Raw genomic sequence first — 144179 nt, 5'->3', positions numbered from 1 at the left:
TAAAAAAAACAGAATTAAAAAGGTAATAATAGGAATAATAATAATAAATATTGTAAATAGAAGGTTATAATTTAAATGGCCGTGATAAGGGTAAAAAAAGAAAAAAAAAACTCAAGTATCTCAAGCTTAGGGTGGCCAAATTATTCCACTAATTCATTCCACTTTTCGAATTTATTGTCTAAATATTGATTTCTAATGATTAAAAGTTAAGCTGAACTTATTTAGTTACATATATCTCTTCAATATTTTGATTATTTTCGGAAATAATTTCTCGTTAAATAAAAATACACGATGTTTATTTCGTAAAATTATGACAGCGAGATCTATACATCTTCTTGGCGACGCTAATAGTTGACACTAGACAATAATACCGAATTCACAACGTGACAATCAAGACAGCTTGTTTCATTTATTTTTCTTCATAAAAACGCAGAAAAATAATTGAAAACAACGGAATTTTAATAGATTTCATTAATACATACTTTTCTTTTTTTAGCAATTAAAATTCTTTGATTGTAAATACTATTAAGACTTTTCACATTGTACTACGATAGGACGATTCGGAACATCAAAAAAGAAAGAGATGGCATTATATAGTTCATGTAGCGTTGCTGGTGAAATTATTTATAACACCAAGTGATGGAACGACCAAGTCGTAAGCGACACGTCTGTTCATAACTGTTGCATTGTTACTCAGTGCTTCAAATCACAAAGATCTGAGGAGCATTGCCACTGCGCCCTGAGACATATCCGCTCACGCGATTCATGCGTCTCTGGAAGCATACCACACCTAGAGGTGCCGGTGATGATTTTATACCGATTTATCGGATATCGAAGTTATAACAGGTAAAAGAACTAATACTAATTGCTATTTCGGTAACTACTCTAGCAAACCATAAAGTTTTTATTGCCTGGGTCTGTCTTTTAAAAAAAATAAACAACTTCAAAAATACGTCACGACAATCGTGTGTGTTATTGTTTGGGCTTGGTGATTTCGGTGTTTATTTATTGAAAACATACCGTAAGTTGCGTTTTTTAAGTTTACCCTGAATATAAATGTTTATAAACTATACTTTAAGGAGTAATTTCATGGTAAACGTTAGAACCACTCAAACGGAATATTATCATATTTACCCAAGTACACCAAAAATTTCATTAGTGCTTTTTAAGTGCAGGATTTGCGGTATATTACTGCATTTTATTTGAGATGTTTTTGTTGTAGTACGGAGGGTATTTATTTAGCAATGCAGAATAATAATTTTTATTTTTAAAAACTTGTATTTAAACTGAATCCTTTTCTAATTTGCAAAACCAAATAGCCGCCATTTTGCGGTAGGATGAGCGCATCGCGTGAACGGATAAGTTGATATTATGATACAAATATATTTTAAAGTGGAAAGAAAGCCTTTAACTTGAATCCACAAGGATTTCAAGAGATAATACGTTACAAATACAGGAATGCATTTTCTTCACATACCAACGTATGTTCTGACAAAAAGTATACCAATTATGAAGATATATTGTACCATTAGTGAGACTGAAGGGAAGCAGGTAGTTTAATCCATACATCACGTACGTAACGTGTTGAAATGAGGTTGATACGAGTATGTTTTAAAGGACAAATAAGACTTGAAATATCGGATTGCACGTTTTGCGCGTTTCAAAGAAATTTAAACTTGAAAGCGTATATATACATGTTCATTGTTTTTGGGATTATTGTTGATTATTTTTTTCTTTTGAGAAATATGTTTTGTTTTTGTTTATGAGCAGTAGAGGTCCTTGTGAAAGAGTTCGTCCAGAGACGTATTGCCACGTTACCTATTTCTGCCGCTTTATTTTTTTATAATGGTAAGGTACACCCTGTCCCATTGACTTACAATTATATGGACGTCGGGTCCGCGCTAAAAAGTGTCCGAACTTATAGGGTGTTAAAATCGTATACAGAGCGTCATTCACGCTTTAGTCTTCGTTTGTTCGACTGACAGCGAAACAAGCAAAATTAGACAGTACTGCGATGACATTACAATTTAAATTCAACGTTTTAGCTTTTTCACATTCCTTTACATGTCACTACGTTTAAATAGGTTGACTTGGGACATTTTTTTCGTGGTTTTTGTATTAGACCCGTCGTCCATTTATTTGTAAGTCAATGCCCTGTCCATAACAGTTGCAGTACCACTCAGAGTTTTAAATCGCAAAGATCACTGCGCCCATCACCCTGAGACGTAAGTTAACAAGTCCCATGTGCCTGTAATTTCACCAGCACGCTTACCAATTATTATTGTATATTTTGTTAACAATCCACGACAGTAAAAGCAATACTTTTTTGATAATTTTTAACTCAATCAAAGACATTGAATTAAAATGGAACTGGCCAAGTATCGCATATATTTTGACTACAGTACCGGCTATGATGGCCTTTTTGACAGAATACAATAGTGAAGTCAAATCTCAATTCATTATCGAAAAAAATAATAATCAAATGCGAGTCGCATCTACAAGTTTTTAGATTTATAACCAGTGTTGCAAGGAGTAACTGATTGAAAAGCGAAGATAAAAATGTTTGCCTAATATATCGTCAATTCGAAATTGCTTTGTTTTGCATTGAACTGTGACGCGAGTTTGCCGGAGGTAGAGTTGTGCTGGACAGCTATCTCATAAGTGACGATCGTATTAAATTTCATCTTTAAAAATTTCGAATTTTCAAAAACAAATGCCAAGTTGTGTGTTGTGTCATTCCATAAATTTTATTGCACGTCACTATTGACAATGTACAGCATGTAGCTCCTTCAATGTAGTTATGAATTAATACGAAACTTGATGAGCGGACAAACGTCAACACGGCCATTATAGCGTGCCGGTACTATAATCATTTTTTGCTGCGCCCGTGACCATGAGACATAAGTTGACAAGTCTCATGTACCTGTAATTTCACCAGCGCCCTTACCTTTCAAAACTGGAACGCAGTAATGCTTATATTACGTCTTGACGGCAGAAATAGGAAAAGTGTCAGCACTTTCCTGGACGAACTCTATCACAAGGAGCTCTACTGCTACGGCTAGTTAACTCATGGTAGTTAATATTATATTTGTCTACCCTAAGGTTAAAACCACACTTAATAAGATTACCTCGAGGCATGCAATATGATCATATATTACAACTAAAATAACCGATAACCATCGGTTTTTTTACGGTTATTTAATTGGTGTCATTAATGTCTATGATATTGATTACAATTTATTGCTATAAAAATTTAGTTATGCAAGATTTTGAGCTTTAAAAAAACACCGCTGTTGAAAATTTTGATCTGGTTTATATGTTATGGTTTTAATAAGATGCACGTAATAAATTATATAAGTAATACAAATGCGATATGACTTTAGCATTTTATATAAAGAGCAGTCGAACTCTTTTGTAAAAAGTTTTACAGCCACTGCGCTATGCGAATTGGAAACTTCGCAGACATCATCTAAATTTTCCTTCTCCAAAAAACTCATGATTTTAGATTAAATTTCCCACGTAAATTCCGAAAACTCAGAGTTAGCTGGATTCGAACCCCCGACCCTCTACTTTAAACGCGGCAGGTCAAATCATCAGGCTAATACTCTACTGTCTGTGTTCCCCCAAAGTATAATTTGGGGTTATTCAAGGCTAGAGTGAATAGGCATTTTTAGGGGAACGCGTACCATCGTCGGTCACATCGTCGCTTAACATCAGGTGAGATTGTGGCCAAGCATGTGTCTATTATAACTTTTTTATGAAAGAAAAACTGACCAAAAATGTTCCTGGAATTACACTCTTACAGCCAAGTTTTATTTAAGTCGGTTACCGGAAGGAGCGCGAAACCGGATTCTTTACCTAGAATGCCACCCTTAGAGTAAAATTTTCTTCAAATTTAAATGGGACCATTAATGAGGTATCCTCTTTCCAACAAAAAAATAATACTATATATAAAATAAAACCCCTTCCATGTTTATAGTCGATTAAAAACCAAATATAAATATATATAATATTTAAAACTCTACTGCTACCATATTTTCTGTAGTACCAAGAAATAGTTCAACTGGCGATGTCAAGGTATCGAACATGAAAATCGCTACCGTCGTCTTCGGCAAAGCATTTGATGTCAACCATGAATAAAATGTACAGACGGGGACAGCTAAATTGCTTGTAGCTTACTGGGTTTCTACTGAGAGACGTGGAAGTCTCATAGTGTATTTATGAACTGATGTGACTTTTCACTATAAGGAATTTATAGAGCACGCAGTTTAAAAAGTTTCTAAAAAGTCTTTAGGGTATAGTCCATTTCAATAGGAATGAGTTCTGTGACACTTCTAATTTTTACGTTGCACGCTTATTTATAACTAATTTGTCAACCAGGTTACAAAAATAAATATTAAATTTGTTATAATGTACGAAAATCAAACAATATTTGTTGTAGATGTAGTTTTAAGTCAAATTTGTGGTACTATTATGTAGATATAAAATGAAGTAATAAATATAAAAATAAGTCACCTCAACTGCTTCTTGCGTAAAACCATTGACTTACAAATAAATGGACGACGGGTCTAATACAAAAACCACGAAAAAAATGTCCCAAGTCAACCTATTTAAACGTAGTGACATGTAAAGGAATATGAAAGAGCTAAAACGTTGAATTTAAATTGTAATGTCATCGCAGTACTGTCTATTTTTGCTTGCTTCGCTGTCAGTCGAACAAACGAAGACTAAAGCGTGAATGACGCTCTGTATACGATTTTAACGCCCTATAAGTTCGGACACTTTTTAACGCGGACCCGACGTCCATATAATTGTAAGTCAATGCGTAAAACGTATTATTTATCATAGAGATTTACACCATAGAATCGATATATCGAATCGGCTTTTGTATAACTCGCGTCAATACGAGGCATTAACATACATTGTTAGAGGGTTTTACTTTGTTTTTAACTTTGCGTGATCTTTTTGGAGTAATTGTTCAAATTCCGTTTCGTTTGTGTCGATTTTATGCTTTATTGTTGATTTTTTGTTTGGTTGTGTAGTTTTTAGGGATAGACACAAAATAAATTACCCTAATTACTTAATGTGTAAAACGAAAAATTTATCTACAGACATATTTACACCATTACTTTGTCATTAGTTGTTCTTAAATTATTTTCTGTAAATCGATTCCCTCTTCGTTACAAATTATCTCGATAACATATTTAAATCGATTTTTTTTCATGTCACTACATCTCTAGAAACTTCAAATTTCAAGCGTCACCGGAATCATCCCAATTGAAATGGACTATAGTTGTCTACGAAACCAAAGACCACTAGATTGAGCTTTATAAGTCTAAGGTCCTTTCTACAGATCGTTATATTTATAGTAGAATCGTACGTGAAGCTGTTGAAATTAAAAAATACCGTAATTCAAATTCAGGTCCATTGACTTCTCAAATGTAATATTACAGTATAAATTGCACTCCATGTACTTTGACCATCGAGTATTTAACCAGACTTTGTCAAAGTCAAAGAATAATTTCTTCCATAGGTAAAAACACTTGAAAACGTCACATTTAAGCTACTGCTCGTTCACTACACGTTTATTTGACAAACTCAAGGGATTGCTTTTGTCAAATAAACTTAAATGCTATGTAATCATTGACTTACAATTATATGGACGTCGTGTCCGCGCTAAAAAGTGTCCGAACTTATAGGGCGTTAAAATCGTATATAGAGCGTCATTCACGCTCTAGTCTTCGTTTGTTCGACTGACAGCGAAGCAAGCAAAATTAGACAGTACTGCGATGACATTACAATTCAAATTCAACGTTTTAGCTTTTTCATATTTCTTGACATGTCACTACGTTTAAATAGGTTGACTTGGGACATTTTTTTCGTGGTTTTTGTATTAGACCCGTCGTCCATTTATTTGTAAGTCAATGTATGGAATACACTTTGAATCAAATTTGTGTGGAATTTGTCTTCAATTTTGTAATATGACTTTTCAATCAAAATATTTCTAATGTAGTTTTTAAACTTAGGAAATGATAATCTTAATATGTTCTCTGGAATCTTATTGTAAAAACGTATACGATTCCTCATGAAAGAGTCGTTTATCTTGGTTAAACGAAATCGTGGTACCATGAGCTTGGACTTAGCTCTAAGATTAATATTATGGATATCTTCTATCTTAATGAAATTATGTATATTTTTACGGGCATACAAAATATTTAAGTAAATGTGCTGTGATGTCACAGTCTTGATACCAGTCTCCGTAAACTTTTCTCTAAGAGAAACCCGAGAACCTAAACGGTACACAGAACGAATCGTTCGTTTTAGCAATACAAATATGGTTTGAATATCTGCCGCTTTACCTCACACGAGAATCCCGTAGGATATTATACTGTGGAATGGACAACGAACAGTACATGGAGTGCAAGGACAATGGAGATTGTTTCATTACATTTTTTAATAAGTAACGAAACAATCTATATACACAACCTACAACATAAATTGAATAACTATTCCGTTCATACGAATATTTCAACAATAAGTTAGCTTTTTTCCAAATAGACAATTCCTCGCTCTGGAATACAAACTTCAGCATTTATGCTACAATTATTTAGACCTATATAACTAACGAGGTATCAGAACGCTCCCGCCGTCCTTTGCAGCTGTCCGCTTCTTTGCCTTCGGTGACTAAAGAGTGTACCGACAAATTGTTTCTATTCAATGGTTTTGCACATAGAATTATAATATTAGGTAAGTTGGAGCGAGCTTAGAACATAACTGTAATTGAAAATATAAATATTGTTATACATTTATTTTTACAGAATATCATAATGTTTCTACTATTATGATAACTGCTTCTGTGACCGAACGGTTGCCATGCTGGACTGCCACGTAAAGGTCCCGGGTCGGGAGAACGCACAAACACATACTGAACATTGCCCCGCACTAGGGAAACCGTGTCGCGGGTGCTATAAACACACACATAGACAACCACAAATTACATCCAAACTCACGAGAGATATAAATGTAGGCATGCAAATATTTCTCCCGACCCGGGAATCAAACCTGGGATCCCTGCGTGGCATTCCAGTATGGTAACCCTTCGACCACGGAGGCAGTTATTTAAATATTTGTATGGCCTATATTTGTTTCTCTCATGAGTTTGGGTGTAATTTGTGGTTGTCTATGGGTGTGTCAGTGGCCTCCGCGATACAGGGTTTCCCTAGTGCGGGGCTGTGTGTGTGTGTGCGTTATTATTATTTTTATTCACATACCCTTTTTTTGTGAAAATACTCGAAGTAAACTTTGTTCACATAATAATAATATTATTCATACAAACTGGCTGCTGAAAACTGACTGCGTAAAGAAAACTTTCATAGATTTCTCTCTACGACAAAAAACTGAAACCAAAAAACAAACCCATCAATTAATCAAATAATTCATTTGCTACAAACATGGTGGTCAGATAACAAACATGTTTCGCCAGAACACACAAAGATAGGCTTGCAAAAAATTGGTAGTCACATCAGTGTTAATAATAATATTTGTAATAATAGTTATATGTGGTTACTATATTATAGTGTTTTATATCCTTTATGTGGACCGCATAATCCGTCCGAAGCTTGCGTAGTCAATGTTATATGCAACATTTAAATGGTTCTGCAATTATTGGAGTCCACTTTGGTATTCGTTTAATGAACATTGTCTTGGGTTCCCTCTTCGTACCCACTGAATGGGAGATAATGCGACAATGATTTGTTTCGGATTTTAAGGATTTATTTAATGAGCTAGACGTACGGTAGCTTTTGTAATTGAATTACCCTTTGTCGGCTAGTGAGGTGGTTTATTTGTAGTATGTTTTGGACTTATTAATTATTGCGTCGCGAAGTTGATAACCGTTGGGGTAAATTGGAAGCTTTTGTCATGTGTTTAGTGACAATTGTTTTCTTCAACTAAAGCATAAGAAAAAGCTCAAATCCAGTATCGTTTGAAGAACTTACAAATTACAGGTACATGAGACTTGTATACTTATGTCTGAGGATGACAGGCGCAGTGGCGGTGCCCCTCAGACCTTTGCGATTTACAATTTGAGGACACTGCAACTGTTATGGACAGGCGTGTAGCTTACAATCAGGCGCACTTCTTGTTCATCCTGTCACTTGATATCATGAAAGAAAAAGTTCCATTGCACACTTTTTTGCACATCAAAATACAATTGGTTTCTTTTCCTGAAGAGTATTTTAAAGTTGACAGCTGATGGCCCTAAGACTTTCAATCAAATAATTTAAATATGGCCCTCAAATACTCTTCCGCTAGACGGACGTAATGAAATTACAGGCACGTGGGACTTCTCAATTTCTCCCCAAGGGTCTTTGTGATTTAAAGCTCTGAGTGGCACTGCAACTGTTATGGACAGGTGTGTAGCTTACAATCAGGCGCACGATTTGTTCGTCCCGTCATTTTGTGTCATAAAAACAAAGTACGTGTACGTGAAACCGTATACGCTGACGGGTGCAGTGGCAGTGCCCATCAGATCTTTACGATTTAAAACTTTGACTGACATTGCAACTGTTTTAGATAGGCGTGTCGCTTACCACCAGAGCCACGACTCGATAATTTAGAAAATTAAATTTTCTGCCTCTAACTGCTTCCGTATCCGATCGGTTACCATGCTGAACTGCCACGCAGAGGACCCAGGTTCGATTCCCGGGCCGGGAGAAATATTTGTATGGCCTACATTTATTTCTCTCGTGAGTTTGGGCGTAATTTATGTGTGTGTCCATAGCACCCGAGACACAGGGTTTCCCTAGTGCGGTATGTTGAGTGAGTGCGTTATTATTAAAATTAAAAAAAAAATGTATCTTCATCCATTTACTTGACATTGTTCATAGTGTGGGACTGCCAATGGACATTTTGTTCATTTCTTGTTCACACGGTCACTTTTTTAAAGTTGTAACGTCTCACATCATATTATTAATATCAAAGAAAAGATAAGGTATTATATTTAGCGCCTGTTAAAAAGGAAAAGACCTAAGATAACTTTTTAAAAGTCGTATAACCCTTAAATATCGGAAATAAATCCAATTAAAATTGTGAGGTAATGTAAATCGAATGCATAAACACGAATCATAATTACTTCAATTGACATTTGCAAAATTAGTTTCACGCCAAAGTGAGATATTAAAATTGACTTTCGGGCAAAAACGTGAAGAAGAGAGAAACTAAGTATTTATAATAAGGGTTTCGTATAAGATTAAAATAAAAATTATTTACATAAGTTTTATTATTAAATTTAGGTTAACTATGTGAACATAAAATTTTAATATATTAACATATTAGACGACCACACCAACTATCTGGTCTCAAACTAGTGAATTCCCCATACTATGAGAGCCAGAGGAATGGGATTCACGTCCAGGCAATACCCCAAGCACTCAGACCAAAACCAATTTAGAAAAGTTCATTCCCCGAAGTGGTCCTTCTGAGAATTGAATTCGGGACCTCCTCATCTAGCACTCATCTCAAATCATCGATTGTTTTTTGTGTGGGCGTTGTTATTATTGAGATATTTTTTGTGAAATAACTACTGTAACAAACCTACTTGATGTATTAGACGGCCTTAAGCCACAATGTTCACTTTTAGTTCACTAAGAATCCGCTAGATGGCATTGACCCATTTGGCGTTATTTCTGAATCGTGGTGTTAAGATTTTTCCTCAAATGGTGACTGCTCGAACACAATTTTGTTTATATTGAGAATACCGGAGTATATAGAAGAACAGGAGTTGAGTCCCTTCTTGGGAACTGCTACCCGGACCTTCTGATACCACGTACGCTCATATAGGGCGAATAAACTTCATCGCGGAACGATTTCCAGGAGTGAGTTCCTTCTTCGCATATAAGGTGAAAGTGTATTGGCGACATACAAGGTGAAAAATAAATCTTCTGAACAACAATTTGGAGTTTCACTTGGCTGTATTGGTAACCTAATCCCACGGTAAAGAGAGAACCTTTCTCCTTTACACTACACTAGTTTTGTTACGATTATTAATATTTTTAGTATTTAATACGTGTATTCATTTGAAACACTTCTATTAGAAGACATTCTTGTTGTTGATACTGTGAATAAGGTTGCATGTTGTTTATTAGCTTATTCTTTTATTACTTACATGTTTTCTAAGGCCACTGCAATTTTTAATGGTAATATAAGATTAAGATTGAATTGATTGTAGAATAAATTCTGTACCTCCAGTGTAGGGTTAAACTCAAAAAATGCTATTTTGCATGAGAGCGAAAAGTCACTCATTACAAAAAAAAGTATTAGTAATATAAAATGGTTAAAGTAAAAGTTTATCTAAAGAAATCAAAAAGTGATCAAAGTAAAATAGTACCGCTTAACACAATTTCACACCCTTAAAATTGTTTGCGGGTATCGATAAAACATAATTTTTACCGCTTTACACAATATTAGGCCGGTATTATAAAACAAAACATGTATAGTGTATAGTTTCATCTCTTTACACCAACACTCGTACGACATTTAATTTGTTCATACAGGTAAAAGTAGACGTTAACAATAATTAAAACATACGATTAGCGAATGTCCCTATTGCTTGTGAGATAAATCAAAAATAAACTATTTTGAACAAATTACTTGCAAATTTTTGCTAACATTAATCCCTTTGCACAATCGTTATCTTCGCAGCCAATGATCGCATAACCACAAGTGTCAAAACAAACGATGTAGCATTACAAAATACACGCAATGGTATCAAAATCCACATTTTGGATAAACTCGAGTTTAACCGTTTTACACTGGAGGTACAGAATTATTAGTAGACGAACGGAAGAAATTTCGAAAGATTCTGGGATCAGTTAAAAGAGAATTTGGGAACTGGAGGACCTGATTTAATACAGTCTGAGCCAAACATAGTAGGGGAGACATAATTGGCCTGACTTCGCTGGCTGCTATAAGAGCGTATTTGGAGCAACCTACGGGTCATCGTCCAGTGGTCCGTTTGAGATATCGGTGGAAGGATGGAGTCGCCAAAGACCTAAAGGAGTTAAATATACTCGAATGGTCGATAATGATATAAGACCGAAACAAATGGCGTATTTTGCGTTTGGTGTCGGAGAGCAAGATCTACTTCTAGTCGATGAGCCAGCGAAGTAGAAGTAATATCAATAGTTAGTAGCAGCAGAGTTCTTCGTGAAAGAGTTCATCCAGGGAAGTACGGCCACTGCCTGCCAGTGACGTAAGCATTAATGCGTTCCGATTTTGAAAGGTAAGGTTGCTGGTGAAATTACATGGAACTTGTCGACTTATGTCTCAGGGTTACGATTTCTGATACTAAACAATAAAGTTTCGTCGTCTGTATAAATTCTGTACGTACTGTTCTGTAAGTACTGGCTTTACCTATGGTTCAGGGTGTTCGGCGGGCACGGGTGCATTCGGTTCGCGACGCCTTTAATGAACCTGTGTAGCTCGCGGCGCAAGCGATGTAAATGTGCTATTACTTCCATTTGCACCCGAATTTCCGATCACTGTGGAAAATATAATTGTAAGTATTCTATTTCGATCAGGTGTCTATTAGAGGGCGCTAGGATATTTATTACATGCGAGCGCTACATGGGCTAACACTGGCACTGAATGCGGATCCCTAAAAATTACAGCAGTATTCGATTGTCAAATCGGTAATAATATTGTATAAAAATTGGCAATTGTGCCGTCTTTATGAGGACAACAGAGTTGTTTAAATTAACTGCCGGAATGTAGGCAACTTGCTCACCGTTAAGTTCCTTAAAAATATTGTTAAAGGAAGCGCTTTCATATGTTTATTTGTTAATAACCTGTTTGTAGATTTTTTAGCAACAATGTAAAGAATCCTTTGTATTCAAATAATAATATCCAATCGGTGGTGACTTTGTGGGAATAACGGTTACTTCTCAATTGGGTAATTTTCAGGTTACTTTTTTCTACCTAATTTTAGTGGCAATTTTTATTATTTAAGTATTCGAGCAATTATATATTATCAGAAATATTAAATAATGTTTCAGAATACTACACTCGAATTTTAAATAATACTTCGTGATAATATTCTGGAATATTTAAATAATAAAAATTGCCACCGAAATTAGGCAGAGAAAACTAACCTGAAAATTATCCAATTTTAGGGTAGATAAGGACCTAGGATTTCAATTTCTAAATTACATACATTACAATGCAATGTATGGTGTGTATCTTATCTATATTGAAGGTGTTTTAAGATGAAAGCTTATTTCGTCGTCTTCTATCTGCAAGAAGTTTTTGGCAATTCGTCATGTAGGTATATAAAATTACAGTTTTTGTAAGATAATGTTCTTTAAGATCTAATATCAAGATAAATATTTGTATGGTCTACATTTATTCCTCTCGTCAGGTAATTTGTGGTTGACTTTAACTGAGTGTGTGTGCGTTATTATTATTATTATTTGTATGGGAACGAAGTTAACAAAATGGAAAGGATCCATATATCTACAAGACATTGTTCCAGAAGCCGTCTAGCGATACCTTTTGGGAGAAGAGAACCATACCCACCGGTTTGCACCGTCATACTAAACACTGAACAAAGCACCATGTATCTTGATTGACTTGGTCGATGAATACAGGAGCTGCTGGATCACGGCGTCCTGCGGTTTGGGTGACACCAAAATGCGAGGACAGTTTAGTCCGCGAGGCGCGGGCCTTGGGTAATGGACAAGTTCATGTATGTTTAGTACAACCATTTTTATTTTGAGAAAAAAATGGATTTTTGTTCCAAAATAAAATTTATCTTTTTCTATATATTAATAAAAATGCAATAAACAATAATAAATACAGGTTTGGTAAAAATTCTCAAGGATTCACAATACTGCTATTTACGACAATTTTCTTTAATTTTATACCATCTCTTTACGACGAAGCAATACAATAACCTTTTTAAATCGACCGTTTGTCCATTTATCGCTGTTTAAGTTATCATTTTTCCCAAATGCGATTTGCCGAGTTGATATGCAATGCAGTGTTTATTTAAACTGTTGATAAATTTTAGTTTTGGTTGTATATATTTGTTGCAAAAAATTGTGGTAAGAGTCCTTTACAATCTCGGCCGGCGAGTGGCTTTGAGAGAAAAGTTTATATAAATAACATAATCTTAAATTTAACAACTTATGTTTCAGGGTAACGGGCGAAGTGGCAGCGTCCATAAGACCGTGTGAAAGCTCTAAATGGCACTGTAACTGTCATATATATTTTTAGGAATCATGTTTTCACACGGTACAGTAATCAGTTTATATCCCCAATTTTACTATATATTTTTCAAAGTAATTGATTCAACAATTTCAATGTTATGCGGAACCAAACAAAGCAATTTAGGTACTATCAGACTCTTAATAGTAAACCATTATGGCGAGTTAAAAACTGTTAAACCTTAACAATGCTGAACGAGTTACCCAAGAACGCAAATACCAGCACGCACAATCCGTAGGTTTCAAATCAATAAAGTTACATCATCTTGATAAACTCTACACGTCCCTTAGTCTCCCATCTCGTAGCGACATAAACACGTCAAGTCTTCCGTATCGGCCAATAGCGGTCCGCATACCGATCTTTACCCAATGGCTTACGTTTCCGAGACATCGTCTCATTGAAGATAGTATCAACCGCCGTGAATAGGAGCCCTGTAGTCGCCGAACCACAGCGATTATTTGAGTGAGTGGTGAATGGATAAATTATGGTTGTGCCATCAGATTTGCTGGTTGCTGGAATGGATATGCGTGGCGTGAATGGTGGGATGCATTTATTGTATGTATTTAGGCTAAGGATAAATCCAAGTGGAAATTGTTCGGGTGAATTACGCGGTAGTATGAAATGTTGTTTTTATTTTGGTACTACTCTAGATCCTTGTTCACCAAACAGTGTTAATCTAGCGTGGCGGACTACATCTCCTTAGAGAAGACCCGTGTCCAGCAGTGGCACGTGTTTTATGTTTATGATAATATCTCGTCCTTTATGTTTTTAACAGACTTCAAAAAAGGGAGGAGGTTCTGATTCTTTTTTGTTGGAATTGGTCCTATTTAAATTTGGAAAAATATTTCACCTCTAAGGGTGGCAAACTAGGGATGGATCCGGTTTCGCGCAATTTCCGGTAACCGATTTCAATAAAACTTGGCAAATAGATGTAATTCCACGAATTTTGGAGGTTTTTTTTTATAAAAATGTCATAATTATTTCTCTATTTCTGTTGATTTATTGACATTAAAATAAAGGATTTTTATTTATTTTATTTATTTATTTATCAGATTGCGTTGATTTATAAATGCCACTTAATTAATATAAATAACTGTTACAATAGTTAACTGAACCGATAAAAAAAGGAGAAAAATCTCCATTGACACTATGTAATCAATAGTTATATCTGCATAAGTGCAGTGCTCTGAGGTCGACGATGGATCAAATCCTTGTGGTGGAATGCACCTATAAGTTTAATTTCTAACTTGTAAGAGACCAGTGCCCTGCAGTGGGACGTATAATGGTTAACAATAATGATGATAATATCGAGTTCTTAGGTTTTCGCGATTGTTACACATAGGAAATGAAACTATTTTTTACTATTTAACTATTTAACTTTTTTTCCGGAAACGTCGGTTTGTTTGAAAAAACAAATATACGCGATTTAAATCCGGAAAAATAGTATTTTTTATTGAGGGACTAAAAGGAGCCATATATATATACTAGAGGTGGTGTTTCATTTATTGAACTTTTACCTTTTGGCATAAACTATAGAGCAATTACTGGCTGTTGGAATTTCATAACATCAGTCAAATTAAAATTCAAAATATTTTATTTATTTAGTACACGAGTCACTAAAATGAAATGATAATAAAATAAAACATAAAACTCAATACATTAAAATAAATTAAAATTACAAAATATATCTTATTAATTCTATTGTACAAAAGTCATGGGTTCCAACCGCTACCGCTACCCACCTATGTGCTTGTCCGCATCCAAGCGGATCCACTGGTGCAGCAGCGGAGAGTCCTACCGGTAAGTAAAGACGTTCAGGATGTTGTTGGACGATCTATCGCGTGGAAACCATGCGTTGCCGCACATATACCGGAAGCGCTGCAGCTGTTTAAAAAACTAGATACTTTTTACATTCATTATTAATCCCTTAATAATGAATGATGCACTTTACTTCCGCTACGTAAGGCATATTGACTTTATTGATATATTGATTCAATCATCAATAAACAAATATCAAACCAATAAACTTAAAAATACAATTATTAAAGCGACATCTCTTGTAGGCGATGGTAACTGTAAAGGTACAGTCAAGTTTGTGCTTTAGACCGTTCTTATCGTAAGCGGCATACATTTGGATTTAAATCTTAAGTGTCAAGCATGATGTGCTCTTGAGCCTGTACGTAAGTGAAGAAGTCTCTTCTTCTCACAGATGTCGCTACGCCAAAAATGTCGTAAAAAGAACAAAGATCTGCAATAAACACTTAGAAAATTTCGTAAGGTCATCTGGTTCGTTCCGTGGCTTAATTGGTAGAGATTTTTTCAGGCTGATGTCACATCACATTTCCTTCATATTCACACACTGGCTTTTGCCTATTCTTAAAGTAAAGCATCCAAATTAACACCCTTGATAAGAAATTTAAAATAAATAGAAAGTTTTGCCAACTCCTTAATAATCAATCTTTATAAGATACGAGTTTGAGAAAGTAAGGCGACGAAATGGTCAAATATCTGTTTTAAATAGCAAAAGATAGAGCACAAAATTCTCTTTTAGAAACAATTCCAATTAGTTAATGTGTTCGACTTATCGGATCTCGCCCTAACGATGCATAGCTGAAATATCATTAAGCAATGTCAATATTCTAAAACTGGGTTATGATTTTTTATGATATTTCAAACAAATATTTTGTCACCTAACCATACTGCCGTCCGCTATATAAATGCTTATATAGCGGACGGCGGTATATCAAACTAGTGGAGTAATAATTATTAATAGAAAGATCGAACACTCAGAAAAAAATCCTTCGATCCAATTTAATTAATACAGTGAATAGCGACATCTCTCGCCAAGACTGGTAACTATAAAGGTACTAACTGGGTGATAAATGTTTCATAGATTTCTCATAGATGGCGCTACGACTAAAAAGTCGTTGAAAAACCAAATACAAAGACACGACGCAAGCACATAGAAAAATTCGTGAGGTCCGTTGGTTCGTTCCGTGGCTTAGTTGGTATAGCGTCTGACACGGTATGCAAGAAGACGTCGGTTCGAATCCGACCGGATCGAAGGAATTTTTTCTGAGTGTTCGATCTTTGTATTAATAATTATAACAAACTAGTGGAGTAATTTCACAAAAAAATAATTGAATATCAATTCAATAAAAATTTAATTAATATAGTGGAGTAATTTCACAAAAAAATATTAAATATCATAGTAGTAAAGCATTGTGACATTCAATAAACTTAAAAATTACTAAAGTGAAAAATATGTTTAATATACAGGTTACTAAGAAAAAGATACTAGGTGGTCGGCATTTCAAAAAGAATCGAAGTGTCCAGCTTTAACCACTTTGTATTGAAACTTCATGTAATGATCGACAATCCATTAGCCAGTAGTAATTTGCTCCGCAGCTTCACTTTAGAAGCGGTAAGTTAAAAAACTTGAATGACGATTGAATGGAAGTCGAGTCTTCGTTACGGATGCGTGTGAGTGTCGTCGTTCGTACACGCTGTAAAACATGATCTAAGCTATTTAGAGACACGGAAGGAAAGAACAGTAAACACAGTTAGATTTTTTGTGATATTTAACCGGCAAAAAGACAATTCACTGATGGTACCCAAAAAGTATCATCTCGTATAATCTATTCGTTCTGTCGGTATAAGTCTCTAAGGCACTGGTGCAGTTTTCCCTTTTCTTTAACGTGCACAACAGTTTATCTGAAGGTTTATTATTCACATCTGAGGTTGCAATAAATTGCAATATATATGCAAATGAACTGCTTTTATTATTAATGTTCGGTGACGATGAAGTCGACGATGGAACACATACACTTATATGATATCTATTCACTTGCGCCCCGAAAAGGTCAAATTATAACGTTCAAGGAAAAAATCTGCAAGCAGGGAATTCCACTTTACTGCCGTACGCCTTATAAATGTGGTGGTGTAAGGATTCGTGTGAATCTTTACTAGACGTACTCTAGGGTTCTATGTTGTGATATCCACAACAACAACAGCATCGTGCTGCGTGAATAGTGTTGGTTATTTCGACCGTTGTTCTCGGACTGATTAGACGTCTATCTCTAAATACCTAATTGTGTGGAATGACGAAATCGTGTTGGAGTTTTTGCACAATTTTGAAGCTGAGCCCGTAATATTAGTTCCAAAGAATATCCATCATATAAAAGCTATTGCTAACACACATGTAGAAGTAAAGAAAGATGTCGTCCATTGTCAATACGTCTAGAAACTGTATTGCGGCCATCTTGGATTATTACACGATAATACAGAGCCGCTTGTATGACTATCGCATTAGCGTGAACTTTTTAGCGAGCAAAACATATGAAGCTTCGGCACGAATTGTTTCGTGACGATAAACGCAAGTACGGCCCCAGCCTTACATTAACATCGAAGTTTGTCAAATATAGCTAAGAATAATTCTAATTAAATTGACTTTCGAATTCAAATATCGCTTTAAGTTCAATCCAGCCGTTTGGAAGCTACATTGTCATAGGCAGACCGATAGAGAGCGTTAGGGGTAGACATCTACACAGACATAAGATTCAAACCCCTCTTTGCTTCTTTTACGTCGGGGATAAAACATTTGAACGATCTAGGATTGCATACCTGATGAACCTATAATTTAAAAAAAATCTCATTAAGAAGTTCTTGCATCAAAGATTATGTGCTATTAAATATTTTCTTTTTACACTACTTAATTACTTACTCCAGTAGTTGTGAAAATAATTTATATCTTCCTTGGTCTAAGTCATTAGATATAGACGAGGGATTACAAAATAATGGTGAAATTACAGGCACATGGAACTTGTCAACTTTATGACCGAGGGTGACGAGGGTGACGGGGCACTGCCCCTCAGATCTTTGCTATTTAAAGTTTTGAGCGGCACTGCAACGGATTGATGTTACCACCAGGTCTTCGACATGTTGCCCAAATATATCCTTCTGCTGGTTACGGATTTCTTCTAAGGTCCTGTAGTTTAGTCCTACTTACTTACTTCGCTGGCTCTGCGACCCGAAGTCGATCTTGATATCCAACACTATCAATCGGCTATTTGAAGGTCCTTCTTGTCTCACACAGGTCTTTGTGTATTTGGTCGACCCAGTGTTATCCAGGATATCCAACCGGCCTTCTGTCAGTCAGTAACCTTAGATTGCTGTGTTGACAGCAAGATCTTCACACATATCTCGACGTGTCTAATCCAGTGAAGTCGGGCTGATTTGGTATCTTCCATTATGTTAGCCTCGTTTACCAGATTCCTTATCTACCAGGCTCCATCTTATTCCCTAGTTGGTCCCAGAACATTCCTAAAAAAATATATCTTTCACACATTCGCATTCATATCCACATCTGCAGATGTCTTCATAACCCACATTTACGGGATCCCTGATCTGTAGGCACACGGTATACGAAGTTTCTTCACTTAGTCAGGTATCTTTACAGTTATTACAAGACGTGTATTTTTCCGATCTCTCTTCCTTATCTCGTCTATCGATAGCCATTCCAGTGCTACCCAGGACGTCCCAAATACGCTCGCTTATATCTTTATACTTACGCCAATCATAATTGGTCTAGATCATGTTGACAAGTAAATTGCTAAATTGTAACCGTCAGCATACCTAACTTGATTTACAACCCTATGCCGTGTCATTGTAACAACACTTTTACACTTAAAGCCATAGAGTTTATTTCACTTTGAACATTAGAATTATCAAAGGTAATTCGAAAGAAGTGTAACTGTGGCATTGAAGTTGATATATTTCTACATTTCAGAATGGTATTTGTGATATTTTGAAATGGGTGCTATAATTTTCTTATAATTATTAACTGTATAATGCCTTTAGAGATGCGTTTTTTTCAGACTATAGATACAAATTTGTTGATAATGTAACAAATATTGTAATTGAGAAATGTTAAAAAGGCTATTCTAGTAAGGCGAAAAATAGTCTTTTCGGCACTAGTATGATTTATATGATACATATTTGACTGCTGTCAGATGTTTTTGTGTTTGATATTTGTATTAATATGTGAAAAAAAAAACAAGTACCAAATTAACTAATAAAATCATAATTATTATTATGTTTTCTTTGCAGGAGGGTTGATCGCCGACGGAGCAGACTTGTTCTGGAAAGGTAACCACGTCAAGGAAAACGTGGTGTTGGACGCCCTGTGGCAAGATGGAGGGACGACCTGAGCAAGATTGGCAGCGGCTGGATACGGGCGACAAAAGACCGGAGGAGTTGGAGTGCTCAAAGGGAGGCTTATGTCCAGTAGTGGATGCGTGTAAGCTGATGATGAATATTATACACCTAAAAGTAATTGGTTGAAACAGCAATAATGTGTATAGTTTTGACAAGTAATTTACGTGTACTATAAGTTTCCGGAATGAATAAGAAAAAAATACTATAAATGGTCAGAAATGAATTTATTGTTTCTCAAAATATTCTCTGTTAGCGTTAATGCACTTTTTCATACGAATGAACCAATTTTGAAAACATTTATGCCACTCCTCCGTGACAATCTCTGAAACATATTTTTCATACTTTTCGACAGCCTCTTCAGGAGATGAAAATGCAATCATCCGCTTAGAGGCACTTTACACGCGCGCCACTTTGATTGGTTTCTTCATTTTTTGTTCTTCGTCATTCACTTCGAGCTTTTTCACACCCAACTGTTTGTGTAGTATTGATTGTATTTAACTCATGCCTATGCCTAGAGATGCCCGAATCTCAAGGTATATCACATGCCTGTCTGTTTTGATCATACGGCGCACAGCATCGATGTTTTTGTTGCTCACAGCAGTGGACTTGGATCACGAAATTCGTCACTGAGATTCACACGACCACGTTTGAATTCTGCAAATCAGCTATAAATGGTAGTCTTGCATGGTGTTGCATCGCCAAAAGCAGTTTGAAGCCGAGCGAAGCTCCGCTGAGCTATTAGGTTACACTAAAAGTCGTAGAAAAATCATACTACGAAAATTTGCACGAGTTAAATCCATGGCGATGTAGACAACCAATTTCTAAAATGACGCTACAATGCAAAAACAAGTGACAGTCAGATGAAACAAACTGTTTTCTACAGCCAAAGAGTTCCATTTTCAAATGTTTTAATTATTTTTTTAAATATTGTTTATGTATGTGGCCAGTTCCGGAAACTTATAGCGCGCCCTATGTAGTAAGTAGGTACACTGGTTTTAAATAGCAACACTGTCGAGTTTAATAGTGAACTTAAAGAAATGTAAACCACTTTTTTTGCTCCGGTATTATAATGTCAATTATAATTTCATAAACCACATCAAAAAGGCGCTTTCTTTAGTCTTGAATCAAAATTCAATTGTCTATGGTACACAAAACTATAATTACTTTCAAAAAAAGAACGTTAGAGAATTTTTGTCTTAGAGGATGGAAACTATAGTCTAAGATTTTTGTTAATTAAATTATCAAATATGACACTAGTCAAACGCTCTGCTGCCTTCTGATTGATTAAACAGGTCTAAAGGTCTTACAACCGGGCCATAATCCTTTATAAAAAAAATATTGGTTAAAATATAAAAGCGGTACTCGCCACTTCTATTCTATCTCTTTGGTTTACTGTTTCGTATCGTTTGTTTGTGTTGAGATTCTTGTCATGGATTGTTAACAAAATACACATTAAATATTGGTTATGTTTTTGACTTATTTACTCGTACAAAAAGCATTGTATACAATCATTACATTATTAGGTCTTCAAAATCCCGTACAGTCAAGAGCACATCAAGTTTGACACTTTGTTCTTTGGACCGTTTCTATCGTAAGCGGCATAGAGTTGGATTTAAGTCTTAAGTGTCAAGCTTCACGTGCTCTTGACTCTGTACCTATTACATAGGCCACGAGGCTTAAAGATTGCATGAAACACTATTAATGCTTCCTATGACGTGCGATGAGGTAACGCTTTGAAAAACCCTTGGTAATAATAAAGGTGCACGTAACCATACGTTAAAAGTACTTTTATCACATGCAAATCATAAAACTACACGAATTACAAGAAACGAAGTGTGTATTATGTGATATAACTCTCCTATTTAGAGCGTTTACACACGGCGACTGTTACGTGCGATTTTAAGGAGCGATTCAAACGCGATGCAAGCGTGTCACTGCATCGATGCAATCGCACGTTTGTATCGATGCAGTCGCGCGTGTAGTTGCTTATAAATCGCAAGTGTGACCACTCTTAAGTATAAAATAGTTACCAACATTTTGTTTTCGTAGAATCATTAAAGCTCTCTTCTGAAAAGTTGTCATTTTGGAGATGTGGCCTTATTACACAAAGGGTGCGAATTGTAGATAAGCCAAGATATTCTTGAGCACAACATACGGATACTTCGCGTTGATCGGTATCAGAATTACACTTTTCAAGTTTAACATTTTCGGATCTAAATAAAACTCTCTCCGTCTCTAATTTCTGACTCCAAGAATAATAAAACACCTTAATTATTTTTGCATTAACCATTATTAGTGTTGCAAAACATCGCGTGCAGTACCAACACTAAAGTAACCATACCAGTTACTATTGCTAATAGGTATATCGGTTACAATACAGCGACAGGTAAAGGGTAAAGATCGCCAGGTTATCTCGCAGGTCAGGTGATGCGCCCACCACTTTCACTTAGAGTTGTGACGCCGTTGAAGTAACAGTAACTTGTGTACTTAGTATCCAACGTCGTTACTACTCTAAATTCTCATTATATATTATAAATAAGAATTTAAACTCAATATGTGTGTAAAAACAATCTAGAATAATAAAAATCTAGAAGACGGTTCAAGCGATAAAGTTGCCTTTATCTACCTTAGGATTAAGTTATTTCAATACCGTTATTCTATCTCAAATTACAAAAATCATACACGTAGGGGAAAGGTGTACCAGATGATCTCCTTATGGGAGAATGGTGGTAGTTTAAAAGATATTCAGCTTAAAGCAGATGTAAAAGCGTTGAATGATAGAAAATTTACCTATTAACATATTGTCTTGCTAAAAACGTTTTATTTTTTGATCTTTCATTGTTATATTTGAATATTTTTAAAACCCTACTAAAGGATCGTCTTGGACACCGGGGTGTCCAAGACGATCTTAAGGGTATGGGCAAGATGATCCATGGGATTACTCTATTTAGGTAAATTTCTAGGTTGGTAGAAACAAATGAAAACAACAACTTTTTAGACTTAACAAAATCCTCACTTATGTAATCTAGGTACATGAAACAACAGTTACGGAACTTCGAGAACAAATAATCCTAATTAATTTATATCTTACAGGTATCTAAGGGTAGGCGATATTGTTTTTTATGGCAAGTTGATATCCATTTCTTTAATCTACTTTACGAGCTCGATTTTCTGTTTAACACATCTGATGAAAACAGTTTTTTTTCACCTAAATATTTCATTGAACTGACAGACCCTTTATTTTCACCTTTAGCCCGTCTTTTTAATGACATAACGCGTACCTACTACTAATTATGTACTTGCCGATTTATGTGGCGTCCTACTTTTTGCGCCTCTAGTTCTTTAGATCATAGTCCTCCGACCACCCACCACGAATGATTTTTCTTTTACAATTACGCCGCCTGGTCTAAAACAAGAAAAAGCATTTATATTTGTTATTAATCGAGATCGATCATGTAAACGAAATCGAGTTTTCTACTATTTTATTCGTATTGCAAGCTATTTAATTAAGAGGTTTCAGTACTCAGACAAACATACAAATTGAATATGGTCCATTAACAATATATACAGTACAAGATGATCCCCACGGATCATCATGAACACCAAAACCATAATCATCTTGCCCCAATTTACTTATTTTCATTTTTTGTTCGGCAAAATAATCTGTATGCTGTCTACTGTTACCATGCCATTAAAAAAGTAAATAGAGCATTATACAAAGCCACCCAAACAAAAATCTTAGCAATAGATTGCTGAGAATGGAAGTGGCCTAACCTTTTAATCAATTTTACGTTAGACCAAACTCACACAATTTTTGTTCTTTTCCACAAAAATGAACTCGTCACTCACATCGCTATTACGAATTGACTGATAAGAGGGCACATTGAGGCTTACATTTTACTGAAGAAAATATCTAGATGACGTTACTAGTTTCGCTACAATAGAAAATGATCATCTTACCTCCAAGGATCATCTCGTACACCTTTCTCCTAGTTTTATTTTGGATTTATAAAAAAGCCAGAGAGTGGCAGATACCTGGTTCGAATCCAGTCTGATCAAAGGAAATTTTCTTGTGTTTTTTTCATCTTTGTATCAATAAAAGATCATGACATTCAATAAAAATACATAAAGTTTATAAGACTTCATACCATCAATTCACCTAAAGGTAGAGTGGTGGTTAGTGGAGACTGAAGAGTTTTGAAAGCTCAATAAAGTCGTACTTAGTAACGACAAAAACATTAATTAAAGCTGTTGCTTTAAGTAGAGTTATGATCTAAAATAAAGACTAGAATAACATAAAGTCAGCATTTACTGTTAAAATTTTCTTTGGAATACGCCCTTATAATACCTAGTACTGCTATTTTTGTTTCAATTATCAACTCTATTTTATTATAGATCCAAATGATACTTCAAACTAAAATGAATCTTATTTCCTGGCAACACGGCGCCAGATTTATTTTGTAATTAAAACTCTGTGATATACTTGTTCGATTATAAGGTTTATTATACGGTTAATATTTTTAATTTATGTGCTTTCGTAAATTGTTATATTATACAACGTGGTAGGTTAATTTTATAGCGTCGTTTTGTGTGAAATTGTTGAGAAAAGTTTCACCAATGGAGGTTATTGATTAAAATGAAAATAAAATGTTATGGCGTTTTGATCTGATGATGGAGCAGCTACCTTGTGTTTGCACTCATGTGATTCGTTTTGATGAAGATTTGCCGTCCCCGTCGTGCCACGAGTGTGGCGCTGCGGATGAGCAGCGCTGTACTCTGACGGGGACAATAGGGCGGAACCTCGCGCTGCCGGGCGTGGTTGCCGCCATGGTCGGTAGCGAGGAGTCCTGGGAGGCGGTGGCCTCCTTTTGCGCAGAGGTTATGTCGCAAAAGGAGGCTGCGGAGCTGGTGCGCGAGGACGCGGTGGACGCGCACCCGCTTCGGCGCGGACGTACGGGGAGAAGGCGAAGGCAGTTCGCTGCTCGCCTGATCCCCTAGTGAGGCTAGCGGGCTCTGGACTGTCTGGGGGGCGGGTCGGAGGGCAACTGACCTGCCCCTCCGTTGGTGCAAGCTAGGGCTGCCGGGCGGCGTCGTGGTGAATGTGCACCGACCCCACGGCGCCGACTCAACCGGCGATAGGTAAACCCGGGGGGATTTTAGTGGGGTAGGCCCTCCAGTCTGGAGGGAGAGTCAATAAAGATTCTATAAAGATTTCCCCCTAAAAAAAGGGTGCCCAGGGCGCATAATATTATCTAGATGCGTTGCACAAGGAGGTTCCTTCCATGCGCCAGAGTGCCTATGAGAGATAAGTTTAAAAAGAATTATTCTTACACTAACGTCACAGTAAATTTATGAAAATGTTATTTATGTTAAGAAAAATATAAATTTTTGTAGTTAAAACGTGTTAGTAACATTAACACAAGGAATAAAATAAGCTGTTCTTGACAGTCTTCATAAAGTCTCAAATTCATTTATGGGACAATGTATACGTTACGCATTTACAAGGCTTAAAACTATTGTGAAACAAAAACTTTATACTATTATATAGGCTGTATGTATATATTAGACTATGAAACTAGCTGAAGTAAACCAATCTAGCGGTTTCGACGTCTGAAAGTTTCCATATTTTTTTAAACGCTTACACTACAGGGCTGAGCCGATTTTTCTAACTTACTTATCTGTGGACCCCATTGCAATTTAGCATCTAACCTCATACCTAGAAATACAACCGTATCTACAAGGTTAAATTTTCGTTTCTAACCGTACATTCATGAATATTTATTTCATAAAAGTACCAGAACACAAAACCAATTTAAATGTCGTTATTTCTAAACAGCACCAATCTCATTTAGGTTAATTTAAAGGTAAAATAACAACATCATGATACTTCAAAGTGCTTAAAACCCAGAACAATCTCATTTGTCTTTATTTGCTCCACTCAAAGTGTCCAAAATTGGATGATAAAGTTTTTCGCGGAACAAAACAATCACGTAGGGTCGTAAATAACAAATTTATCGCTGGACCGATTCACACGGGCTGCTGTAATGACCGTTATTAAGTTGGGGTAATTAAAAACACTTTTTTTGTAAAACCGATTCCAGCATTCCGTACAGGTGTATTTAGTCTCTGATTTGGAGATCAAAAGAGACACTTGGAAAAATAATTGAAAATACATCTTTGCCTAGCGTAAATTGTTCTAAGATCTATTTATCACTAGATGAGGCTTGTTAAAAGCCCAAGATTGGAAGGTTGAAGCGAAGGTATATAAGCAGCAATTGTAGAACTTAAAATTTCAATTATTATTATAATATACTATGCAAAAGCATTTAGTAGAGCGGTTGCCCTAGTTTGACATTCAGACGCGAGTTCTAATCCTGTCAAATTGAAGGAATTTTTGTTTTTGTTCGATCATTCTATTAATAATTATAACAAGAAGTGAAGTTATAAAAAAAATTAATACCATGGTAGCAAAACATAAACTAATTAAGAAAAATCTAGAAAAAAACAATGAGATTCACGAGAGATAAAAAAGACAATATTAACATTATTATATGTATACAAAAAGACATCTTTTTACATGTACCTTTAAATGATGAAATTGAACTCAAGAATGTAAAACGTAACATTTCGCAAAGGGTTTAAAGAATTAAGATACACAGAGATAAAAAAGAGAACATAACTTTTATCTATCAGAAACACAAGAAAGCGCACTGTACGGACGAAACGGTTAATTAACAAAATTCTCTTTGTCCAAGACACATAAAATTTTACGAGGATCAAGATCTGTGCACAGTGGTCCCACCGCCCGTGCGAATCAGGGAAATAATTTTATCTCCACTGGAAGGATCTTGAGGTTTACATTTAGAGTGCGCTTGCGATTATATCTGTACGCGAGTGCATGTTAGAATGGGGTTAGATAAAATAGAGAGCATTTATTTAGCTTAGTTTTCTCTTTAACTCTTACTAAGTATCAAGTAAATTAGCTTATTTATATTTCATTTGAAAAGTAATTTATACTAAAAATCTTATATTTGTGTAAATGAAGTGATTGAGATATTAATACCTTAACATTTCGAATTATCGTAATGGCATTAACTTTTGTAATTTGTTAAAAAAATACTTCCTTTTCCATACGTATAAAGTTTAGTTTTATTTTTTTCTAATTTTAATCAGCCGTATCAAAACGCTCATCAAAAATATTTCCGATATCTCAAAGCAAGTTTCTTGTTTTTGGTGAAATAGTTCTAAATATCTGAATCACTTCTAGAAAGTCTTACATCAAGGAACCCGAATTATACGCATGGCGAACACAAAAAAATTGGAGCAGAGCAGGTATGGAAAAGGAACATAAAATTTAATAGGTTTTCCTCCAAAAGTACTTACGTGAGCCGTGTTCAGATAACATGATCTCAAGTTTTTTGTTAAATCACATTCAAGAATTTAACAAAGTTTAAATTTTATCATTCTGAGAGTTTAAACCACAACATTTCTCAGCAAACAACATCGCTCAAGCAAAAAATGGGTTTTACATATAATTTAATAGTTATATATATTAATAGAGCACGCAAATGAAGTACACGAAAGGAACCCAAGCTTGGGCAGATGTTCGACTAAGCAAAGCTCCGAGTACTCAGTATTTGAAGAAAGCTTTTAATGAGGCCACCAAGAAGTCCAAAAGCATGTTACGTAGGGTCAAGTTCGACCATGTGCGCCGCATAGTGGCTAAGCTTGCCTCTTATCCAGCAGGCAGCAAATCCTTTTGATCCCTATCTAAAGAGGTCGAATCTAACTTTTGTCGCCCATCTCTGCCACCTCTGCTGAGGCCGGATGGCTCGCTGGCTCATACTGCGGAAGAGAAGGCGAAGGCCTCACTCTTTGCAGAGAGTTCGCATCTGGATATCGCAGGGAACCTACCACCTACTTTACCTCAGGCTGGCTGCACTATGGCGCCAGTTCGCATACGCCAAAAAGAGGTACTTAGAACTCTGCGAAATCTAGACGTGAATAAAGCTAGCGGGCCAGATGGCATTCCATCAATGGTTCTGCGTAACTGTGCGCCTGAGTTGTCTTCTGTTCTCATACGCCTGTGCCGCCTCTCACTTGAGACTGGTGTAGTACCCAGATCGTGGAAGCTTGCAAACTTGCAACCTGTGCCAAAAAAGGGAAGTAGATGGCGATAAATGCCGGAGTTCCTCAGGGTTTCGTACTACCTGCAACTCTCTTACTGCTGCGATCAATGATATGTTAATTCCAGGTATTTTTGCGTATGCTAATGACAGCACAGTTGTAGACAGGTACTTGACCAATACAAAGGCCAGTGGAGAGGAAATCCAGTCTTGTCGATAGTCCATGGTTAGCCGTTTAGATTTGACACTCCAGGCAGTCTCCGGTTGGGGCAATGCCAATCTAAAAATTTAACGCTACTAAAACGCAGGTGTGTCTATTCTCCACAAAACGGAGTCCCTTTGAGCTGACTCACGACTTTTCGTGTATATCTATACCGTTAGCCGATTATCTCCAGCTACTTGGAATGGACCTGTCGTCCAATTTGAACTTCGGCAGATACATTGAATCCATGGCCGAAAATGCAGCAAGGAAGCTTGGGATCCTTTCCAGGGCGAGGCATTACTTTACACCGGGACAGTTGCTTCAGCTGTACCAAGCACAAGTCCGATCGTGTATGGAGTACTGCTGCTACCTTTGGGATGGCTGTGCTACATATCAACTGGCCACTTTAAATTCAATTGACAACCGTGTCAAGAGGCTTATAGGTGATTCGGAATTAGTGGAGGCGAAGCTGCAGAGCCTTGAACACCGCCTTAAAGTTGCCTGCTTATCGGTATCTTTCAGAAAGGTCACGGAGCGTGTGCGATGGAATTACACGATTTAATTCCGCCTTCCCCTTTCCATCACCGGGGGACTAGGCGTAGGCTTGGGTTCCATCCCTATGTTGTGGATATTCCAAAGATTCGCACGAAGCGTTACGCTTCCACATTTATATGGCGAACGGCTATGGAATGGAATTCTCTGCCTGCAGACTTGTTCCCTGAACGTTATAACTTGGGTCTTTTCAAGGCGAGAGTGAATAGGCATTATTTAGGTGTGCATGCTCCATCGTCGACCTCGTTGTCACTTTCCATCAGGTGAGATGGAGGTCAAATGCGCACTTATATTCTATAAAAAAAACCTCTCCGCGTGACATACCATTTCTTTCTTTTGCGTTTGCGTTTGCTCTTGAGTTTGCTAAAAAATCTTGCGTATTTGACCGCTTCCGTTTGTTTTTGGACTCCGGTTTCTTAGGAGTCGAAATGGTCACCATGACGGAAAACACGGTCGAATAAGATAGTGGCAATAGAGCTCTTTGTGAAACAGTTCATCCAAGGAAGTACTGCCAACTTACCTATTTCTACCGCCAAGCAGTGTCTCAGGGTTACGGGCACATCGGCAGTGCCCCTCAGATCTTTGTCATTTAAAGCTCTGAGTGGCACTGTAACTGTTATGGGTAGGCGTGTCGTTTACCACCATGCGCACGACTTGTTCGTCCCATCACTCGGTATCATAAAAAAATATGAAATTTAATTTTTCCATTGTTCTTTGGTCATCGTTTTGTTCGTACACTAATTTAAACTATCACAATTTTCACACATTATTTGATTTGAAATTCTGGACTTGTTTGTATTTAAAAAAATATTCGTCCTCTCGTCTCGAATGGACTCAGTCGCATCCCCCCAATGTCCCATGGACGTTGCAATATGTCCGAAACGTGGAGGTAAGTAAAATATGTTTTTATACTCGACTAAGTCCGGTATTTTAAAACAAATAAAATCGTTTTTCTTCTGCGTATTTTTCTTAATTTCCACTGTGTTCTTAACCATTACGGTCGAGATATAGACCGACTTGTTTTTTCGTCACTTTGCTTATAAACAAAGACCTAATTGAATCAATGCAATTCCCCCAAAGTATTTTGCTTTTATGTTTGTTGTGTGATAAGGAGTAAAATTCCTTTGTTTCTTTGTCTCATTCTATTTTTGTCCTACGATAAAATCTGGACATCTTCTCCAAGCTCTAAGTGAACAAGTAAATATCTTCCAGGTAGACTTACTTAACTTAACTGCCTCCATGGCCGAACGGTTACCATGCCGGAATGCTACGCGGAGGTCCCAGGTTCGATTCCCGGGCCGGGAGAAGTATTTGTATGGCCTACATTTATTTTTCTCGTGCGTTTGGGTGTAATTTGTGATTGTTTATGTGTGTATCCATGGCACCCGCGACACAGGGTTTCCCTAGTGCGGGGCTATGTTGAGTGTGTGCGTTATTATTATTTTTATTATTATAACTTGTATCAGCTTCGATGATATCTTCAGCGGAACGTAAGAAGTGTGTATTATCGATAAAGTCCATTATCTATCAAAAAATCAATTGTCAATCCATTTTATACGTACTGCTGCTATGTTCAGGTATCCTCTAAAGAGACGATTTCAGCTATCTCTTCACTTTTCCTTAATGACACTGAATTACAGTAAATTACCAAGGCAGTGTGAAATTCGTAAGTAGATAATATTTATAATAGTAATTCACAGAAGACATCCTTTCACAAAACTTAAAGCATTTATCAGACACCCATCTATTTGCAAAAACATCGCAGTCTGCTGCAGGGATCTATTCCCGTTCTCCTTTCGACATCCGTCCAAAACAATTCCTATCAAACATTGACTTACAATTATATGGACGTCGGGTCCGCGTGCTAAAAAGTGTCCGAACTTATAGGGCGTTAAAATCGTATACAGAGCGTCATTCACGCTTTAGTCTTCGTTTGTTCGACTGACAGCGAAGCAAGCAAATTTAGACAGTACTGCGATGACATTACAATTTAAATTCAACGTTTTAGCTTATTCATATTCCTTTACATGTCACTACGTTTAAATAGGTTGACTTGGGACATTTTTTTCGTGGTTTTTGTATTAGACCCGTCGTCCATATAATTGTAAGTCAATGCTATCAAAGAACTCGATCAAATTAAAAGATGCATGATACGAATGATGCTTCATACTTGACATCGTTTTTTTGTTATTAATTGACTGATTATTCCCCGTTGATTATTAAATGTTGACATGAAATTAGCGCTTACTGCGTATATAATGTAATATATATAAATATAAATTAAAAAAAATATGTTTAACTATGAGTTAGCTGTCAAGTTTTTTTTCGGCTATGATTTGCGATTACGATACTCTGTACAAAAGTTGTTTCATTAAAGAGAAAATTCATTAAATTCGCGTTGTCTATATCACCATCCGCACATATATTATTACATATATATATTTTATGTCTGTGTATGTGTGTGTATGAATGTGTATGTGTATGTATGTTTGTATTTATATTATGTGGCCATACTCCTTTATACGTTTTACTCTCATGTTATAGTTAGCAAAAATATGTAGTTTCTTTCTATTTTAGATTAGTTATCGTTGTAACAAATTAAGTCATGTTGAGTCTAATGATATTTGAATAATAAATTCATGGTATTTACTTACATACTTAGAATAATAACGCATAGAATGATAGTTTCATATCAAGCGAACTGTCACGAATGCACAACCTTTGGATCAATGTACTCTTGGAATAGGCTGGGACTATAAATAATAACGCATAGAATAACAGTTTCATATCAAACGAATTGTCACAAGTGAGGCAAAAATCAAAATCATGTAGGCTAGTTTTAGTAGTAGGTTAATTTTCGGTTTTAGTGAATATTTATATAAAAATACAAGTTGAAACGCGTTACTTCCTAGTGGAATGTGATGTTAGTATCTATTTTATGTTTGTCTGACGTATTTTTACACTCATTTACCGCACGTTTCGACATTTTTAGCTAAAATTCTTGATCTGTTGGCGGTGCAAGTTGACTTTGAGCACTGAAGGCCCGCCCGCTCGTGTAGGCCCTTTTGGCGCGCTTCAATTTGCCTCACTTAGCGTGTGCGGACTAGGTTTCTGTGCGTTATTATTCTAAGCTTACATAATAATTCTATTAACAAATTATGAATATGATACATAAATATATATAACATAAACATAAAGCATCTTACATTTTTATTATTTAGTCATTACATAACACACTATTTCTTGATTGTGTGTATTTGATTACGTAGAAATGTCAGTGTCTCGTGTGTGGTGTTTGTTTGGTGCGCCTGGGATGCACTCCATGGGCTCCGCACAATACCAGCGCCGTGGCTGTTCTCATATGCTGAGTGGTGCCCATTCAGTATCTTAATTTTAGTTTTGATTTAATTTTCTTTATTTCGTAAATACAATTAAAAATGAATGGTACTGAATAAAATTTTCTTTCTTTCTTTTTTTTCTAATGATATTATGTAATATTTAATAACTTGACATTTATAGTTGTTATTTTGTTGTTATTAATTGACTGATTATTAGTTGTGCATATCCAACGACATTGTTATAATTGAAGACTAGACTGGAAAGGCTCTGGATTCCACACAAAATTGATTGAAAGTTTATTCTATAACATTTAAGTTTCTTTGAAAAAAGCAATCCCTAGAGTTTCTTGCTGGTTCTTCATCAAGTCAGCACAGTGAACGATTAGTAGCTTAAGGCTCAACTCACACTGGCGCAGAGTCAAAGCGTCGCGACGCGTCATGTTATTCGCCTATAGTAGGTATATTCATTTCTATTTTCCCATTATTAAGGTACAAATTTGTGTTATGCAAATATGGAGTCAAGCGACGACGCACGTCGCCAAGCGTTGTAGTTGAAAAACAGGACGCGACGCAACGCTTCGACTCTGCGCTAGTGTTAGTTGAGCCTATAAAAGTAACCTTTTCAAGTGTAAATTTGTTTAAAATTGTGTTTGACTTTGGCTTTGACATGATTCTATTAAATTTAAACAAAAATTTGCATGCCTAATCAAGAAAAACATGTGTTCTATTATACTATGTTCCATCTATCATTCGCCATGTTTTAAGAAAGTGAAATTTCATTTCATTTGACAGTAATTTCGGACGGATGGACAACGGGAATAGACCCCCTGATAAGAGCAGCGCATTACAGTCCGCCACAGGACTTCATATGGTTTCCTAAGGTAATGAATGACCCTTCTTCGACGTTCAGGTTTAATCACAATTTCCTTAACCGTATATACAATAGCTACATTCTAAATATATATGCATATACATGTAGAATACATTGAATATGCTTGTCATACATATTTATAAACGAAAATATGTAATATCGTTAATTTGCGTGATGAATAATTAACTAAGTGTGAAATAATGTTAATTTACCAAATGTTTCAACTTGTCAAGTGTTTGGGTACGCTTTATAGTTTCCGTTAAATTGTTCCATCAACGATATGATAACGTTATATTATTATAAATGCACCATATTCGGTCTTCGTACGATCGGTGTCAAAAATGAAAAAGCCCTGCAAGCGTCAGCTTTCTTCATTACACCATCAGCAAACGACCGCTCCCACAATTGATTTATTGGACACATTTTACGCTACTACATGAGGGTTGACATCGGAAGATATATCTGGAGATTTTAAATTAAGATTTGAGATTTAATCATTTGTAATTAGCAAATAATGACCTGTTTGTTTGGTAACTGACAACAGAGTTGATACAGACCTAATATTACACGTATCAAGTTCATGAATATATTTACATGAACGATATTTAGAAAATGATTGATTTATGATAACAATCTTAAAATGAGTCACTGGCCACAAACAAAATAACGTTTAATTTGATAAAATAATTGACTTCAATCGTCTTTTTATTTCGATTCAATATTCTGGTATGCAATTGTGGCTCGTAGCTCATAATATGAACGATGTTGTCATAATTTAGGGTTAACGGACATTCACTCTCCGTCACACGTCGCTGTCCGTACGTGTATGTTTTCTTACGTTATAATGTGTGTTAGATTATAACGTATCTATTTATGGGCCTATGTAACTTGATCACAAATATATAAATAAAAAAATATAATTCAACCTCTTTTAGTGTTCCTTTAAATATGTCCATGAGCATAATTATTAATACAAAAGTTTGTTTAATGGATTTAAAAATACACCTTCCTGTCTATATTTCAATTTATTTACACGCAAAAGAAATAAAAACAATAAAACACAACTTATGTTTAAGGCATAAGATCTCAAGATTTGACTACAGTAACCTTAATCTCTTGTGCAGCAGACTACTCCAAATAAGGTTCCGCGGAGATGCGCTCGCGCCGACTATCGGTATGCGTTCGAAAGTACTAATTGCGGGCTGCCTTTCGGGTCCATTTTTGCTGCGTTGTAATCCAATTCTTGGGAAGAATTTAAACCTTCTTTGGCCGTATTTTGTTTGGCATCAGTTTTTGGTTGAGAATTTATTTTATTAACTGTACAAGATACAATTATTAATACAAAGATTGAACACTTAGAAAAAAAAAATGCCGCTTGGATTCGAAAGAACGTCTTCCAGCAAACCTAGCCAGATACTATTGATGATAGATTGAGTTGATGGCATAAACTACTGGAGGCATAGGTCATCCGTAGTTTATACCCAATCATCCGCTGCGTGGACTGTGTTGGGGCACTGCAGTCACATTGGGTTAGACAAGCATCCCTAAAACCCCATTTACACATCATGTCCTACCTGTGTGCGAGGTCGATTTAAGGAGTTCCATACGGGCCACCGCAGAATGCAACCTGGAAACCTCGCAGCGCACACTGGTAACAGCTAGGAATTGCCTAGACTGGCTAATCACAGGATGCTTAAAAACGACTTACGACCAACAACCCCTTCCAAAGCCTTCACTTCTAAAACCAGCTCCTAAGGTTATCGTAATTAACATCGAATGTTTTTCTACTTGAAACTACCTACTTGAAACAAATTATGTATACGTTTTATTAATAACTCTCCTACATACAGCATAAAAATTTATCGACCATTTTCGTTCTCAGAATCTTTAAATTTCTCTCTTGGAAAGTTGTCATTTTGGAGATCTAGCCTTATTACAGGCATATCAAGGGTGTGATATGCTGTTAACTTTAAATTGTCATCGTATTAAAGAAATACAGGTCGTAATAAAAGCACCTAATTAAAAAATAAATAAAAATACTAAATGAACAAATTCCAACCGATAAGGACATTAAGGTTATTTTAATGTTAACACTTTAGCACTCGTAAACTTCACCCAATAAACTTTGAGCAAGATATAATTCGCAGAGCTTTTAAGAGGATGTTGTCTTGGGAAGGAAATGATTTTTTCGGATCTAAACATTTTTCGGTTGTTAGTAGTGACCATGGGACCTGTAAGTGCCATTTTCCACTAAGCGACTAGAGCGAACGCAGCCGGAGTGGCTAATTAATTTTGAAATAAAGAATTTCGAGCTCTATCTTATGCTATTTAAAACGAATATTTGACCATTTATTACACAGCCGCGTTTTAGTTAGTGGATGGCAGATTATGTTGAACCACTCCGCAAAAATTTGGTGCTATTTGGTTTTACCTAGTGCAGACAACCTTATATCTCAATATTGTTCAACATCATCACGATACAAACAGTCTTATTTTACTCATTATCCGCTCACGCGATTCATGCGTCTCTGGAAGCATACCACACCTAGAGGTGCCGGTGATGATTTTATACCGATTTATCGGATATCGAAGTCATAACAGGTAAAAGAACTCATACTAATTGCTATTTCGGTAACTACTCTAGCAAACCATAAAGTTTTTAATGCCTGGGTCTGTCATTTAAAAAAAATAAACAACTTCAAAAATACGTCACGACAATCGTGTGTGTTATTGTTTGGGCTGGTGATGTCGGTGTTAATTTATTGAAAACATACCGTAAGTTGCGTTTTTTAAGTTTACCCTGTATATAAATGTTTATAAACTATATTTTAAGGAGTAATTTCATGGTAAACGTTAGAACCACTCAAACGGAATATTATCATATTTACCCAAGTACACCAAAAATTTCATTAGTGATTTTTAAATGCAGGATTTGCGGTGTATTACTGCATTTTTTTGAGATGTTTTTGTTGTAGTACGGAGGGTATTTATTTAGCAATGCAGAATAATAATTTTTATTTATAAAAACTTGTATTTAAACTGAATCCTTTTCTAATTTGCGAAACCAAATAGCCGTCATTTTGCGGTAGGATGAGCGCATCGCGTGAGCGGTTAGAGTTCTGGTAGTTTGTGCCACCCGCCACGATCTTGTGCTAGTCTAAACGATTCCGTTGCAGGACAGGAGTGCAGGAAATGAGCCTCCCCGCACGACGTACCATTTCATTCCTGTATGTCTGGCACCCTGGGCAGGCCTCCGTCACTCGCTCGAGGTTACGCGATAAGTGCCTACCGCTGAGTGTATCGCCGACAGTGCAAGCGCTCAAACAAGTCTTTCATTTACATTACAATGCTAGCATTCGGTTCCGCACGACTGCACACGACCGTAAACGTTATTTTCACCTCTATTAGCGCGTGCTTAGATTCCTTTTTCCTCGGCTGGTTGAAATAGTCAGATTTAGTAGGTTGTTAAGTTTAGATTTTGTATGAGAATGATGTATTTGTTAAGTAATCTGTGCCTTGGGCAACAATCGGCAAAATGGCAAGTATTATAGTGTATGCCATCGATATGATAAAAAGAGGAAGCTGAAGGTCATTTTTATTAAATATTTTTTTATCTTCATATAAATGTGCACTAAAACTATTCGAAACGCACATTTACCTTTATTATCCGGTGAGCTTGTGCAATTATGAACAGATTATGAACGATTATCGTAGGTGATTTCAACCTGAGGGAAAGCTACGTGTGAAAGTTTAGGGCGCAGGCGTAATTTAATCTTAGTTATTATTATCATCCAGGTTACTTATCAAATTAGATTACCTACGGCAAGTCACAGAATTATATAAACCGTCAAATTCTTTGTTGAAAATTGTATCTTGCTACATTAGTATACAGTATCAGGTCGTATATAATGCACATCGGGAAAACTCGGAATCCACAAATATGTCCGAATGCTGTTGTCGCGGCTATATGTTATCGTGTTATACGCTGATGCATTTATGACAACGAAATAAAAAAAACTTTATTAACGTCAATGACATTGACGTTGGATATTGACTAATAAAGTTTCATAATAATTAATGCAATAAGTTATAGACGCGGCAACAGCATTCGGAAATTTTCGTACCTTCCCGATTTTCCCGATGTGCAATATTTACAACCTGGTACTGCTGTTTTATTATGAGTTCTTTAGAACATAGTTTTAAAACATTGGCAGTTACAGAAGCTTGATGTGTGATTGTGTGTATTATTGGGTGTTATTGCAATAGTAAGAAATATTTATTCAATGTTTTTTTTCTAGAAAACATCAACAATTATAATAGTAGTTGTATTTCGATGATCTCGGTGGTCTAAAGGTTTGCATTGTGAGCTCTGGATTTTTTTTATGACGTCAAGTGACGGGACGAATAAGTCGTGTGCCTGTTGGTAAGCGACACCTATAAGCGGACAAGTCTCATACGTTAGTGCTTGGCGGCTTAAATAGGTACAGTGGCAGTACTTCCCTGGACGTACTCTTTCACAAGGTAGCTCTACTGCTATTAAAATTCTAACTATTCTGGCTTGGGTGTTCCGGTTTCTCTCTGCTACTCAAGGTACAGGAAATTCCCTAATTTGAGCGAAGCAATTGGTGCAATTGTCTGGCATATTATTATTATCATTATTTGGACCCTTTTTCACATGTATCTTTTTTCGAGCAAACAAATATCTCGAACCGTTTTATTTATCCCAAGATCACAGCTGACGGGTAGTTTATGTGAAAAAAAAACAAAAACACTAACTTCCTTCGATCCGGCCGGATTCGAACCGACGTCTTCTAGCATACCGTGCGAGACGCTATACCAGCTAAGCCACGGAACGAACCAGCAGACCTGACGAATCTTTCTATGTGCTTGCGTCGTATCTTTGTATTTGGTTTTTTCAACGACTTTTTAGCCGTAGCGCCATCTATGATATTTCTTCACCTATTTAGATACCTTTACAGCTACCATCTCCGGCTAGAGATATCGCTATTCATTGATATATATATAAACCAAACTAGTGTTACTCCACTATTTCACATAAAAATAATTGAATGTCAATTCAATGAAAAATTAAAAACAAAAGTTTAAAAAACTGGACTGTATAAAAAATAACGGAAAAGATACTTCATATAGCCTATGACACTCCCATAACCAAGACGAATGTAACGACACCTTATACGTCCAAATCCATGAAGTCGTTTAGACTGTGCAGCATGACATAGGAATGGATGGACATACGTACATACATTACCCTAATAACGAAGTCGGGCAAAAAACAAATAACCACGATAAGAAATCAAACAAAAACATCCCATTTTTTATAAGCTATGCTTCTCCTTAAGGTCCTTCTTAAAATACGATCACGCATCGATACCCGAAAAGTGTATGCAATAAACTCTGGCACAGGTTGAGATAATCAAGTGTAAATTCGAGCACTAATGTAGTTTAAAATTGTGTGTTGATTTTAACACTGAGTAGACGCCTCGAAATCCAGACACGATGGCAACATCGTTTGATCCAAGTGATCTAAATTACTACAAATATAATCATACTAGAAATTTTTATGTGGACGTATACAAAAAGCTAACAGCGAAATAGACGTAGGATCAATTTAAATATATCACCAAGATCGAAACTACTTTAAAAAAAACAATTTCCTAAATTAGTCCTACCGCGGATCGAGCATCATTCAAAGCCTACAGTGAAATTTGTTGGACCATCAAAGTCGTCAGGATCCATTCTGATAAAATACTTGATTTATTTTCAGATAAATCTTCAGTTCTTAAGTTTATGCTTATAACTTTTGTAGGTTTTTGCTTAAACTTATGCCATTGTTGCACATAAGAAATAAAACTATTTTTCCGGATTTAAATCGCGTATATTTGTTTTTTTAAACAATCCAACATTTGGGGCGCTTTACAGGTCCCTTTTTTGAGGTTGACTCAATTGGTTTGTGTGAAAAACAAACATACGCGATTTAAATCCGGAAAAATAGGTTTATTACCTAAATCTTCAGTGGTAAATTGTTAATTGAGATAACTTACTGAGCTGGATGTCGAAGTAGAAGCTTTGAAATGGGCTGTTAGTCATACGTTTGAGAAAATTTATTTAGTTGAAGCATGAAGTTGGAAAAATTGGAAAGAGTAGCTTGCCTCGGTGAGTATCACGACGAAAATGTTTTCATGCATCCTAAGCCAGACAAAAAAGAAAGAAAGAATAAGTGACATCACAAAAGAAACAAAATAGAAGGAAAAGAACAAATTTATTAAAAAGACACGAAAATTCAAATTAAAATTTTTTAATTATTTAAAGATACTAATAAGTAATTACAAAACAAAACATAATCAGATTATTCACGTGGGAGAAAAGCTACCATGCTGATCTGCCACGCAGAGGTCCCGAGCTCGGAGTTACCTGTCAATATTCCGAAATTACATTTTCCAGAAATAACGTTTGGTCGAAATTTCATAACCTCGAAAGTAATTTAGAGAGGAAAATGTTTTTTCTTTTAAAACTTTTTTTTTATCTCTGGGAAACACGTTACGCGTACCGCTCGGCTCGGGGGGAGCTGCGAGCGGTTATGTGTAACTCTAGCCCGGTATACACACTAAAACTCAGCGGTTTACCCCCACCGCCATAAGGAGGCGCCCCTGGATCCGCTTACGCATTTGTCTGCTCTGAGACGACGTGCCTCCTCCGACTCCGTCCGCGTTGCCAAGATTTCTACGGCCTCTTGCCAGGCAGTCGCCGCTTCCTTTAGTCTTTTGACGAAGGTTGCCTTCAGTGAACGGGATTTTTGGGCAGCCTCAAAGATAGCGGCCACCTTCCTGCCAGCGTCGGCCCGCATCTCTTCCGCGGAAAACGCCGTTGGGTTTTCTTCCGCAGGAGCCTCGTCCTCCTCCATGTCGGGTACAGGAGCTGGAGTCACCTTTCAGTAGGCCTCGCAACGCAGTTCCCGCTCAATGGGTTGTTCCGCCTCCACATTCTCTCCGCGGAGACAAGCCGTGGCCGCGCGAAGGCTAACAGCTGCGTTGGCGCTCTTGCTCAAAACGAGCCTTTTTCATGATTGCTTTGGTAGGGGGTGAGCTCCCCATTGGGTGCGCCCTAACGGCTGGATACTCTCCAGCCATTTATCCCATCGCCGAGCGAACTTAGGATTGAGGTAATTTTTCGACTTTGTGATTGGTTACGCGAGCTCGGTTCCCGGGCCGAGAGAAATATTTGTATGGCCTACATTTATTTCTCTCGTGAGTTTGGGTATAATTTGTGGTTGTCAATATGTATCTTCATGGCAAACGCGACGCTGAGTTTCCTTAGTCCGGGGCACTGAGTGTGCGATATTTATTTATTTACAACGGGGACTGTGTGGTGTTAGCTGCGGTAACAAAAGGGTTACTAACTGTTTACTGGCAAACACACTGCGTTCCGAGCACTGACTCAGCGACCCGAAATGGGTCTTGGTTTCCGATACGAGTTGGCGCCAGTACGCCCAGTCTTGCGCGGTCTCCTCCCAGTTCGTCACGTGTAGGGCACGGAGGTCTTTCTCCGGTTCGTCTATCCATCGATATTTGGGTTGACCAAGCGGTTCTCGAGTCGACTAAGTTTTCCGTTAGGACCTTAAAATTAAAAAATGATTAACACGTTCGCGCGAGATACGTACTATTCCGCTAAACATTTGTACCGAAATTTCACGGGATAAGTAAGCATAATCACACATACCAATGATCGCTGGCATACACACGCAACATCGGCGGGCGTATTATAGACATTAACATTTATCGGTGTCATTATTTATCACATATTTTTTTTTTGTTTATTATAGCAAGTACGGGACGAACAAGTCGTGCGGCTGATGGAAAGCTACACGCCTTTCTATAACAGTTGCAGTGCCACTCAGAGCTTTAAATCGCAAAGATCTGAGGAACTGCCACTGCGCCACCCTGAGACATAAGTTAACAAGTCCCATGTGCCTGTAATTTCTCCAGCACCCTTACCTTTCAAAACCAGAACACAGTAATGCTGACATTACTGCATGGCGGCAGAAATAGGTAAGGTGGCAGTACTTCCCTGGGAGAACTCTTCCACAATGAGCTCTACTGCTACTACCTAATATCCTGTAGAAGATATAAACGTTTGCATCAATATATGAAAAAAATATCTGAAACAGCGCATCAATCGGCAAACGCAGGATTGTCGTGCTAATCTGTGAAACAAATAAAATAATAAGATGATTATTGCGTAAAATTGTTTATCTAAACATTTTTAAATTGTTATTCTACCAATAAACAAATACAAAACCAACAATGGCCATCCTAATTAATTTGTAAATTCGCGTATAGACAATGAATGCATTCCGCTACCGTAAACAGCAGCACTAATTTAATTCTGACCAGCCGCGCGGTTACGTAGAGCACGCGATCCCAGGATCATTAGACTTGGTTTACATGCCGACATCTTTGCTTGGTTTACGGTCCTGACACACATATCTCGCCTCATTAACACGCAGTGCTTTCATACACGCTCATCCGTTATTAAGGCTTATAGGGCAAGTTGGCAAGGGCCGCCCAAGGCGAACTTACCGTGACCAAATTGAGCCATCCTAAAGAAGGGCCAGGTCAAGAGTACCTTTAAGTCATTTTCTAAACTTAATGTCATTTGGTTTTGAAAGTTTACATTTATTCTAATTGCCATACAATACAAAAACAGAGGAAAATATAAATTAAAGACAAAACAGACATGACAAGTGGATCTATAAATCTTTGTTGAAAGTATAAATATACAATATATAACATTGTATTACAATAATTATTATGTCTTTGGATTAGAGTCATTGGTGATAGATTTGGAGTCACCGTCTAATCAGAATCCACCAAGGAACGTATGAAAGTCCTACTTATTTCTGCCGCAAAGTAGCACTGCTGTGTTTCGGAACAAAGCCTTAGGAGAAAGTCAGCGCAATCAAAATGGGGATGATTCAGGATCCAGCATTGCAATTGCGATATTAAGGATATACGACGAAACTTGGACATTTTATCTAGTCTATAACATAGTATTGAATCCTAACGGAAAAAATTTCGAACAGTTATTAATTCGAAATTACTGAACATTAGCTTCTCCGATTTTTTTACAAGATGCATTAAATGATGAATTAATTATACGAAATCAAATACAAAAATAGGCTCCATGTAAACCAGACTTAACCTAGCGCAAAGACTAACTAGGCTATCATCGCATCTGCAGACACTACGCGCACCCCATTAATTACCTGCGCCCATTAACAAGACCTAATAAATATAGGTTTTGTTTTAAGACGTAGGTTCTGCACTTTGTTGGTAATGGTGTTTTATTTATGAGCTGCAGTTTATCTAAAATAAAGTTGTGTGTTTTGCTTTAATAAACTTCATTTATACGTTTTTTTTACACACAATAACACAACCTACAACAACTACAACTTATGTACAAAGGCATCATCAAAAGTAGCTGAACAAACAGAGTTTAATAATGAGTGAAATCTGTAAAAAGAAATATCAGTAAAACCGATAACCAATTTTCTATATGTAAGAGAAGGTTTCTTAAACTCAAAATCAACAGCATGTTGGACTATGACACTCTTCTTAGAGGAAAGCCGTGGCGAGCAGTGCGACGTATGTGTGTTGATTATAATGATCGTAATAATAATAATAATGAACACAATCATAGCCCCGCACTAGGGAAACCCTGTATCGCGGGTGCCATAGACAACTGCAAACACCCAAACTCATGAGGCCATCAAACCCTGAACCTCTGCGTCACAGACTAGCATAGTAGCCGTTCATTATGCAGTTATAAAGGTAGATAAACTAAACTAAATTATATATTTCAGATGGGAAAAGGCCCGACGGAATAACTCTGGTGCCGTGGGAGAGGGGTAGGTGTCTCCTGTGGGATGCGACATGAGTTAGCACTTTTGCAGCTTCGCATCTCAGCGGCATAATAACTTCAGCTGGTGCAGCTGCTGAGTCCGCTTCTCGCAACAAACGAGACAAATATCGTGGCTTGGAAAGTCGCTACATTTTCGTTCCGTTTGCTGTTGAGACGGCGGGTTGTTGGGGTACCGATGCGAAAAAGTTTATAGCGGAAATCGGGCGACGGCTAAGAGAGAGTGGAGATGACTCTCGCGCCGGGTTGTTCTTGGCGCAAAGATTGTCCATTGCCATACAGCGAGGAAATGCGGCAAGCGTGATGGGCACCTTTGCGCCGGGATCCGAACCATGTAATTTGTAATTTCTTAATTTCTTTAAATTATTTGTTATTCATGACTATACTATGTGTTAAAAATAAACTTGACCTTTTTATATACAACTAAGCTATTCATTAAAATAAACTAGCCGTCTTGACTGCCATCTTCACAAAGTCACAAATATTTATTTGAATTAAATTAAGCAACTTAATTAAATTATAACATGTGCACAAAAAGCCTTTTCTCAAAGACAGGTTAGTACGCTTCAGTGTCAATAGAATTTCTTTTTATTAAAAATAGTGACAGATATAACTATATATAATAAAAATAAACTAGTTATAATTGACAGTCCTCTTCACGTTGTCACAAATCCATATAAGGGGCAATGTATATAAGCTTTTATAATAAGAATCTGGTTGGTATTCAAAATTTGCCATTTACGAGGTGTAAAAGTATAGTGAAACAAAAACTTTATACTAAAGGTTATTATTATTACAGGTTCTGCGTACTTGGATGACAAGAATCCGTGGTAGTGACCCGTTTAGCTATTGCAGGTCTCAATCTTCGATGTTTGAAATAAACATTGTAGATGTTAAATGTATTCAAATTTAAAAGAGCAACCGCTAGAGTTTCATGTACATATTTCACTCTGCTTTACGAATAATCAGTAGAGTTTCATTCTTATGAAACCTATGAAATAAAGATTCAACTGCCTCTGTGGCCGAACGGTTACCATGCCGGACTGCCACGCAGAGGTCCCAGGTTCGAATCCCGGGCCGGGAGAAATATTTGTATGGCCTACATATGGTATATTTATTTGTATGGCCTTTCTCTCGTGAGTTTGGGTGTAATTTGTGGTTGTCTATGTGTGTCCATGGCACCCGCGACACAGGGTTTCCCTAGTGCGTGGCTATGTTGAGTGTGTGCGTTATTATTATTATATTAAAGATGATTTGAATTTCAATTTGTCGGTAAGTGTGATGGCCCCGTTGCGATCACGATTGCGCTACACTATATGGAGTGTATTGGAGCTATTAAATCATATTTAAATGAGCTTCAACAGCTCGTTCCGGATATCATACCGATATTCAGGAGTACTATGCCCTTTTAGTCATCTTTTATTATACGCACAACCCAGAAATGTTGATCTTCATATTGCGACTGAATAGGTATCTTCTGAGCGAGCTCGATCATTATATGTTTTGCATCCAGCCTCCATTGATGACCAGCGTCGAGCCTCCTTGGATGACCAGACTGACAGGCCACGAAGACAGACTTACTAGACTAACAAGAATTCGAAATTAGACCGACTTTCTTTTGGACAAAAGACGACGACTTTATCTTTGCACCAAGGCTAGGTTGTAGTCAAGAGCAAGTCCATGTCCTTAAAAAAATATATTGAGTTAGATTGCTGTTTCTGGGGTTTCCAGCGACCTTTTCAGCGACTTTCCAACGTCGAAACCGCTAGATTGGTTTACTTCAGCTATTTTCACATTCTAATGACATACGGCATTTTGCTTTAGGGTAATGCCGCCGATATCAATAGAATCTTTGTCCTGTAGAAACGTGCGGTTAGGGCAATTTACAATTAGGGCCCCAGAGTATCTTTGAGAGATAAGTTTAAGGAAATTAATATTCTTACACTAGCGTCACAGTACATCCATGAAAATGTAATTTATGTTAAGAGGAATAGTAATCTCTTTACGAAAAATAGTGACAGACATAACATTAATACGAGAAATAAAAATAAACTAGCTGTTCTTGATAGTCGTCTTCACAAAGTGACAAATTCATTTAAGGGGCAATGTGTACGCTTCTATAACAAGATTCCGGTTGATATATAAAATTTTTTTATACTAAAGGTTATTATACAACTTCTGCGTACTTGGATGACAAAAATCCGTGGTAGCAACCCGTTTAGCTCATGCAGGTAGTCTCGATCTCTAATGTTTGAAAGCAAAACAAAAAATATATTGTAAATGTTGAATGCGTACAAATGTTATTTACAATGAGCGACCCCTAGAGTTTCTTGCTCATTCTTCTCAGGGGAATCTGCCTTACGAATGAGCGGTAGAGTTTAACCAATGTCACGATTTCAAGTGTAATAATGTTTACCTATGAAATAAAGATTCTTTTGATTTGATATGATTTGATTTATCAATTCTACTTGTGATGTCCATTCAAGGGGTTTATTTCTGTTCTCCGTCAGACAACTACTGCCAAATAAGTAATAGTCGACCAAATCAAGTACGAAGTAGAATATTACTTATTACACAGTAATTGTTCCGGACTGACATCCGACAGAGAACGCTTTTTCTTACTTATGCTAAAGTCAGCACCGAAGTTTCATGATTTAGTATGATGTTTTGTTAATTTATTTCGTGCTGCGTTCTATCCGCTCACGCGATACATGCAGCCGTAGACGCATACCACACCTAGAGGTGCCGGTGATGATTTTATACCGATTTATCGGATATCGAAGTTATAACAGGTAAAAGAACTAATATTAATTGCTATTTCGGTAACTACTCTAGCAAACCATAAAGTTTTTAATGCCTGGGTCTGTCATTTAAAAAAAATAAACAACTTCAATAATACGTCACGACAATCGTGTGTGTTATTGTTTGGGCTGGTGATTTCGGTGTTTATTTATTGAAAACATACCGTAAGTAGCGTTTTTTAAGTTTACCCTGAATATAAATATTTGTAAACTATACTTTAAGGAGTAATTTCATGGTAAACGTTAGAACCACTGAAACGGAATATTATCATATTTATCCAAGCACACCAAAAATTTCATTAGTGCTTTTTAAGTGCAGGATTTGCGGTGTATTACTGCATTTTATTTGAGATGTTTTTGTTGGTAGTACGGGGGGTATTTATTTAGCAATGCAGAATAATAATTTTTATTTATAAAAAACTTGTATTTAAACTGAATTCTTTTCTAATTTGCGAAACCAAATAGCCGCCATTTTGCGGTAGAAGGAGCGCATCGCGTGAGCAGATAATTTATTATTACTGTCATTTATATGATCAAGTGACGGGACGAACAAGTCATGTGCCCGGTTTTAAGAAACAATATTTAAAGTAGCCCATCTCTCCATGTCCCACAGTCGTGTGACTCCTTGTATATTTAGGGTCCAGTGAAAACCAGCATCACAGTCTAATTTAAGCTGTGGCATAACCTGAGCGGTTACTTTTGTGTACGTATCAAGTGACGGGAAGAACAACTTGTGTTCCCTGTCCGCATCAGTTGCAGTGCCACTCATAGCTTTAAATCGCAAAGTCACTGCTACCGCACCCGAAACTTAAGTTAACAAGTCCCATGTGCTTGTAATTTCATCAGTACCCTTACCTTTCAAAACCGGAACGCTGTTGTGCCCACGTTTCAGTTTGGCGGCCGAAATAGGTAATGTTGAACCTTCTTATTCTTTCGGGTAACCACCTTCGATATCCTTGTGGAATGAAACTCCTTAATCATGTGAAGTGGCTGTATATTCATAAAAACTTATGTCGATCTGACTTACAATCATGAACAGGTCTTACTACTAAGAGCGCAAGAATACGCATGCATCTAATCCAAGGTATAATCAAAATTTTAATAAAAGAAGAGGTTCGCTTATATTTATACCGGTACTACCATTGAAAATCATACAAGCGAACTATTTATAAAGCATAGTATTCCTAGAAATTACAGGCTCTTTTGGGGTAAGTTCCTTATTACCATAACCTGTATTTAATTTAGGTAGGTAAGTATTTATCGAGTTCTTAGGTTTTCGCGATTGTTACACATAGGAAATGAAACTATTATTCTGGATTTAAATCGCGTATAATTTATTTTTGCAAACAAAACAGTACTTCGGGCCCTTTACAGGTCCCGTGGTCACGGTTGACTGAGGTGGTACAGTTATAAACCAGTTATGTCTAATATTAATGCAAAGAAACCTATTTTTCACTATTGCAAAAGTTATTAATTAAATACCTGATTTTTAAAATTTTTCAAGGAACATTCTAATTTACGCTCCATATGTTTTACAAATTATTTTATTTTAATAATATAAATTATTTATTAATAAAATTTTATTATTACTTATAATAGTAATTGAAATAAATGGAAACAAATTAATTTGCCCTGCATTCTTATCCCAGCTTAGATTTCTCATCAGAGAAAATAATGGATCCCAAACTGGTAGTGCGATGAAGCCATCTCCCCCCAGTTGAAATTAGAAAGTGTTTTAGTTTCAATGGCCTCTCGCACCATCCAGGGTAGATAACGGCCTTTTTTGGTACGGATTTGGAGTTTGCCGAACGTAATTGAAATTAATTTAAATTAATGGTTGATGGATGATTTTATATACAACTTGGGCAAGTCCCATCATAATTACCACACATACATTTATATTTAGAAAGATGTGTCACAAGGATGCAGTTTACGTTCTTTCTCTCAACGCAAGTCCATTGCTCTCCAATGACATCATTCGGATCTCGCTCAGATGAATCTGCAAAGCAAATACTTACTTTGAAAGCGAAAGAGTCAACATTGGACAGGCGAGTTATTTGTATGACCCAAAACATGGACCTGTAGAAACGTTGTTTACAGTTTAAATATGGATATGAAGTAAATCGAGATCAATGACCGAAACGATTGGGAGGAAAAGAAACGCTATCGAAGTGTGATATTCTTTTATTGTAAGGCTATGTGGATTTTGGACTATGGACTTAACACTCCATGTGTTTTCACCTTGATTACGATATCCTGATAGCGTAGCGCGGCTGCAGAGTCGCGATGAGATCTCCTCTCGTGCTGGTATTTGGATACGAGGGGCACACACAGTGCGACAGGCCCAAACCTGCAAATTCTTTGGCGCTTTGCATTTCCTTCATAATGGGGTAAATTAATAAGGTACAATTTAGGCTGCTAAAATATTGAATGCATGTTTGTAGAATTTGATTACGACTTCGCGCATTAACTGCAAAACACGCAGTCAATCTGTTAGCAGCCTTAGGGCTACTCAAGACTAAGATTGTAGCCAAGTTTGTGTCTATTATGTACAAGTAAAAATATTTTCAAGAATTGTTTAGATACATTAGTAAAATAAGATTTTTAGCGTGCTGCTGCAGCGCCTTTTTAAGCTATTTAATTTTAAATTTAACTTTTTTTATAACATTAAGTGACGGGACGATCCATAACAGTTACAGTGCCACTCAGAGTTTGAAATTGCGATGATCTGAGAGGTACTGCTACTGTGCCCGTCACCCTGAGACGTAAGTTGACAAGTCCCATATACCTGTAATTTCACCAGCCCCTTACCCTTCAAAACTGGAACACAGTTATGCTGACATTACTGCCTGGCGACAGAAATAGGTAAGGTGACAGTTCTACCCTGGACGAACTCTTTCACAAGTACTTCTACTAAATTAATATACTAGGTTGATGACGATGGTGACGCTAATTTAAATATAATATGTGTGACGTACTCGTATTTTATTTTGTTTAGACTACAATCAATTAAATTTCTTGTCAGAAGTTATTATCCGTTAAAAACTGGGTCCATGGCAACCGCGACACGCGGTTTCCCTAGTGCGGTGATAGCCCTGCACTAGAGTGTGTGCGTTATTTATTTATTTATATTACAACTTGACTTATCGCTCATTCGAACACCGCAAAGACTTAACGAGCTACCAAAAGCCGCTGTTCGATTTCTTAACACTGTTGTAAGTTTTTAATTCGTTGACAAAATATGAAGGAAAGGTTGCCGAATCGATTAATTTTAATCAGGCCATGTTCTGATATCGTTAACCTGTGGACGGAATGAGTTTTTATCCAAAATGGGCCGAAAAGGTTCGAAGATGAATGGCTGTGAAAGTTTATGTAGTGATGTGCTTAAGAAGAACATGAAACTGGATAGCGGCGAGTGGAATTCGCGCACTGGGGGTTCCGTCTTCCAGAGACTTTCTTCTGTAGCAGTAGAGCTCCTTGTGAAAGATTTTGATCAGGAATATACTGTCAACTTATTTATTTTTGCCATTCATCGGGCCAGCGATGTGAAGCACGTTCTAAGCACTCTTCTTAGATGACACCAAATAAAACTATTTACATAACTTACTTTATTCATATACAAGAGTTTCAGTTTAAACATTCATCTGTTTATTATAGGGTTTTTCAACCACCGAAACAATGAATTTATTGCAAACCAAATTTCCGTTAAGTGGCCAGATCGATTATGTGATTTAACACTGCTGGATTATTTTTTATGGGGTTATGTTAAAGACAGAGACTATACGGAGCCAATCGAATCGATTGTAGCCTTAAAACTCAAAATTCGTGAAGTGATTAACGAAATAGGCCCACCATTTTGTCAAAAAGTGATTAAAAACTTTGATGAAAGAATCGACATCTGTAACTGGTCGTGGTGGACATTTATCAGATATAATTTCTCGTTCATAATTGCCAAACCTTACTTTTTTTAATACAATAAAAATTGGAATCATTGTCATCTAAATTTGTAGTTTTATTTTGATTTACAATACAAAGTTCTTGTAAGGAAAGGGTGAAAGGGTTCTTTCAAGGAAATACTGCCATCGTACCTATTTCGGTCGTTAAGCAGCATGGTGATTTTAGGACACACTCATAGCCCCAAACTAGGGAAACCCTGTATCGCGAGTGCCATGGACACACACATAAGTTGACAACCACAAATTACACCCAAACTCACGACACAAATAAATGTAGGTCATACAAATATTTCTCCCGTCTCGGGAATAGATCCCGGGATCTCGGCGTGATAGTCCAGCATGGTAACCGTTCGGCCACAGAGACGGTTAAGGATGCTTAAGAACAGGATGCTCGTACTGTATTTATTTTTTATAATATCAAGTGACGAGACGAACAAGTCTTGGGCCTGGTAAGAGACACGCTTGTCCGTGGCAGTTGCAGTGCCACTGCGCCTGTCACCCTGAGACATAAGTTGGCAAGTCCCAGTAATTTCACCAGCACTCTTACCCTTCAAAGCTGGAACGCCGTAATGCTCATATTACTGCTTGCAGGCAGAAATAGATAAAGTGGCAGTACTTCCCTGGACGAACTCTATCACAAGGAGCTTTAGTGCGTTTACATTGCGATTTAAAGCTTTGAGTGGCATTGCAACTGTTATCAATAAGCTTGTCGCTTACTGCCAGTCACGTTGCCGTACTCGGGACGCGTCTCTTGATACTATAAAAATATACTCGTTTATCACAATACTGTGTTAACTCACGTGGTGAAGTCATTCAAAGGCAAACTACAGCAAAAATTATGAATCTTTTATACCAACCTCGTTGCCATTTTATTAGAATAACAGCTTCAACATATTTGTATAATTATTTTCAATAAATTACCAAACGAAATTAAATTGTACAACGACATACTTTTAAATTGTAATTGACAAAATGACTTTTGACGTATTGCTTCTATATAAAGAATACTTGGAATTTAGAAATTCATTACATTAATTTGAAAAGACTAAACATTAAATCTCGTTAATATTTGCACATCTGCTTGCAGGTTGAATATAATGTACCTAATTTTACTTTATAAGACCTATGTAATTACAGTACATTGGCAAATAAACGTGTTCTGTTCTATTCTATTCGTATTTTAAAACATGAAATAAACTTTAAAAGAATTTGGAAACAAAGTAATAAAATTTAAAAAATCCATCATTTTATTTTGTTAAAAATTTCTACATTGTCATTTGGAAATACATCCCATCACTATTGACTTCCGAATTTATTTACAGTTCGCTACGGTTATAGGTCTCCTTCGGAGGTTTATTTTGCCAAGTACGGAGTATAAACTTTCAATGGATATTGAATATGACGATGACTGTTTTCTTGAAACTTAAAGTTCAACTTGCCTGAGTTATGATATTGATGAGAATCCGTATAAACTCGAATTTATCATGTCGGGTGGTAAAATCATGAGTACTTTGTATAATAATATTATTATTTGTACTCACGAATTTTTCTATGTGCTTGTTGTCGGATCTTTGTATTTGATTTTCAACGACTTTTTAGCCGAAGCGCAATCTATGAGAAATCTATGAAAGTTTTTCGTCACCCAGAAAAGTAACTGTACAGCTACCAGCCCTGGCTAGAGATGTCGCTATTAATTGTATTTAAATTTGTATTGAATTGGTGTTCAACTATTTTTTTTGAAATTACTTCATACAAAGATTCGAACACTTAGAAAAAATTCCTTCAATCCGGCCGGAATCGTATAAATCATATTATGTTTTTATTTGTATTATATCAATCTAGATGGGTAACTTTTTAAGCACCTGGCATTTTTTATAACATTCTGTGGTGAGACGAACAAGTCGTGCACATGATGGCAAGCGACACTCCTGCTTATAACGATTGCAGTGGCAATCACAGCTTTATATCTCAAGGATTCGAAGGGTACTGCCACATTTATATGGCGATCGGCATGGAGTGGAATTCCCTGCCTGTAGACTTGTTTCCTGAACGTTATAACTTGGACTTTTTCAAGGAAATGAAAAGAAATTTTATTTGCCATAAATATGGTTTACAAAAGGTGGTGTAATAGGACAATCATCCTATTTCACCAAAATTGGCATGCAAATAATATATGGTCATCTTCAACTTGTAATTGAACAATTTTAAAGCAATTTTAATAGTATTACAGAGTTATTAACATTTATTATAATACTAAGTTTTTAGTATGTCATGAAGATATAAAATAAAATGCGAGAGTGAATAGGCATAATTTAGATGTGCATACGATGGAGCCATCGTCGACCTCATCGTCACTTTCCATTACGTCTGGTGGAGGTCAAATGCGCACTTACATTTTTATAAAAACAAATGAGACAAAAATATGTCAAGGCCCACGTGCCTCTATTTTCTGTAGCAGTAGAGCCCCTTGTGAAAGGGAAGTACTACCACCTAACCTATTTCTGCCGCCAAACAGTAATGTGAGCATTTGATTGATTCTAAATAGCAACCAAACTCGAATCCTGGACTTTTTAACCATAAACGATCATTTTGATGCTTTACATTTCTTATCGATTTAAAATGATTAATTTACCGTTCGACGGCGCGTTAAAAAACGCCGTTTAATAAATTAACTGGCATTTAACGTAGATAAGAAAAACATCGATTTTTTTAAATTAAAATTTTGAACAACAACATGGCGGTCTTAAATTATTGTTAAATTATTTCTTTGAGACCTTTCTTATCAAGATCATCTTTCTTTTACGACAAATGAACTTTTTGGTAAAATTTGTTTTCTGAGCTGGAAGAACCATTGCCATGTAGCTACAAGGATTACGGTTTGACTTCTCTTGTCAGGTTTAAAATTTCTTGTTCAAAATCTTCATATTATTGTTATGCAAAACTCGGAGATGTACCAGGCACTCATACAACTATCTAGTGCTTTTATTACAATATCAAGTGACGGGACGAACAAGTCGTGCGCCGGAGGTAAGCTATACGCCTGTCCATAACCGTTACAGTGCCACTCAGAGCTTTCAATAGCAAGGACCTGACGGGCACTGCTACGACACCCACCACCCTGAGACATAAGTTGACAAGTCTCGTGTGCCTGTAATTTCACCATCACCCTTACCTTTCAAAACCGGAACGCAGTAATGCTGACTTGGTTGGCCAAGTCGGATTCGAAAATTGACCACTTTCTCGAAGTTGGCCCTGCCTAATTGGACTGTTTGTCCGAGGTAGACATACTCGTCAACAACTTAGAGAGTAGAGGTTCCCACTGTTATAGGGGTGGATACGACATGGACATTTGACATAAGTTTCGTCTTGTCCTGTTCATTTTTAGACTTATCTGCTGGAAAACTCTATTGAGGTCACCGAGTATGGTGCCAAGCTGTTCCAACGATTCTGCCATAACCAGCAAATCGAAGGTGAGTGATATACTCGCCATTGATGTTGATGCCGAGTCCTTTCCAGTTCAGTAACTTGAAGGCATCTTCCAATGCAGTGGTGAAGACTACTGCAGTGGTAACCTGCACTAGTTTGTTATAATTATTAATATAAAAATCCATTACAGAGAAAAATTCATTCGATGCGGCTGGATTCGAACCAGCGTCTTTAGAATACCAGGCCGACGCTCTACCAACTAAGCTACGGAACGAACCAGCAGATGCAACGAATTTTTCTATGGGCTTGTAGAAGAGCTTTGTTTTTCTTGCTGTCGCACCGTCTGTGAGAAATCTTTGAAAGTTATTCTGCACTCACCCAGTTTACAGCTACCAACGGCTGACTAAAGATGTCGCTCTAATCATCGTAATATGAAGTTTATTGACCATCACGATGTCTTACTATTTTATTCAATTATTTTATTGCACCTTACCTATATATTTATGAAAATAAAATAATAATGTAGTAAGTTGGGCGCTACTGTAGTAAGCTGCGGGTGTAGAGAGCAAAACGCTTCCTTAGTAATGACGATAACCGTAGAAATGCAATCGTTGAATAGATCACAGATAACTAACTATAGACGGGTAGAAAAATAGGTCAGATCATACAAAATACTAGTGACAGGTCATTACGTTACTGAAAACCTTAACATCGCGATTCAGAAATTGCGTTTTCTATGCCAATACCATCTAGTGGTAAACACCGGAACGATTGTTACAAAACACTAGCCATGGTTATTACATTAGTAAAAATCTTAACATCGCGATTCAGAAAATGTGTTTTCTATGCCAATGCCATCTAGTGGTAAACTTGGGAACTATTGGTACAAATGTTGCGAAAGTTATTTTTTACAATAATTATCTTTTTTGGAATTGTTTTTGGTTTTTTACGACGATACCCAGTATTGAGACGAATAAAATGGTTTCCCCTTTCCCTTGCATTCCTGTTAAAAGAAGTAAGTAGCAAGAAACGCAGCGGCGCGATTAATATCTCTGCTGTATAAATTACATCTTGCACACCAGACAAAAAGATCATTGTGGTAATTATAAGCAACTTACCTTAACGCTTACGTGTCGTACGTGTGGTCTGAACAAGATAGTCAAGATTTAAGACGAGTTGACATATTGTCGCGAAAAAAATGAACGTCACAAGTCATTTAATTTAACACAACAATGAATCATTATTGAGCATATTGTGAAAACGCGAGTGTTTCGTACTCGAACTAAGTTGGTAACGTTTCTACATACCTGATTGAAAACAGTTGCTGTTGCATTTATTTATTAATAAGTAATTGGTTAGACTGTGCTAATACGTAGTTCTTAGTTCTTCTTCTTTTTATGAACATGTCAGGCTGTAGCAGAATATCAACGGCGTTGTGAACCACTCCGCCATTGTGGTGCGCTAGAGATTTATTTTTCACACCTCTATTTTTACTAAACACTGTATAGAGCGCATATTTATTTTTATTATTATTGAGCAGAGATAAAATACCCACATCGAAAGTCATTTATCTCCTACTTTCCCACTCTTAAAGGTAGAATATTGTCTTCAAATTTGCATGGGACCACTACCTTCTTTCCAATAAAAAAAAAGAATTATCAAAGTCGGTTTCAAATCACGTAACATACATAAAAAAGTGCAGTCGAAATGAGAATCTACTCCTTTTTTGAAATCGGTTAAAATCGGCTTGGCACATTGAGTATACCCAACTCTTTGAAATGATGTTAGCATGATTCCCACAAGGCGCAACCCGTACCATCTCGCATATGGTCCTTTTTTGCAATTTATAGAGCACTCCATATTACATTAAGTAAGTTATACTGCATGCAAAGACTATTAATAAGTTGCTGGTGTCTGTGAAAAAAAGTCCTGTATTTATATGATGCAGATCGAAAGGGTGGCTGTCCTGCTACACGAAGGTCCACGGTTCGAATCCCAGGCCGGGAGAAGTATTTGTGTGGCCTACATTTATTTCTTTCGTGAGTTTGAGTGTAATTTGTAGTTTGCACGAGCTAAGCTTCATTTTATTTTATTTACCAATGTTCATTCAAATTGGTTAGCGGAAAATGGGTGAAATCCGAAAATCAGGATCCATATCTAATTCGTCACCCTTAGAGGAGGAATATTTGGACACAGGGTTTTCCTACTGCAAGGCTATGAGTATGTTTATTAAGAAAAGGATTAATTCCGTATCTTAAATTTAAATAATTCTTTGAATGCATTACTACAAGTGATCGGAAAAGGTTAGAGTTCATTTACCTTAACTTCGATTAACGGAGACAAATAGTGGACACTGCCTTGCAATTACATTTTTTTGACCCGGATTTTTCGGAAGTTGTTACTTATTCTGGTCTGGTAAAGTAGTAAATGTAAGTACATTTGAACATAAAATCATATCTCCATGAAACAAAATATGCCATGAACAGTAATATTTAAAGTAGGCCCATCCTCCATGTCCCACAGTCGTGTGACGCCATTTATATTTAGGGTCCTCTGAAAACCAGCGTCACAGTCCAATTTAGGCTGTGGCATTAGCTGAGAATTTCAAATAGTGTATTTTGTATGATATCAAGTGATGGGAAGAAGAAGTCTAAGTAAGCCTGTCCATATCAGTTTCACTCAAAGCTTTAAATTGCAAAGATCTGAGGGGCACTGTCATTGCGTCTGTCACCCTGAGACATAAGTTGACAAGTCCCATGTGCCTGTAATTTCACCAACCACGGAACGCAGTAAAGCTGACATTACTGCTTGGCGGCAGAAACAGGTAAGGTGACAGTACTTCCCTGGACGAACTCTTTCACAAGGACCTCTACTGCTACTAAAAGTTCAGTCAATAATCTGGTGGAGGAAGTGAAGAGAGTAAGGAGTCATGGTTCAAGTGTAAGATACTTTGAATGCTACGGGCGACACTGATTATTAACGGACGCAGCGATTTTGAACACCGTGTGTTCGGTAAACATCGATGTCCTTTTGATATCAACAGTTTAAGGAAAAATTAACAGTTCCTGGTCTTCTGCCTTCACTTTGTAAAATTCTTCGTGTTTTTGCTCAAAAATTGTAATTTTAAATTAAAACTCATTAAGAATTTCGCTTCATCAAAATGCGCATATTTGTCCACCGTACTTGTAGGGTTGTCATAAAATACGGCAATAAACGATGAGTCGATACATAATACGAGTTTAATTAACGATATCGTATTGACATAAAAAAGTATTTATTGAATCAGTTGACATGTTTTTAATTATCAGCTACAAGATATATCAGCATTTTTTCTTTGTTTTTCTTTAAACATTTTATTTTCACCGCTTATGATACCATGACTTACGATTTAATCGATTTCTGCGCAAGGTTTATCATTTAAATAGTTCAATTTATGCGCGAAGTCAAAAATGAATATAGGTTGAAAATTATTACTGCTCACTTTTTGGTTATAGTAGGTGCGTCTAAATTAAATGGGTACTGCGCAACATGACTATAGGATTCATTATCTACTGCAGCTATAAATCAGCTGTTTCAGATATCAATGGTATTCTTTTTGACATCACCATGATTACTGGCTTTATTTCTGACGTTGGCAAAAATACTCCTTTACTACATGAGGCAGCCTTGGTAATATCACAAGGATCGGCTAAAGGGTCCTTAACAAAATGGTGCTTGCCGGATATGGACAACGATGGCGTGAAGATCTGAATACCTGTCTGAAAGTCTTGCTTAATGCAAGCATTTAGAGAAGGTCATTGACTTACAGAAGGACTTTCATAAGTGCACAAAATTTTTTTTTCTGATAGTAGAGCTCTTTGCGAACGAAATCCTGTGAAGTACTGTCCCTTAACTATTTCTGCCGCCAAGACGTAATGTGAGCATTACTGCGTTTCGGTTTTGAAGAGTAACGGGTACTGGTGAAATAACAGGTACATGAGACTTTTCAATTTATGTCTCAGGGTAACAGACGCAGTGGCAATGCCCCTCAGATCTTTGCGATTTAAAATTCTGAGCGGCACTGTAACTGTAATGGACAGGCGTGGCGCTTACCACCAGACTTAAAAGTTCGTCAAATGAAAGACAACTTGGGTGACTATAATATATTCGAAATATAGTATACAGAGAATTGGTACCGGCAATCAATGACAGTAGTGGTTAGGCAGAGATGATGAAGCGAAAACTGACTAGTAATCATTTGATATTTGTTAGTTTGTACAAGGTAACAGTTTGGTATTTGGTAGGAATAACACTTGTGTGTTTTAAGTTATAGTCAGAAGTAGGAAGGATGCATACAGACTTGGAACTGATGAAAGTCATAAAACAGAAGAAACTGTTATTATTTATTGCTGTACATGCTCAATTTGTGCTAAATTGATTTTAGAAATATTATGGTGACAGTAAGTACATGAACCCTGTAAGAGAGGTTGCACGCAAGGTAATTATTAATATATAACAAAAACAAACGAATAACATTAGATTACTTATACATGGTTTAAAAATAGCTACAAACAATTCAATGGCAACTAAGTACAAGTAAGTTTAAAACTTTATTATGCAAACACAGACTAAACCGCAAAATAGAAGGCATGTACGAGTATCATAGGTAATGTAAATTTATATCTTTGTTGTTAAGAAATCATTTATAGAATAATAACATCAATATTTCAAGGCCATTATGCGGAGTGAAGAATACTCTCTTACCTTGCAACTCATTCTGTAAAGCAAAATCCAGGGCCATAGAAAACGTGACCGTATAAAAACCAGATAGTTCCAAAACCTTGTAGAATGGATATACGTACCACAAAACTCTTTCGAGAAATAATTTCACGGGACCTGCAAATGATAGCTGACCGGTAGTAGATTGCACACGAGGAAGAAGGAGATGTAAGTTAATTGGTGCAAACCAAAAATCTGTGTACCATGCTGTACCACTTAACCATCCTTTCTTTGGCTATTATTGCTCTAAAGCAGTAGTTGAAAACATAAAATGTTGGAGACCATTCGAAACATGAAGGAAATACGTAATTTTTATAGCTCCACGATACACAAACACGTTATTATACTATAGATTATTGACAACCCTGAAATAAAGGCGTGTTCAATTAAGGCGCATCCTTGGTATGAAAGTTAATTTTAAGCAAATTGAGAGGTAGGTGTCGGCAGAATTTTTCAATGTCCACCCGAAGTGTCGAACTTCCCCTTAAAGGGAAATAATTTCTGCCATTAATGTGCTTTTGTTATTGTAAAATATACTCGTGTTTGGATGTTGCTGAGTTGTAATCTGATGTAATTAAAAAAAATTGAATTAAAGTCATTTATCAAGTTTACCGAGACATTTTTCAATTTTATTTTTCTTGAGACGTGCAATCTGTGTTTATCGAGAACTGGTCCTTCAATACATCCAGATCTTTTATTTTTACATAACATATTTCACGTGCAATATAGCAAACAACATAAATGATTAGGCAGTATTACTTAATAAAATGAAAAATTGGATATGAACATTTTTTTTAATTTAAATTTTTGTGTTTTAAAACCATTCCATGTTTCAAACAAACCAACATCTCGGTCCTTTTACAGTTCACTTGGTCTCGGATGACTCTGGAAACGTCAACAGACATACGTTTGAAAAAATGCACGATTTAGATCATACAATCGTAGTTTGATTTCCAATGAATAGCAATTGCAAAAGTCAACTAAGTCAAAAACCATTCGTCAAAAGTGATCTATAACTATGCTACAGAAGACTATGGGATACGTAGCGTTAACAAAAACTAACACACCTGGGCAATTCAATTTTTTTATGACATTAAGTGATGGAACGAACAAGTCGTGATTGGTGGTAAGCGACACGCCTACCCATAACAGTTGCAGTGCCAATAAGAGCTTTATATTACAAAGATCTAAGAGGCACTGCCAATGCACCCATCACCCTGAGACATAAGTTGACAAGGTCCATGTACCTCTAATTTCACTAGCAACTTTACCCTTCAAAGCCGAGACGCAGTACTGCTCATATTACTGCTTGGCGGTAGAAATTGGTATGGTGGCAGTACAGGGAAGTCCAGGGATGGGCAAACTCTTTCACAAGGAGTTCTGCAATTGGAAATGTATATTCAAGAACAACATAATATAAGGTTCAAACTACAAGAAACCTGCATCTTGGTTTCAGTATTTACTACTATTTACATTAAGAAAGCTGTGAGTAATTAAAAATTCAACGAATATATTTTCTTTTCAAATCAGACTAATATAAATAAATTATTACACAAAATGCAACCAAGTTGTCTGATAAAATTATAAAAAACGGTATGTTTATTTCAGCAAATTTAATTTGTTTGTTATGCATAATCTTATTGTTACGTCTTTCAAGAATAAAAGAAAACTTGGAATAACTTGTCTGCCTTAAAAATACATCATTAATTAGTCAACTACCGAATCTCAACTTCATTCAGACGCCATCAACACCGAATCAAAAGCCTTTAACAAGTCCACTTTTGTCTGTTTTTTAAGCCGCGAAAAAGAAGCCAAATTCAGACTTTATAAATACAAGTGGAGTGTTTAATACCACTTTTAAGTACCCCCTACCGCCCAAGTTGCCAATAACAATAAATCTTTGCAATCAACTGTTGTAACTTTGTAGTAGACTGTGTAAAAACAGAGAAACAACTTTGTCATATTTTTGTTTATTTTTAAACTCGCCGTTGTCATCACCGTCAACTCTAAGGAAAGGATTTATGTCATTGTCTGCCACGCTGGCTCAATGGTGTTTGAGAACTTCCTTTGAAATGCAGCTTTTATCATGTTTTATTTCACCTTTGGCGAGAAGTATTGTTACTAAATATTTACAAATGAACGTGACTTAGAAACTAAAGCCATAAGTTGTTTTTAACTGAAAAGCAACCGTTCCGTCATTAGACTATCACGGCCCTTTTTAAAACCGAGCAGATGCAAAGAAAAGCAAAAGGTAGGTCTTATTTATTTGGAGATAAATTCGTTGATCGAGTTAAAATAGAAAAAGGAAAACAATCTGTCAGTCCGGCTGCAAGAAAGGTGGCTGGAATAGAGAATACCATGTGTCCAATGTTTTACCAGGATTATTTTACTATCCACTCTGAAGTCACTACCTAGCGGTTATAGACCATCTATTCTGAACAGTAGGGATAATTTTTGTCGTAATATTTCATAGAATCTATATTTAACAAACACACAAAGAAATTCAATTTTGCGGTCGAAAGCTGTCCGCCGAACAAAATTAATTGTTCTGTAACCATCGCGTCAGAACTTGGACGAGTGTTTTTTTTTCTGGTACAATATTTAATCGATTGTTTTAATCAGATGAAGATATCTTGCATAAGAGCGAAACCGAGATATGTAGAAACATGATTTACTGACTTATATCACTCTATGTCACCTTAAGACACATTCACGAGTTCTGAGGCAATGTGGTGCACCCATCACCCCATATAAAGGCTAGGCCACACCATAAGCGGATCTTAATTAGGTACGTTTCAGTGTAATGAGCATTTATGTGGGGCTATGAAGACGGCGGTAATGAAGGGTATATTGTTTTATTGTAAGGGTATATTGTTTTTTTGTATTTTGAATAATATTGCAGCAGTATTTTAGATTGGTTTGATAATAATGGTTATAAGATTGCCTTGCGTATTTTGGTATGAATTTTGATTCAAAGGTTAATTCACGTTTTTTATATATGAATACATTTGTTAGATTATTATATATCGAGCGTCCACGCGATTACGATTCCGTTTCCTCATTACGCATACCAAGCTAGAGTTATAAATTGTCCTAATACCTTTGAATAGCTGCTCACGCGATACATGCAGCCGTAGACGCATACCACACCTAGAGGTGCCGGTGATAATTTTATACCGATTTATCGGATATCGCAGTTATAACAGGTAAAAGAACTAATATTAATTGCTATTTCGGTAACTACTCTAGCAAACCATAAAGTTTTTAATGCCTGGGTATGTCATTTAAAAAAAATAAACAACTTCAAAAATACGTCACAACAATCGTGTGTGTTATTGTTTGGGCTGGTGATTTCGGTATTTATTTATTGAAAATATACCATAAGTAGCGTTTGTTAAGTTTACCCTGAATATAAACTATACTTGTGTTTGTGTGTTTGTATAAACTATACTATGTTTATAAACTATACTTTAAGGAGTAATTTCATGGTAAACGTTAGAACCACTCAAACGGAATATTATCATATTTATCCAAGTACACCAAAAGTTTCATTAGTGCTTTTTAAGTGCAGGATTTGCGGTGTATTACTGCTTTTTATTTGAGATGTTTTTGTTGGTAGTACGGAGGGTATTTATTTAGCAATGCAGAATAATAAGTTTTATTAATAAAAACTGTATTTAAACTGAATGCTTACCTAATTTGCGTAACCAAATAACCGCCATTTTGCGGTAGGAGGAGCCCATCGCGTGAGCGGATAGGTACTAGGAAAACATAAGTCGTGTAGGAAGCTGGTAACTAATATGACCACTTCATTTGTAATAATGATATTTGTATAAACAATTAAACTTATTGGCCAGAAACCCTCTCCTTGATGTAGCCCAGTAAGCACATCGCTTCTAACAAACAATTCAACAAAGTATTTTGACAATTTATAAAAATTGTGTTACAAGTGATTCAGTTGACTTACAATACAAAGATAATAAACTCGAGATTACAACAGTTGATTAAATTATTAAAGTTCACTGAAAATTCCTCCCTTAGTTTGCAATTGCTGATCGTTTCTTTGTGTTATTGTTATTTTGAAAATGGTATAAGGAATTGATTCATTCATTGTGGAATCCGTGACGCAAAATATATCTTTATCACATCACTAATAGTGTTCGTGAGAAAATCAAATTATATATTATGATCATAAATGTCAAGGATGTGAAATTGAGAAAAAATCAGACACACTTATAACACTAGAAATAAACACAAACTAGTAACAAATAAAACCAGAATAGTAAAAACATCAAACCAATGGGTAAATATAAAAATTCGTATGTTGAAATAAACTACCGGCAAGTGTTTATCTGACTAGGCAATTAATTACCACATACAAGCAAAAGGCTTTTTTTTTAAATCACACTCTTACAGAATCAATGAACTTATGGATTATAATATAAAAATAATGGCGGTGGCAGCTTACTGGGAGTAGGGTTGTTTCTCAATCGAGGGTTTTCAAAATTTTAGAAACAGTAGCGCTCCTTGTGAAAGAGTTCGTCTAAGGAAGTATTGCCACTTTACGTATTTCTGCTGCCAAACAGTAATTTGAGCATTACTGCTTTCCGGTCTGGAAGGGTACGGGTGTTGGTCACTTGTCAACTTATGTCTCAGGGGTCACCTTAAGACATATTAGGAGTCGACCGTCAGGGCGCAGTGGCAGTTCCCATTAGGTCTTTGCGATTTAAAACTCTGAGTGGCAGTGCAACTGTTACGGATAGGCGTGTGGCTTACCAACAGGCGCACTTGGTATTATAAAAAAACGATGACTTGAATTTAGAAGTTACGTACATATCTGAATATTTATTAACCATGCCTTTCACCAACGTCGAAGGAAAACATTGTGTTTAAACCTGTATGACGAAGAAGGGAAGATCCCCACCCCCAATTGGTCAGCGTGGTAAACCAACCTTCTAAACCCTCGGAGGAGGAGGCCCGTGCCCATAATTGGGACTATAAATGAGTTTTTAATAATTACCAGAGCTCTTCAACTGCCTCTGTGGCCGAACGGTGACCTTACTGGTCTGCAGAGATCTCGGGTTCGATTTCCAGCCCAGGAGGAATATTTGTATAACCTATTTTTTTTTCTCTCGTGAGTTGAGGTGTAATTTGTCGATATGTGTGTCCATAGCACTCGCGACACAGGGTTTCTCTAGTGCGGGGTTATGAGTGTGTTGTGATGTATTTATTTTACGAAGATAAATATAATAAATACATGTATATAAGACAACATCATATACGTTGCTCTGATTCCAAAGTAAGTGGCTAAAGCACTTGTGTTATGGAATACTGAAACAACGACGTTACCACAAACACCCAGATCCGAGACAATATAGAAAAGTTGGTTTTCTACACACCATGAAAACTGGTGTGCAAGTCACTCGATCACGGAGGCCGAAGATTTTTGAGTTGTAATATCCCTTCCTCTTTAGTAAATATACTAACCACCGCGCATAATATATTACTAACATCAAAAACAATAATAATAACGCACACACTCAACATAGCCCCGCATTAGGAAACCCTGGGTCGCGGGTGCCATGGACACACATATAGACAACCACAAATTACACCCAAACTCATGAGAGAAATAAATGTAGGCTATACAAATATGCGTGGCAATCCGGCATGGTAACCGTTCGGCCACAGAAGAAGTTTTAATTAATAATATACAGTTTTAATTTTAATAACTTTTGTTCTATGAAACGTGTCAGATATTATGTAGGTACAACAGGCGCTCAAAAGTTTCTTTTTGGTAAATATATCGCACCTCCTGTAAACTTATAGACTATGCTTGCGTGCTTCCCATGTACTGACACTCATTCATGTTTTATATAATATAGTGGCGTATGTGGTACACTCACTATATGTATGTATATGTAGTATATTGTGAAAGTGCTAAACATCTAATTATTTACTGATTTCTTCGTTTTTTGGGATCCGCTCAACACCGGAGCATATGAGGCTGCGACGGAAGATCAGCGTCAGTCTCGACTGGCATTACGCTGAGTCGCAGCCTTTTCATGGTAGCAACGCATTGTTCTATGTATTAATTATTTTATTTGTTTTTGTTTACAAATAATTGTAATTTTAACTGAAATATTACACTATTATTTTTATTATTATTATTTCTCTTTCTAAATTTACAAGTGTTTATTGATGTGTTGTAAGCCGTGAATAAATCTTTTTCTATTCTATTCTTCTATTCGTAAACCATTAGAAAAACAGAGACGCATTATGCATTGCTTCACTTTTCTATAGAAGGCGTACTGCATATTGAAATTATAACATTTAAGAGTTCTTCAAGGGAGCACCTGTAACCACAAGTACTAAATATAAATTTTTTAATTCATTTTCTGGAAATTTTACAAATTTAATCTAAGTCACCGTGTCACCGGACATGCAATATTATGTTTTGTAAAAAGTCATGGAACAAAAGTTATTACTAGTATTTATGTAGTCTGTGTTTATGATGTTAGTGGTCCTGCGATATTACTACTAGGGTCGACGGACTAAAGCACATAATTCAAAATCCAACATCATTCATTTAAATTAATACATCTACCAGCTAAAGCAGTTAAATTCATTTGTTACTTCATAAATTTATAATTTTATTCTAGAGGCGTCTTTTTCAAATTTATCATTCATTTTCTTCGCACCTTCCAACACTATAAACAACACAAAAAATATATAATTATATATTAACAAATGAAGCACTTTTTTGATTTATGTTTGGTCCGCCGACCCTTAGTTTTACAAATAACCTTGTGTATTTAAAATATGAATCTCCTGTAAAATTTACTTATCTGTAAATGACTTCACAAAAACTCCTTAAAAGCATTAAACGATTTTAGCTATCTTTGCAATGCAATTTTGTTTTGAAAATAGAATTAAAAGCGATTATAGATTTACAACCGCCAATTTAGTAGACGTATATAGACCATTTCAGCTCCACTATAAGCACTTCCTTCGATCTAGTGTTAGGGTTCATGCGTTGTATAGACCTTAATTGCCTATCTAAATTAGTTCTTGAATGGTGGTAATAATCAGAGATCGGCATTGGCAGTTTTATTTACCTATACTATAAGTAATGCGCAGTCTTATAATGCCTTAAAAGTGAACTTAAAAAGAAAACAAATTAATTAGGTTGACAAAAATGTCCGTGTGATTTTTGACATTAGCTAACCTTAAAACAACTTTTATTATAATTATTAATACAAAGATCGAATACTCAGAAAATTTTTCCTTTGATCCGGTCGGATTCGAACCGACGTCTTCTTGCATACCGTGCCAGACGCTATACCAATTAAGCCACGGAACGAACCAACGGACCTCACGAATTTTTCTATGTGCTTGCGTCGTGTCTTTGTATTTGGTCTTTCAACGAATTTTTAGTCGTAGCGCCATCTATGAGAAATCTATGAAAGATTTATCACCCAGTTAGTACCTTTACAGCTACCATTCCTGGCGAGAGATGTCTGAGACTTTTATTTGAAAGTGTTATGTTGTCTATGGTCTTTTTTTTTTAATTATTTTGGCGCGCATTTTTAAAATAGGCAGGAAATTATAATTCATGAAAAATGGTACTGGTGAGTTTCATTATATTATATTAAAGCCGTCATAAACTGAGAGGGCATGGTGTTTGCTTCAGGAAGTAAATGTCCTATTGTTGTACCACCGATCACATTGAATGGCTCTTAACAGAACGTTGAAATTTAAGTATCTATTACATTTAATTAAGACGATGATGATATAGAGAGGGAGCGGAGAGCTTTGTCAGTAAGGGCTATATTGCTTCATAGATTTGCGCGATGCTCTGCTGTAGCCAATATAACCATTTTCGAGGCTTATTGTTCGTCTTTATACCCGAGTCGCCCGTCTACGGGCGTGTCGATTCTAATCGACATACGCAAAAGTCGTACATTGCTCTCCGCACCTAATACAACAATGCTTTCAGTATTATGGAAAAACATCGCTACTCTTCTAACATTGACTTACAAATAAATGGACGACGGGTCTAATACAAAAACCACGAAAAAAATGTCCCAAGTCAACCTATTTAAACGTAGTGACATGTAAAGGAATATGAAAAAGCTAAAACGTTGAATTTAAATTGTAATGTCATCGCAGTACTGTCAATTTTGCTTGCTTCGCTGTCAGTCGAACAAACGAAGACTAAAGCGTGAATGACGCTCTGTATACGATTTTAACGCCCTATAAGTTCGGACACTTTTTAGCGCGGACCCGACGTCCATATAATTGTAAGTCAATGTCTTCTAAACAAACTACGTTACGTAACAATAGCAACATCATCCTGAAAATGATTGCTGAGAGCATGAGGGGACCTCCCATAAGGGACCTTATAGATTTTACTCGATCTTTGTTAAAAATAATGCACTAACATTTTTTTTATAATATTAAAGTGACGGACGAACAGTCGTGCGCTTGATGGTAAGCTACATGCCTGTCCATAACAGTTGCAGTGCCATTCAAAGTTTTAAATCGCAAAGATTTGAGGGGTAATGCCACTGCGCCTGTTACCCTGAGACGTAAGTTAACAAGTCTCACGTGCCTGTTATTTCACCAGCACCCTTACCCTTCAATACCGGAACACAGTAATGCTGACATTACTGCTTGGCGGCAGAAATAGGTAAGGTAGCAGACTTCCCAGGACGCACTCTTTCACAAGTAGCTCTATTGCTACTTTTAATATTACTTAGTATTATAAGTCTGTAGCTAATTTAAATATGGATTTACGTTGTCCGAAAATAAATAAATTAAATTATAATATATTACATACAGTGTTATTTCGTTATGCTTTCGTCTTTACTTCTTTGGTTATAGTGGCAAATACCGCATGGATTTTTTGGCCAACATATTGGAAAGTCGGTGTGTAATAAAAAACGACTCCAGTGGTCTATGGTTTAATAGTGTCCAGAAGATGCGTCTCGCTTCAATAGTTTAATCCCGATCCACTGGATGAAGATCACAGGATGTGTGAAATACTGTACGTCGTTTCTTGCATACTATAATCCCAAACCTTCAACATAATACATTGGTATGTTATTGATATTGAGTTCTTTGGATTTTGCGGCTGTTAGAAAATGAAAATACTTCTAGGATCTGAATCGTGTTTATTTTTTTTTAAATTAAATTTACAGTCCGTGACCATGGAAATTGTAAACGGACCCGAAAAGCCTGTTTTTGCCGTAGCGCACTCTGTGAGAAATGTATTTCTTCACTCAACCAGGTACCTTTACAGCTACCAGCGACTGACAAGCGCTATAATCATTATAATTAACTATTAACTGCCTCTGTGGCCGAACGGTTACCATGACTGCCACGCAGAGGTCCCAGGTTGGATTCCCGGGACGGGAGAAAGATTTGTATGGCCTACACTTATTTCTCTCGTGAGTTTGGGTGTCATTTGTGGTTGTCTATGTGTGTGTCCATGGCATTCACGACACAGGAATTCCTTAGTGCGGGACTATGTAGTGTGTACGTTATTATAAAAAAAAATTGTGAAATTACTCCACTAGTTTGTTATAATTATTAATACAAAGATCGAACACTGAGAAAATTCAATATGGGATCTGTCAATGATATCACATTTTCTAAAAAGTTTGTCTGGTTCCTTATTTTATTTTAAAAATAAAGCCTCCGACACACTAGCGGAGGACATAAAGTCCGCGTCGTGAGCTGTGTGTCTCATCCGTTGCGTCTTTTTACTGCGCTGTTTAATTTGTCTCCTATTTGCCGCCGCGGCTCTCTCTGATACTAAATGTGCCGCCGCTACTGTTCTAACCTAACATCCACTGGAATCGTTTACTACCAATCCTAGGATGCATATAAGATGATGTAGTATAGATGTAGATTGATTGCACACATTTATAGAGCATATGGATGGAGGCCAAGTTCATATCTCAGTTAAATTAGGGATGTCCTTAAAAAAGACGAGGTTAAATTAACAGGAATAAACGGACATGTATGAAGAGATTGATGGTTTTTAATGTAGTAAAGGAGGTTGGTCAAGAGCCTATCCCGGTGGGAGACAGGCGTGATAATTATGTATGTATGTAATTTTTAGTGTCTTCTTATTCAATCATAATTATTACAAACCTGTTATGCGTCTTACTACAGGTGTTCTCTAAAGTGAGGGTTTTTGTCATAATTCGCCACACAGGCCCTGTGTTGGGAAGGGATTTTAATTCATATACCTAATAAGAAAATGAATACGATTTATTCTTTTTATGTTGATTTATTTTATTTCCGTATGTAAGAACCTAAAACCTAAGAAGATAAAGCAACCTTGGTGGTTCAGCGGCAAGCAACCTGGGTGCAAAATAACGAAGTCCGGGCTTCATTTTTACTAATTTCGGAAACAAATTGAACCGAAATACTACAAGATAAAACTTTCGGATTGTTTTACTTACAATGGGTAAAATAAAATGTTTCTTTCTAATTACAATATACCCAAATTACGTGGAAATAATTAGTTAGATAACGAAATCATAGAAGCGCTAAAAGAGTTGAACATTACGTCCCAATGGATGGTGGACAACTAAAGATGCATTTATACAACTTTTTGCCGCGGTTTTCATTTGATCGGCTCGCGGCGTCTTCTCCTAGGTCATTAATTAGGGAAATGTCCTATGTCAGTCTGCCTGTCCTTACGGAACTGTAGACAGGAAAAAAGATGGATTAAAAGTTATTTATTAGTGGGAACGGGATCTGCGGGAAATGGTTTGTTTCTTATTACTTCTTGCCCCTACTATTTCTCGGATGCACTATGATAAAACAAATATTTCATTTTTGATCTTGACATCAAGATAGTTCAGGTGACGATGACTCCGATAGGTAGCAATCTGTGACCAATTTAGACAACTTTTTTTTAAAAATAATGTTATAAGTACCTCCGAAGTCAATTTCCGTTTATCTAGCAATTCGCTGTTCAGCACTTCATTATTACAAAAAATATGCCTTATGCCAATTAATTTAAGGTGCACTTAAAACTGACAGCCACCTTATGGTTTGTTTTTGTCGAATTTTCACATGTTTTGACACTTGCTCTAAATAGACAAAATTTCCCTCTTTTAATTGCGTACATATTTTTTTTATTAACTTATTATGTTCCACTGCTGGGCTAGAGTCTCCCAGAGTCCTCCATTGCTCCCTGTCTCCCCCACCACCCCCTCTCAAATCCACCAATATCATCCCGCGAACGCCTTCTCGGCCATCCACGTCGTCTTTTTCCAACCTCGGGCACCCAAGGAGTGACGACGTTCGCCCACTTCTCAGATTGCATCCGGCTAACATGGCCAGCCCAAGTCCATTTGAGCCTGGCTGTTTCGCTCCCCACATCAGAAATGCCAGTCATCAAACGCAGCAGTGTATTGCGTACCCGGTTAATACGTTTAAAGCCCAAAATGCTGCGTTCCATCACGCTCTGACAGATCTTGAGTTTAGACTTCTGAAACTCGGTTAGCGACATAGGGTAGTTACCCGTTAAATACTCCTTCAAGAACCAGTAGCTCTACCAGGATTTTTCTATGCGACGACCGATTTCCTTATCTTGCCTGTTTTCGATGCTTGCTAACTGACCCAGGTAGATGTACTCATCGACGTACTCGATTTCCTGCCCATCTACCTCGATCCTGCCTTTCGTGTTGTTAGATATTATTTGTGTTTTGGACCGGTTTATCTGAAGTCCAACCTCAAGACCTGCCGTGCCTGCCTTTTTTATTATTTCAAACAATTTTGACGTCGTTGATTGTATTGCAACCACGTAATATACGAATGATATAAAATTGAATTTCGTTTATTGTCGCGTAATGTAAATTGAAATCATAAAATGCTTTGCACCTTCATAATCTGATTTCTGTCGTTATCTAGATGGGTAAAGGTAATTTAATTTCTTTCTTTTTTATGACATTAAGTGACGGGACGAACAAGTCGTGCGTCTGGGGGTACGCGACACGCCTGTTCATAACACTTAGAGCGCCACTCGGAGCATGAAGTCACGAAGATTTGAGGGGTACTGCCACTGCGCCCTTCACCCGAAGACATAAGTTGACAAGCATCTGTACCATTTAAACCATTTATTTACCACACACAGCAATACGTACAGAACATAATAATATACAATATTGTGGGAACAACAATAGTGCGTGGAAGGAACAGGCTCAGTATAATCCTTGTGACTGTATGCCTTGCGGTACTGATTTTCAGCCTGACCTTGTTGACACATCGCTTTTCAACATAATCCAATTCAACGATACCATGGCCACGATAAACATGTAATACTAATAATTATATAGGCTGAATTTATTAATAACATTTAATAGATTAATTAAAAAAATAATAATTGTATGACTATGACTATGTCCGACTAATTTACATGTAATGAACAATAATAATATTATTTAAAAAATCTATATAAACCAGACAATATTCTAAGTTACACTTACGCTGGCTCGCTGTCTGCTCTGTCTCTAAACTAATAAGAAGAATGAAAAAAAAAAAACAGTTAATTTCACATAAATTAAATTAAAATAACATTCTTCCCGTTTTGCTCATACGAAGTTGTCCCGTTACAAGAAGGAGTTACATTACTTTTTGTCGCTCTAATAATTTCCTTTTCGTGTGCCTCTTAACTAAGTGTTGGGAACTACTATGACTGTAATATCACTATCATCCTTACCTTTCAAAATAGAAACATGGTGCTCACATTATTGCTTGGGGGCAGAAACAGATAAGATAGCAGTACTTCCTTGAACGAATTCTTTCACTTTGTCACTTAATATCATAAAAAAAATGCGACCTTATTACACCAATGGTGCGAAAGTTATAGATACATGTCGAAACTGGGATTCGAACTCTCGACCTCTAAATTGAGAAGCAGCCGTTTCCCCACAGTGCTACCACTTCTATTATTGCAATCGAATACACATTTATAGTAGTCGTGATTGTACAAGCCATGAATGTCTCTATAAATCTGAAGTCTACATCTCCGCCCACAAACGATACAAAAATGTATAGACAGGTCACTCCTAATTATGCAATCAATACACGCCTCCAATCCTACGCTGTGTACACACGATTAATACAAACTAACTGGCAAAGCAAACGCCGCTCATCAATATTTAGCCTTTGCTACTTAGGGAGTGGACACACTGTTCTAAACGATAATGTAAACAATGCGTCCTGACTGTGGTGTGTCTAGATATTTCACAAAGCAATTGTAGTATGGAAACTATAGCGCCACATGCACCAGTGATCACGTTGGCCGTGTAAGCCAACATATTTAGTCGACATGTCAATGAATAAATTAAGCATTCATCGTATTAGCTAATATTTTTGTTATGAATTCATGAGTTAGTCAGCATGTTCATCGACATATCAACACTTTACGTAAAAAGTATCACAGGGCATATCGGCTAGCCTAGGCATTCTATTATGTTACGACGTTTTTAAAAGTATAAAATCACGGAATTAAAGACCTCTGTGCTCGAGACTTGGAAAATGAGAACAAAGGTGCAGGACTGAAAGGTAGCGAGGTTATTGGCGATACAATGGTGAAGTGCAAGAACGGAAGGCTGAAATGTTGATGACGACACAGCGATACTGTGCTAGCATCGCTGTCTCGTCTTCTTTGTTATGAAATCCTAACTTAGCCAGCACGTCCACCGACATAGTGACGTTTTAAATAAGTAATATCTGCCGCGTCCAGGCACCATGGACGACTACCATCAAATTTACCAGACTGATAGAGATTAAAAATTAGACCGACTTTCTTTTGGACAAAAAACGATTAGAACAGTCTTGACTAAACCTCTGATGAGAGAAGACTACTCCTCCTGGACATTCTACAATTGTACAGACAGACTGTGCAATATCAGTTAACATGTCGGCTAATCTAGGGATTTGTAACAAACATTTTGGTCAACACGGCAAAAATATTCGACAACGAATAATCCTCTTAAAGTATGTTCTCAAACAAGGCTTTAAAATTGTATAAGAAATGCAAATCTTTTTTCTAAGATATGGTAATATCTTTTTCTTTGTGGAAGACACGGCACTGCTAGAAAAATTTGAAGCTATGTTACTTGGTACTTGGTGTAACGGGCTGGTGTCCGCAACTCGACGACAAGGCGCCTATTTTGCGTGTGGTGGGTGCAGGGTCCTACTCGTGCCACCCAAGCTCTCCAGGAATCTCAGCAGCCTCCTCGGTTTGCTGAAGACTTCGGGGAGCGACCTTGGCACTCCAAGGTACTTTGTCCTGTAGTTGGCCACGCCGGAGCACTGTAGTAGGATGTGCGCAGCCGTTTCCTCCCCCGCCATGCACGCCCTGCATAGAGGGTTGTGACCATGACCTGTTAGGGCGGCAGTTAGAGTGCGAAGCTCTTGCCTGATGAGTTTAATTAATATTCGTGATAGACTGGCATTGAGCGTTGGGAGTGCTTCCCTCGCCTGTCTACAAACCGTAAGGGTGGTCCATGTATTATTATGTGAAGTTTTTGTACCTTTGTGTATAGTTGTTTTGGACCATTGGTAGGGGAGGGACACTATTGGTTCTGGTCCTACTGCGTCCGTCTCCGACCCTTTTCTGGCTAGTTCATCTGCTGCGTCATTGCCCCGTGAGCCGCTGTGTCCTTTAATCCATTGTAGAGTTAAATGGTTTTGTATACATACCTCCATGAGTGCTTGATGGCATTCATAAATGAGCCCTAGCTTTGAAGCTATGTTACAGCTTAAGAACAAAATAATTGTAAGCAACGTATGAACGCACCATCATCATTTTGATTAACGTTGACACTCGGTTTTTTCGCCTCGGACCACACACGACGATGTGAAAGGTTAGGATGTCCACTCACGTCACAGCTTGTTGACATACCATGTCAAATATTGCTCGTGTGTTACGGTTTTTAGTGTCCGTCTCGTTTTTGAGTTTGTGAGGCGGAAAAATTGTGATTACCATGACTACAATCAGCGGAGAACGGGTCTACACTTCACTAACGAGATGTTGATAGCATTTAGTAAGTTAGTTTCAGTAATGCAGTGACCTCGATTCGACGTGCCGCGTTCATATCCCGATACGACCAATTTGGTAAATTAACCTTTTTAAATTGGTTCTGGTCTGGGTGTTCTGAGAAGTGCCCCAGAGTAAATTCCTTTGCTCTGGTACTTGTAGAACAGGGAATTGTTGTGCCCTTAGATTCTGAACCTGCTCCCGTACCGAGGTCTCTGAGGTCCTTTCGGATTTCATCATTCCAGCGGTACCAAGGACGTCTAACCTGTCTGCCTTCCTTCATCTTAAGTACGCTCTTTTTGCAGCACGATTCCCTCTCATTCTCTCAACGTGTTCGAGATAGCGAGGCCTTTGCTTTTTGTCTTCAAAAATATTGTACTCAGATATAAAAGAAAATAAATATTGTTACATTGTAATACAATACCATTGCAAAATACCAAATAAATATATGTGCACATAATAATATATTTATACAGGATGACACGTAACAAAATGGTGCAAAACGACATAAATTCGGCTTTCACCGCCCTTTATTGCGTAAACCGATTCCGCTTTTAAATCCTTACACCGAAATTTTTATACTCGCAATACCGAAAAGGGGTATGTACAAAAATTCAATACCTACTGCTAAGGTACATAGTATGGTTGATTTTTTTTATGATACCAAGAGACGGACAAGTCGTGCGCCTTATGGTAAGCTGCGCGCCTGTCCATAACAGTTGCATTTCCACTCAGAACTTTAAATCGCAAAAATTTGAGGGGCACCGGGAAACAGGTACAGTGACAGTACTTCCCCGGATGAACTCTTTCAGAAGGAGCTCTACTGCTACTATATTGCCTGGTGGTAAGCGACACGCCTGTCTTTAGCTATTGCAGTGCCACTCAGAGCTTTAAATCGCTGAAATCTGAGGGATACTGCCACTGGTCATTCTGAAATATAAATATACAAGTCCCACCCTTAACCTTTCAAAAGCAGAACGATTTACGATAATAAAAGAAAACCTTTTAAATTTTGTGTAATTTGTATTTGTTTTTGTGTGCAATTTTTGTAAATACGATCGGAATTAAACTACATTCTAATTTATAGGATGACACTTCTTTTGTATAGATAATCTGTGAGTGCGTTGACCTTTTAGCTAACATTATAATTGATAGTATAATTTTCGCATAAACCTCAATACAATATAAAATGAAGATATCCCTTTTTTGCACAACTCCTTCGGCAAACGCGTTCAAAAAGCGTTCAAAAATATGCACTCGAGTCGTTTCACAATGCGCTGCTGCGTCTGCGCACCCCAAAAACGTGCGGTTAAAATAAGAACATCACTTAAGTTACGGGCGCATTGCCACAATTTATTGTGAACTCTTTTTAAGATCATATTGGATGATATTATTCGTTTGGCAAAGTAGGCTGTAGCTTCATTATTATTTTATAATATTTTTCATCTAAACATGTTATTATAAACATGTTTTATTTTTTATAAAATAAATCCACTACTTTGGTATATTATTCTATATATTGTTTGAACTATTAATAGTTTTCAAACATTACAGGTTTATAGAAGTTACAAATGGGTGGTTTGTGTTAATATTAGACACAACTGGTCGATGACATCATCGTCTCAGTCAACTGCGATCATGGCATCTGTAAAGAGCGCAAAACGTTGATGTGTATGAAAAGCGAATATTCGCGAATTAGATCCGAATAGTTTTCTATGTATTACAATCGCAAAAACCTAAGAACTCGATAAAAACAATGATAAATAAAAAAACGACAAAAAGAAATACATTTAAATTTTGTACATGAATGAAATGAATAAATGAAATAGTCTTTATTGCACATAAAATTATAGTGACAACATAGAACAGTAACATAAGTATAAAATACCGACCTCAAAAGTACGTGGAATTACATCTATTTGCTAAGTTTTATCGAAATAACCCCTAGTTCGCCACTATACAGGACTTGACACAGGAGATAATAAAATAAAAATCTGTTCTCACTACTCAAAGTATATCGAGAGATATAAAAACGCCTTAAATTGGAAAATAGCAAAACCAACCATTAAAATAATTGCTCCTTAAGTAAAATTTAGGCGCTATTTATAAAAGTCACCCTTAGGGGTGGATGATTTTCTTCAAAATGAAATGCGACCACTATGGAGTCACTACACACTACTCTCTTTCCAACAAAAAAGAATCATGAAAATCGGTTCACAAATACCGGAGTTATCGCGTAACATACATACAAAAAAAAACATACAGTCGAATTGAGAACCTCCTCCATTTTTGAAGCCGGTTAAAAAATAGTAAGTTAACGTGCAACAGGTGGCCTTATTGCTAATGCTGTGTATATTCTTTATTGCACCAAATAAATAGAAATATTAGTTTAACAGAAGGTGAGCACAAGTAGACTCATCTCTAAAAGAGACCTCTTTCAGCCAACCCAAGGCAGTGAGAGCTAAGGTTGTAAGCGGGCAACAGCGTGCTGGAGAGAATGAGAAATAAATATAATAAACTACATAATTAAAATTTAAAAAATTTACGTTACTTGTATAAGTATTGTAATTAATTATAAAAAATTGCATCAATATACACATAACTGTATACATATACATAAATGAATAGGTAAAAACAATAAGATAATTACAAAGAGAGTTCAGTAAAAAAAATTTTAAAGTCACTCCAAAACTATACTGATAAATAAAAACTACATAAAATTTATACAATAAATTTTAGTCACTGCAGCGTTTCGCTACAACGCGTTCAATCAAAATTATTCACTGCGGCCAGAAGGCAACAAGGCGTAAAATAAAAGAAGCCCATCAAATATAGCGCATGAGCATTAACCACTAAGAAACGGGACACCGAAAAGAGATTCTGTACAAAACTCGAGTGCAACGCATCTGATCGCGATATGTAACAAAGCTATTGTTTTATGGCACACCTTTTTAGGGAACGTATAATTCACAAATTATCTTTATCTTTGGAATTTGATATCTCAGTTTCTTTGTTGATCGTTGGATTGTTGTTTCAAGTTATGTGACTGGAGATAAATTCATTATAAACAAAAGGGTAAAATTACACGGAAGTCCAAATTGTGAAGCTACTTACTTATAGATTTAGTCAAAGTTATTATTTACTCTGAAAAACTAGTTACACTAGTTTACTGGGAATTTTGCGCGGACTGTATCGCCAACCCGCCGCTGCTCCGTGCCCTCACAATGCTCAACGAACTCTTGGCATCAGCACTGGAGTGTGATCTGCTTGCGTGGCCATTGAGATTCTGTGAAATGACGGTTGCTATATATCCAGAGTATAATTATAATGTGTTTTTTTATATCTTATTGTTATTTTTTTATAATTACCTTAGTTTTCACGGTGCATTAGTTCTTAACTGTAATACTTTGTAAATATATTGACAATAAATAAATAATTAATATTAAACAGCTTACCCAAAATACTATTATGCTTACCCAAGGTTTTCAAACATGAAACCAAGAAAGATAAATAAAAAAAAGAATTTTTTTTTGTAGCTATAAAATACCCAAAACGTTGGTTTGTTTGAAAAAACAAATATACGTGATTGTTAAAATAATAAATGTAATGTAAGAATAATAAATATAAAATATAGTATGTGGAACCTTCTCCCGGTCGAGGTCAGACAGTCGCCTTCGGTTCGGGTTTTCAAGGGTGCTCTATTGAAATTTTGGGATTGTTCAGACTCCACATGTTAGAGCTTTTGAAATATTTATTTACATTTGATATATTTATTTATAGTTTTATTTTGTACATTCAATTTATTATAGACTTTGTATGTATTAATGTATCAACATTACTTAATATATATATATTCGTATGTACATTTGATTTATTAAATTTATCTGTGTATTTATTGAGTATAGTATATTTCATTTCTTTACTTATCTATTTTTAGTGCCACCCCAAAAACCAACTTTCCTCTCAGATTTTCAAAGGTTACCTGGAAGAAATCTCTTTATGGGATAAGCTCGCCTTTGTACACAAATATTTAAATTGTTTCTGAAAATTTGTAAGTTACTTTGTGGTACAATAAAGTGTTTAAATAAATAAATAAATAAAATAAGTGGAATATTTTATTGAAATTTAAACGTAACCAATACTGAGATATCTTCTTTCCAACAAAAAAGGATGCATCAAAATCGGTTCACAAACGCCGGAGTGATCACGTTAAATACGAAAACAGTTAGTCGATTTGATGACCTCTTCATTTTTTGAAGATGTGGGCAATGATACCGAGGAGAGGGAAAGAAAGTTTCTAGCTAACGCTTGCATAATTTCTGAGCTAACTGTATCTAACACTGGAATACAGCACAAGCACGATACATTTATCATCAGTGCAGATCGCGCAATAATAATAAAGCAATACAATACAAATAAAGCTGACGTCATAATATTTCACAAAATTACTAAACACGTTTTAATAAAACGCAGATACAAGACACCTGTTGAACATTGCATCCGACTGCGAGCTGGGTGCGCACGTACGCGACCCACCGAGCTATCTGCCGACAGGATTTATATAGACACCATTTCAATAAGCAGAGCGGGTAGCGATTTTGACTTGGCACAAAGACTTACTTTAATTGACAATAATTGCACGACATATGGGCAAACGCCCGTGTTTTAACCCAGTGCTTTGTTAACGCAGCGGTTTAAATCAGGTAAATATTCATTAATGCCCGAAATCGAGGGTAAAAACTACTTACAACTAAATTTTTCTTGTAATTCGAGTTATGTTAAATTTTTTTTTTTTTGCTTTCTGACTTAGACGATTAAATTTGCCTTTCTATTGAATCGGTTCGCTTGAGAAATGCGAATTGAATTAAATCGACACAAATAATCGTTACACATATGCACTTGAATCAATCTTCATAAAAATTGGATCGTAATGTGCATCGTAGTGAGACTCTGCAAGGTAAAAAAAAAGTATTACATCGAAATTTGTAACAAGCATGGAAATATCCGCTCACGCGATACATGCAGCCGTAGACGCATACCACACCTAGAGGTGCCGGTGATGATTTAACAGGTAAAAGAACTAATATTAATTGCTATTTCGGCAACTACTCTAGCAAACCATAAAGTTTTTAATGACTGGGTCTATCATTTAAAAAAATAAACAACTTCAAAAATACGTCACGACAATCGTGTGTGTTATTGTTTGGGCGGGTGATTTCGGTGTTTATTTATTGAAAACATACCGTAAGTAGCGTTTTTTAAGTTTACCCTGAATATAAGTGTTTATAAACTATACTTTAAGGAGTAATTTCATGGTAAACGTTAGAACCACTCAAACGGAATATTATCATATTTATCCAAGTACACCAAAAATTTAATTAGTGCTTTTTAAGTGCAGGATTTGCGGTGTATTACTGCATTTTATTTGAGATGTTTTTGTTGGTAGTACGTAGGGTATTTATTTAGCAATGCAGAATAATAATTTTTATTTATAAAAACTTGTATTTCAACTGAATGCTTTTCTAATTTGCGAAACCAAATAGCCGCCATTTTGCAGTACGAGGAGCGCATCGCGTGAGCGGATATCTGGCGCGCACTGGGCATCAATAGGCGAGTATTAACAAATCCTTTCACCACGTTGGAAATAATAGTGTACTCCGTTGATATGATAGCACAATTTAGGAAATGAACTTTTCTAAATTGGTTTCATATCTGAGCGTACTGAGTAGTTCCTTGGAGTGAATTCCTTCGCTCTTGTATTCATTCGTATACGTACAGAGAATACCCTAGTTTGAGACCAAGTCATTGGTGTGGTTGGCTGCCATATTTTTATTATTAATTTGAGTAAACTTTGAGATTTTAAATAAATATAGTAATACAGTTTTTAGCTTCTTGCGGAGGATATTTATCTTTATTTTTTAAGTTTTATTGATGACACGATTGTTCAACACCATGATATTCAATTATTTTCGTGAAATTATTCTACTAGTTTGTTATAATTATTAATACAAAGATCGAACACTTAAGAAAAAAATCCTTTAATCGCTCTGGATTTGAACGAACGCGTTCCAGCAAACCGTGCCAGACGCCGTGCCAACTAAGCCACGGAACAACGAACCTTACGGATTTTTTGTATGTGCTTGTTGCAGATCTTTGTTTTTGGTTTTTGACGCCTCTTTTTGCCGTAGCGCCATCTGTGAGAAATCTACTTCTTTTCTCAGCCAGGTAACTTTACAGCTACCAGCAGCTGACTAGAGATGTCGCTTTAATAATTGTTATTTTTAAGTTTGTTGAATGTCACGATATTTAACCAACATGACATTCAATTGTTTTTGTGAAATTACTCCATTAGTTTGTTATAATTATTTTATTATTATAAGTTTATGTAATTAATTATTATAATATAATTAATATAATATAATTAATTAAATTAATAAAGGTAATTATTATAAGTTTGTTATAGTTTGTTAATAATACAAGGATCGATGTTTAATCCGCTAATCGCTCCGCTCATCATCATAACCACAACGTACACATGATCACGTACCAAACCGGGAGCGTTACAAATCATACGTAAGACAGCGTTTACAACAGTATTCACCGCTGATTCATGTTACTTTGTTTCGCTTAGGTCGGCTGTGAGAACAGGGGTTGCGAGATCGATTACCTACCGTACGTGTGACATGACGAGGAATGCTTGGGTTCCTGGAGAGCAGTGTCCAAATTTGCCGTCATCGTGCTGATTGTATCTTATGACTATATCTGGGAAACAACATATTATTTACATAGACAATGTTCTTGTAATGTGATTTACCGCTATAATAACAGCTGTTAGATAACGGCGCCTTTCTTCTAGGAAACCGAAATTTAGCTGTACGAAGCCAGTGCAATAAGGAAGTTGTGATGATACTGACCCCCTTCATTGTCATCCTACCTTTTAATCATCCTCCTGATTCCTGGCCACTTACTTTCAAAATTTTGAATTGTTCTCGAATTCCTTTTCCTTCCATTATTTTTTTCTTACAAAACTCCCGAAGCAAGATAAGGTGCATTTCTCTGGTAAATTTATTCTGCCTAAATGTCAAATGTTCTTGAGTGCTTTTTATAACAAAGAAACATGAAATTGTGAAAACCTATGAAACTACCGTAAACGGTTCTTAATACGTCAAGAAGTGATAAACTTCCACAAGGACATCAACTGGGCTCTTAGACAAGTCAAGGCTGAGAAAACTGAGATACACACATACATACAGGCTGCATTGGTCACAAAGTTAGACAATCACACACTTTTCGGGAAAATATTACGTATGAAAATCCATCAGGTTTCATTCTTTACTTGTTCGTTACTATAATTAAAACATCATATATCATTTGTTTCTTTGTGATGCACTGCTTTTAATTACTGTGATCCGTCTTGCGGCATGCAAAACTTTCGTAATATTTATGTGGTGTCTCATACTATACCCATGCAGTCCAATTATTTACAAAAATAATAATAACAATATTTTTTTTTTAATTTAGAATGAACAGGCATTCTCTTGGCGTTTATCCATCGTTGTCCATTTATTCACTTCCATTTACTTCTGTGAGATTGTGGACAAAGCTATAATTTCGAATAAAAAAAAAATCTAAGTTTTTATTGAACATTGACTCGGTCTTGGGAAAATGAATATTGTGGATAGAGTAAGGAATGTTTTCAGACATAGTTCAAAACTTCGGAACAAGTGACGGAAAGAAGAAGTCTTGCGCCTGGTTGTAAGCGACACGTCTAACAGTTGCAGCGCCACTCAGAGCAATAAATCCCACCTGCACCCAGAGACATTCGTTGACAAATCTCATTTCATAGCACTCTTACCTTTCAAAACCGGAACGGTGGTAGTACTTCCCTGGACGAACTCTTTCAAAAGGAGTTCCGCTACTAAAAATATTACATTTCATAAAAAATGGCTTATAGTCTGAAATGGACATGGGCTGGACATCTAGTAAGGTCTAATGCAGATGGAGCGAGAGGGTGCTTTACTGGTACCCACGACTGAACTTAGGACGCGATGGTGGCTGCGCTGACGACGTTGGAAGGACAACATCACATAGGTGGTGAGAGTAATGTGAATGCGAGCTGGCTACGAACAGGACGAGTTTCGGTTACCTACAAAAAATTATTTTTGAGATGAAAATGTTTTTTCTTTTAAATGTAACTTAGGCGATTAACACACTGCACCGCCCCGCGACGATGCGCGAGACGAGGAATCACGCGCGCGGTGGCGGAGACGCAGATCTGCATCAACGCGCGGTTTAATCTGCGCGGGGGCAGCGTTCTAGCGGCCCCGCGTCACTTAAAGTACTCGCTTCGTAGTTGATCGCGGTACTGATTGTACTAGCTGAGGTCCTTCTTTGACAAGAATGGTTAATAATACAGAACTCATTTAGGACACTGCAGTTATACTGCCTATTTGGTTTTTGTTTGCTCAAACAAAAAGACACAGAAGATAACATTCAACTTCATTACAGATTTAAGAAAAGAGATTGAAGGTTCATTTTTCAATTACACACGTATCTCAACTGAATCCTTTGATTATTTGTTTGGGAACATCCGAACGATAATTACTGGAATAGACACAAATTGATTAAAAATCTGCGCGGTAGTACAGAGCGCAGTGTGCCATACCATGCGGTTCGCCGCGGTAAAACCGCGTGTGCCGCGCTCCCGCGCGGAGAAGTCTGTTAGTCGCCTTAACCTAACCTAACCGAACCTAATCGTGTCTTTGCGATAAACGTCCAACATATCCTGAAAGAACAACGGTTTCGTTATAATTCGGTTGTCGGTGTAATGAAAATTTGAACAAACGTTATTTCGGAAAACAAAATGGAGTTTGTGATATATTACAAAACTTCCGAATTATGAGTTTGGATAGGTTACCCGAGTGTCACAAGGCGGAGGTGGCCTACGCCCAGAGATATGCTTTCCAATAAATTTAAACTCTGATATTTAATTCGAAACTTTAATCATCTAGGAAATGAAACTATTTTTCCGGATTTAAATCGCGTATATTTGTTTTTTCAAACAAACCATCTAATCATCTAATTTAATTTTAATTTTGCATGTTTTGTATTATATTTTATTTCAGATTTAAATCGCAAAGATCTAAGTAGCAATACGAGTAAAGTGAACATACTGCTTAGCGGCAGAAATAGGTAAGGTAGCTTCCCAGAACGAACTTTTTCACAATGAGTTCTACCGCTCTTAAAATTATTCTAATTATTTTTTATTGAATTGATACTCAATTATTGTTTATGTGAAATTACTGCACTAGTTTGTTATAATTATTAATATAAAGATCGAACACTTAAGGTCGTATTCTGGAACTCTATTCAATGCTCAAGTCAGGACTTGAGTATGATTTCAAGCACTGGAAATACGACTCTAATGGCAAGGACTTGAGTATTATTTCTAGTGCTTTAATCATACTCAAATCCTGATTTGAGCATTGAGTTCAGTTATGGAATACGATCCTTAGAAAAAAATCCTTCGATGCGGCTCAAAACGAACCAACGTCTCCTAACAAACCGTGCCAACTACGCCACGGTACGAACCAGCGGACTTCACGAATTTTTCTATGTGCTTGTTGTCGGATCTTTGTATTTGGTTTTTTCAACGAGTTTTGAGCTGTAGCGCCATCTATGAGAAATCTTAAGTATTTCGTCACCGTTATTCTATTTATTTTATATTTATCATGAAAGAAAAAAGCAAAATAATGAAGACAACAACTAGCTAACAATCGATATTCGATAGTATGAAGCCATCACTTGCGCTTGAACTCAAACTCGATTTTAACTAAAGAAACTTACATTTGCGCAAATTTCTATTCTGAACAGTCAAAGCTAAACCATAACCGTGCAACAAGAGAGACAAGTGTATTACCGTAAAAACGCATGTATACGACTTTTGCGGACCGTACCGCTCGTAAATACTAACTCATTGTTCAGTGCACTTGCCATGCTGGAATTTGTGTACCGTTTACAGAAAAATTGGATCCCTAAAAAATATTATAAACTTTATGAGATATAATGCTGTCAGTTGTTACAGTCCGACATGGTAACCGTTTAGCCACGGAGGCAGTTTTTCGAATTAAAATATTGCAACTTGTTTACATATAATTTTAGCTGACTGTACCTTAAAGTTTGTTTAATCCTCGTCAATGTTTGTTGACATCAATATTTGTTACAATAATTTAGAATAGAATAGAATTATTTATTTCGGATCCATAATAATGTTAGTAATACAGTAAATTTTTCTTACGTGTTATGGTTAGTACAATACAATACAAAATTACTTAATTTTAGTGAAAAGAAGTGAAAGTTTAGACCACTACCCTACGCACGTGTAGTTGCACCCAATGTAGTTGGTAGGGGCAGTCCAGCCTATTGGCAACAACGGCTAGGATGCTATTAGCGCTGCCGCGCACACGCATCATAAGTGAGGCAGCCTTCTTGCGCATAATGGCATGAAAGCCATCTGTGTGCGCCTCCGTGAACATGCCGGATGCACTACAGTGTCGCGGCAGCCCCATCAGCATCCTAAAAGCGTTGTTATTTACCTTAATGTATTCAGGGTTCTCTGCGTATACTTCACCCACAGGCTGCTTGTGTAAAAGTTTTGGCAATATGCTTTAAATAATGAAATTTTCACATCTTTGGTGCAACGAGCAAACCTGTGGGCGAGCATGTTACATCTAAAAGTCTGTAGAAGAAACTTTTGCATTAATGTGTGAGATAATTTTTAATAAAAAAAACCGATCTCAAAAGTTCGTGGAATTATATCTATTTGCCAAGTTTTATTGACATCGGTTACCGGAAAATGCGCAAACCCGGATACATCTCCTAGTTTGACACTTTTAGAAGTGGAATATTTTCTTCGAATTTGAATGGACCTAATACTGAGGTACCTACCCTCTTTCCAACAAAAAAAGAATCATCGAAATCAGTTCACATGTGCCGAGTAATTGCGTAGATAAAAAAAAAAACAAACGTGGTATTATTTGATTGATAGTTTTGATTGCTTTTTTATTTATAGTCTTGTCGTTATTCATAAATGCTAAAATTTGAATTATGTGTCATTTTTTCGTAAAATGATTGTACATCTTTAAATATTGCAATTATTTTTATTTGTTTTATTAGTAGGTAAACTTTGCCTGCTGACTGTACTCAAAGTGAACTACAATAGAGTCGCAGAGCAATAAAATGCACGAAGTCAGGATGGGAATTGGTGCAATTCATGCAAGACCGCAGGATAGACGTTGCTACTACGACATAAGCAATGTCACGTAAAATTTATAGTGTTGTGCCACCAGGAAGGCAGAATAGGTACAGTCACTGTCGTACTAAAAGCCAAATCCACCCTGAGTGTCGAGCGCTTGGAATCCCGCCACAACGAGAATTTTAATTCCTTTGTGATGAGAGCGGCGACCGAACATCTCTTGACCTTCATGAAGGTCAGAGTTTTGGCCGAAGGGTGTCATATATCGGCGATTCCGCGGCCGGTTACCTGACACCAGATTGCGCCACACGTCGTCGACAAGTGCAATTCGTGTAGATAAGTTATTTAATATAAACAGTGTTTTATTATTCATAGTACGGTAAGTGAGTCTTTACGGTATATATTATATGGGTCATGTCGCCACCCAACACCCAAACTCACGAGAGAAATAAATGTAAGCCATACAAATATTTCTTCCGGCCCGGGAATCGAACCTGGGACCTCTGCATGGCAGTTTGGCATTGTAACCGTTCGGCCACGGAGGCAGTTAAACATGTACAGCCAAATAAATATGTACAGCCTTAGTTTTTTTATAATATCAAGTGGCGGGGCGAACAAGACGGCCGCTTGGTGGTAAGCGTTACGCCTATCCATAACAGTTGCAGTGCCATTCAGAGCTTTAAATCTTATGGCCACTGCCACTGCGCCCGTCACCCTGAGACATAAGTTAACAAGTCCCGTGTACCTGTAATTTCACCGATCCAACGCACAGGAAAATTTAACAAAACTAGTGGAGTTACTTCCCAAAAAATCTCAATGAATACATTTGACCGAAAAGCGACAACTGCGCCAGTTGTGATACCTGTAAAGGTATCGGTTGCGGTGAGAAGGTTATTCAAAAATCTCTCACTAGATGTCACTAGCGGTGACTAATGCCGAAAGTCAGTACAAAAGATCTATAACAAAAACAAACAGAATTTCGACGACTCGGTAACGGGACCCGTGGCTCACATTTTTGTTTATTCGAATATAAGTGCGCATTTGACCTCTATCTAACCTAATGGAAAACGACGATGGAGCATGCTCACCTAAATAATGCCTATTCACTCTCGCCTTGAAAATGGCAGGGAATTCCACTCCATAGCCATTCGCCATAGAAAATTAGAAGCGTAACGCTTCATACGAATCTTGTGGAATATCCACAACATACGGGTAGAACCCAAGCCTACGTCTAGCCTTCGATGATGGAAAGGGGAAGGCGGAATTAAATTGTGTGATTCCATCGCACACTCTCCGTGATATATCTTTGAAAAATACCGATAAGCAAGCAACTTTACAGCGATGTTCAAGGCTCTGCAGCTTCACCTCTACTAATTCCTAGTCAGTCGAGATGGTACGAGCAAAGCTACGGTGCAGCATGGACATGGGTTCATTTCCCACCGGGTCGACGAAAATGTTTCTGTGTGTTCGATCATAACTTTAAAATTAAAAACTTTAGATCTGATTTCGTTTAAAATTGAATATGAATGAAATTGATTCAGAATGTTAATTTTAAGAATTTTTCGCTGCTCATTATGTGCGAAATATATATCGAAAGGTTATATAAACTTAATTGAATTTCTTGTTGAAACGGATTAGAGTCCAAATTTAATACTTAAGACCAAGGCTACTTGATATTTACAAAATAATTGAATTGTATACAGTGTGTATATGAGGTGAAAAACATAGATTATTAATATCGAGTTCGTAGGTTTTCGCGATTGTTACACATAGGAAATGATACTATTTTTCCGGATTTAAATCGCGTATATTTGTTTTTTCAAACAAACCGACATTTCGGACCCTTTACTATTATTAATTTTCAATTGTATTTTAATAGTTGGTTATGCTCAACTATGCGTGTTGTTTTGTTCTTAATGGCATCATGTGTGCCATGTATAAGGTAGAAATTGTTGAGCCGTGGAGTTATAGATGAGCAATTGGGAAACTTTTTATATTGTTTTGTCTGTTGTATGCTATCTTCGACCTCTGCGTCTCAACAGTTTGCACTCTGAAAGCTGAACGAGGAGGAAGGTATCATATATATATATACATCAGTAAGAATCAATTTGCTTTTCAAACGTTTTGAAGCAAAGTTAATAAACAAACTATGTCTACCTCCTCCTTAACAGTGTATACTTGTTATAAACACCAGTAATTACATTTCATTACACCAAATCAATGAGGTTATACACAAAGTGGTCCAATTAAAGATGGACTTAATTCGCAAAATGTGAGCGTTCGTTTCAAGCCCGATTATGGATCATTAGGGATCAAAGTATGTTTGTCAATGCTTGTTCGCGCAATAAGGTGAACATATTTTGTCACAATGTTTTTAAGAAATGTGAGTTTTTTATTATGAACAATAGGAAGCAAACAAGTAGACGAGCCACTTGATGGGAGGTCATAATAGCCCAAGGACATCTGCAACATCAGATGCGTTGCCAGCCTTTGAGGGTTTAGCTCTTACATTTTGTCCCGATCCATCGATAATATTTGAAATAAATATTGCACTTTATCTATGAATTTAAGATTATTGGAGTTTGCAATTAATTTAGACAATGGGAATATTCCAATGATAACAGGTAAGCGTGCAACTACTACCCATCATATTGTTTCATCGTGTATATCGTCTTATTGTAATGTTGTGATACAACAAAATTTAAAAAAAATACTTTTTCGTAAAATTCTTTCTATTTTTTTTATATATTAAGTGACAGGACACACTAGTAGTAGGCCTGGTGTTAAATGACACGCCTGTCCATAACAGTTGCAGTGCCGCTCAGAGCTTTAAATCGCAAAGATCCGAGGGGCACTGCCATTGCACCCGTCACCTTGTGACATAAGTTGACAAGTCCCATGTACCTGTAAATTTAATCAGCTTCCTTACCCGTCAAAACCGGAACGTGGTAACGCTCATATCGTTGCTTCGCTGCAGAAATATGGAGCCCTACCGGTACAAAATGTCTACTACTAGTTTTGTATACCTTACCCAATAGCATGGCGTATTCATTCATAAACGTAATACCAATAAATCTACAAGATTCTAAAACAGTCATGTCATAAACTTAACTAAATAATCCAGTTCAAGTAGGAAAAAAGTTAGCTGTCAAGTTATTTCTCATTTGACCAAACTAAGTTAACTGTTAAAGTCAAATTTGTAACGACAAATTGCTTCAACTGCATACTATTCTAATGCTTAACCACGCCTTTATGTTGACTAGTAATGAGTATTTTTTGTATGCCTGTTTGTCTTCTTTTTAACCGACTTCAAAAAAAGGAATAGATACGTTCGGCTGTACGTATGTTTTATGTATGTTGTCCGATTTCTCCGTCAATTGTGGACTGATTTTGAAAATTCTTTTTTGTTTGAAAGAGTGTACCCTCGAGGTAGTTAGAATATCTAATTAGTTGGTTTTGGAGTAGGTGCCAGCCATGGCAATTTTTCTAGCTTGCTGTATAGCATTAGAATCCATTAAAAAAATTCTGTGTGTTCTTTCCTTGGCTGGCTTTTTGAATGATATTTTGCAGTTGGCCGCTGATGGCCTTTACTGCGCCACCGGAGAAAGAGTGAGCTTGTTCAGAACGGTTGGTGTATTTATACCCCGCTACCCCCAGTGTTGCTATTGTTGAAACCCGAAAATACCAGTAATGATGCAAAATTCAATTGTTCATTAATTATACAACCCTTGTTGTTGTACCGAATTATTTCCTATACTATAGACAGACTATATTTGCGCTTGTATTATTTATTTTATTAATTTTGTCTATAATTAACTGCATGAAAAAAAAATTCAACACAAGCGCAGCTATTTTGCACGATTTATCTGTCACTGGGTTCGTGGAGTAGCAAATTAATTGACTTCCATTTTTATTAACATGGACTTCCGCAAAGTAACGCCTGATCCTATTAATCAATTCTATACTTGTAAGTAAAATAGGTTACTTTTCGGTCGTGCATATTTATAGGTTATAACAGGATTGTGAAGCACCCAGACAAACCGATGTAGGTTAAGAAGTATCAAGAAATCATGTGATGTAATATTTTTCAAGTGTTTGGTGAAATAAAAAAAAAGTATTACAAATTTCCAAGCAAACCCGGAGCAATTAACGATCATATGGTAAAGATACATGTTTCAATTACTGTAATGTTTATGGACATAGTATGATATAAATGCTCGGCGCTCGTATCGCGCGCCTTAACCGGATGTCGTATTAGCACAGTTAAAAAAAGGTAAAACCAAACTAAGACACGGTTTGTTCCGCTTTGTACTAGTATAGGTAGCAGATATCACACTGTCATTACAATAGCGTTGTAACTCAAAATATGTGAAATTCAAGATTATACCATTTCTGAACGTAAAATTTGTTACTCTACATATCAATAAAATTGTCATTAGAATATTGTAAGAAACCATTACAATATATCTACTTACGTGAGCTACTTCTGAATAAAACAGTCCATAAAAAATATGAAATTATATCAACCGTGACCATGGGACCTGTAAAAGGCCCGAAACGTCGGTATATTTGAAAAAACAAATATACGCGATTTAAATCCGGAACAATAGTTTCACTTCCTAAATATGAAATTATTTTTTACTTTTAAATATACTTCTAATTGGCAAATAAGAGTTATTTCGATATCTAATACATTTTAACCTATACATAAACTGTAATAATCTTTCACGGGACCTAAGTATTTGGTTTTTCTGCTATTCTGAATAAATTCACATTTGAAGTTAATACACTACTGTAGTAGCAGTGCGATATGTAAAATTTATAACGTCAATGAAAAGCAGTAGTAGTAGAGCTCCTCGTGAAAAAGTTGGTTCAGGGAAGTTACCTATTTTTGGTGTCAACCAGTAATGCTGACATTACTGCGTTCCAGTTCTGAAAAGTACTGGAGAAATTTCAGGCACAAGGGATTTTTTTTAAAGCCCCACACTAGGGTAACCCTGTATCGCGGGTGACACGGACACACACATAGACAACCGCAAATTACACCCAAACTCATGAGAGAAATAAATTATAGGCCATACAAATATTTCTCCCACAAATATTCATGGCAGATCAGCATGGTAAACGTTTGGCCACAAAGGCATTTAAGTAAATCTTGCCAACTTATGAGTCAAGGCGCAGTGGCAGTGCCTATCAGATCTATGCGATTTAAAGGTCTGAGTGCACTGCAACTGCTATAGACACGAGTATCGCTTAACACCAAGCGCATGACTTGTTCGTACCGTCATTTAGTATCATAAAAATAAAAGAAATTTTCCTCCTAATTAACTAATTTACTCCATTGTTCGTATGTCTTCTAGACCTTTAGAGAGGATGTAGACTATATTCCACCACGCTTTTTTTTCCAAGAATTGTGAACCTTTTTTCAACATGCAGGTTTCATTTACAACGCATCACGTGTTGTACACACATATAAAGACAAATACTTCAAAGTTATAAATCCTCTTTTTATGCGTTGGGGATTAAATGGTTTCGTTTTAATTCACGAAAACTTAATTGTGAATCCTTGACAACAAACAGAAACAACTGTTAAATACCTAGTATTTATTTTGGTGTTTAATTGTAATATAAAATATTAGAAAAAAACATTTTTAAACTAGGCTGTATTTACGAAAACATTATGCCAAACTGTATTTGAAGTAAACCTGAGTAGCAGTAGAGCTCCTTGTGAAAGAGTTCGTCAAGGGAAATACTGCCACCTTACATATTTCTGCTGTCGAGCAGTAATGTGATCATTACTGTGTTCCGGTTTTGAAGGGTAAGGGCGTTGGTGAAATTACAGGCACCTGGCACTTGTCAACTTATGTCTCAAGGCGACAGGTGTAGAGGCAGTGACCCTCATATTTTTACGATTTAACTGTCATGGACAGGCGTGTAGCTTACCATCAGGAGCATAATTTGTTCGTCCCGTCACAAAAGAACTCGCTTCTGTTAAAAAAATGCCTACACCTTGGTACCTTTAAGCTTTGCTTCAAAAAGGTCCTCTGATTCGAAAATAAATTTTTAATTTTTAACAGAAACATGTTGAACAGATCGTTTTGTTTATTTCTGCATCAACCTGTGTTTTATTCTCTTTAAAGAGTATAACCTCTTTCAGGCTATCGAAACCAGCCAGTGGTTTGCCTTCCTGATATGAAATATTGCAAAGATCCACTGATATTTATACTTAATTACAATTAATTATTAATATCACGCTATGTAGTTACGGTCGAATCGCGTAATCACGAACCTTATGAATGAAGGATGGTTTTCAGATAATATAAAATAATAAAAACAGATAAAGGTTTAAATATCGACTTAAAGATAATTTCCTGGTTATAAATAACTCCACTATCATCACTTAGGTGTGTCTGAAGTACGGCCTCATATGGAGTATTGCTCGCATATATGAGAGTTCTGACTAAACAAATACCAACTTGATCCATTTGACTCCATCCAACGTGGGGCTGCTCGTGTTGTCGGCGATCTCAAACTCAGAGAAGGCATTCCCTTAGTCTATGATGAGGCGTTGGCTCTCTGTGTGTTCTACCATAACGAGGAGCACTCTCAAACTATGGTCAGATAGATCAGATCTCCAAACAACTGGAGCTACCTATCATCCCAGAGCCCAGTGTAACCGGTGACAGATGATTGGCAGGAGAAAATGGAGTCACGATCCTCAGGAAATGATTGAGAAGAAGTTACATAATTTACAGCAAAAATGCGATTTTTTTAAATTATAGTTGTTCAAAGTACAAAGTCAAGTAACGACGATTGTTACACAATATTTTCGTATATTTTGATAAAAGTCCCTTGAAAAAAATTGGTCGGATTCTGTGTAGTAGCTTCGCTAATAACATAGGGTAGTGGTCTACAGTCAGTACTAGAAACTGTTTCGTTTCAGTAGAAGACGCCACGCAAAGAAGATGTGAGAGCTTTGGACGTATCTAAGCTAATTTATGGTATCACATTTTAAGACCAAGGAGGAACAAACCAACAGCAAAAGTACACTGATATCAGATCTATTCCACGCATCCAGATCAGTCGCGATCAATAAATCAGCTCGCGCCAAATCGGTCAATATGGCCGCCATGTACGGTCGCCCGGTGCGCCTGCGCACGCGTAAATTTATAGAGATTTGATCGCTTGAGCAATTTGTTGCTGATCCCGATCTATGGTGTTACCAAGTTATCGGCAGTTTTTTGTTTTGAAACCTGATATTAGAATGTTAATACATTCTTTTGATCTGTAAAGAGTCAAGCTGGTAGCACATAACAGACTTAATGACGACACCGTTGTGGAGTATTTTGTCAACCCACAGATCCTCTCATTGCTATGCCGGCAGAGTTTGTTTTATGATACCATGTGAGGGACAAACAAGTCGTGCGACTGGTGGAAAGCGACATGCCTATCAATAACAGTTGCAGTGCCACTCTGCTTTAAATCGCAAAGATGTGAGGGGTAATCCCACTGCGTCCATCACCCTGAGACATAGTTTGATAAGTCTTTTAATTTCACTAGCACTTACCCTTCAAAACCGGAACGCAGTAATGCTCACATTACTGCTGGCATTAGCTGGTGTTATTACAGGCACTTGGGACTTGTCAACTTATGTCTCTGGGTCAAGAGCGCAGTGGGAGTGCCCATTAGATCTTTGCGATTTAAAGCTCTGAGTGACACTGCAATTGTTATGGACAGGCGTATAGCTTACCGTCAGACGCATGACTCGTTCGTCCCGTTACTTGATATTTATAAAAAAAATAGACTTTCTTTTGAAATAAATGAATAAATAATTCATTTATTTTTAAACATTTATTATTCTTTTCATTAAAACACTTCCACAAATCCACAAAGTGCAGTAATGCACAATTAAAGATGGCACGAGGACAAGGAAACATTATTATGATTCATATAATAAAACGAAAAGTTTTTATGTGCTTTTTATGTACGTTTGACAAGCCTTTAAAGAGGCTTGCGATGAAGTGATCATATCAAAAGTAATTGTACTAGGTCTGGTTACAAGTGATATTCGATCGATAAAGTTAATTTTAATTTAAGATTCTAGGAGAAACTAGAAGATTCACGTGCTTCGAAATAAGGGTACAGCTTTGTACTACTACTTACATTTTATTAAAAAAATAAAAAAAATATTGTAAAATACATTATATAGATAGGTACACTTCTGCCTATATTACTGAAGATATTCCTCAACCACGTTGTTTCGTGATTAGAAAATTCTAGTGGAAACAACAATAAATGTGAAAATATATTGGCAATCGCTTGTTAACGGTGAAAAAAAGAACATCTTGAAAAACCTGCACGTTGAAGACAGTTTAATACTCTTGGAAAAAGTTAGAAGTACTCCTGAGAAAGAGACCTGTGCCCAGCAGTGGGTGGTATAGTAAGGGTTATATGATAACTGTAAAGAAAAATTAAATATCGCGAAATTTATTAAAGAAATTTTCAAGATCATGTTACATTGACTGGAGAATAACTTTATGTTATTTAAACTCTTGAATATTATATTTGTCAGTCGTAAACTCGAATGTTAAGGGACAGTTAACAAAGAAAGCGGACAAATATTATAAGTTTGTATGGATAGTTAATTAGGAATTAAGGCGAATCATCGGAGGAGAAGCGAGAAAAACTGTTTCGCTATATCAAATGGTTTAAGTATTTACGATTAAATAAAGGTCTTATAAAAAATATACAACACACTTAAGGATATTATCTAAAGATTGTGCTAATTCGTTATAGGATTAGATGTACTTTACTCGATATAAAATCCCGAAAACAGGCCGAAATAAAAGTGTAAAACAATTTATTTAAGAATAAAATATCTAACTCTGCGCATCATTTTTACATGGCGATATTTCTCTTTAAATGCTACAGAGAACAAAATTTTAGATTTCGACTGAAGTCCAATAGTTATTAAATTCACGTTTATGCCGAAACTTGAAAATTGCCCAACGGTTTAACAGTCGCCATCAGGCGCTTGTCAACGATTGATCTGTGACAAATTTTCTCCGCCTGTTCTTATTGTATTAATATTAATTTTATACGCGCAGCTTACCTAACCTTCTAAATATATCATATAAATCAAATACCTCGTCAAATACAAGCACATGTGGTGTAGGACGCCATATGTGCCGACGCACTTGCCCCATCCCATCTTCAGCACACCAGCAAGAGGGCTGGCTCCGTATCTGATTTGGCGGAAAGAAGAAAAAGTACCAGGATCTCAGCTCCGACTACATATTTACAGCCTTTGGAGTCGAAACCCTTGGTCCATAGGGCCCCAGTGCCCTTCATCTGCACAAAATTCTACCCAAAAAATTAATAGACTGTCTGGGAAACCCAAGAGGTCAGCTACCTTGCCCAATGCATTAGCATAGCAATACAAAGGGGGAACGCTGCCAGTGTCTTGGGCACCTTGCCGCGGGGACCCAATTTTATTCCCATAATTTAAAAATCCTACTACCCATTTTACTTTCTAATATTTAAGTTTTTATTGTCTTTTTTACCTTACCTGTTTATTATCAAAATAAAAATAAACATATAAAATGTATATGGTGCATATAGGCTACATTTAAAACCCAGATTTGTGGGAGTGCTCAAGGGAAGTGCTTATGTCCAGCAGCAGATATGTAAGCTGATGATGATGTACAATATTCATATTATTACAATATATATTTTTCTTTTTTTCCAAGTCTTCAGTCCAATTCACGATATCATTAATAGAAAAAATATATACTTTAAGTAAACAAAAAAATACTCGATCAGCCCATTAACAAAATACACTCATCTGTCCAAACATTAAAATGTCCGTGCTCATCATAAACGTTTAGTGTAACATTCGCAACTGCGTTATCTTTATTAGCACTCAAAATATCGTAAAGTTACGAAATTATCCCTTTAATCACTTTTATATCGCACTGTGGCGTTTATTGACGGTGGTCACGCCTGTTAATTTTTGGAATTGCTTTGTTTTCTTTTTTGTTTATCTTCCAGTCACCGGTACTAAAGTTAATACCGGTACTAATAAGAATAAGCAATATATTAATATCGAGTTCTTTGAGCGGGCGCAATTTAATATTAATACAACAACAAATGGCTTTTGTTGATTTCGCATAACAGTGAAAGTGTTGAATAAATCACTTTAGAAAAAATATATAGTAAAATCATTGACTTCAAATTATATGGACGTCGGGTCCGCAATAAAAAGTGTCCGAACTTATAGGGCGTTAAATCGTACACAGAGCGTCATTCACGCTCTAGTCTTCGTTTGTTCGACTGACAGCGAAGCAAGCAAAATTAGACAGTACTGCGATGACATTACAATTTAAATTCAACGTTTTAGCTTTTTCATATTCCTTTACATGTCACTACGTTTAAATAGGTTGACTTGGGACATTTTTTTCGTGGTTTTTGTATTAGACCCGTCGTCCATTTATTTGTAAGTCAATGAGTAAAATTGAGGATTTACACTGATTACTACACGGTGTGAAAACACGCTTCCTAAAAATTTTCACAATAGAAAAAAAAAACTCTAACTTACCTCGGAATTTCACAAGAAAACCGCTGTATTCAAAAGGTGCTTAGATACGTAAGTTACATTATACCAATGTTTTTTTTGTCTATATCAACTTAACTAAATAGAACCCGTATAGTATACGATATACATTTCTCAAATTGCTTTAATTTGGCATGTAAAAAAATTAATTCAGAAATCAAGCCAGTGACCCTGCTGCTCGACTCAAGCAAAGTGAACCGTATTAGTACGGGATAAAACTAAATTCGAGTCGAGGTAGTATAGACCCTTAAGGGAGTGACACGCATGACATTGTAAAGGGCAAGACCAACAAGACGCAGCCGGTGGCATATGCATCGCGTCACTGAAAGCAAATAGTAAGCTAAGTTAGTTATTTGGGTAGCCGGTAACCGCCATCTTCACTATTTTTACCGTAATACGCACTTCTGTGTTCATCATCAGGAGATGATTGATGAAAATTAGGTAGGGCACTGGGTCACTCAAGGCACTGGCCTTTTGACAAAGGGTTGAAGCGGAAGAAACGTTCTGATCTGGGGTTAGGACCTGACTGAGAAGGTTCCTGTCCTGTGCAGGCTTGCTAGTGCATCCTAAGGATCAATAAAGAGGGACACTATAAACAAAACTTACATGGAAATGTACAGGAATGTGGCCTCTTGCAGCATCCTGGATAGAAAACGGATTTGTTTTGCAAGAAAGTAGGGCTTGTCAAACTTAATCGAATGTGTAGTGTACCTTGTGAATGTAACCTTCAGGCATTAAAATTAAATCTATATATATGTAGTTGTCACCAATAATGTCGATTGTTGATGACAACTGTGTAAATGTTAATATCTCTACATTTTAATACATGACATGATTTTATAAAAATATTTTTATAAGTAAGAAATATGTGTTTATAAATAATACTCCTGACAATATAGAGACCTTATTAAATAATGTTTTTATTACTGTGTGTTTTAACCTTCTTTGTATTTTCGTTTTTTGTGTAATAAGATTATTGCTTGTCACTATGTTTGACTACCACGACATTCAATTATTTTTGTGAAATTACTCCATTAGTTTGTTATAAGACATAGATCGAATACTTACCAAAAATTCCTTCGATCCGGTTGGATTCCAACCAACATCTTGAAGCACAAAGATGTGGTAAGGTCCGCAAGTTCGTTCCGTGGCCTAGTTGGCACAACGTCTGGTACGGTTTATAGGAAGACGTTGGTTCAAATGTAATTCTAGTTAAAGCCTTCATTTCATAGCTGACTGTAACCGGGGGCATCGTGTAGGCACTGGTCAAATTTAGTAGCAGTAGAAAGATTCCCACCTTACCTACTTCTGCCACCAAGCAGTAATGTGCATGTTTTGCAAGGCGCAGGAAACTACAGGCACATGGGACTTGTCAACTTATGTCTCAGGTTTAGATCGTTCAAGTCTTTGCCATTTAACTCTCTGAGTGGTACTGCAACTGTTATGGGTAGATATGCTGCTTGCTACCAGACACACAACTTGATAAAAAACATATGAATTTCGGATTTAACGATAAACACTGAGAAGTTATTGCCCTAAAAATACGTTTCTGATCAATATATTCTAAAGTAGCAAATCTTTTGTAATTTACATATAATAGTAACACTATTTTGTCTTGTTGAAATAAACAATGGTCATGTTTTTTCCTTTCTTCTCTGTCTTTATCTTAGTTATATATTGTACCGTGTGTCATTCACAAAGCGCTGAATTTAGCACACCCAAAAATTGATTTTACGCGATTTAATGTGCGACGGAGTGTATGTACAAAACCAAATAAATGTACAGTAACAATGTACAATTTTCCCACAAACAATTATAGTGTAACATTCATGTCTAATAGAAATGGCTCTGTGGCACGTTACGGCAGAACGGTGACTCAGTGATTCAGATTGTTTTAAATATATTTTACACTTTTATGGAAGAGTGTCCTAAGCCCGCAGTTAAGAAGTTATAAGTAAGTGATAAATGATAAATAACGCTCACAATAACGCTCACAATCAACATAGCCCCGCACTAGGGAAACCCTGTGTCGCGGGTGCCATGGACACACACATAGACAACCACAAATTACACCCAAACTCACGAGAGAAATAAATGTAGGCCATATAAATATTTCTCCCGGCCCGGGAATCGAACCTGGGACCTCTGCGTGACAGTCCGGCACTGTATTTCGTCACATTAGATTGATAGAGTGATATGTAATTTTTCAGGACGAAGATAAAAGCGTGGTGTAAATTATTGCATGATCATTATGTTTTTAGTTAGCATGTTCAAATCATAATATTTAACTTTTTTTTTAATACTATAAGTGACGAGACAAACGAGTCTTGCGCCTGTAGAGCTAGCACGACAGGGCGCGACTTGCGCGAGAGCGACATAAAGCGCGAGATCTCTAACCCAAGGGCCACGAGCCGTGACTCTCCCAGCGAATTCGCTTATTACTAAGCGTCAGCGTCGAGCTTCGATTAGAAGTTTATCCGCTCACGCGATACATGCAGCCGTGGACGCATGCCGCCACAGAGCGTTGCGCGATTCATGCGTCTCTGGAAGCATACCACACCTAGAGGTGCCGGTGATGATTTTATACCGATTTACCGGATATCGAAGTTATAACAGGTAAAAGAACTAATACTAATTGCTATTTCGGTAACTACTCTGGCAAAACATAAAGTTTTTAATGCCTGGGTCTGTCATTTAAAAAAATAAACGTCTTCAAAAATACGTCACGACAATCGTGTGTGTTATTGTTTGGGCTGGTGATTTCGGTGTTGAACTTGTATTTAAACTGAATGCTTTTCTAATTTGCGAAACCAGATAGCCGCCATTTTGCGGTAGGTTTATCCTATCCTTTAAGGGCCGTGTAGGTGGGGGTAGCGCATCGCGTGAGCGGATATGATTTTGTTTATAAAAGGCCACAAAGTAGCGCTGCAACTTGCAGCGAAATTAGCTATTTAACACGAGCGTTGGATGATGGTACTCTCTTTTCAATAAAAGTGTTACAGGTGTTAAAAGTAGTCGTGCTAGCCTAATAGTTTGACCTATCGCCTCTCAAGCAGAAGCTGTGGGTTCGAATCTAGACTCGTACCTCTAAGTTTTCGGAATTTATGTGCGAAATTTAATTTTAAGTTCACCGTGAGCTTCTCGGTGAAGGAAAACATTCCACAACCTTGGGAAAACGTGTGAAGCCCGCAATCTGCTTTGACTAAATGTATGGGACGTATAAATGGGTTGATGATAATGCAAGGTTTTCGTTCCAAGGCGATGTTATATAATTGGGTATCTACTTGACTTCAGCAAAGCCAGTCAGGAATGATGCGGGTTGGTTTTTAAATAGATATTTTCTTTTAAGAACAAACGGTATAAAAGAATTTAAAAACCTTCTAACAAACTACATGCCCAGTGGTACCAGCAGCAATTCCAGCTATTGAAACAATTAAACAGTTTGTAAGTAACGGTAATTTATATTTTTTTAAATTCTATAAAGCATCTAAGTAAATAAACACCCAGTGGTCCCGCCAGCAATGTGAGCTATTCAAAATATTCGATATTGTCACACGCGGTCGCGCTTATAAATCGTGACGCGCGCGATCGTATCGCGTTCACACCTCGCGCATGCGCTGGTGGAGATTAAATAATTCTAATGCTATTCTATAGAGACTTGTTTTTGTTTGTGAGTTCGTTTCAAAATTATGTTTTTAGTATTTTTTTATAAAGTTACTTTAAATAACTATAATATTGTTAGTAGAGGAAAGTAATTTGTTTAATTTTGCTTTAATAGTCGGTACAACCTTAAATACCTTGTGTTGATATTACACAACAGTAACAGTCAATCTCTTTGTAAAAAATATATAGTAAACTTGCGAATATACACTGATTATTATATCGTGTGAAAACACAATACCTAAAAATTCTCGCGATTGAATAAAACACAAACTTACATCGAAATTTTACCACAAAACAGCTGTATTCAATAGATACAATTTTTTTTATATATAACATCTGAACTAAATAGGATACGTATAGTATACGGTACTTATACGAATATTACGTCTTTAATTTCGTATATAAAAAAAATAACATCTCCGCCGCTCGATCCAAGCAAAATGAACCGTATTAGTATGGGAAAAATTTGAATTAGAACTGGGGTAGTATCCCGTAATAAATCCGTAGCTAATGTCGATTTAAAGTTTATACTACTGTTTTATAATTCCGTTATTTAAACTCTCATGGAACAACATACTTTTCGTCACCTGAGAGTTAGTATAATTTAGTTTTTAATTAAAAAGACGTCATTGACGCATTAAAAATGTTTTAGATTAAAAAATATAATATAATATTAGCTTACATACGTTTCCTTAAAGAAAGTTAGCAAGTAAATATTGATATTAAGCTATCTATTGAGTTTCCCACGAGTCTGCAGACGACTATTAAACATTGAAACAGTAGTCACGACGAAAGCGCCCCCGGGCTGCGCCGGCGCGCCTCACGCCCCGGTTTCACGCTTAATTGATGCGATTGAGATATTTCATACATTTCCGCCACATCGCTTTGAGCTATTCGAATTATTGGCTTAGAAAAAAAACTTGTGATAGGCATTTAATAGATTTTTTTTAGAGAGCACATTAGCTTATATAAAAATACATATATTTTATGATACCAAGTGACGGGACGAATGCGAACTAACAACGTGCGCCTGTTGGAGAGTGACACGCCTGTCCATAACAGTTGCAGTGCCACTCAGAGCAATCGCAAAGATCTGATGTGCACTGCGCCCGTCACCTTGAGACATAAGTTGACTAGTCCCGTGTACCTGTAATTTCATCAGCACACTTAACCCTTCTAAACTGGAACGCAGTAATGCTCCAATTACTGCTTGGCGGCAGAAACAGCTAAGGTGGTATTCCTTCTCTGAACGAACTTTTTCACAAATAGCTTCTATTGCTGCTAAAAATACGAGTCCGATGGATTCTGTATGATTCTCGTAGGAAGCACTTGAATCAGTCATCATCACCAATCTATTTATATGTCTCACTGCTGGGCACGGGTCTTCTCTCAAGCGAGGGTTAAGGCCACAGTTCGCCACGCTGGCCTAAAGTGGATTGGGGATTTCACACGTTTTCGAGCGTTGTGAACCTTCTTCGACGTGCATGACCTCTTGGTAAATTTCATATTAATTCCGAGAAACTCAGAGATGCGAGCCGGGATTCAAACCTACGGCCTCTGCTTGCGAGGCTCAACAAATAATATTCTACATAATTATAAAACACAGATTTACTTCATTAATTTATCACTTTAAATGAAATTTTAATTATTTGTCAGCTGCTCATTAACTATAAGAAAAGATAATCACGTACAACATCGGCTTTAAGCATGTAATAAAACACTCGAAAAAAGAATTTATTGTACAGCTCGTACATTTCTGTTTACCCAACTTCCATAGATTACGTACCAATGTCCACTTTGTTATAAGTTTTTAATCAAGAAACCGTCAAATGAAGGTTGAAATTAAGTGTAATAATGTGTGACATCCCGCTGGGCCGAACATGCAAATTGTCTGGACAAAATTTCACAATCAAGAATTACGTGTAGAATATTTATAGCTCAATTTTGTTTAAAGAACAATGCTGTGAATTTCGGTGGCAGTGCACATGGAGGCATCCGAAGTATGGAAGTACAATGTTCGTGAGACTGTACTGGCCAGTTTAATTACCGTTGTGAAACTCAAAGTTTTATTTCATTTAAAAAAATCACATTAATGAAATTAGACCGTATTATATCATAACATACGAAGAGTCCACGGAAAGAACGATCAAAGTGATATGAGAAGAATTTTAGGAAAAAAAAATTTTTTAATTTGAAAAAGGCACTCACAAGTCCTACCTGAAATAAAGTTGAAAGGGTTGTAATCCTAACAACCGTGATCGGAATCACGGCAGTAAAACAGGAAACTTCCGGTCCACAAATTTATTTGAAGTAAAAGGTAAAGTAAAGAAAAAAAAACTGAAAGAAAGAAAAGGTAAATGTAGAAAAACAGCACACTAATAAAAAAAACACTCCCTAACTTAAACCTAAAATTGGTAGGTGTTATATTTAGGCACTTACCCCTTATCGGGTTGTATTATGTTGAATTACAGATAGACTTTTATTCGCTTATTATGGTCGATACATGATTTACAATGATTGTATTATGATTAAACTTGAAAAGAAATAAAAAAATTAGACAATTTGATTTAGTACTATCCGCTACCGCGCTCAAGCAGGGAGTGACCGTCGAAAGAAATAAAATCAGAATGCGAAAGAAAATGGAACAATTCAACATTTTAAATTTAAATATGAGTAGAAGAAGAAAAACAATACGATACAAATGGAGAGAGGCGATACAAAAAGGTGGAATGACGGTGTAAGGAGGTCATCCGTCACAAAGTCAATGCTGACATAAATGTATGTAACGCAATGTTACCACCATCATCATCATCCACAGCCCGACTTCACCCACTGCTGGGTATAGGCTTCCCGTAGTTTGTGCCATCCACCACAATCCTGTGCTAATCTCACCCGTCTACTGCCCGCAACTTTGACAATGTCGTCCACCCGTCTCGCTACAGCACGTCCCATGTTTCTACAGCCATTTCTTGGCCACCGTTCGGTTATCGCCTATTACTAAACGCTATGTAATCCCATTTAAGTAAAAACAATTATAAATAATTTTTAACTTTTCTGCCATTTAGTCACAGACATTTTTATGACTAAAAACAAAAGCTAATTTTTGGGATATTGAACCTTATTAGCCTTTTTCTGATTTAGGCAAAGTACGCTCAGCGTTTACCAAACAAGATAGCGGTATTAACTCATACGAGTTTTAAATGACTGGTCTCTTCATATTGTGATGAATTCCAATAATAGAAACTCGATAGATAAAAAAATACTTAGAAGATGAAAATTTGTGAAGAGTTTCAAAATTACCTCCCGTAATTTTGCGGAGGAATAACACAAGCTTTTTACAGGTCATCCTTGTTTGATATGCCTAGGACGTAATATAATCTTTCATTCCTGTCCGCCATATAGTCTAATGAGAGCGTCGGAATACGAAAGAAGTCGATATAACCTCAAATGGCTTTGGTTGATTCTGCATAACAGTGAGAGTGTTGAATTAATATACACAATCTAAAAATTTTCACGATAGAAAAAAACCACAACTTACCTCGAAATTTTCCAAAAACAAATCGTTGTATTCAATAGGTACTGTACACATAACAATGATTTTTTTTTTATATCAACTGAACTAAATAGACCACGTACAGTATACGATATTCATTTTTCAAATAGCTTTGATTTCGTTTGTAAAAAAAGAACTGATTCAGTACGGGAAGAGTTTGAATTCAAGCCGAGGTAGTATCGATTCTAGTAACATATTTACTTATATCATTTATCTGTTGCAATTTTTAAATTGAATTATTTATTAATTACTGTAAATATTTTAAGGACACTAATCTGACCTTGCCCTTGAGTTGGTTTGTATTTCTACTAATATCAAGGGACCAATTGTGTAGTTTAAAAACTGAAACTATGTTTTCGGGCTTTAATTGCGTATATTTCTTTTTTTCTAACAAACCATCGTTTCAGGCTATTTGCAGGTCCCATTGTTTTTCCCGATGCTTACAAAAAAAAATGTTTTATTTCCTACGTATAACAATGGCGAAAACTTAGAACTCAATAAGTAATTACTATTATAGCTCTCTCGTAGCCGCCATATTGTTGACAGTGGCAACGTATTACGTCCAGTTTTCGATACTTCTAAACATATTTCTCTGCGTATACACTTCAACTCTTTATATAATAAAAACAAATAAATATGATATCGAAAATTTGAAAGATGTGGACGTCAATGAAATGACGTCCACATGATGAACGATGAATTTGAGAATGAAACAATTTTTTCGCTTAAATTTGTTTTTTCAAACGAACCAACTCTTTTCACAGACCTCATGGTCATGGCTGATTTTAATACGATTGATTAACTGATTAACTATTAGAGTTAAGGAAGAATTTAAAAAAAATGTAAATTAGACTGACGCAAGGTAATATCTCACCTGATGTGGCGCGATTGCCTAATCAGTGTCTATTCACTCTAGCTTTGAATAGCCCTATTATCATTTGTTCTATATGTAGTAAGAAAATTTTGTATATTATTCTTATCTTTATTTAACAATATGGAAGAATTATTAAAAGATTAAAAATTAAAAATTACTAAAACATGGAATAACACGTTGTTTTTCAATATTTATATAATATTCATCTATTTTTCACTTAGATATACAACATATTGTCGACTTATCAGTCTAAAAATATATTCTTACGATGAATTTCAACATAAAAATATAGAAACAATGCTCGTATAGAAAACCTCTGAAAGTTTGAGAACTCTCTCAATCGCAGAGTCACTTTTTTACTCTCCCAACCGGTGCATCTCTCTTTATGAGAATGCATTTGTTATTTACGAGTACCGCTTTTTGGCGTGTCACCATGTTCGGTCGGAATGAAACCGACATTTCGGTCGATCGATATCTTTTTGTGTTTTATGAAATCCTGGTAACAGAGTGGTGTTACCTCAATATTATGGATGTATTTATTTTGTTAAGTGAATGAGTTTTGGTAAAAACATTTGTATTGTATTATAATACTGGAGACAAATTGTTATTGTTGAAAAATAGTAAAATATTTTAGTAAAATATCAAACTGCACTATTAAAATCTTAGATACATTTCTTATTTATGTGAAAATTGGTTTGTGATGAATATGACATTAAGTTCCAACCTTAAAACGCAACGAGCTTATATTTGGAAGTAAAAAGATCATAAATAATTATTTGTATGAAAATCAGACACAACTATAGGAGTGTCATTTTACTTATTTAATGTAGACGTATTCAATTATGCCCATAAGAAACAGCGATGCCCTTTAAATTTTAATTTTACAAAATACCGTTATCGAAACGCAAACAAAGCCTTCGATACGCAAGTCCAACAAAAACTTTCAAAAACTGTTTAAAACAAAAACGAACGACGACATTCTTCCTTACAACTCTCTCTATAAACGTACGAGTATGTAATCGTCGCATCGGCAATCGAATCGTTCATTTAATCGAGTAAACTCGGCTCGAATGATTTATTGCTGTGACACGTGGTTTTTGTGCCGTCTCGTACGCTCGCGGAAACAATTTCGAATCATTTATGCCGACCGCCCGATCGGATGCCAAATATGGCGACGCGATGACCTGCCCAGTCCACCAATCCTACGGCGAATAAAGAACACCATCTGCCCAATTCAATTCCGCTTTTAACTTATATACATTGCCTTCTTAAAAGAACCTTCAACTTGTAAATGCTTAAGTATTCAAGCAGTGTACGCAACTTTGAACGAAAGATGAGCGATCGAAAGCATCTTGAAGATTTATTGCATATAACCGGTTTGCCGGTTTTCGGGTGTTTCACCTTAATTTCGGAAAAAAATGGCCTGGTGATTCTTTTTCTCGAAGTTTTTTCGAACGTGAAGATGAGAAATTGATATTGACAGGGTTTTTTACGAGTAACATAATAAAACTTTCTTTCCAAAATGTGTTTTTATTTTTACTCTGGCATATCAGCGTTGATAGGTTTCTTTTTGCGTGCAAAAAACGTAATTGATTATCCGGTAAGCCGTTTTAATTTCTAATTGCCGTAATTTTAGCCCTTAAAGTAGTGAATATTTTAAAGCTGAAATGCCAAGGTGTTTTAAAAGAATTCAAAAATTTGTTCCAAAAGTTTTGTTCTTAAAAGTACCAGTTTAAACGGTGAAATTGGGCAGAGAAAAAGACAAATTGCGAAAGAAAATTCCAAAAACGCCGAACACCAAACGAAAAGGTTCGTACGAAACGCTATTAATTTTCATGAAGGCAGCGGGTGTGCTCCAGTTTTTTTGCACGGCGAGGCGGTCGCGCGGTCCACTGTGCAGGTTCGATCCTCGTAAAGTTTTATGGCGCCTGTCACTCAGGCAAAACGCGCTCCACGCAGATTGCGCTGAATTATGACAGGTATGTCCGCACAGTGGTTTCGACTGCGTATGCTAGAGATGTGATTGAATGAATTTATGCACGTTGGTTCAGAAGTAATACATTTTAAGTCTTTATTAGTTCTTTTGCTTTGACAATGATTTTTTGTTACTATTTATTTATAAAGTGCCTAGAGATCAAGATTTATCTATTAGGATCAATTTTTAACCGACTTCGAATAGGAGTTTTTTTTTCCAACAGATTTGAGGAAACGTTTTTGGAGGGACCAGAACTTATCGTAAAAGCACATCCAGCAATTGAGTTTAATATAATGTCCAAGGTTTTCTTATGTCTCACTACAATATCTATACTTTTTGGTTAAGAATATAAGTTTAACTGGATTTTAATATTATTGAATGAGCTTTTTATAATTTATTTTGAGTGTCACTCGCGTGCACTTGCTGCTTCAAGTTTTCGAAATCGGACGACAGTTTTGAGGTAGCGGGGCGCGGGTGAGAGGGAGGATAGTGTTGCCAGAATATCATTTATGTGCGTTTGAATAGCGTTTTGTGTGCGACGAGAAAATATACTTAAAATAAATGTTATTATTTAATAAATGTAATACATAAATATAGAGGGAACTGAAATGATACACAACGGCCAGTACTAAATTTATTTGCTTTAGCCATTTATCTCGATGCATGCTTACGCGTTTGGATTCACATTGGGGTGGGCAGAAACTATCGAATTTAAAGCTCTCTTGCAGCATTTATATTCACCAATCTTATCGGGTGACGGGCGCAGTGGTAGTGCCCCTAAGATCTTTGGTATTGCGCTCTCTGAGTAGCACTGCAACTGTCATGGACAGGCGTGTCGCTTACCACCAGGCGCACAACCTGGGAAGCGGCCGAAACGTCGGTTCATTTCAAGAAACAAATATATGCAATTTAGATAATAGTAAAAGTAGCTGCCAAATCATATATTTTATATATATGTCATATATTTTATATATATGACATTGCCAATTTTAAAAAGCGTGTATTTAATTTATTGACTGGGAAATCATATTATAAATTCAGCGATTATTTAAATAGCAAGAACATGGAATAATAATTAATCACGATAAAATAATGACATGCACGAGATTTTTAATTGAATTTAAAATAAAGATTTGGCATTTTGTAATTAAAACTTAGTACTTAATATGCTGTTAAATTAATATAATTAAGTAATTTGTATGCTAGAAAATTGGCAACTTTTACTCAGGCTACAATAATAATAAAGCACACACTCAACATAGGCCCGCACTAGGGAAACCCTGTGTTGCGGGTGCCATGGATAGACACACTGACAACCACAAATTACACCCAAACTCACGAGAGAAATAAATGTAGGCCATACAAATATTTCTCCCGGCCCGGGAATCGAACCGTAATGGTAACCGTTCGGCCACAGAGGCAGTTATTTATTTATTTATGACAATGTTATTTAAGACCTTTTAGACGTGCGTGCACAACGTCGACCTGCCTCATTCCTATGTGGCTGTGCCTTACAAAGTTCATTATTTTTTCCTGTGGATATCGAGTTCATTATGTTTTTTATGTATGCTTAATACAAGATCTGTAGCAATGTACAATGTTTCGCTAATCATACACATTTCCTTAAATCTAAAAATGTAAATCTAAAAATTGAGATTTTTTCATCAATCAATCATATTCACTCTCGCCTTGAAAAGGTCCAAGTTATAGCGTTCGGGGAACAAGTCCGCAGGCAGGGAATTTACTCCCTAGCCGCTCGCCATATAAATGTAGAAGCGACACGTTTCGTGCGTATTCTGGGAGTATCCAAAACATTTCGGTGGAGAGCCTTTGTCTAGTCCCCTGATCATGGAAAGGCGGAATTAAATCTTGCAATTCAATCGCACACTCTCCGTGATATTATCATGTAGAATACCGATAATCGGGCCACTTTACAGCGGTGTTCAAGGCTCTGCACCTTCGCCTTTACTAAATCCGAGTCATCTATAAGTTTCTACCTATCCATAGATAGATATAATGCAATTGGTAAATGGAATTGAATTGCTTCATTTACCACCACCAACCCCTACCACAAATTTATAACTTCTGAAGACATATTTATTCTAATGAAATGTGGCAGACAGACAAACTAGGGAAATTTGCTGAAAAGAACACCCAAACTAGAATCGATTTAGAAAAGTTTATTTCCCAAATTTGTTATATCGGGAATCGAACCCAGGACTTCCTTAGTGCAAACACATATACAGTGCAAACTGTTGCGCCATTAAGATCGTCTTATGATCTCGTACTATCAACCCATTTGTATCAACCCACTCTTAGTTGAGGATAGGCCATAGTCCGCCACGCTAGCCCAATGCGGTGTGGGAACTTCTCACCTTTTCTGAGGGTAGTAGAACCTTCAACGTGAAGGTTTCATTATGATGTTTTCCTCCACCGACAAGGTCATGGTAAACATGTTTGAGAGGCGGTAGGTCAGGCTACCATGGCAATTAATCATAATAACGCACACACTCATAGCCCTGCATTAGGGAAACCCTGTACCGAGGTTACCAACAAACAAATTCATGAGAGGAATAATTCAAATTCAAATATATTTATTGTCAGACCAATTAGTCCATATTTGTTAGTAACAATCTTACAAGCTAAGTTAATAGAAACAAGAAGAACAATTACAAGACATTAAATTAAATTACATTTTTACATTATTATTATAAATACATTATTATGTGTTCACGTGCTTCTTGATATCATCCTCCGGATACCATTGGTGCTCAAGGCAAACATGCCAGGGGCCCTGCAAAAGCGAGGAAGCCTAAACATAACCCTAAAGGTTAATGTACAATACACGTAAGGCGTTGTACGTTCGCTCTGTGAAGTTGGTGCACAATGCACCTGTATAAAAATTAATGGTAAAGAATAATGGTAGTTTTCCACCGGCAAAACATGACGAGACGAGCCGAGACGAGAACAGAAATCGAGCGAGCTCACGCTGTGAACTGAACGCTGAAGTAACATGTACCGTTCATTATTATTAATGAATATTTTAACGGAAGAAAAATCAGGTGAAACCATTGTTTTTTAAATCTCAAATCCTACGTACCTCACAGTCTCGCGATTGCTATTAATAGCCATCGCGAGCTCGTGCGAGATTGTGCAGGGACTCGCGAGATTGCGCGATAAATAATGTTTACGTTGCAGAGTATAATACTCTACGTAGATAGCAATACGATTCAATATTACATCAACAAATATTTCAATTCTCGACACGCCCATCCTCGGCTAGGAGTGCATTGAAATTTTGTCATACAAATTTCAATCTTCGTCTCGCCTCGCCACGTCAGGGGAAAACTGCCTTAAATGTCGGGCATACATATATTTCTCTCGGCCCTGGAATCGAACCTGGGACCTCTGCGTGGTGGACCAGAATGGTAACCGTTCGGCCACCGAGGCAGTCAATAATTTCTTATATTGTTTATTATAATCCTATGACAATGATATGATAGCAGTAAAAACACAACTGATACGAGTATCTATCTCAGCTTAGTTAACACTAAATAATATCTTGCATTTCTCTCGCACTTATTGCAAAGAAACAAAAATATGTTCCCTTCGAAAGTTGTAACAAAAACAGGCGGCGTCGGTCGAATGTCGGCGCAAAGTGTATAATTAATTAAACAATTAATCAGCTAATTACCACATGATTTGCTTTTTGCGCGTTTCGCCCTGCGTTTATGTCAATTTGTTCTTGAATCTGGATCTCTGTGATAGTGTTGGCTTCGTTTAAAATACTAAGCTGTTGCGTAATAGTTACTTTTATACGATGAACCACAGTAGCAGGTAAACTTTTTAAACTTTTGGCTTTTATGATTTTTTTTAAACATAATTATTTTTGTTGGCTGTCATTTGCGATGGGCGAAGTGGCAGTGGCATTCATATTTATGCGAATTCAAGCTCTGAATGTCACTGCAACTGTTATGGACAGGAGTGTCGCTTACCACCAGGCGCATGCTTTATTCATCCCGTCACTTGGTATCATAAAAAAATCTCGAATTAAGCCAGTATGGCAATTTCCTTCTTTCCATCATCGGGAGACTAGATAGGGTTCCACCCCTATGTTGTGGTCATTCCCAGGATTGACACAAAGCGTTTCGCTTCCACATTTATATGGGAAACGGCTAGGGAGTGGAATTCCCTGCCTGTGAACTTATTCCCCGAACGCTTTCAACTGACGCGACGCGATCTTTAAAAGTGATACGTGCTCAGCTGAGTGGGATGTATGATGAGTTGACGATAAAAGGTACCTTTTTTGTTGAAATTTCATTGTTTATTGAATTGAAGAAAGTAACATTTGTAGTAAGTTGTTATTGGGGTGGCAGAGGGAAACCAGTTTTTCTCCGATCTGGTGGTTTTATTACACAACATATACAGAACATGAGGTACAGTGGGAAGGTACTCCCACTAATCGGCACGTAGTCGAGGGCCCGTACACACGTTCCAATTAGGAAGCGGCTCAGGGTGCAACAACTAGTGCAACGTTCTAAAGCGCAGTTCTAACTAGGAAGCAGCGCTAGAAGCGTAGTAAGGTGCAGCAAGTTCAACAATAACGATCTAAAGCGGAGTTTCAAACAAGGAAGCAGAGCTAGATGCGTAGTAAGTTGGATTCATTCAAGTTCGCATTACCGCCAATAGTGGTTCCGCGAGGGAAAATCTTAACATCGCGATGCAGAATTTGCTATTTCGACGCCAATGCCATCTAGCGGTGCGTGACGGAACTAATATGAGTTGTTGCCTGTTATGTGATTTTGTTACGCATTTCATTTTTATTGCGCACCTATTATTTTCGGTAACAGTGTCATATTGTCCCATCACCACCATGGAACTGGTCCAGCGCTTGCCTTAAAACATTAATTTGTACATGTCCAACCGAAAGGGTTGGGACAATGTTTTAACCGGACAGTAACAGAACGACTTTCAGCACATAGTTTCGTTTTATGAAGTATTGAAGCCGAATGTAATAAAATTTTCTTTTGATGAGATACTGGTATTTCATTATTAATGGACGTGCTTAACTTTTTTAACTTTAATTGATATCAATGTATTGCACGATATAAAGATTATCTTAATGCGTGTCACCGGAGCAGAAGCGGGAAAAACTGTTTTGCTAGAATAAATTGTTTAGATATTTAACTATTAAATACCGGTCTTGGAAAAAAATATACGATACACCTAAGGATATTGTATAAAGAATGTAGTAATTGGTTACACGACATGATGTACTTTATCCGATCACAAAAAATCATGAAAACAGGCTAAAACTAGTTATTTAAGAATAAAATATCTATTTTGTACATAACTTAGGAGCTATTTCTCTTTTTGGTTTTCAACTGAAGCCCTATTAGTTGTTAAATTCACATTTATCACAAAATTTGCAAATTGTCCAGTTTAACGACACGCCGCGCTGCCCGGTGCCCCGTCAGTCGCCATAGTCGCTTGTCGACGTCGAATATGTGACAGATTTTCTCCGCCTGTTCTTATTATGTTGATATTAATTTTGAGCACGCGGATTGAGGGACGCTAGGTGCCACCTAAACTCTAGGCTCGCGTCAAAATATCAGTTTTTAAACGACTTCAAACGAGGAGGAGGTTATCAATACGACTGTATTTTTTTTCATGTGTATGTTACGCGATAACGGCGTGTTGCTGTGTTGATCAGTGAACTGATTTTGCTAATTATTTTGTCTGTTGGAAAGAGGATAACCCAGTATTAGACCCATTTAAATTTGAAGAAAACATTCCACCTCTAAGGTGGCAAACTAGGGGTTGAATCCGGTTTCGCGAACTGCACGGTAACCGATTGCAATAAAACTTGGCAAATAGGTGTGAGTCCACGAACCTTTGAGGTGGGTTTTATAATTTTAGTCATTTTTTTCAATTTAGTATTACATTATTTAAATTTACCTTCATTACTTTGTTTTTTACATCGTTAAGTGCTGTTAGACAGAATAATCGAGAAAATTTCTAAAAGCTTTTGGCTGTCGATTTAGGAAGGCAAATGTAACCTCAATAATATCGTTTTTTAATTAAAATTTTAAATAACTTTCTTTACCGTACTAGTAGATTCATAGTCTCGGCATACTCCAATAGGTTTCTGGCGTGATCGTATATATTTGCTAAATTTCATTCACGTTGTCAATCTCTGTTATTTATTACGTAAATCATATTTTAGGCTACCTTAAATTTTTTCCATGACCTAACAAAATTGTTACTTTTGAACTATGCACTGCCCTCGTTAGTACTTGCTCCCTGACAGCGATAACATCGACGCATGCGCAGCAGTAAACAGTTTTATCAATCATCTGTTTCCTGTTCCAAAATATCGCAAAAGGAATTCTGTAATATCACTGTTAAGGTTGATTCATACGTGATTTACAGGGTGCTGTAAAAATACACTGAGAAAAAAACTTTTTTTTTTATGATACCAAGTGACCAGACGGACAAGTCGTGCGCCTGGCAATAAGCGACATGCCTGTCCACAACAGTTGCAGTACCACTCAGAGCTTTAAATCGCAAAGATCTGAGGGGCACTGCCGCTGCGCACGCCACCCTGACACAAAGTCAAATAATCATAATAATCATAGGTAAAATTTTAACACTTCAAAACGTAATTTGTTACGCTACTGCTCGTTCACTACGCTGACCTCTCTGAGAAAAACGAGCAAGAAACTCAGGGATTGCTCTTTTGCTTGCAATTGCGCATATTTGTGTGGAATTTAGACTCATGTTGTCTTTCCATACATCTTTATCTAACACAAAGTCGTCAATTTTGTAATATGACTTTTCGATTATAATACTTTTAATATAAGTTTTAAGCTTTGGAAATGATAATCTTAATATATGCTCCGGAATCTTATTGCAAAAAACGTATACAGTACCCCATAAAATATCGTTTACCTTAATTAAACGAAATCGTGGTTCCATGAGACGTAAGTTAATAAGTCCCTTCAAAATCGGAACGCAGTGATAGTTATATTATAGCTTAGCGGCAGAAATAGATAATGTGACAGTATGTCCCTAGACGAACTCTTTCACAGGGATCTCTACTGCTGCTGCTGACCTGAATAAATATAACAAAGGTACTAATTTTAGGACATCATGTACCTCTCGCATTCATTTTTTTCTTCGCAAATCATAAGCGGAATTGATGGCCGCAGTCATCGTCATCAGATAGCACTAACAAGCGGTAGCGAGATCTGAACGTGTGATAGGGGCCTTCCCTTCTGTCACGCTCGTTTTGAACTACTGCATTTTATGCGAACTTTTATGGATTTGTTAGGCTATGCTTTCACATTTTTGTATCTTACTGTACCTGACTATGGTGACGCCCAAAAGTGACATAACTAATAACATAACTGTAATATAACTGGTTTTGTTCTAATTCATACCTTTAGGCATTTCATAGGCAAGCAAATTGCACTTGAAGTCATAAAAATGATTAGTCTATCACGTCGGTCTCGCGTAATTAGATACAAGGCTCCGTCCACGTGAATTTTCTTGTGGAAATAAAGAAAGAGTACAAGAAGGGAAAAGAACAGGTAAAGTAAAGGCGTAAAGGATGTAACAAAACGTAATGATATAAAAACAGGTACAATCGTATAAAAACACTTACCTGTAGGAATTGAAACTATTTTTCCGGATTTAAATCGTGTATATTTGTTTTTTCAAACAAACCGACGTTTCGGGCCCTTTACAGGTCCCATGGTCACGGTTGACTGAGGTAGTATAGTCTTAATATTGATGCGAACCATCCTATTTTTTCACTATAGTTTATACTAACTTCTATTATTAATTAATAATAAATTGAACTTAATAAAAATGCATTCAATAAAATAATTTGTAAAACTTAATGTAGCGTAAATTGGAATGTTTCTTTGTAAAATTAAAAATAAGGTATTTAATTAATAACCATTGTAACTATAGTGAAAAAATAGGGTGGTTTGCATCAATATTAGACATAACTGGTTGAAGACTGTACCACCTCAGTCAACCGGGACCATCGTACCTGCAAAGGGCCCGAAATGTCGGTTTGTTTTGAAAAAACAAATATACGCGTTTTAAATCCGGAATAATAGTTACATTTCCTATGTGTAACAATCGCGAAAACCTAAGAACTCGATAAACACTTACCTACCTAAATTAAATACAGGTTATGGTAAAAAGGAACTTACCCCAAAAGGGCCTGTAATTTCTAGGAATACTATGCTTTATAAATAGTTCGGCAGCATGATTTTCAATGGTATTACAAAGATAATACTGTACAAGCATTTAGGTTACTTGATTTAACTGAAGTCAGAAAGAAGAAAAGTAAGTGACGAAGAAGAAAAGGAATTTAAGAATGATTCAAAATTTCAAAGAGGTGATAAAAAGGAAGGAACCAGAGAAAAGTGTGATTAAAAGGTGCGGTGACGATAAAATGTCTTTACTGCACATTTGTAAGATTCTCTAGAGAAGAATACTGCCCTCGTGGTCATAACTAACGCCTTTGCACATCGATTACTTTCGAGATGTTGGCACCAAAATTTTACGTTTTCTTTGAAAAATGTCAATTACACAGATTTTGCTTAGCAATAAAATTGAAAATAAATGAGATATTAATTAAAATATTAATACACTAATATTAGACATAACTAGTTAATGACTTTACCATCTACCTGACAACCATGGGACCGGTAAAGAGCCCGAAAAGTTGGTTTGTCTGAAAAAGTAGTTTTTTCCAAACATACTCGGAAAAGTTTTGCATTATAAAAAAAAAAAAACGAACACGGAAAGTTTGTAATTTATGGACCGTGCGAATTCTTCCCGGCCAAGGCCCGCAAAGTAAGTATGAATATCCATCACCGTTCACTTCCCTACATTTTTAAATCTACCTACTAATATAAACTATGTAAACAGGCAAAAGAAATACTCATACACACAGCCAACTGCCCAGTGTTCATGTTGCGACAATTATAGTGGGACACAAATGAACTAATGTATGAACATAAGGTTCTTAAGCTCTTATCTATCTAACATCCAACAGCAGTCGACGATTTTGGATAAAAATAATGTCTCTATGGTAACCGCTCTAACATAGTACCTATATAAACTTCGTAAAAATTGAAATAATAATAAATGCGGACATGTGAAAGGATCATCAAAGCTTCGAACGGTTAATGCAATAAAACAAATGAATTAATCAATGTTAGGAAGCACAGCTACTGTTTGCGTGTCAACTGCAGCTACCGATCGCCGGGTTTGATTCCCGTGAAAATTAAGTCGCGCACGAACGCTGGCGGTGCGCGGGAGCAGTAACGAATGGACAACCTTTGGATCAATGTACTCTTGGAATAGGCTGGGACTATAAATAATAACGCATAGAATAATAGTTTCATATCAAATGAACTGTCACAAGTGAGGCAAAAATCAACCTCATGTAGGCTAGTTTTAGTAGTAGGTTAATTTTCGGTTTTAGTGAATATTTATATAAAAATACAAGTTGAAAAGCGTTACTTCCTTGTGGAATGTGATGTTAGTATCTATTTTATGTTTGTCTGACGTATTTTTACACTCAGTTACCGCACATTTCGTCATTTTTAACTAAAATTCTTGATCTGTTCGGGGTGCAAGTTGACCTTGAGCACTGAAGGCCCGCCCGCTCGTGTAAGCCCTTTGGGAGCGCTTAAATTTGACTCACTTAGCGTGTGTGGGTTAGGTTTCTATGCGTTATTATTCTAAGGCTGGGACTTCATGCTGGGTTTCATGGTGCAACTTGTATGCAATTGTATACATAACAAAATTTAAATTTTGACATGGCCGTGTCACTATAATAGTCAGATAATTCAATATCAATTGTACAATAAGATGGTAAAAATGATCTGAAGGGGTATATCCATTCCATGCAAAAAAGTCTGTGATCTTATCTGTAACCATTGTTAGTCTCCGTGTCTATGCTATCTAGGTGTCGCTTTCTTAGACATGTGAGATCATCCGGTGTGCTATTATGTACCCTCTTTTAAAAAAATGAAGCAGTAGTGGTTAGTAGCAGAAGAGCTTCTTCAGCAGAACTGCCTCGGTGGTCGAACGGTTACCACGCCGGACTGCCACGCAGAGGTCCCAGGTACGATTCCCGGGCCGAGAGAAATATTTGTATGGCCTACATTTATTTCTCTCGTGAGTTTGGGTGTAATTTGTGGTTGTCTATATGTGTGTCCATGGCACCCGCGACACAGGGTTTCCTTAGTACGGGGCTATGTTGAGTGTGTACATTATTATTATTGTGGAAGAGTTCATCCAGAGAAGTACTGCATCTATACATTACTACATTCCGGTTTTGAAGGGTAAGAACTTGTCAACGTTATGTCTCAGGGTTATGGGCGCAGTGGCAGTGCCCCACAGATCTTTGTGTGGCACTGCAACTGCTATGAACAGGTGTCTCGCTTACCACCAGGCGCACGACTTGTTCGCATCTATTTTTACTGTGTTGACGACGCCTGCACATCGAGGCGGCTATCGACAAAGGCCTGCCTAGTGTTGGCACGACCATGCTCCTCCCAATAACCCGTGTTTTTCCTCTTATTTATATCTATAGACTCTGCGTTGCATTAAACTGTAGTTTTAACAATTTACCTGTGCAGTTAGGCGTTGTTGGTGTTAGTTTACGAGCAACTAGTGTGATGTTAGTTACCAAATACGGTATTGGAAAGAGAAGTTAAGTGTTAAATTGAATGACAGTTTTTTATGGTTCAGCAGCTGAGTTTGAAATGTAAAGTAAGCGACACCACAAAAGATATTTATGTGATATTTATTTGTAATGAATATAATGATATTTTTACTAGTTTAATATTCATATATTTTTGAAATAACTTTTTTATAATAAACGACCGACCTAAATGTTTGTGTAATTACATCTATTTGCCAAGTTTTATTGAAATTGGTTACCGGTCCTAGTTTGCTACCGTTATATGATTAACAACACAAATATTTGTTTGGTTAATTGTACTGCCTCCAAGTGATACCAAGTGGTTTCAAGAGGGTAAAATAGAAGTCCCATACTGTGTCTTTTTCATTGTAAGAATCACAGAAGTAGGTAAGGCGGCAATATGACTTAAAATATAGCCGCTATAGCTGCATCTACCAGTCGACCAGTCCCTTGGAAACTCGAACGGCGCCAATCGGCTAAGGAATAAAACAAACCTCGTGGGCCTGTCTTTGAAGTTGCGAAGCCACAGAGGCAGACGGACCGATGCGACGAGGACGGCTTCACAAAGATGGAGAAGAGAAAGAAGAAGCCAACCAGCTGTAACCTGTGTGGCACATCACCGACAGGATCGAACTTTCTGCTGCGTCCGGTCATACCGACGACGCTGCTATACCTGTCGCGATTGTGTTGTCGCGAATTGTGAAATTTCGTCCCCGTATACTACCTACGTAAGGTGGCATGCAGACGCTTCGGGCTTCGCCCTCCGCTAAACCTCGGCCTACGGCCTCGGCACTTATGACTTTAAAAAAATTAACATAGCTCTTTAATGGCGGCCATATTGAAAAATAGCGAAAAATAAATTTTGACCGGAAGTTATTATTAAACAGCCATAGAGACCGATCGGCACATGCCGATTTTCAAGTAAAATAGAGCAAATTTTCATCTACCGCCAAAAAATACTTCTATGGCAGCCATATTGAAAATTGGCGATAAATTAATGTTGATCACATATTACTATTAAGCACTCCTAGAGACTCCCACATGACAATTTTGGAAGGGATCAGAACAATTTTTTTCTACTGTCAACAAACGCTTGTATGGCGGCCATATTTGAAAATGGCGAAAAACCAATTTAGAGCACAAATTATTATTTGGCACTTCTAGCGGCCTCCACATGCCAATTTTCAGCTGAAAAAGAGCGAATTTCTTTCGGCAGCTATAATTAACGAAAAAAATACTTATATGGCAGCCATATTAAAAAATGGCGAATAAAACTTTTGACCCCAAATTATGAATAAAGACTCCTAAAGACCCCCACATACCAATTTTCAGCCGCATCCAAGCAAGTTTTTCTTCGGCCGCCATTTCGGATTCGCCATTTTGAATTGTTTTTTGCACAGGCAGTGGACCACTATTACCCTCTATGATATTCCTTCCAGCACCTCCTACCTATCTCTACCAGTTTCCGTGATAAAAGGCTTCGAATTTTGTATGGCGACCATCTTGTTTATTTAAATTTGGAGCATTTTTTACTTTCTGCAGAAATTGACCAAGGTGCATCTCATAAAAGTGCACAAAAATCCCCCTCATATATTATAGTTTTTGCAGGCCGTTGATCACTCGTTTACATTTTCCACATTCAGATCTTCTCATATTTGATTCTTTGCCTTGGAGCCTATCCGCGTATAACGGTACAAATATCTTTTTTCCACCATATCGGGAAGTATGCGTTCTATTTTTCTAAGTGAGACAGGATTTGTAGCTTTATATACGAGTATATAATGGGTCATAAGTTGCTTGGCTCAAATAAATAAAACGTGACTTTAAAGAACAGAATTGAAGCGTTCGCTCGAGATAAAATAAAAAACAGACGGGAGTTACACAACTTCTCCTAAATTAAGGTTAGCCTCATTTCGTGTACCAAACATACAGGCTGCTTTTGTCAAAAAAGCGTTACTTTAACTTCATAATATGATGGTCGTGCAAATCTCAGGCCAGTATGTTTCACCGAATCTCCAACTATTTATTTACTATTTAATAATGGGCCGGCCTTAAGTCCATCAACTAGAACATAAACTAATCCTGTTAATGCAAAAACCTTATGGTCTCGGCATTTCAAAGCCAGGACCATCAGTCAACAGCGTAATGACGTTGTAAGCGACGACATTGTAATTAAGTGCCTTTATTGAGTTTTAGACGGCTATGATTGGATGGATAAAGGTTATGAAGAGAAATGTGGGAATATAATTGTGCCTACGATTACGTCGCCGCGGAGATCTTTAATGAATTGTTTAAGAACAAATATGAAATTATAAAAAATGTAAATTGTTTCACGGCAAACTTATAGAACGCCCTGTGGCAAGATGGACGGGACGACCTGAGAAAGATTGCCTCTCAGCGTCAGCTTGAGGGGAGTTGGCACAGTCCATAGACCTTGTTAATAGTTATGATTTATTTTACTTTATTGAATAAGGTACAGCAACAGATTATATGATCAGAATATAATGTAAAAAAAAACTTTTCTTCATGTAGGAATATAAGCCTGTAATCCAATTAAAGCTTTACGCAATACTTATTACAAGTAGTAGACATTGATACCTACCTGTAGAAGAAATTAATTAAATATACTTAACAAGTAAAAAAATACGTAACGAAATCATAGTGGTGGATTGGAATGTAGGAATATACTAAAATGACCATCATCATCATTTCAGCCGAAAGACATCCACTGCTGAACATAGGCCTACCCAAAGAATGCCACAACGACCTGGTCTGCGCCGCTTGTATCCAGCGAATTCCCGCAATCTTCACCAGGTCATCAGTTCATCTTGTGGGTGATCTGCCCACGCTGCGTCTTACAGTCTTTGACGCCATCGGTTATCTGCGAACAATGTGCCCTGCCCACTGCCACTGCAAAATGATATCTAATTTTAAAGCCAATTTTTGTTTACAATAATGTTTTGCCTTATGCACGATGGCACTAGGCGCAGTCCTTGATGAGTTATTTATTGTATCTTATAAAAAACAGATTTAGTGTTTTTTTTTTCATTCTATTATTCTATATTAACTTGAGAGAGTTTTTAGAGACTTTCAAGTTTCAATTCCATTGACGCATCTTCGAGTAATATCTATTCTCTACTTCCCGTAATTAATCGTCATGCCACGATTCGCTCTTCCGCAAGCGAACAGGTTATTGTAGTAAAGATTTGCATAGACGATCTATATCAACAGTTTTGGTTACATAACTAGTCAGATATGGTAATAATAATTTTTGTATCAACAGTTTTAATTGGTTCCCCCGATGTCGTTTCCACCCGTGTCGTCTCCTCCCGGTTTTTATTTAAAAAGACACAGAAATAGAACATAGCGCTGCCTGCATAATGGCTTATTCACGACACTAGTTTAATTTCAAAGTAAGTCTGAAATTCAGAGTAGAATCTGACATTCTACACATTTCTAGAACCATGTGTGATTCATATCATATGTGTTTTTATAAAAAGGATTTAATATTTCAGTCTAAATATCAGCCTGATCCTGAAGTTAAATGAATTAGTAACGAATATTCAGTGTTAAGGTTCAACAGGAAGCAATATGTCTTTTTAATAATTTCAAGTTACAAATATTTCGGAGGTAAGAGCTATAAATTTGAGGCCAATTGAAACGAATTAATTTTACCTACCGCCTCTTTCTTGTCTCGTCTATTTTTATGCAAAATGCTGTTGTATAATCTTTTTAATTGAGGACTGTTAGCTATAAATAATTCAGAATTATTAAAAAGGTGAAAACTATAGTTTAATATAATTCTGGTTATTACGATACACGAGTCTTGTCTAGTTTGCAGAAGAGCTCTTTGTCTACTGCAAATATTGCCACTTTAAATTCATTCTCAGTTAAGTAATTTATGAAATTAAAAATTATTGTCACATTTATTGTTTTTCTCAGAAGGATCTGTATTCGATATTGTTAAAATCGCAGCTAATCCACACAAGGCTGCTATTATAATCAGTATATTCATTGACATTAGTGCTGGGCGGTTGTTAGGTCTTATCGATAAATGCTGCAATTTATACCAATAATTCATAAACAATAAAGATAATGTACGTATGTAAACAATCAAATAAATTCTATCATACGTATGTACTTACATGCCATCTGTCTAATACTGTAAACGTAAACGCATTGTCTAAATATTTTATTAAAAATGTTATCTGTAAATTTCATCGACCACAAGCCATAGCGCAACACTAGAACAAAATGTATCAATCGTATCTCGTCCTTCACATTCCGATAGCAATCTGGAGCATCATTATCGGTCTCGTGTTGAACTTTAGCTGACGTTAAATGAACGGAATAACATTGAAATCGAACTACGCATATCAAAAGGTGAGAATTTTATAAGGAAGTGCATCACGGAATTACGGCCATGATTGATGATTTAGCTTTTTATTTAACGTTATCGTAACTTATTGTATTAGAAATATGATTGACATGGCAAAAAGGAAACATAAAACACTTAAGTTTTATTGTCCATTATTTATTTATTATTGTCCCTATCTACCGACCCAAGACATAGGGTTTTCCGGAAAGACTAGCCTAGACTGCTCGACGGCAAGACCAGGGTATGCCGGGCGTCCGAGCTAAGCCCTCCGCCTGTGATTCGTCTTCACGGGCATGGACTCGCCGCAGTTTGTGCTTAGCTGCAGGTACGACCACGGTCGTCTGCCCCGGTAGATGGTGACCGGGGCGTTCATCCCGCGCGCAGCTAGCGCGTCTTGGTAGCGATTTAGTTGAGGGCCCGAGGCGAATAGACGCGCGGGGCACGTGAGTTGCCTTTAAGTCGGTAGCTATGTCCGGACATTGTCGCTGGACACTGCCACTTGGTTTCTCCGGCACTAGTCCGGGGAGCTAGTAGAGGATGAGCTAGACATCTTCCGGTCCCTACGGCTACGTAGGTATTTGGGAACTGGAGAGACGTCGTTCATCTGGTCGTCAATCGGATGAAGTCCTGACTTTGATCGTCGGTAGGGAGGGTCACTATAATCAAAACTAATGTAGAAAGTTATGGTGCTCTCCATTATTTATGGTACTAAAAATGAGGTCAAGTTGTTGTCATGAGATACCAAGTGACAGGACGATCAAGCCGTGTGTCTGGTGGTAAGCGACACGACTGTCTATAGCAGTTGTAGTGCCACTCAGAGCTTTAAATCGTAAAGATCTGAGGAACACTGCTACTTCGCCTGTTACCCTGAGGTATGAGTTGACAAGTTTCGTGTGCCTGCAAGTTCACCCCTCGCCTTCAAAATGGAAACACAGTAATGCTGACATTACTGCTTGGAGGCAGAAATAGGTAAGCTGGAGGTAGTTCCCTAGACGAACTCTATCACAAGGATGATTATCGCTAGTATCAGGTTTCTTACCACGGTATGACTTCTTTTTATTTTCCCGATATTTATATCCCGATATTTATACAGAACGTCACTACATACCACGGTTGGTACGAGAAGCCATCGAGATCACGAAGTACAAAACATTTAACCGTGATGATGGTTTTAAACTGTCCAGTGCATGGAATCCGGTCCTTAGTGCGTGCAGTAATAAAAACAATAACACCTCGAGTTCAGTTTCGCGTGTGGATACAGTGAGTGTGGTTTGTGTGAAAAAAGTGAGTGACAATGGTAACGCCACAACAAATCGCGATGAAGGTAGTCGTCGACAGCGCAAGAGGGTAGACAGATATGTCTGCTCATAAAGCTGTCATCTGCCGCCGTCCAGTCAACCCGTGACCAAGTCATACCGTGGTAAGAAACCTGATACTAGTGATAATCATTTAGTGAATAACCACGAAAGTCTTAAAATCTATCTATCACAAGGAGATCTATTGTTACTAAACTTTTTCTACTTCTTAACAGAGCGTTATAAAACACGTACTACGCTATATAGTGTTTCGCCAATTATGAAATGTAAATTCGATATCGATGTTCATTTTAAATGCTGAACCCGCGTATTTTGGTTAAATACCTATGTATAATTTTTTAAACTGTGTAAGTGAAAATTTTATCAAGAAAATTCACCAAGTCAATACATTTGGGGAAAGCAAACAGAAAGAAAACATTTTTTTACATTATTTAAGAGAGTAAATCATGGCTGCCTACTTAAGTACGACACATGCCATTATTTTAAATATTCAATCTAAGTTTAAGTGCCAAGATTAGATTACATATTTTTGTTTCAAACTTTGGTAAACCCATAAATCACTCTATTTAAAACTGTCGCATTATTTTTATCCATATCAAATTAGGTTCTAATTTCTAAACGTGTTAATGAAGACATTAATCTTACCTTATAAATCATTGACAAATGTGCCAGAGTCATATAAATCGTTTTTATCCATTTGTTTCACACTGTATTTTTTTGTGGAGAGAAGATAGGTAAGAAGAAATATTGACTTAGCAGACGAACGGTATAGACTAGGGTTGGAAAATATTTAAGATTTGTTCCTTTGCGGAATGTCTGCATGTGTAGTAATGAAATAAAAGTAAACAAACTTCAGCTGTCACTTGCAAGGAAAGTAATGGCGTCGGGTTAGCCGGTCAAATACAATATGTTGTAGTGAGTTTCATACATCGTATTACTATCGTATCTTTAATTTGGTCGTATATTATTATTATCTTTTTAAAGGCAGGATTTTAGGTTGTTTATTGCAGGAAAGTTGCGATACGTATTATTAAACATCTTTATTTGAATATATCATATATATGCCGTTTAGATTTAAGTATTTAGTAGTATTTTGAATAGTAGTTCGGAATGTTGTCTATATACTGAAGATATTATCGTATATTTAGAACCATTTTCAAAATGTTCATTACAACTTTACAATAAGTAACCAGATAGTGCCTACTACAATACCTCATTACGGTTTGTTGCCATTTAGTTAAGCAGCTAAATCTTTGTAGTATTAGCTACATTTACTCTGCACTAGATGGCGTTGAAAATTTCTGAAAATCTTAATGATATATTAAATCTCTTATTACAATACTTAGAGCTTTTGCGTACTACGTTCAATTCGTATCCGTAGAAACGACGATCCGGAATGTCACTGGGATCATTCGACGCTTGAGAGGCAAAATGGGATAAGTTATTGAGTTCTTTAAACCGTTGGAATCAGCTAATGTTTCTGATTGCAACGGTATATATAACTGAATATAATCCAAAAGTGTCGCTTATTCCATTTTGCGTTTGAAGCGTATTTTTACCTATAGGCATACAAGCGATATGCGTATTTTCTCGGATTGGAATCGGACTTAAAGCACAAGCGACAGCCGAAGTGGGTCTGAGTTTTCTAGATTCGTATAGTATAAGATTCGGATGCAACCCGCAAACGGGCTTACTGTCCATGAACGGGTTAAAAAAGGTTGACAAATTGATACTTGTAAACTTTTAAATAAAATGTTATTTTTAAAACGTGCGAACGATAAAACGAGATTGTTTTTAAAAGTAGAAATTTGTAATTAGATCGACCACCTGTAGGTGACGCGAAGTAAATTAATGTTAAATTATGCAAGTGTTCAAATGTAAACGAATTAATGTCGAATAAATGAAAAACGATATTAAGTCAGTAGGGTGCTAGAATGTCCAATTAGGAAGAATTGTTTTATTGTCTATGATGCCAGCGCGGGACTCAATGAAATTTTCTGTAGTATTATTTATGAATCAAATCTGTACATTAGAGAGATTGGTACCTCAGGTCTATAGGTGACATAAGCGTGAGGTATTCCACGACAAAGGCACCCAGCCTGTCAGTCTGGGTCAGGAACTTAGGTACCGGTGAACGAAACGTGTCGTATCGTACAGCTACGCTTTTTTTGTGATAGCTAGCGGTAAGAGACACGCTTATCCAGAACAGTTGAGGTGCTTTAAATTGCAAAGATTGCTGAAGGGTATTGCTATTGCGCCCGTCACCCTGAGACATAAGTTGACAAGTCCCATGTGTCTGTAACTTCAACAGCATCCTTCAAAACTGGAACGCAGTAATATGAGCATTACTACTTGGCAGCAGAAATAGGTAAGGTAGCAGTACTTCCCTACACCGTAGAAATACAACCGCTTTAAGCATTATTTTTATCATCTTTCACAAGAGAAGGCCTTTATACCTTTGTTGAGGATTTCTTTTTCTTCATCCATGTTAAGCATAATTTTAAATCGTTTTAAAAGTATTTCGTTGGTGTACTAAAGTACGCCTCTGGTCCATAAAGCTTCACCAGTTGTTATCAATTTTAAACAAATCACGGATTCGGTATATATTTTTATGTGGTAGTGATATTGAAAATCCTGGCGCATATCGACTGCACATAGTTTTCGGTAGTCTCAATATTTCACGACTCACATAAGTCGATTCATGCAAGAAGTGGAGATTAGAATATTGCAAACAAAGCGTATGAAAACAAAACAGCAATATAGTGTTGACATATTTAATTCGCAGTCTTGGTGTAATAAAATTCTACGAATGAAATTGGTCGATAACTTCTAATTCCCATATAGTACCGATAACATCACATAATTATTATATACAATTTAAGTAATGGGATGTTATTATTTACCACGTGTACAAACTTTTAGACATTATTTCTGATACAAAACTGCATTTTGTTACACTGAATTGCTACTACGAAAATAAATTTGATAGCTCCTAATTTGAGTTTCAACAATTCTTTTCAATGGTAACATATTTCAAAATCATTCAATTTAATATCTCTATTTATACTTAATATAAGACTTTTTATTTTAAATTTATTTTGGTAGACACTGAGAATTCGACATTATTATGAAATCGAAACAAATGTCACAGCGTGCGAGAATCGGTCCCCTGGTGAGTTATATCTACTATTCACCTCGATTCGGGTGAATTGGAAATCAATCTTAAAAAAAAAACATTTTATTTTATTTAACACCTGTGTGCTGTTTTTAAAAAGTAAGTTATGTTATATTATTAAAATAATTTAATATGGAAACCAATAACAGCTTATGTAGGATGTGGCGTTTGTTGACACTGTGACCTCCTTCTGTATCCATACAAATATTAGAGGCGCTGGTTCTGCCATCACAGCAGCTAGTAATAGAATAGGCTCAAATACGCCAACCTCAGCAAGTGCTTTATTTATGCCTTTCACGATACAAACTCTGTGTTCCTGGGGACCACAAATCAGTAGCACTGTCATGAGTTGCTATAGTAAAGTAAATTACTTAACTATGGTTATAAAAGCGCGCATGGAATACTTTTCGATATTTTCTGTACAATATGTTCCCCAAACGCTTACTATTCCGCCTGTAGTAGGCTCGGTAGCTTTGACAGTTGATGTAGTTTAGTTCAGTTCTTAATGAATCGCTTTTGAGACTAATTATTTCAATTCTGCCAGTGTCCGTTTCAAGCTAGTTTTATAAACATCTTGGAGAGAGAGTATACAGAATTTTTTTATCGCAGAAATTGTTGTACGAATTGATTCCTAGAAAAAAGGAGACAGCACAAATGACACAATACAAATTGTTAGTACGCACAGCACGTTCAAATATAGTATTAAATACACGAACAAAGTTCTCGTATTTATGATATCACGCTGGCATTATGGTAGCAAGATAACAAACTTCTTGCCTAATAATTGATCTCTTATAATTGAATATCAATTCAATAAAAATTTAAAATACAGTGAATAGCGACATCTCTCGCCAGGACTAGTAGCTGTAAAGGTACCAACTGGGTGATAAACCTTTCATAGATTTCTCATAGATGGCGCTACGACTAAAAAGTCGTTGAAAAACCAAATACAAAGACACGACGCAAGCACATAGAAAAATTCGTTGGATCCGTTGGTTCGTTCCGTGGCTTGGTTGGTATAGCGTCTGGCACGGTGTGCAAGAAGATCAATTCAATAAAAATTTAAAATTAATCTCTTTCTTACTAGGTACAAAAGATGGAGAAAGAAGATATGCAAATTACCTCGTATTTATAGTTAACAACTTAAAATTTTATCAATTTCTTCAAATAGTAACGCACACACACACTCAACATAGCCTAGGGAAACCCTGTGTCGCGGGTGCCATGGATATACATATAGACAACCATAAATTACATCCAAACTCACGAAATAAATAAATGTAGGCCATACAAATATTTCTTCCGGCCCGGGAACCGAACCTGGGACCACTGCGTGGCAGTTTGGCATGGTAACATGCCATGCCATGCATGGTTAAAAAGTTAGTTGCAAATGCGTAAACTACCGATAAAAAAATTAAAAACTGTTTTGCTGTGTTGAATTTGCTAGAAACAAATTTATTTAAATGTTTCAAAATGAGGACTAATGGAAATCAATTTTGAAAATACTTTCAGAATTGATATAATCTATAAAAACTTAAAGAAAATATGTGAATAATGCAACCGCTGCTGAAATATATCTTATTAAAATATTGTGTATAATATTTTAGGAAGGGAGATTAGTAACTTTGTTCACGATTAAACAAAATCGCATAAATACGTACTTTGCACTAAAGTTACACGTCAAAATCCGAGTGAGAAACGTGACTACGTAACTACAGGCCTACCAATTAACAGAGTCGGTTCCTGAGGTAGTTGCGCGGTGCGGGAGGAGGGACAAAATTACGTAACAGTCATGTCGCGCTGTAGACGGGATAAATTTCAACAAGATTTTTCTGATGATATTTTCGTGCGAAGTTTCTCGAAGCCTATCGGACATTCCTAAAGAAGTAAGCCCGTTTTGATATATTGTGTATAGTGTCGTGAGTCAAGTTACGATTTAACGAAGTTTAACGTAAAATTATTTATTTTCGTAAAATTATTATTCGTGTACACTTTGTAGACAAACAGCTAAAGGTGCTTTGTTGGACACGATAAGATTAAATACGTTAAATAAATGCATTAGGAACAGAGTTACAGAACGTTGTTTAGAAGTTCGCTTCCGAAATCTACCTAAATATTTTTTTATTTTTTTTTATTTAAAGAAACATACAGCTTACATATTACATAAATGTTTTGTTTACCTATTAAATATTAAATTTAGCCAAATTTTGTTTCCAATGATAGATAATTCACAAAGTGAAGGCCGAAAGCACTTAATCTACTACACAATGACAAAATTCTATAAACAATGGCCTAACCAAATGACAAAGCTCTAAACAAGTTTTAAAAAATTGAGACAATTATTGCAGAAAAGAAATAATTACTTAATTTATTAACTAAAATCTACTTTTTTAACATTTCACAAAAACAATTTAGTTTACAGGTAAATATATCGATGTGGTGGTAACGATCATTATAAGATTTACATGCTCTGATTAGAAACCCATTCCCAGCGCAGTTAGTACTGCAAATAGGTACGAAAAACAATGTTGTGTTGGAGCGAATATCAACCCTAGGACATTTGAATGAAATACGACTCATCAAGAAAGGAAAATCAACGATGCCATTTATAATCTTAAACAGAAACATTTGATCTCTGTGTTCGCGTCTTCATTCTAACGACTGAAACTGGGGCATAGAGCCCTTAAACCTATATCTTAGTCTTCTTAAAAACTTATTCTGAATACTTTCTACCTGGTCTATATGCTTGGCATAATGAGGGTTCCATGCTGTCGAAGCATATTCTAAATGACTTCGGACCACGGAGTTATACAATATAATATATGTATTGACATCTTGAAGTCTTTGCACTGTCGAAAAACAAAACCCAGCATTTTATAAGCCTTGGCTGCAGCCTGATCAATATGCGAAGCAAAGTTCAGTTCACTATCGAGGCATACGCCCAGGTCTCTCACCTCGGTCACTCTGTCTAATGTGGTATTATTAAATTTATAATCATTACTAATGGGTCTTTTCTTGCGAGAAAAGGTAATTGAGTGACATTTACCAATATTTAACTTTAGAAAATTTATAGAGCAATATTCATAAAATTTATTTAAGTCTTCTTGAAACAGGTGACAATGTTCTACAGATCTAACAAGAGTAAATATTTTAGTATCGTCAGCATGCATAAGAGATTTAGAATTATTAAAGCAATGCACGATACCATTGATAAATACATTGAATAAAAGAGGACCGAGGTGGGAACCCTGCGGCACACCAGAAGTTATGGGAATAAAGCTAGAGGTATAACCTTTGACTGGGACCTGTCGCGCATATAAGAGGTCAACCATCTCAAGAGATCCCCGTGAATACCGATTTCTTCAAATATAAAGGATTTCTAAATTCCAAAAGCTCGCATCCTCTTGTGAGTCTTGTAAATAAGTCATCCCCTTTAGCTCAACCTTTTCGGCACACATTCACGTAAACGAATTTGTTAATACACTAAATTTTTTCCTGTTAATATACAGGGTGCCATTTAATAGCCGTCTCCATTTTCTTAATATACACCGTGCCCGTAATTTAGACAGTCTTGAAACTCCTTTTTCTGTTCGGTCCGAGTCACGCCCTCGATATAGTAGTGTCTTCCAAACCCTTTTTTTAAAAAAAACATTTTTAGACAGGGAAGAGATGACTGTGTTAAATCTCAAGCGCTGTACTATTAAAAGGCGAATAACTTTGTTTAAAGAATACGTAACAACTTTCTAGAATAATAAAACTGGTGCAAAGAGTTATTAACCACGAAAAAAAAATAGGAAAAAAAAACAGGAAGAGATATGCCAGTTTCTTACCTCTGATGTAAATAATAGTGAGGTTCTACTGGGTACTGCTTTAGTAGAAATTATTAATGAACGAAACAACAGCATTTACCCTGCACGAGTTCTGTTGGATTCCTGAAGTCAAAGTTCTTTTGTAACAGACAACCTGAAAAGGAAAATTAAAGCTACTAACACAAAGTCAAGGTGCATCTGTGGACTTTATATGTGTATGTCAAAAACCACCGATTGTTGCTTTCTAAATGTTAATAATGTTAACAACATAAAAGATACATTTAACTTACTATTCGGGGGCCACAGCTGCAACTCTGCTCAACTGCAACTTCTTGATATGGCTTTTCTACATGATGTTGTTAATGCTCGCCTTGACTGCCCTTCCCTCGTATCACTGTTTCGCCTTGTTGTGCCCTATCATCAACCCCGTAGCTCAATTCATAAGGTTTTCTACGTTCCACCTAGTCGTACTAACTATGGCCAGAACGAGATCGTTTCTCGCCTTACAACCACGTACAATAAGTCTTATAGTGCCATTGACATTTTTTCACATAGTAGGCATTCATTTAAGCAACAAATTAGAAGAGTAATTTGTCCACCATCAGGTTTTAGCTAATTTTTATTACTACTAATTATATAATTAATATTGTTATTTTTATTTGAAATGGTTTTCGCTGTAATATTTTATGAATTTTTTAATTGTTCTTTTCAAATTTTAAATATTATTTTATAAATAATTGTAGAGAAACTCACAATGTCGTGTCATAATATTTCTAAGCTTTTGTGATATCTTCTAATTGGCTTTATGCACTGCTCATGTAACATTATTTTTTAAGTTCTAAATGTATGCTGTTGGATGTCGTTTAATAAATAAATAAATAAATAAACTCCTAGCGAAAGAGCTTTCGGATCGCCTCATAAAAGCTTCCGGTGACCTTAAGGCTGGCAGTTAATTCCGCCATAGAATAAGTTTAGCATTCAAAGGGGAAATGTTGCCAACCTTCTAGACACGATGCCCTAGGGCCTTCGATGAAATTGTTTACTCATAAACTTTTCTACTTATAAATTTTAATAAAGTATTGATTGGCATTTCTTAACTCGAATAATGACTGGATTCTTTAATATCTAATAATGTTAATAATGGCTAAAATGTCGTTGAAAAACCAAATACAAAGATACGACAATAAGCACATAGAAAAATTCGTGAGGTCCGCTGGTTCATTCCATGGCTTAGTTGGTATAGCGTCTGGTACGGTATGCTAGAAGACGTCGGTTCGAATCCGCCCGGATCGAAGGATTTTTTTCTGAGTGTTCGATCTTTGAATTAATAATTATGTAATAATGATAATTTCTTTAAAATAAATAGATCTAAAAACGCTTCGATATTATTTATAGATAATCTCGAACAAATATCTACTACGAATTTATTTAACACGTTGAAAAGTTTTGGAGAATAAGCCCTATGGTTATCTAGTTTTGGAGTCCGTTTTGTTGGTCTTCTGGCGTCTAACCTTTGTAAATTTATTTTTGACTCCGTGACTATTTTTCTAAAACATGAAACTAACAACAACAAATTCCATGTCACTGCATCGTTCTAATAATGCTGTCGTAAAAGTCCACATAAAAACGCAGTAAAAAACCTACTGTATTGACTTTATAGCCCAATAGGTCATAGGTTAAAACCGAGACCGTGTTTTAGAACACTGTCAATTATTGATTTCACGCTTTTTTCTTTTACAAGATATAAAGCGTATTTTTTATGACTTCTTTCGAAGCGTATTTGTTTTAGAGACGTTTTCTTAATTGACTTATTACTAAATTCTTGAAATTATATGGATTTCGATGAGCTGTTAAAGCTTTTCTTAGTAGCAACAGAGTTCCCTGTGAAAGAGTTTGTTCAGAGTTTGATTTTGAAGGATAAGGGTACTGGTGAAATTACAGGCACATGGGACTTGAACTTGTGTCTCAGGGTGACCGGCACAGTGGCAGTGCTTCTTCGGTCTTTGCCATTTACAGATCTGAGTGGCACTGCACCTGGTATGGACAAGCGTGTAGCTTACCATCATAAAAAAAAACCATGCTACATTATTGTTTTTGTGCATGTCTTTCACTCATGTAGGTTTCAATTATATATCCGTGACGCTCGTAACGTATCATTTACGCTTATGTTTTTCTTATCTATTTCTTTTATGAAAAAACCAACTAACGCTTAGTTGAAAAGACTTTGGTTTCTACTTAGCAAGTCCAGAGGTCGATGCCTATCAAGGTAGCACAACGAAGTACTTTCGAATTATTGATGATCGCAGTGGCCCGGCAGTTAATACTGCCGGCATTAGGTGAGGAAGTCACGGGTTCAAGTCCCGGTAGAATAAATTTGGGAAACTAACTTTCGAAATCGGTCCCGGTTTGGGTTGTTTGGGTAGTGCCCCGGGGTTAAAATCGTAGCCAGTACTGGGAATTTCCTAATTTGAAACCAGGTAGTTGGTATAATGTCGTGGTATAATTAGCATATGGTGCCAATTCTTGTAATTTTTCTGAAGACTGGTGTGTTAGCCCTAAATATACTTACCAGGTTTACGTAATAGATTATGGGACTAAACCATCTCCTTGCAGGACACCTGTGTACTCAGTAGTGAAATTCTTGAAGATGATTCTCTCCATATTCTTATACGATCTTCGCTGATAAGGGCGTTAAACAAAAGACGAGCATTAAATACACCTTTCATACCGTAACAGAAAGAAATTATCATGAAATGCAATAATTGACAAAAAAAAACTATTTTAACAACTTACTACAGCTTCGGCAAAACACGTGCGCGGGCACACCGAAAAGTACAGTCGGTGTAAAAAGTGCGCTTTCGTTCGTTGCTCCCATTTCAACCTGTCTATGCCGCGGACGTCTCAATAAATCTACGCTATCTTTGGTTATAATGACATGATTTTTTGGACGCTTGAACCGAGGTGTAATCTCAATTAGGGCGATATTTTCCTCGTTAAAATTGCTTGTGTAAACTGGACAGTTTTTGAACGTACTTTCAGAAAGAAAAGTGCTATTTTTTATTTTTAGAGCAGTGACAGTCTTATGGGTGAATTGGGGTTCCGATTGAGAGGACGACAGCTAGAGTCCGCGTTTTGGCATAATTTTAATTTCTAATACTCGCTAGTGGAGAAGAAAAACATCGCGATGAAACCTGAATGTTGAAGAAGGTTTACAACCCTTGGAAAAGTATGAAGTCCACAACCTGCGTGGCGAACTATGGCCTCTGTCCTCTTCTTGTAGGAAACCCAGTAGTGAGGAGGTTGTAGGTTTTTTAAGATCCCAAGCCATGTGATGAATAAGTCGTGAGCCAGGTAGTAAGCGACATGCCTCCCAATTACAGTTGCAGTGCCACTCAGAGCTGTAAATCGCAAAGATCTGAGGGGCACTGTACCCGTCACCCTCAGACATAAATTGACAAGTCCCACGTGCCCGTAATTTCTATAAACACTCTTACCTTTCAAATCTGGAATGCAGTAATGTGTACTCATATTATTGCTTGGCGACAGAAATAATCTATAATCTGTTGCTGCTAAATATATTGTCATAAATAATAAATTGCTATATAAATTTTAAGGCTCTAAGATGTTAGTGCTTACAAGAATAAAAACAAAAATAGGTTGACTTCAGTTTCACGTGTGGAAACAGCGAGTTTGGTTAGTCGGAAAAAAGTAAGTAAGTATCGGGAGAAGAGGGTAGTCGTCACCAGCGAAAAAGGGTAGACAGATATGTTTATTCTTAAAGCTGTCGTCTGCCGCTGGTCAGTCAAACCGTGACCGTGGAGCATGTTCCAAAATATCTGGTAAATAAAAAGAAATCATATAGTGGTAAGAAACTTGTAATGAATGATAATGATTTAATAAATTACTAACTCAACAAAACGTACAATACTGTTGAAAAATTTTATTTTAAACCAATTCGATATCGTAAGCATTTTTCCACCCACAAGTACTTCAGTCAATAATGCAAAGCTCCCATTATCCGCACTAACGAGCAGCATTTCTTTGCCCTGCCGGTCATTCCGTAAAAATAATGATTTGTTATTTCGCACTGCTACATGAAATGACCGACTGTTTGTTTAAGTGAAATGTTAACTTTTGACTTAAGTATAAGGTTGTTTTTAACAGAAAAGGATTTACTACAAGTTTTTTAACAGAACTCTTTTCAGACATTTAACTAATCATCATTACCTTTGAAGTTTACCAAAAAAAGAAGAAGCCCGCGTTTGTTGTTTGTTAATATTGTTGCGAGTTTTATCGATAATTACTTCATGTGATTTATATTTAATTATAATCTAGTATTTTTAGTTTCATATAAGGTAGTCTATGAGGTACTTACCACACTTATTTCTGCCGTGAAACAGTAATGTGTGCATTACTGCGTTCCGGTTTTGAAGGGTAATGAAGCTGATGAAATTTCACGCACATCACCTTTGTCTCGGGTGAAGGATAATTGTTATAGGCAGGTGTATCGTTTGCCACTGGGCGCACTTAATGTCAGAAAAATCGTCTTTTAGTTATAATCGTCGTTCTTTTAGTTATAGTGTCCTGTATTTAGGTCTGCAGGAAGAAATTTCTATTAGAAATAAGCAGAACCTTTTGTTTTTAATTTCGCTTGTATTCTTTGTGACTTGTTGTATTTTTCCTGTACAATAAACTATTAAATAAATAAAAAATAAATAAATAAAAATCGATAGATAGACAATATGAAAGTAATTAAATTTTTATTGAATTGATGTTCAATTATTTTTTGTGAAATTACTCCACTAGTTTGTTATAATTATTAATACAAAGATCGAACACTCAGAAAAAACAGTGAATAGCGACATCTCTCGCCAGGACTGGTAGCTGTAAAGGTACTAACTGGGTGATAAATTTGTAATAGATTTCTCATAGATGGCGCTACGACTAAAAAGTCGTTGAAAGACCAAGTACAAAGACACGACGCAAGCACATGGAAGAATTCCTGAGTTCCGTTGGTTCGTTCCGGGGCTTAGTTGGTATAGCGTCTGACACGGTATGCAAGAAGACGTCGGTTCGAATCCGACCGGATCGAAGAATTTTTTTCTGAGTGTTCGATCTTTGTATTAATAATTATAATATTAAAGTAGTTATTTATTACGTGCGCGAATGCACACACTCACGCACGTACGTTCGCAAGCCCGCCCGCTTTTATGTCTCGCGCCATTCCGTGTCAATCTCCTTTAGTTGTAAGCTTCCTCATAAGCCTGTGATGAAAAAGCGTGTCTCGCGTTTACGTTGTGATGGTGTGACCTCCTTACACCGTCATCTCACCTCTTTGTATCGCCTCTCTCCTCTTGTATCTTATCATTTTTTTTATTTTACTTGAATTTAAATTTTAAATTTGAATTGTTCCATCTTCCTTCACTTTCTCATTTTGTTTTCGTACCACGGTCACTCCCAGCTCGACCACCACAACAGTCAGAGCTGTTAATAAGCTAATCATGTGTAATAATTTATAAGTCTACACCCTTCATGTATCTATTTCTGTAATTCAGTTTCTCGGCCCATTTAGGGGTAAGTGCCTTAATAATAAAGTGTAGGGAGTGTTTTATACTGTTATATCTGTTTTTTTTACATTTACCTTTATATTGTTACAGCCTTTCTTTAAACTTTACTTCTTTAATAAATTTTGTGGACCGGAAGTTTCCCATTTCCTTGCCGTGAATCTGTTCACGGCTAGTTAGGGTTACAACCCTTTCACGGTTGGAGGTGAGATGACGGTGTAAGGAGGTCACACCGTTACAACGTTGCTAGCGACAAACACTTTCAGGTAAGATGTATATCTTCTTGTGATCGTGATATTACAGGCGCATGAGACTTACCAACTTATGTCTCAGGGTGACGGGCGCAGTGGCAGTGCCGCACAGATCTTTGTGTTTTAAAGCTCTGAGTGGCACTGTTATGGATGGTAGTTCGCTCCGTCACTTGACATCATAAGAAAAGGTGTTGTATGTAGTACAGTTATCATAAACTTTTCAAGGGTATGCGCGAAGGTTGCGCCTCCACTTTTATATGACGAACAACTATGTGTTTTTTTATGATATCAAGTGACAGAACAAACAAGTTACACGCTTAGTATTAACACACTTGTCCATAACAGTTGCAGTGCCACTCAGAGTCATATATCACAAAAATCCAAAGGGCAATGTCACTGCGCCTGGCACCCTGAGACATAATTTGACAAGTCCCCTGTGCCTGTAATTTCACCAGCACCCTTACACTTCTAAACCGGAACACAGTAATGCTCACATTACTGTTTGGCGGCAGAAATAGGTAAGGTGTCTCCACTTTCCTAGACGAACTCCTTCACAGGAAGCGATATTTTCTTTCGTAACTCAGAAATTTAAGTCTTAGGTGCATGCAAATAAATACCCTCCGTACTACCAACAAAACCATTTCAAATAAAATGCAGTAATACACCGCAAATCCTGCACTTAAAAAGCACTAATGAAATTTTTGGTGTACTTGGATAAATATGATAATATTCCGTTTGAGTGGTTCTAACGTTTACCATGAAATTATTCTTTCAAGTACAGGTATAGTTTATAAACATTTATATTCAGGGTAAACTTAAGGCAGGGCTACTTACGGTATGTTTTCAATAAATAAACACCGAAATCACCAGCCCAAACAATAACACACACGATTGTCGTGACGTATTTTTGAAGTTGTTTATTTTTTTAAATAACATACCCCTGGGTATTAAAAACTTTATGGTTTGCTAGAGTAGTTACCGAAATAGCAATTAATATTAGTTCTTTTTCCTGTTATAACTTCGATATCCGATAAATCGGTATAAAATCATCACCGGCACCTCTAGGTGTGGTATGCGTCTACGGCTGCATGTATCGCGTGAGCGGATAGGAGGACTCGACCAATCGGTCCTCTGGTGGCCTCAACGTTATAATCTCACGGCAAAGGTACTTCGGTGTCACAGGAAGTTAAAATATCAACCGACAAATATTGATCCATCATTACGCCGCATCTGTATTCATATCACATGTTATTATCCTAAACAAACTCATCTCATTAGTATGAGACAGTAGTTCACAGTAGTTTACAAAACTCCACTGTCTAAACAATAGCTTCCATTTCATTGGAAATACGGTGCATAATGTGGTATTAATTATGACTGGGTATTGAAATCAGGTCACTATTTGATTTTCCAATTAGGACTAGTTGGAATTTTATTTTCCGTTGTCTATTTATGCAGTAGTATACCATATTTAGTAGCAGTAGACCTCTTTGTAAAAAAAATGTTCAGAGAAGCCTTACTTACCTTTCCTATTTCTGCCTCCAAACGCTTAGAATAATAACGTATAGAATGATAGTTTCATATCAAACGAACTGTCACAAGTGAGGCAAAAATCAAATTCATGTAGGCTAGTTTTAGTAGTAGGTTAATTTTCGGTTTTAGTGAATATTTATATAAAAATACAAGTTGAAACGCGTTACTTCCTTGTGGAATGTGATGTTAGTATCTATTTTAAGTTTGTCTGACGTATTTTTACACTCATTTACCGCACATTTCGTTATTTTTGGCTAAAATTCTTGAGCTGTTCACGGTGCAAGTTGACCTTGAGCACTGAAGGCCCGCCCGCTCGTGTAGGCCCTTTTGGCGCGCTTCAATTTGCCTCACTTAGCGTGTGCGGACTAGGTTTCTATGCGTTATTATTCTAAGTCCAAACGGTAATGTGAGTATTATTATGTTCCTATTTTGAAGGGTTAGAACGTTAGCGCACAACGTCCGATGTCGTCCGACATGTACTCTACACTAGATGGCGTTGAAAGATTCTGAAAAGCGCTAATGATATTTTGAATCAGTTATTAAAATACTTAGAGCGTTTGCGCAGTTTGAGCGTTTCGTCCGATTCGTATCAGGGGGTGTACTCTCTGTCTCCATCCGAAACAATTACTGTCAAAAACGTAATATCCGCTCACGCAATACTTGCAGCCGTAGACGCATACCACACCTAGAGGTGCCGGCGATGATTTTATGCCGATTTATCGGATATCGAAGTTATAACAGGTAAAAGAACTGATACTAATTGCTATTTCGGTAACTACTCTAGTAAACCATAAAGTTTTTACTGCCTGAGTCTGTCATTTAAAAAAAATAAACAACTTTAAAAATACGTCACGACAATAGTGTGTGTTATTGTTTGGGCTGGTGATTTCGGTGTTTATTTATTGAAAACATACCGTAAGTAGCCTTTTTTTAAGTTTACCCTGAATATAAATGTTTATAAACTATACTTTAAGGAGTAATTTCATGGTAAACGTTAGAACCACTCAAACGGAATATTATCATATTTACCCAAGTACACCAAAAATTTAATTAGTGCTTTTTAAGTGCAGGATTTGCGGTGTGTTACTGCATTTTATTTGAGATGTTTTTGTTGTAGTACGGAGGGTATTTATTTAGCAATGCAGAATAATAATTTTTATTTATAAAAACTTGTATTTAAACTGAATCCTTTTCTAATTTGCAAAACCAAATAGCCGCCATTTTGCGGTAGGATGAGCGCATCGCGTGAGCGGACATTCGACAAAATTAAAAGACAAGTATCCAGTATGAAGCTTCATTCGCATCACGCGTCTTTTCATTTGGTCAAATATTGCTTATTTGGCAGTAATTGTTTCGGACGGATGTCGGACGGAAATCGAAAGTAGACCCCTAGTTCCGAATCCGAGAAATGACGGCCGAAATGTCACAGGGCTCATTTTATCTCTAGGTGCACTAGCGATATTTGTATTTTCTCGGGTTCGAATTGGACTTCATCATCGAGTATATAACCAGAAATAAGGGCCATATGTTCCTGGTAACACGTTAGCGATACAGTTCTTATAAATATCAACTCTCATTTGCACTGAAATATAGACAGGCCAACTACTGAACTGTGTGTACGTCTCCGTATATTCCAAAAATATCCTGTATTTATTGTAATAAAGATAATATCTCTAACAATACCGTGCTGTTCTATTCTGTGGTGTAGGAAAAACAGCAAAACATCTAATTTCGAAACAAACGGAATCACATTTCATCGGTAATTAAATATGTAATTTGCAATTTTCGTCCATTATAGCAAAGCTCAAGTTAAACCGATTGTTTTGAAGTGAAACAATTTGACGACACCCGTCAATTGTTTCGAACTCGGGCTAGCCAATCGGAGCGCAGTTGTCACAGTAATGATATGCCAGAATAGTTTTCAAACAAATTAAATGACATTTCGTCTCTATTTCTGGTTATATACTCGGACTTAGTGCACAAGCGATATCCAAAGTGGGTCCGAGTGTTTCTAATTTGTACAGTCTTTTCAACTCAACTTCCTCTAATTAACTTATGTCTCAAGGTTTTTTTATAATGTCATATGACGAGACGAACAAGTTATGCGCCTAATGATAGTTGCAGTGCTTTAAATCGCAAAGACCTGAACTTGACAAGTCCCATGTGCCTGTAATTTCACCAGCACCCTTACCCTTCAAAACCGGAACACAGTAATGCTGACATTATTGCTTGGCGGCAGAAATATTTTACTGTGTTCCGGTTTTGAAGGGGAAGTGTAAAATTACAGGCACATAGGACTTGTCAACTTATGTCTCAGGGTGACGGGCGCAGTGGTAGTGCTTCTCAGATCTTTGTAATTTAAAGCTCTGAGTGGCACTGTAACTGTTATAGACAGGCGTGTAGCTTACCATCACGCGCATGAGTTGTTAAAAAAAAACTCCCTGAAAGTCACCGAGGTAGTCCTTCCAATACAAGCGAAGTAGAAGCTGAGAACATAAACCGTTTAAATCTAATATTACCTAACTGTCATATTGTTTATATCTTTAGACATTGTACCTCTATTTCTACTCATTCTTCTTGCTTTTCGCTTGATAACATTATTACTTTTTTCTTCTCGTTCGAAAGGGCTGTGTCCAATATGTTTAATTCTCTTGCTTCTCTTGTTTCGCGGGTGCCATGGATGCACACAAAGACAATTACATATATTATTTATTACACTAAAACTCACGCGAGAAATAAATGTAGGCCATACAAATATTTCTTCTGGCCCGGGAATCGAATACGGGACCTCTGCGTGGTCAACCGTTCGGCCACGAAGGCAGTCACTGTCACAATATTTAAAACTACGTTTACAAATTGTAAAAAAAAAATTAAAAACCACAAATTTTATAAAGGCACTCATTTATTTTTCTCTCAAAAATATATTAAGATTTATCTTTATAAACGTAAAAAAATGTAAACATGTAGTTAAAAAAAATCGTATCACACAGATAACAACAATTTTACAGAAGATAACTAAGTCAGTCAGGCTTACTCTTTCAGAAATATTTCGTTAATATGTATAAGTAAAATTTTTTAAGGCTGCCATAACTTAATTTGCCATAACAAGTAAGATCTTTGTTAAAATAAATGCACTCTCAACCATAAAGTGACTAAATGCGAAAAATAATAATTAGAAGTGTAACTATTTTCTCTGATTAAAAATTGCCAATATTTGTTGCTTCCAATAAACTGGCTCCGCCATTATAATTCTCTCAGCCCACTTTATATTTATTTACAATTAAATTCTTTTTTTCTCACACATAATACGTAACTCCAACGTTTTACACTCTAGTAACACTATACTCTCCCCGTCACCATTGCGTTGCATTGTAAACGAGTGATGTTTGATATAATCCAATAAAATCTCTTTAGAATATACTTGGGATTCCGTTTAAAATCTCCTACGTAACCCATAAAGCGTTTACGCGTTTGTGGACCCAAAAAAACTGTGTCATATTTATAATCACGATGTAAGTCCCAGAGCTCTCCACAAACCGGGCTCTTTCCATGTCCCATATTCACAGCTAACTGAGATGATAAAATCATCCACCAGTTATGTCTAATATTAATGCAAACCACCTTAAAGAAATGGATGAGATTTAGGTCCGAAAAAAATTATTTCATTACCAATGTGTAACTATAGTCAAAAAATAAGTACTCGATAAAATATATTTAAGAAAAATAACGTGTACTTGACACCAATCATATGCCACGCCGCTGGTGTCATATATGACGAATTCTTTATGATATGAAAAACTGTGTTTTTTTCGCATTTTACCAAAAATCAAAATGTGTCACTTTATTACTGAGGGCGCGAGAAGTAAGCCTGCTTTCATTTGTATTAAACAACAAAAGTTCTAAAATGGCACCTACGTGTTTAGAAATATGTACGAAAATAAAAAAATGGACTTCGATTACTACATAGAGCATTTTTATGGAATGTTTAAATTGTATTTAAAATATCTAACAAACGAAACAAATAACAAAATAACACACAAGAGCTGTCATAACTCAAAAATACGCTACAGATTATAAATAATAAAAAAAATACAATTATCTAGTAACTACTTAATTAAGGAATGACTCAATACAAACTGGCCTAAAACTAACGAAATAAATACTTACACGAATTTTGTTTTACTAGAAATTATTAAAAAAAAATATTAAATATGATACAAAATTTTTACTAATCTGTACAAAATTTTGAGCTTCATTTCCACTGGCCTTAGATCCCATTATTTAACTTAACTAATTGGTAAAATTCACTGGCATAAACCTACAAACTGGCACGAAAAATTAATTTTTACTACACTAGATACTATTCTACTACATGGATGGGTAAAGAAGAAGCCCTTGGGTCCCAATCAAGGCCAAAAATTAAATTGTAGAGAGAAATCAATCACATTACTTTCGTTACTTATAATTAATATCAATAATAATAAATTTAAATGTATCCCTTTTATTTTATGTTACAATTCACGGGCCATTTGACCCGTATAGCCAACATGAACCTTGGGAACACAAAATGATTACTATTGTTTGTCACAAAAAAATGATATATTATGACAAAATTTCAAAAGACCGCTGAAAAAGAAAAATTCGACAACGCCTCAGTCATTTTAATTAAACATAAGGTATAAGCTATAACTAACTATAACGTAAATTAAAAAAATACTAACGGTAGAAAGATTCAGGTAATCAAGAAGAAAGGAATGTACACTTAAATACTGTATGGCAAAGTATTTTAAAATATGAAACTTATTTACATATAAATAGAGAACAAAATACATGGCTGCTTTGACTCACGGTTAACATACGCTATAGCTGTTAATATAATATTATCGTTATAATGTTAATGAGTGATTTCAAAATACTTAAATTTTTCGTGTATTCAGTAAAATCAAATTACTTCTTTGAAATTCCATGCAACTTGTCAAGGATAAATCCCCTTGTCGGCTTGTACAAGGTCCTAATTGTCACTATTGTAGTTTGAAATGGTTTTTATTGAAAATATTGTGTGTTTGAATTTAAAGAGAGCATAGTTTCACTGACTCTTCCATTAATGGTAAAGAATCAAGTTCTTTTTAAACTATATCTCATCCAGTCATGGGTACTTCTTCAGTTCTTTTCGGGACCAAAGACAAATCTAAAGGATTTTTCATAATATCTTTATGATCTGCACTCAAATCGATGCTAAGCTCCGGTTCTGAGTCACTGATTTCCTCGTTCTTTGGACTTCGGAATAATACAGCGGTAGATTTGATTGACAGGTCTATTGGCTGGTCTTGTTCAATGGCCACACCAGCTACCACTGGAGAATGGAGAAGAAGGTCACCTCCATTGCGATTTGGCCAAGAAATGCCAGGTGGAAGTGACCGGAGGTTCTGTACAGGAGTTAGAAAACTTCCACTTCTAGGAGAAAAGCTTGGAGGTGCAGAAACAGTAAATGGCGAAGGTGGTAACGTTGAAGGTTTCCGTTTTTTCACGTCCTTGGTTTGATTCCTAATTGCTTGTAATCGAACATCCTTTTCGCTGCATGGGGATGATGCAGGTCTGAAGATGCTAAGACCACTTGTACTTCGGGAACTATTATCGTCTTCAGGATCAGCTGATGATGCACCAGAGTCGGATGGTGATACGCTTTGTCGCGTCACATCATCGGTAAATGGGCTCTTTTCTGAGGACTTATAATATTCTGCTAATGCAGCTGCAGGGAGTAAATTTGCTGGTAGAAAATTGGGATTGATTGAAGTATTGAACCTAGGAGGAGACTTATTGGAGTGTATGTGCTGAATTTGTTGTTGCTGTTGCTCTTGTAAGAGGCAATGTATTTTGAACCAATTCGATCGTCGTCCATATCTCGATCCTGATTTTGACATTCCAACCAGAAGACATTTCCGTAGGCGACACGCTTTGCAAGCCGTTCTATTCTTCTTATTGATGACACATTCTCCGTTATTCTTGCATTCCGATATCGAAGATAAATTGTTGTACGTCCGTCCGAAGAAAGACTGGAACAAAAGAAAATTGCAAGTTTAATGAACGAAAATTATAAAAGGGTGTTTTGGGCAAAAACCGACGGCCCCGATCTCGGACCGCGCCTGCATTAATTTAGTGTAAAATATCGACAGACTTCCGTCGGCAAGGCATAAGAAATAGCAATTTATACGCGATACAGTTAAACTGAATCGTCTGTGTGTCCGTTCGGTTTGCTTCGTTCCATGCTAAGTATTAAAAATTACATTTTTCAAAAAGTCATCATAAAGAGCATTCGGCTTATTAAAATCTGGGTCAACGCGAATGAGGTTGTATCTCACACTTAATATTGCAGTAGTAGTCTCGTGTGCTCTGTTGGCTCTTGACGTAAGTAATGGGGACTTTTGGCGGAGTTCTTTTTAAATAAATTTGGAAGTTATCCCGCTGTGCCGTCTCAGGTCTCTTCTTGCTCAATTAAACTCGTACAAAAGCGTAAAATATGTGATTGTGCTACAGTTCCACCGTATTCCGGCTTTCAGAAGTAAATAACGACACGTCCCATTATTCGAGATTATAACAATATTTTCCTTTCGCAATTTGCATTTTAAGTCACATAATTTCTTTGCTTTCGTTGTAACTAAACTTTTTGATATTTTCAATTTGAAGATGGTAATGAAGGTAATCTAAGCGATGTTTGGATGATAAAGATCACGTTTTACGAGCTAAAAGAGGTGTCTGGTGGTCACTTTTTATAAATACCTCCGCTGGTGTCCCAGTGGGTAACAATTATAAAGCTCAAAATTATTTTAAAGTGCTTATTATTCATATCAACGTTTATTTTGGTTTGGGACAATTTTTTTAAGGCCCATTACATATCGAAAGAAACATCAGTATAGATACATACTTTATTTTTACATATTATAAAAAGCACAGTTGGCGTAAAAGTACAAACATATCCAAAATTAGTTCTACGTGCTGTCGAATCATGGAAACAGTCCATAAAATTACCATATACAGTTTTGCAAACAAAAGGATCTCACACCCACACCTAACTTTAAACAATAAGATGTCCCAGTTTTAGTTCCAACAGATCTATGAGATTGTATGAGCAAGCCTAGCTAAAATACTCAAGTTAGATAGTAATTTCATATATGAGTCACTGACCTTAGAGATAGAAATTTCAGATATCTTCTTCCTTATGGGTGTATATGCGAATTCCTACTAAATTCTTACGTGGGACATCATATTCGGAGTTACTCAAGTTATGTAGATATGTAAATACTCAGTCAGGTTTATAGAATAACCTGACTGGGGTCACGTTTATTAAATATATTTACATGGTATTAAAAGCGAAAGTGAAGTAAATACGTTTAATATACATGAAAAGAATAAATAGAAGGCCGAGGACGGGGCCCTGAGAAAACATGAGGCTGACAACGATTCCCTTTTGAACAGTTAAGCTTCTTCTCTGGCGGAAGTAGTTGTCAAACTTCAACAAAGCGAACTGAAAGTTACTTAGCGAAGAGTTTCTATGGCCTTCAGGTAACTAGGATGTCAATAACAAAATTCACAAAGCTGCACTGGCTGAAGAAGCCTTGAATTCTTGTCCTTTACTAAATTCAAGAGAACATATCGCTCGTTCTCGCAATACCTTGTTCTGGCAAACGGACATATTCATTTCGTTTGGTTGGTGTGATGTTAGTTAATTCACGTTCTGTTAGCGACATTAATCTTAAATAATTAGTCAAATCTGCTTGTCCAATACAGGTTAGGCATTTTAATTGTTTCCAAAGAATTTCCTAAGTTTAGTTTCAATGTTTTTTTTATTACTAGTAATGATGTAAGGCCAGAATGAAACGTGCTTGCCTAGAAGGTATCTAAATCAATATTATCTTGAAAACACCCGTGTTGTTCTTATGGGACAACAAAAATGAATGCAGATAATTACACTTCTTATTTGTTGGCATTAAGAAGGAAGAAGCGAAACTTTCTTGCATATTCTTGTAATCTCCATCCTTGTCTAGTACAAACCGAATAAAATATGTACATTTATATGTAGAATTGTGATTTTGCTTTGTGATTGTTATTTATATTGAATTGTTTGTTTTTATCGAGATTTTAGGTTTTCGCGATTGTTACACATAGGAAACGAAACTATTTTTCCGGATTTAATTTTCCCTTTACAGGTGCCATGGTCACGATTGACTGACCAGGCCCAATTTCATTTCCTATTCTTTGTTTTTGTTATTGATGGTGGTTGAGACGGTTAACTATGTATATCGTGATTACTGTCATCGTTACTACATTACACATCAGTGGGATGTGTATGGAAATCCTTTAAAATAATGGTAGTAAAGATCCTACGACCAGCAGGTTTTAATCTCGTAGTTTCCCATAACCGTTAGCAAGAGGTATTGCTAGCAAACATTCACAAATGCACTTAATTAACAAATTAAAGTCATAGGTGCATGTCGCCACATGGATTCATAATAGTCGAGCTCGCAATTGAGAAACAATCGTTCTCTAACGGGCTATCACAGGTAAACCATTTGAACAACTGCATGAAAAAGAGTAATGTTTCCTGTTGAGCACGCCTTCATTGATTCTCCCAAAACGAAATATACGATCACTACTGAGTCACGAATTTTTATCTAGTATACAATCGGCATTTGAACTTGATTTAGTGTTGTTGTTATAAGTCTTTTCTATCTGTGTTAAACTTTCTAGACTATGTAACTTTATCATTTTGTTATTATTTATTATGAAAGTGTATAGAACAGATAGACTATAAATTCCTTTTCGTTTGTTACAGTATGGGTGCGGATCATAAACTGATACCCTCTAATTGCGAGGCTCGTTGCGTACGTGACTTGATTCACTTTTGTTATGCGAAATATTATAGGCGCAGCTCTAAGAAACTGTAAATACAGGATGTATTTTAAAGCTTAAAAAAT

At 36.6% G+C, this 144179-nt stretch overlaps 1 protein-coding gene across 1 annotated transcript in view; it reads right to left on the bottom strand.

The window, feature by feature from the left end:
- Window positions 1-138553: 138553 nt before the first annotated feature.
- Window positions 138554-144179, bottom strand: part of LOC113234124 (protein embryonic gonad-like) — a 120083-nt gene continuing 114457 nt past the window's right edge. Inside the window, exon 2 of the mRNA XM_026469385.1 lies at window positions 138554-141260. Coding sequence (XP_026325170.1) covers window positions 140346-141260 — 915 coding nt within the window. The 3' untranslated portion in view covers window positions 138554-140345. The remainder of the gene's footprint in view (window positions 141261-144179) is intronic.

The sequence above is a fragment of the Hyposmocoma kahamanoa genome, unplaced genomic scaffold, assembly GCF_003589595.1.
Source record: "Hyposmocoma kahamanoa isolate Upper Pololo Valley unplaced genomic scaffold, ASM358959v1 81, whole genome shotgun sequence".
In the NCBI taxonomy this organism is placed as follows: Eukaryota; Metazoa; Arthropoda; class Insecta; order Lepidoptera; family Cosmopterigidae; genus Hyposmocoma; species Hyposmocoma kahamanoa.
The sequence above is the reverse complement of the archived record's forward strand: the minus strand, read 5'-3'. Positions and strand labels throughout refer to the sequence as shown.